The sequence below is a fragment of the Nelumbo nucifera genome, chromosome 3 (assembly GCF_055504915.1).
Source record: "Nelumbo nucifera cultivar China Antique chromosome 3, China Antique-T2T, whole genome shotgun sequence".
Lineage (NCBI taxonomy): Eukaryota > Viridiplantae > Streptophyta > Magnoliopsida > Proteales > Nelumbonaceae > Nelumbo > Nelumbo nucifera.
The window spans coordinates 28,417,615-28,561,793 of NC_142651.1; the positions used below are offsets into that span (position 1 = coordinate 28,417,615).

General features: G+C 39.5%; 2 protein-coding genes across 8 annotated transcripts; both read right to left on the minus strand.

Annotated features, from left to right (window-relative positions):
• Window positions 1–17,916: 17,916 nt before the first annotated feature.
• On the minus strand, window positions 17,917–114,002 carry LOC104605420 (putative serine/threonine protein kinase IREH1). Of its 7 annotated transcripts, none has more exons than XM_010270224.3 (18): window positions 112,839–113,977; window positions 101,796–101,866; window positions 101,485–101,667; window positions 99,983–101,365; window positions 79,051–79,223; window positions 78,560–78,806; window positions 78,189–78,281; window positions 77,963–78,103; window positions 77,767–77,859; window positions 58,286–58,496; window positions 58,073–58,158; window positions 27,779–27,867; window positions 21,569–21,620; window positions 21,431–21,487; window positions 21,149–21,322; window positions 20,932–21,009; window positions 18,499–18,690; window positions 17,917–18,240 (listed from the first exon to the last, which is right to left on the minus strand). In XM_010270224.3, the coding sequence occupies exons 1-17, from the start codon at window positions 113,596–113,598 to the stop codon at window positions 18,607–18,609; spliced, it is 3,975 nt and encodes a 1,324-aa protein (XP_010268526.1). In that variant the 5' UTR covers window positions 113,599–113,977; the 3' UTR covers window positions 17,917–18,240; window positions 18,499–18,606. The 7 variants fall into 7 exon arrangements, with proteins under 7 accessions (XP_010268526.1, XP_088756752.1, XP_088756751.1 ...); XM_010270273.3 differs by lacking the exon at window positions 17,917–18,240 and adding an exon at window positions 18,859–19,003 and having other exon boundaries at window positions 18,539–18,690; window positions 112,839–113,984; XM_088900626.1 differs by lacking the exon at window positions 27,779–27,867 and having other exon boundaries at window positions 112,839–113,990.
• A 9,717-nt stretch (window positions 114,003–123,719) lies between these two features.
• Window positions 123,720–127,469, minus strand: LOC104605595 (putative inactive receptor kinase At1g48480). Its single transcript, XM_010270450.3, has 2 exons — window positions 125,961–127,469; window positions 123,720–124,741 (listed from the first exon to the last, which is right to left on the minus strand). The coding sequence occupies exons 1-2, from the start codon at window positions 127,318–127,320 to the stop codon at window positions 124,068–124,070; spliced, it is 2,034 nt and encodes a 677-aa protein (XP_010268752.1). The 5' UTR covers window positions 127,321–127,469; the 3' UTR covers window positions 123,720–124,067.
• Between the last annotated feature and the right edge of the window lie 16,710 nt (window positions 127,470–144,179).

Genomic DNA, 144,179 nt, shown 5'->3' on the forward strand with positions numbered 1-144,179 from the left:
GTAGACGACATGGTCATCAAAACACAGTTTTCACAAGAATTAATACAAGACTTAGATTCTGTCTTCCAAATCCTGCGTCAGTATAACATGAAATTGAACCCCAACAAGTGGGTCTTTGGCGTCACCTCGGGCAAGTTCCTGGGCTACGTTGTCAATCGACGCGGCATCGAGGCCAACCCAGACAAAATAAAAGCCATCCTAGATATGAGACCACCTCGGAAAATAAAAGAAGTGCAAAGGCTAAACGGCCGCATAGCCGCCCTAAGCCGCTTCATGTCCAAGTCGGCAGATTGCTGCCTACCCTTCTTCAAAGCTATCAAAGGCAAAGGGTTCGAATGGACCCAAGACTGTCAGCTCGCGTTTGACGAGCTAAAAGGCTACCTCGCCAGTGTGCCAACCTTAGCTCGGCCCGAGGAAGGCGAAGTCTTAGAACTGTACCTCTCGGCTAGCGACGAGGTGGTCAGTTCGGTACTAGTAAAGGAGGCAGACCGGGTCCAACGACCCATATATTATGTTAGTAAAATCTTGCAGGGAGCAGAGACGAGGTACCCGTAGATAGAAAAGCTAGCGTATGCCCTTGTGGTAGCAGCACGAAAACTCCGTCCTTACTTCCAGGCTCACACCGTCATCGTCCTGACCGACAAACCTCTGAGACAAGTTTTACTCAAACCCGAGGTTTCCGGCCGGTTGACGAAGTGGGCCATCGAACTCAGCGAGTACGATCTCCAGTACAAACCAAGAACTGCCATCAAGGCCCAAGCCTTGGCAGATTTTATCGCAGAATGCACATTTAGCCTCGAAGCCCCTGAGCCGGTCGAGCCCGAGATCCCCAGTTCGGGCAAACTCGGAGCTCCCAAGCCAAACGAGTCCGAACCCCGTGAAGTAGCAGCCAGTGTGGCATCCCTCCTGGTTAGACCAAGCGCGAACTGGGATGAGGAGCCCTGGATCCTTTGCGTAGATGGCTCCTCGAACCAACAAGGCAGCGGGGCTGGAATAGTGCTACGCGGCCCGAGCGGAACAAAACTGGAATACGCACTACGCTTTGAGTTTGCAGCATCCAACAACGAGGTGGAGTACGAGGCACTGATTGCCGGACTAAACCTAGCACACGAGGTCGGAGCAAAGCACATGGTCATCTGCAGCGATTCCCAACTCGTGGTCAACCAAGTTACAGGCGAGTACGAAGCACGCGAGCTCACTATGATTGCGTACTTGGCAAAAGTAAAGGAAGCTCTGCTCAACTTCCAGTCACACTTCATCAAGCAAATCCCGAGGTCAGAGAACGCTGAGGCCGATGCCCTGTCCCGACTGGCTAGCACGAGCCACAACGCCAGGAGAACCGTGTACGTAGAGGACTTACCTCGGCCCAGCATTCTCGGTGGGGCAGAAGAGGTCGCTCCCGTCACCGAAGCAGAGCCGAGCTGGATCGACCCACTCGCGAGCTTCCTGTTAGACGGAACCCTCCCCGCCGACCGCAACGCAGCAAAGAGGGTGCAGCGTCAGGCAACCAAATACGTCATGATAGACGAACGGTTGTACCGACGATCCTACACGCTCCCCTATTTGCGATGCTTGCGTCCAGCCGGAGCCGAACTGGTACTCCGCGACATCCATGAAGGCTTGTGCGGCGGACACCTGGGGGGCAGAGCCCTCGCCCAAAAGGCACTTCGACAAGGATACTACTGGCCAACGATGAAGACAGAGGCAATCGAGCTCGTCAGAAAATGTGACAAGTGTCAGAAGCACGCCAACATCCACCATCAGCCCTTCGCCGACCTCAAATACCTCACCAGCCCATGGCCCTTCGCCCAATGGGGGATCGACCTCCTGGGGCCATTCTCACCAGCGACAGGCGGAAGAAAATTCCTAGTGGTGGCAGTAGATTATTTCACAAAGTGGATAGAAGCCGAACCCCTGGCAATAGTTACAGCCCGAAACATACAAAACTTCTTTTGGAAGAACATTGTATGTCGCTTCGGGCTACCTTGGGTACTGATCTCCGACAACGGCAAACAGTTCGAAGATATCAAGTTCCAAGAATGGTGCTGAAGTATGGGAATTAGTCAGAACTTCACATCGGTTGCACACCCACAGGCAAATGGCCAAACTGAAGTAATGAATAGAGCCATCCTCCGCGGACTGAAAGCGCGATTGGACCGAGCCAAAGGTTTGTGGGCAGACGAACTACCAAGTGTTCTATGGGCACACCGAACCACGGAAAAAACCGCCACAGGTGAGACCCCCTTTAACCTCACATACGGCACCGAGGCAATAATCCCGGCGGAAATCGAAGTACCTACATGGTGACTAGAAGCGTACGACAAACAAACAAATGAGGGCGAGTTACGCACCAACCTCGACCTACTGGACGAAGTGAGAGACCTTGCGTACATCCGAACTGCGGCCTACCAACAAAAGGTAGCTCGGTATTATAACACGCGAGTAAAAAAGAGGAACTTCCGAGTCGGCGACCTGGTTCTCCGTAAGGTCATGGTGCCCGAACCCGGCGTAGGGAAACTTGGACCGAACTGGGAAGGTCCCTACAGAGTAAAGAAAGCACTCAGTGGGGGGGCATACGAGCTCGGAACCCTAGAAGGAAAACAAGTACCCTGAGCATGGAACGTTGTCAACTTGAGAAGGTACTACCTATAGGCCACCAAGGACCCCGAAGACATTTCTGAAGGACCGAAGTGGTCAAGTTTGGCAAAAAATATAGCTCGATGACAGGACAACCAGTATATGAACAAAAAGCCATTTCATTTCAGAATAGATGTGTACATTCAAAAAAAAAAAATTACATCTCATTTCACAAGCCAGGGGCCACTTCATCATTATCAGAAGCCACTTCGATAGCGCCCGAAGGACCTGCCTCCCCCTCGGAGTCCGGTTTGGCATCCGCAGCATTAGCCATCTCTTGAGTGATGCGCGAAGTGGATATGGCGCTAGTATCGAGGTCGGGGTACGTATTCCGGATCATCCACCGACTTAGCTTGAAACCCCTCCTGTAAGAGTCTACCATCAGATCATCGAAATCCGGCGAAGCAATGTAATCACTGGCAGCTTTCTTCTTCGCGTCTTCGATGCCTTGAGAGAAGGTCTAAGTCCTCTCCCTGATATCCTCTTGAAGATACTCGACCTGGTGCTCCAGGTCCAGCTTTATTTCCGCCATACGCTTCACCACCACTCCCATGGCCTCGGCATCCCTCTGAGACCTCGCCTGCCTAGACCGCGCGAGGCGAGCAGCAGCCTCAGCAGCACGAGCATTCTCCTCGGCAGCTCGCACCTGCCTCGAGCATTTCTTCACCTGGTTCGCCAAGGCGTGAATGGAAGAGTTCACCTATTAAAGGAAAATGGGATCAAAAAAACGAATAAAAGAATAAAAGCCGAGCTCTAAAGAAGGGATCACTTACCACCATGGCATGAGTGACGGCACGGCAGGCCACTTGGTGCAGAGGGAGCTCGGTCCACGCCGCAACTTCCTCAGGAAACATCGCCTTCTTACTCCGTTGAAGAGCGTGAACAGGCGACAGCACGCTCCTGAAGTCCCCCGGGGCCTCCGAGCCCGACGGCCCAGCTCGCATATGAGCGGACTCGGAATCGGCGGGAGCCCCCGTGTGTGTGGTTTCGGCATAAGGAGCCCCTGCCGGCTCCTGCATAGGAGGAACCATCTCGGGCTCCTCTGCCGGATAATCCGGCACCTCGGGCTCCGCAGCTTGGGATGGCTCGGCGCGAGCTCACTTAGCCACCCGCTTTCTCCTCTTCATGCCCTCGAGAATCCATTGTACCTGCGAAAAGGAGTTCGGCATCAGTAAGACACGTAAAAGAAGAGCAAGACAGGATCACTAGGGAAAGAACCTACCCGAACTCAGGCCCGCAGCAATAAGCTTGGCCTCCGTCAGATACCATTGACAATCCCGCCCAAGCCACGCCCATTGCCGGAGGCCCTTCGCCGTCTCCTCATCAAGTGTGATGCCGGAATCAGGAGCGGCCATCCCCCAGCCGGTCTGAAACGGCCACCCCAGCGCACTTCGCACCCCGAAATAGTCCCGTTTCCACGCCGGGACCTTATTGGGGAGTCCGTGTAAGAGCTCGAAGCCCGGGCGAGGGGACAGGTAGTATGCCCGCCTACGCCCAGGAAGGGGACCCACTTGCTTTTTCAGCATTAAAATGGAAGAGAAAATCTCCAGATCTAGAGGAAAGTTCTCGTTGCAAAATAAAGAAATCGTTCCCACTAAGTTCCTAATGGAGTTCGGGTGAAGCTGGTCGACCGACACACCGAAGTGGTTTAGGACCTCGACAAGAAGAGGGTGGAAGGGCAGTCGCAGCCCCGCGGCGAGCTGTTCCCGGAAAATCACGATCTCATCAGGACCGTGTTCCCAAGGGAAGCTGCCCGTAGGGATAAAGTAACCATACTCACTGGGCAAGTCGTAGTAGTCTACGAGGGTTTGAAGTTCCTCAGGCGTCATAGTCGAAGGGCCGAACTGATCTACAACCCGGCCACGACGGGAGGTGGACGCCGACCTACCCGAAGCACCTCTGGCTGTAGGCCCGATCCCTTCCTTAGGACCTACATCGGGCTCACTTGAACTACCGGGAGACGCAAACTGGTTCATAGAACCTACATCAGACCCGCTTGAACAGTCTGAACCCCTCAAACCAGACATCGGGAAACGGAACGGGATTCCAAAAAACACTCACCCGGGAAGAAGACTGAAGCAAACCGCGAGAGCTCGAACAAGCAAGGAAACCTGGGACGCGAGCTAAAACCTAGGCGCGAGCTCAAGATGTACAACTGTAGCAAGGACGGCCCCCCCCCCCCCCGCGCACTATTTATATCCACAGCGGCCGGAAAGCGACGGCCCAGATCGAAGTCAATCCAACGGCCCACAGCCGCGCTAAGCCGCACGTCTTCCAAGACCAATCAGCGCACGTCTTTCCGAAACTGACGGAGCGCCGCGCACGTCTTGTCAGAGGACAGGTGTCGGCACGCGTCTTCCCGAAACTGACGGGGTATCGGCGCACGTCTCCTCGCGATAAAGGCGTCTGCAGCACAACTCCCAAACAACTGCCGTCACGACTCCCTAACGCGCGCCCTTTTTTGAAAATCAAATTAGAACAAGCGCGCTCGGCACGGACCAAAACCCTCCTGCTACCTTGCAAACTCCCCACGACAAGACGGGACCGTTGTCGCAGGGAGTGGGGGGCAATTGATGAAGGGAAATTTGGCCCGACCTCACGATTGCCCGACACGTGGCAAAGGCAAGCAGCTCGGGACAGTAGAGCGCCCAAAGCGAACATCAGAAGCAAGTCCAAGCTCACTACCGAGCCCAAACTCCAGACCGCTGTACTTAGTCCGAGCTCCTTGTTAAGAGCGAGCTCCTTATTAAAAGTCTGAGCTCCCTAAGTCCGAGCTCCCTACTAGGAGCCCGAGCTCCCTGTTAAGAGCGATCTCCCTGTTAAGGGTCCGAGCTCCCCAAGTAAGAACCCGAGCTCCCTACTAGGAACCCGAGCTCCCTAAGTCCGAGCTCCCTACTAGGAGCCCGAGCTCCCTGTTAAGAGCAAGCTCCCTGTTAAGGGCCCGAGCTCCCTAAGTAAGAACCCGAGCTCCCTAAAAACCGAGCTCCCTATTAAGAGCGAGCTCCCTACTGAGAACCCGAGCTCCCTGCAAGGAGCCCGAACTATACTGGGCCCCGAGCCTCACAAAGCTGACCCGAGCTGGCCCATGGCAGCTCGGAACACTCCAAACCGAACTCAAGACACCTCGCTCGCCACTCCAACACTTCACTTCCAAAGCACCAGGCCAGCCAAATGTACCCGACACCAAGGACGTCCATATCCAAGGGCGACGCACCTGACTGATTTGGGATCTGACTCCTGACAGCCGCATTTCAAACGGCTCCCTGCCACCGCCACCTACAACCGTCGTCAGTAGCCGCAGAGACGGCTCCGACAAAAGGAACAGTGGCGGTTCTGTCCGGCCAGAGGAAGTGACACCCGAACTGGCAGGAGTTCAGAAGTAATCATGCCCGACCTGACGGAGGCCTGGAAGTGAGTGCGCGAGGTGGTTATAAAAGGCTTCTACCCCCCAGGAACGAGGTATGCTAACTTTCGCGCTATCTGGTTATTCTTGCCTTTGAAGGATTCTAACTTGAGCTTCGGAGCCCTTACGCCGGGTTCTCCCTGGAGCTTCTCTTCTCCTTCCGTTTCAGGTCCCTGTTACTCAGTTCAGAGGCAAGATCATCGACAGCTAAGACCGGCCAGATTGTGCATCATCAATTCCTATGCATTTATGCCACGAGGTCCACAATCAAACCGAACCTAATGCTTCATTTGTTTGAAGTACAATTTTATTTGCATTAATATAAACGCAAGAGAGTGCAAATGAGAAAAATGCAAATTCTGATTCTCTTAGAATTTGGGGTTTATTTTATTTTGCTTCAAGTTTTATTTTACTTCATTTGCAATATAAACAAACAAAATACGTTAAAAGTTGAAACAAAAATAAATTAGCATATACATTCAAAGCATTTGTGCTCCCATACTTTTGCTCCGGAGTAAATGAAGTTGCATTACAAACAAACGATGCCTAAGGAATCTCACAATAAAACGTTTGAGAGCTTTATACTCAACTTTCTTTTTTATCTTCCGTCAAAACCAAATACAACCTTAGGGTGTATTTGATTGCCAAGAAAGTAGTGAGAAACATGGAATATTCCATTTTGATACCAGTTTTTATGCATTTGTTTTAAGAGAAATAGAGTAAGTGGGACACCAAGCACAAAATGAGGGATGCAGGGTAGGAGTGTGATCAAGCCAAGCTGAACTGAACTTTGACATGCTTTGGCTCATCTTGATTGAAATACTATTAGGTTCAAGTTTGAGTTCAAGTCCATTTCGAACTTTATTTTCCGGTTTGAGTTCGGTTTGGTTAAATATTCAATGAGCTTAAATTTTACTTGAAAGCTCAAAAATGAATAATATTTTTATAATATATAAGGCCCGTTTGTTTTTTGGATTTTAGGAGATGAGAAAGTTGGTCAATGGGATTTCAGTTCCCATTGATCAAGAAACTTATGTTCTCTTTCAGATTTATGTGGGGTTCATGGAGAATTTATTTTCTCAGGTACTCCGAAGTAGATAAATAATTTTCTCCACAAGGAAAATTTGGCAACACTTGGATGGGACAAAACTACCCCTTTAATAATGGCTTTTTATAGGTAAAACGGTCATTGTCTTATTTACTTGGGAAATAAAAGAACATGGGTAAATGCACTTACCCAGGTAAGTTACTTACCGAAAAGTAAACGGGGCCAATAGTATATTTTTATATATGAAACATAAAAATTTTCATAATATATATTATAAAATATATTGCTTGTAGTTCAAATTCAAACAACTAAAGGAGTTTACCCCAAGACTTGAACTTGATTAGAATCGAACTCGAACTTAGCTTAATCGAACTTGAGCCTGAACTATTCAATTAGAGCTTGATTCGATTGCACCCATAATGCGGTATCTCACTAAAGCTGTGCAACCCCGGTGAGAACCTTAAATTTGAAGATATTTGTAGAAAAAAAATGTTAAAACTACCATTCAAAGGAAGACATTATTCATCATTATCTTCTTCCTTGAGACTGAACTAGAGTAGTAGTGAAAACTGCTAATTTAATTCACCTCATTAGCATCATTTCAGTTATCTATATCATATGATGACATATGTGACTTAAAATTTTTAAAAACGTTAAAACTATCTTTCAAAAGAAGACACTGTTCATTATCTTCTTTCTTGAAACTAAACCACAGTAGTAGTGATTTTTCTTTCTCTTCCTTCATTCCTCCATATTCTTCTTCTTCATTATATGTCCATTAATAAATATAAATTTCAGTGACGAGAGACAATGTTATCCGTTAACTAAGGCCCTACTGCTCCATGTTATTATAGGTTTTTCTTCCGATATTTTAGGCCATTGCTTCATGTTCTTGAAGCCCTACTGTTTGAACAGGAATTTAGGACCCACCATTGAAGAGGCTCCACTAAAACAAGGCCATGCAAAAAAGAAAAAAAAAAAAAAAAGCTTAACCAGATGGAATATAAACATCTAATTTGAGTGATTTTTTGTAAAGATGCTTTTATGTTCAAGAGAAGCTTTCCCTCAGTATACCAATAAGTTGAATTAAATGATGCAGTAAAATCAGAGGGTTAATCATCTCTGTATCCTAATTTTTGAACCAGCTGATATTCTTTTTAGGTCTCATCCAAAGGTGGAACACCATGCTCTATACATGGGGCAGTTGGTAAGTTCTAGGGACACAAACAGTAAACAGGTCCTGTTTCCCTAGATCCAAGAGTTAGCCGAACTATACAAAATGCCAGCTAAAATCGTTTACTTCCGACTACATAAATCTGGGCATCTTACACATGACAAGAAATGGGTTGTGCATAAATGGAGGATGCCATTAAAGAAACACCATTATCTAACTCAGAGTACCAAAAACATTTTGAGTTTTTGAGGAACCCCTCTTTTGTTTACATTTAATGTTGTCCCTATAAACCCCTAAATTCAAACGGCTATTAAATTAAAGGGAGCATTATTATTTGATTAAATTAGACTTTTCGCCATGGTTTTTAAAACCGAACTGGTCAGGGTCTGGTTACCGGTTCGAATGGTCCGACCGTTTGATTTGAACGGTCAGCCCGTTCTGACAAAAAATTAAAAAATTAAAAGAATTGAAAAACAATCAAAATTGTTCGAACGGTTAACCGGTCGGTTCACCGGTTTGCTGACTAAAATCAACGGTTTTGGGGGAAAATGGAACCGGTCAGGTGACCGGTCCCCAGTTTTTTTGGTTCGACCATCCGGTCCAGTCTAGTTTTGAAAAACATGCTTTTCGTTGACTCTATTGTAATAATAATTCCACTCGGAAATGGAAAATATCTCCACAACAACTCATCTGGTTTCTAGTCACAGGTCGGGCCGGGCTTTATCTTTATATTAATAAAATATGCTCAGGTCCGAGCCCGAGCATGACTTGATCATCGAGCCTAGGTCTTGAGTCCAAGCTTGACCCTCATATAAAGTCCAAAGCCTGACCAGAAATTTGAAAATTTTTTCTTTTCTTAATTAGAAACTATTTTATTTATATTAAAATACCTCAAAACCTAAAAAATAATGAAAGATCTCACTATTATTTGAAAAAAGAGAAGAATGATAAAGAAAAAAAATTATATATATATAATATATAAAATATATTTTTATTATATAATACATTATCAAGTTGGGCTCGAGCTTGGGCCAAGCCTTTTATAGAAAGCCCGAGCTCAGCCCAAAAAAAGGTGGGCCTGATGTTTTAGGCCCGAGCCTGTGGGCCTGAAATCCTGTCCAAGCCCAACTTAGATCAAGCCAGGCCAGGTCGGGCCATCGGGCTACCCAGCCCATAAACAGGTATAGGAACAATACATTGGTTACAACTGGAAGTTCCTAAGTTTGTATTTTCTCTTCAAAATTAATACTTTTTCTCAGAGAAGAAAGAAACTTAACCAATTACAATTTCAAATGAGCTAAAATGATCCAGACAAACTAGTAACAAGAGCCATAAACAATCGACCACACAAAAAGTAGAAAGAATTACCTAACAAAAGTTGGTCACTTTTTCTTTGCTTGCCCTTCTTCACCCTGGCTAGGGTCCTGCCAATATTTGTGTATAAATTCAAACACAAGAAAAATGAAAACAAATTCAAATAAATTGATGCTTTTATAAAGTAAATGGGATACAAATTCTTTGTATTTGAAACTCTTGCAAAAGAGATAGCAACTTCAATTCTTTTTTAATGATGCACTTATTACAATTTGAAAATTTGTATTTGATCCCTATTTATAGATTTTTTTTTTGGTTTAATCTCTTCCTCCCCTTGATTTAGAATTTGATTGGTTATTTTTACCCTATTTAGGGAGTAAAATATTATAATTACTACCATTTTTGGAGAGAATAATTTATCATCCATTATTCTCTCTTCGATCGCTGATTAATTTTTATGGGAAGATGTGCCTTGATTGACTAGACATTTGATTAGCTCTAATTACCTTTCATAAAGAAGAATGTTGGCAATTTGTCATTTATGGAGGGCAATTTGTCATTTATGGAGAGAATGATTTTCCACTAATTATTCTCTCTCAAATCATTGACTAGATTTCCATTTTTAGGATAATTTCCATAAACACTAAGACTTGTAATTTATATTTGAATTTAGCTTCAAAGTGGATCCCACATAAACCCTTCTATTATGCTAATGGATTTGGAAAAGCAAAGCCCAAATATTAAGGCCCATGTACATAATCAAGAGTATGAGGCAAGGCCCAAATAGAAGGACCTATACTAAGGTCCATGAGCAAATTTAAGTTTATATGGGTAGGGCTGTTCATGGGTCGGGTTGGGTCAGTTTACTGAGGTTTTTTCAACCGACCCGACCTGGTCGGGTTACCTGAACTTGAAACCGAAACCAACCCAGTGTTAAGCAAAACCGACCTGGTCGGTTTGAGTCGGGTTGAGTCGGTTTGGGTCGGTTTCGGCTCTAAGTTCAACCATGCTTAACAGAAACTCAACTGCAATAATGGAGGTGGACCAAGTTAGAAACTTAGAATATAAGTTATCAAGAAAATAGAAAGTCAAACTGTATTAGAGAAAGAAGACTGAAATTTGTATATTTCAAGAAACCTTCTAATCTAAGTAAAAAAATGACACCTAATTCTGATTGTAATTGGTTGCCTATTTGGTGTAAAAGACCATAGAAACTAGGATCTTTTGATTCTTTTCTTTAAACTTTTCCAAAAAAATTCTTTGTCTAGTTGTCTTACAATATTTGCCATTAATGTTATTCCTAACTAGAAGACTAGAAATTAAGTTAGGTTATAAATTAGGATAGAGACAACTTATTTAAGTAGGAACTAAGTAGGTTGTAACTGCTAACTAGGAAGTAGGAACTAACTACTAACTACTAAGTCGGTTCAGTTTGGGTTGGTTTCGGTTTTCACACAAGAAAATCGAAACCGATCCGAACCATCGGTTTATGATGTTTTACAACCTGAACCCGACCGGTGCTGAAGATAACCCGACCGACTCGGGTTGAGTCGGTCCAGGTTGGTCAGTTTGGTCGGGTTGGGCCTTCTTATGAATAGCCCTAATATGGGGGTAGGGCCCATTTATAAGCCCATGAAAATTTTAATGTCTACAAGTCCAACTCGTGTTCTGCCCGTTCAGAGTGTTTAATCTCTCCAAATACCTAGCTTGTCTCTACATTTAACTCGACTTCCCAACAAAACTTCTAAATGAAATCATTGAATCCACATATGTGAACCAAAACCACTCCTTTACTCCAATGGTAGAAACCATTGGAATAAAGTGCAGTTTGAAAATTTTATTAGCCATTGTAACATCCGTTAACAATGGGGGACTAAATTAATAGTTTTCAGGATTTCAGGTAATGCAGTGGCATGTTTCGAAATTCGGGTGCTAAAGTGAGAATACCCTCAAAGTATAGGATATTGCTAGGGGTGTAAATGAATCGAATTCGAACTAGATCAGACTATCCGAATTTGAATTCGATTAGAAAATCCGATATCCGAATTCGATTCGATATCCGACGGATATTGAAAATTAATATCCAAATTCAAATTCAATTAAATATTCGAATATTCAATTCAAATTCGATTAATTAATTATTTTAGATAATTAATAAATATATAAAATAAATATTTATTGATATAAAATATATAAATATATAAATTATTTATATAACTTAATTATTATATATAAATTATATAAAATAATTTATATATCATATATAAGAATTAAATAATCAGTCGAATTTGGATATTTATCGAATCGAATCAAGTCATATCCAAATTCGAATCCTATTAACTATTCGGTAAGAATAAGATATCCGAATTCAATCGATTAGATATTCGAATTTGATTCGATTATGTCGAATATGGAATTCGAAATCGGATTTTCGAATACCGTTGACACCCCCTAGATATTGTCCTTTTCAAAAAATCACAACACAAATCTACAAAGCTGTTGGGGCCTATCATGTATTTATGTTATTGGGGCAAATGCTATGGTCAATCTATTGCAACATAAACCTTACATGTGTCATCGCCCCCTTCATATATGAAAGGGAAATTATCTAAAACTCATCATGAGTTTTAAGCATTTCTCTTAAACTCACCACAACTTTTCAAAATGTCTAAAACTCACCATGTCACTAACTTGACGTTAAACATACTAACAGGTGTTAATATATTACTATTTTAATATTTAGACATGAGAAAAAAGGAAAAAGTTCAAAAAATATTTTCAAAAACAAAATACATAAAAACATAGAAATTACAAAAAAGATAAAAAATTATAGAAATTGTAAAAAGATAAAAAGTTATTTTCAAATTATAGAAACTATAAAAATTGAAAAACAAAATCAGAAAATAAAAATTGTAGAAAACACCAAAAATTATAGAAAAACACAGAAATTACAAAAAAAAATAACAAAAAACAGGAAAATTTATAGATTGTAGAAAGTAGAAAATGTAAAAAACAGCAATGATAAAAAATATTGGAAATTCTAACAAAACACTAAAAATGCAAAAAAACAAAAAAATTGAAAACTGAAAAGGACTATTTTTTCTCCAACTTGCCATTAAAGGGTAATTTGGTCATGAAAGTTGTTATTTATATTGATATGGATGCCTCTGTTAAGAAGCATTAACGGTGTACTAACGGAAGGTGAGTTTTAGAAAATAAAAAGTTACTGACATGGTGAATTTTAGACAATTTCCTTATATGAAATAGAATTTACATTGCAACCATAAAAATTAAATCACAACATATTAATTGTACTGGTATCATATCATATCACATGAGTTAATATTTAAAAATGGCAATTGTCGAGATATTTTATTAATTAAGACATAAAAAAGTATAGTAAATGAATTCAAAATCTAAATGTTTTGTCATTTTTACCTTGTATCTTTACTTGCATAATTGCACACGTGCATGGAATGTGCCCTTTCACTAATTTCTCTTAAGAAAAAGAGCAAGAGGGAGGAATGGTGAGATATTACAGACGGCTAATAATGACAGTGTTTGATATCGATGGCATTTTTTGGAGTAATGAAATCAGCTCTACATGGTAGGTGTTTAACAGAAATACGCTGAATTTATTGTTTGGTTGAGCCATTTATCCAATAAACATTTCTCTCAATTTATGTGAGATCCATTTATCAGAGAAAATGTTAGAAGTGACGTTTTTCATTTTTAGGGACGTTTTTTTAATTGTTTGGTGCGTGCCGTTTACTAGTTGCACTGAGCTGTTGAAAAACATTTAAAACAGATTTTGTTCTTACCAAACATCCCCCAATAACATATGGATTTTAGTGTGAACCCCAACGTTATTACAACATGCAAAGCGACTGACCATGTTTAGTAGGGGTGAGCATGGGTCGATTCGATTCGATTTCATGGTAGAACCTGGAACTTACCCTAGAGGAGTCGGTTATAGGTTTTTGGAACTACAACATATCCCATAAAGGTCATTTCTAGGGTTGGTTCTGTCCTTGGTGGTTCCAAGGTCTACCCATGGAATATTATAAATTATAATATATTAATATATGGTTCAAAACTTTATCATTATAATTTAAATTTTATAAACATTACTCATTATACATATTCAAATATTAAAATGAAAACAGATAATCAAATCACTTATGTAACTTAAAGGTCAAGTGAATCCATGGCCTTTGTAACCATGAATGCTTGGGTTCAAATCTTTACATTCTCAAAAGTATTTTAGGGTTTAATTCAAGGCAAGTTCAGTTTCAAGACTGGTTCGACCGAGGCCAATCAAGGTCGGCTTGGATAGAGTAAACCCTAGACCTTGAAATCAGCTTGGGTGGGGGTCGGTTCCAAGAATTTGAAACCAGACCGTACCCTGTAACAGATTGGATAGGGTTGGTTCAAGACCAGTTCATAGTCAATTCCATTCAATTCCGAGTAGAACCTATCCATTTACTCAACCCTAATATTTAGTCACTCTGTACTAATTTGCATTTATAAGTGCAAATTAAATTGCATCAATGGGTGAGAATGGTTAGTGAGCGAATGGGCCTTCAACCCACAACCGGCCCAACCAAACCGCTTGCTACTCCTATCAGATGTTTTCACTTTACAGAGTCATTGATACGCTAAATTTAAGGAGATTAGGACATTTGGTAACTATTGTAAATTTGTAATGGGGCATATCGATACTTTTTTCAAAATCAAATCCTCTTTGTATCTTAATCTACAGCACTTCTTTTGAAATTACATGCTTTCTTTGGGGCCTTTTGAAATTGTTATTCTAAGAGAGGGAAAGATCACTCTATGGACTTGGACCTAACACATCCCATTATAATGTGACCCACACTGATTTATGAATGAATACCCACCCTCCAAGCTCCAACCTTGCAATGAATGCCTCTGTGTACATGGAATGGAAAGTGACATGACACATGTCCTTGACTCCATCACATGAACAAATTCTTTGTGAATTGTTTCACATAGAAACTTGTGAGTGTCTCTATACTTATTTGGAAAATTTCCACATGACATGTCTGTACTTTGTACCACTCTTGTCAAATTCGGGTCCTACCGGACAGTTGAACCGGTTATCCGATGACCCAGTAACTTTTCTGGGTCTTCAGTAAAAAAATACAATTTTTAGGGTTTGAATAAGCTAACCGGCCCGTTAATCAATAAAACCATGACCCAATCAATGAGGTAGCACTCCAGTCTTGTCAAATAACATTACTTAGTACGTAAGGCATGTGGTCCAATAAATAACTACGTTAGTACATAAGTGTAGCCATTACCATGTACCTGAAATGCGGTAATTTCAAATGAAGATGTCTTGACCCTGACTTCTAGCTTTAGACAATGCTTGTCCTTGCTACAAAGTATCACAACCCAATAATCATCTTTAGTTCATCATCCGGTATCTGGACTGTACATCTCCTAACTCCTCCACTAGGGATTAAAGAAGCTGAGATAAACAGAGATTTGTCTGCCCACTCTGGCTTGGATTTGTGAACTAATACCTGAACTCCAGCTCAATTTAAATAAACTTTTCTTTTTTTTTTATGTTTGTTTTTTTGGTATCACATAATAGTTATTACACATCACAGGGGATTAAGGGGTGTTGATAGAGCAGGGATACACCTGAAGTCCACTGAGGTTACCACGGAGAGCCTGCAATGAAGTGGTCTTTGAATTTAAGAGAAATGCAAAAATTTGAATAATGAGTTATAGAGAAATGCAAAAAAAAAATGATAAACTTTAGATAATAAACAAAAGAAACATGGGTGGTGTCCGAATTTTATAATCCTAGGTACATTCCAATTATCTCATTTGGTAGGATTCAGTATGGGTGGATTTGGTTGTGCTTTTCTAAAAATTTGAATGGGCCTGACTAAAATGCTCAAGCCTGAAGTAATGTAAAATGTTAATTGGAGCCAAGGTTCTAAATATCGATACAGGGCCGATACATAACGACATTTTGAATTTTGATTGGAGCCAATCCATATATCAGAGTTGCACCCCTAAAATTTGGAAAGGAAAATTTGTTTTATTTTCCCCCCTTCTTTCCTTTAGACTGTGTTTGGTTTGATAGAAAATAAGAGGAATAGAAAGTTTTGGGGAAGTTGTTATGAAATTTTGTTAAATTCAGTAAGAAAATTTCCCCCCAACTCTCTCTCTCTCTCATCAAACCAAACATAGCCTTAAGGCTTTGATTTGCTGATGTGGCAGTTGGAATAACCACTCAATTCACCCCCGAGTGGTATATATATATATATATATATATATATATATATATGTAGTTCAAATATATTTTATTTGGAAATATGTGTTTCCAAAAAGTCATGATACTGGAAAAGTTTGACCAATCAAAACCCCACATGAATTTTGATAAATACCATCTATTGGTTACCACTTTTATAAACCCAATTAATTGGTTACAAGTTTTTCTGATTTCACGTCTTTCCCATATCATAGTTAAACCCATTTTATTTTGTAAATAGGCAGAATATATTTAGTCACACTCGAGGAGAGAAAAGAAGAGTTAAACTATACAAGGTTTCCCAACCTTTACCTTCAAACCAAACACAGCCTTAGTAAATATCCAATGAAAGGGTCCATACATGTCAAGGTTCAAAGTATCGATACATATCGGTCAATACGTATCATTCCGGAACCCCTCCAATACGTCCCTACAGTAGGTGCATCGGGGGTCTGACCAATTCAAGGGGTGGAGACCTAAACCAACCCCCCTGAACCGGTTGCAAAAAAAAAAAAAAACATAAACAAAAAACAATATCGATTCACCCAATATACGTGTGACCGTGGTCGCAAAAAACTCAACGACCCCCAGTGAAATGTAAACACGTCAGTGTTTGAAAAAAAAATTCAACTGAGGTGATATGTTGAATTTATTGCAAACACTGACGTGTTTACATTTCAGTGGAGGTTGCTGAAGTGTTCTTGGTCGCATTGAGACCGGATCTGCTCCTGACATACAGCGCCTCACACGCAGATTCTACCATGCATTGGGAATATCTCCCGTATTTATAAGTTATTATTCATGGGAGATATTTCCAATGCACGGTGAAAGTGCATGTGAGGCGCCCAAATGTGAGAAGCAGATCCTATTCCGGTCGCATTACCTGTGACTGAGACTGGATCTGCTCCTCACAGAGGGTGCCTCACATGCATATCCTACCATACATTAGAAACATCTCCTGTACTTTTAAATTATTATTCACGGGAGATGTTCCCAATGCACGGTGGATGTGCATGTGAGGCGCCCAAGTGCGAGGAGCAGATCTCGTCTCCCTGCGACCTCCCTGGGGAAGAGGCAGCCACATTAAAATTCTATTGATTAGCCAGCATCAAAAGGAAGGAAGGAAAAAATATTACAAGGGAGGACGTAGCCTTTCTTGCCCCAAAACGCAGGACATGTGTACACCTTACACTCCAACCAGCCCCTAATCTTAAGAACAAGAAAAAATATGTCAAAAAAGAAAAGCATATCAAATATTTATCAGACATACCTGAATTTGATTCAATTATGTTGAATCTCAAATTTTAACTTAGATTTCCTGATACCATTTACACCATGAGGCTATAGAAGGGAGTGATCCATCCTCAAATCTAACTGTATTAACCTTGGTGAAGGCGGGATTCAAACCCAAATCTCCAACCAGCCAAAGAGGAAAAATCAACACCACCACATGTCTAACTGTGAAATTCAGGCCTTCAATACATTGTTGTAGAAGAAAAAAAACACATTGTTGTAGCCCACCTCACTTCATCCAATTCAAGTGACATCACCTGATTTGGGAGTTTTTCAGGGGTTCGACCATATCTGAAAAAAACTTTTAACCAATCAATCGGTATCATAATAGTGGTAACTAATCAGGTTTTCATCAAAATCCACCCGGGGGGGGGTGTTGATTTGTCAATTCTATCTTATAGAAGTTGTCAAACTTAATACTGCAAAAAATTAATTGCAGAATCTAATGAACAATTGAAAATTAATGGGGCAAAGGTTTCAAAATAATAGACATGTAGTGTTGGATTTGAAATTGTTACGATCCATTTGTCCCATATTGATAGTATGGGATGCTAATGTGAGGTATCCCACATCGGTAGTATGGGATACTGTTGTGGGGTATATATGTGCTTGGTTCCCTCCCTCTAACAGCTAGCTTTTAGGGGTGAGTTCTCCTAAGACACATAACAGAAATGGACATGGAGATTCACGCTTTGCCCCAAAAAAAGCCTTCCATAACAGAGCACAATCCAGTAGAAACTCTAAAAGCAATGTCCAGGATCAAAACAAAATTTGCCGATGCCAACCATTTTCTACTCAAGAATTTTCAGAAATGCCTCAGATGAGGCTCATCAAAGGTAACAAGAAACTTATAAGATGCTAATTACACAGCTCTCAAATAAGTAAACATCTAGGGATGTGTTCTCATTGCTACAATGGAGAAAACCACTAGGTTTCGGTCCCAAGGGAAGGTAACTAATGTACAAGAGGTTCACAAACCAAACAGATGATTCGGACTAAAAGTCAAGAGTCCTGAAATGTGAAGCAGTAGCCTGTACGAGGAAAGAGCACATCCCAGAAATTGTAATCTCGAGCTTCTATCTCTGCAAGTGTAAATTTCATGATAAATTAGCATAGTAGAATAAGGGCCACTGCTTGGTGCAATGGTAAAATCTCAGACTGACAAGCATGACAAAATGGGTTCCAGTTCAAAAGCAGCTTCTTTGTGCAAAAAAATGCTGGAGGTTAAGGTCCCAGTTCACTCATCCTGAGACAACAGATCAGGACCAAAATTGGCTAATGGCCCATTTAGTAGAATTGAACTAACAGAAGTCACTATAAAACTAGGGTTAGGATCTTACATTTACAGGCTGTACAAACAACTATCGAAGTCAATGGGATCCCTGAAGCTTCTATCATCATCAAATATTAGAGCCTACCACTGCTTCTCGATTGAGAAGCTGGAAGAATCATACACCATGGTTTGTTGATGGTTCATCCTCGAGACCCTTGGTAAGCAAATCATAGTTGATTGATGCAAGCTGAGAGAGATTCTGATCACCAAATGTGAAAAATCAGTGGGAAAGATTAAACTGTGGAAGATTAAAATGAGAAAATAATGAAAAAGAAGGAATACCAGAACATGCACAAAATGCTGAGGAACCATGATGAATTATGAAACTGTTCAAAATAATATGGCCAGGAGGGATAAAAAATCATACAAGGATCTGCTAGATGAACTGAATCCAAGCTAGCAGCACGTAACTGTCTGGCATGGTGATGCAGTTGCAACATTATATTATGGAATCCACAGTAATGTAGAATTCACAGTTGGAATTTTCAGAATTGGCTTGCCCATGTTGCTGACTGAAAGTCATTTTTGAAGGGTCCTTGGATCAAAAAATTGGATGACTAGGATTAAAAATGTAAACTAATCACAACTAACTCCCAGTCATTCACTAATACATTGATTAGACAAGTTACCCACTTCTTCTTCTTAACAGAGAAAACATTATTTCTTGTGTATGAGAAAAACCTAATGTTCACTCTCAAACACAGATAATGAACCCTATCACATATGCCTCACAACTCCCATCATCCTGGGATTCAATTACCAGTCTAAGAGATAAAGCTTCACCTTCAAACATGATGGCAGTAGAAAACAAGGCCTTTACATTTAGATTCATCTCAAAAAAGGTGGAGTGAAAAACTGCACATTTAGATTTTAGTCATTTACAAGCCAGGGAAAAGTTTTTAGTTGAATTAATTCATGATAAACTTGTCTTCTACCTTCTTTGCTCATCCAATTTCCTACCAGAAATAAATGTTGTTAATAAATTAATATAAACTCTCTGAATTTGGCAAGGCTTCAAAACTTTCATAAACACGTATAGTTATCCAGCTAGCAAGGAATGATTGCACACTTCTCCTTGCTACCTGGAGTACATGCCTAGTTGACTACATTACCAGATAGGCAGATAGCGCATGAACTTAGTGTACTCTATCGCATTAATACTTCAGAATATGCAAAACGATATGTTTTAACAAATTATACTATAAAAAATTGTACATGTTTATCCAGGATTTTACATTTTAAGACATGGAGACTCATAGCCCCATTTCCCCATTTGTGTCCATGTCCATATCCGTGTTTAAGCAGCATAAGTCTCTTGAAAACTTGCTGCAGTTGCCTTTTCTTTCTCTTTATTAAATCATATTACTCAAATTCCTTGAGAAATTGTAATTTGTAACATTTATAATTATAGGTATTAAGCAGAAAATCACATGCATTCACATTTTCTTTTAGAGTTTAGACTATGATTTCCTCTCAAGTTGTTTCTCTTTCTAACTTTCCACTCCTTTAAACAGTAATAACCATCATGCTCTAGCCATCACCATCACTTCATTAGTTATCTACCTAAGTAGCTCATCCCTGATGCCATGATGCAGGAGCTGAAGAGGCAAAATTGGAATTTTATGAAATTTTATGTATTTCTGTATTTTTGGATAGTAGGGATATTTTTGTCATTTTGCAATTTTCTGTGGGATCCAATGATAGGGTTTAACTTGTCTAGTTATACTTTGCTTAAGTTTAAAATTTTAGAGTCATTGCATGAGTAGGATTAGAGTTATTGAGTCTTCTTTGAACTGAAATAGGATATGACAGTTTAATTTGAGTCCTACTAGGATTATCAAGTCTAACAGTTTGACTCCTACAATTATTATGAGTTTAGAGTCTATAAATATGTATGGTCGTTTTACACAAAGGAAATGAAATATATTGAGTTTTCTTCAGCTTATGCTAACTATGGTGAGTGATTCCCATGCCCTAGAGTGATTCTAAGCACCCTGTGAGTGATTCCAGGTATTTTCTCTCTTATTCCTTCAAGAAGCCATTACAGCCATCAACAACCATAAAATTCTGATCAAGAAAACCATTCAACATTCTCTAAGGACTAGAACTGAGCTGGTCCTACATCATGCCATCATCTCCATCCCTTCTTATTCAACAAAACGTTGCTCCAGTGTGTTAATGTTTTATAAAATAACCCTAATGTCTAATAAATTTTTGAAGGAGCCAAATTGGCTCTATATTTTTTAACTTTTTTTATAGATTCTATGTTTTTTAACTATTAATCTCTTACAGTCATCTACTAATAATATTTCTAAAGAAATTTCCATATATTATTACTTTAATACCAGGTTTATGTGAAACAATTGATAGATGACTACTTTAATATGAGCTGCAGGCAAAGCAACCAAAGCACTGACTTTACTAGGTCAATAAAACATACCTTAAATGAAAAATTACTAAATGAGTAATTCACTGATGAGCTAGGCTCGAACTCAGCAAGACCTCCACATTCATCTGCCTGTTTATCATTGTTAATGAGGCCCAAAATACAAGTTAAGCCAACAAAAAGCCCAAATAAAATAACAATATTTTCCAGAGCTCAGGGCATATAAAATAATCATATTCTTTTCTAAATTTCTTTTGCAAGGGTCAGATACCTGTTCATCTTGACCGTTGCTTAGGCAACTGCTGCTGCCACTTATACTGCCACAGTCACTAGAATCCTCAAATTCACTGGCAGCATAAACACAACCATCTGATGGATTCCAGGAGTACCGACTTGTGAAGTAGCTTGTATCAAGAGCACTTTCCGAAGCAGGGACAAATGCAGCCTATAATAACCATGGTAATTCAGATGACATGGTCAATCTCAGATACATGGTGTCAATGGCCAGAACATTACTGTGGTGAGAAATAAGACAAGCTGCATGTAGTGTCACCTTCTGCCTGGCAAGTGTGTCCCAGTTGATGTCTTTGAAGAACACATGTTGCTTCACCTGGACCATAATCTCCAATGCTATTGCTTAGTGATTCTACCCAAGAAAACAATAGATTCAACATCTAATAAACAAGATTACCTCTGATGCGCCTTTAGCTCCAAGTCTCTGACCAGGATCTTCTGTCAGTAATCTGGAAATGGAACAGAAATTAGCTTAAGGTTACCAAACTAGAAAATTTATTGACAAGGATTTGCACACCTAGATTAGTCATTTCAAAGTGTCAAAGCCCCAATTGGAGGCCGATCAGGTCATTGGGAGAGGTCAGTACACTTGTACTGGCTGACTGAACAAGTAACCAGCAGCTAACATAAAAAATAAAACCAAAATTAAAAAAAAAAAAGGCTGAAGCTTATTGCAACCAATTTGGCAGTTCAATGGGCTAGCTGACCAGGTAAAACAGTTCAACCAGTTGGCTCAAACTTACTAATTCTTAAGGGAGCCTTATTATTATGTTACTATTTCTGTTATATATTATGCTTTCTGTTTTAAGATAGTAAGAGTAGAATGGTCAGCATAGGTCTTTTTCACCAATTAGAGGCATTAATGCCTTTCCAAGTTACTTGAGTTGTGGCCCCTTGTACATTAGCAGCCTTATACTGTTTTTTATAAAATTTTCCTTTTATCCCAAGTGGTGTTCTTTGTTGTTGTTGTTATTTATTTGGGGTCTCTTATTACATAAGACCCTAGATGCCAATCCTGCTTTAATACTATGAGCAACATCCTCCTCAATTTCTCCATTGCTATAACTTGTTAAAGTCAAACAAAGGTAATGAATGAGGTCACATTGAGATATTTCTTGGTTTCAATCCTAAGGTACCTTGATTTTCACCCCTATTATTATTAAGTTTGCATTGCATATATCTGGCTTAATCCTACTTATTTTAAAGATCTTGTTTTGAAGGTATCCATCCAAAAATCTAATTTTGCATTTAATCCTTCTTTACTTTTATCAATTCATACTACATTATCAGAAAACAACATGCACCATAGAACCCTCTCTTTTAGAGGTCAATGCAATCACATTTTGTAAAATGCAGTGGAAACCCTTTTTCTTTGAATATAAAAGAAAAACCCAAGCATTGACATCTTGGCTAAAAAATCCAAAGCAAGCAAAGAAGGTAGTGCTAGAGAATACATGGTAAGGTCCTATGTCATATATATTTTGTCATTTGCCTTTATGTTGGCCTAGCCTTCCCTTTGGGATTGGGCACCTTATTTCCAATTATTTAATAGAAAAAGGAAAAGAAAAGAACAATGTAAATAAAAGATAGAATTTTAAGTTTCATAAGCTTTTCATAAGTTGTGCTATAATAATTCCAGGAAATTTTTCAAAAAAGCCAATGAAGCAAACTAATAAAATAGAAAGGCTATTACTGATTTTTTTTTTTTTTTTTTTTTTTGAGAAGAGGTAAAGTATTAATTCATTATAAAAGAAAGAAAAAAAGATCCATGTACAACCAGAGGCTATACAGTGAGAAATTACAAAAAACATTAGACCACTGTCCCATTTGTGATTACAAAAAGGTTTTCATACTGAAGGAGAGAATTAAGGGGAAACCGTCTCTGGATAGGTGTGTAGATGACCGGGATAACAGTTTCCCAACCATTTTCTGCCAGACTTCCTCCTCTTGACAACCTTTGCTTCAAAAGAGCCTTGAGTTTCTTTCCTGCCATATCAACCAGAAAACTGCTCCTCGGACCAATTGCCATAGAATTTTACCTTTCTTACCCAGACCATGGGTCCACCAGCCTTTTACAAAAGCTTCCACTGATGCAGGGCAGCAACTTTTGATGGCAAAAATGCTAAAGATTTTCACCCATGTTGAAGGGATGAGAGATCCATCATATGGATGGCCGAACCCTACAGGTAGGTTGGGCGAAATTTCAAAAATTTCTCTCTCCCATGTGGGAATCACATTCCCTATTTTAGAAAACTGCTTTTTCAATGATCAATCTTGAACCTAAACTAGACCAGATCTGAAACCAAAAGGGAGTGGAGGGTTATACCTGATACGAAGTAATAGTAACCTCCAATGAAGGTGTTCACGCCCAAGGATGAATCCAAAGACTGCTCCAGAGTGGAGATCGAACTGGTTATGGCGGCAATAGCAGGAGAGAGCAAGAGCAGAAGATAGAGGCAGTCCAACTGTTTGCTATCTTCTCTCTTGAATCAGTAGACTGAAGGATAAACTGGAGGTTCGCCCTGCTCCTCTATTTATAGCCTTAAAGAGAGGTTCTCCTAATCCCATTAGGAGTTTCCTAATCCAAATCTTGTATTTGGATCTAGACTCTCTTTAAGAGATAAGGATAATCCCTTATCTTATCTGCAGATAAAGATCAGCCCTCCTAATCTAATTAGGAGTTTCCTGATCCAAATCTTTATTTGGATCTGGACTCTTTGAGTGGATAGGGACAATCCCTTATCCTATCTACTGATCTAAATCCCAGAACTGCCCCTCTTTAATTAATCTCATTAAGCCAGTTCGAATTGGGCTTTAGGCCCATTAAGTCTATGTGCTCACTTAACCTCCAAACTGCTGCTCAGTTGGATATCCTTGTATTGCGTGGGACCCAAACATTGATCTACACATCAGCCACATGGTTTAGCCTAGCCTCTATTACAAGACCTGGCCGAATTCACTATAGGAGACAGTAAACCCCTGAGCCCATCACCATGAGCTCTTAATGGGCCCAACATTTACATTAAATGGTCCTTGGGTCAAGCCACCTTATAAAAACCCAAGGACTGTAGGTAGATGCAAGATTAGCCAATCAGGTATTACCCTAAATGGTTTTACACTTAACCTCTCAGCCCATAATGATCAAACACTGCCCGACAAGAGAGGACCTCTCCCTCGACTGTAAGGTACAGTGCTGCATTCTCTACTCACAGGGATCCCGGGATTTAATACCTTTTGCAAACATTTTGAAACCATAATATATATATATATATGTATATATCTATATAAATATATTTTGCAAAACAATTTTCAAGGTACAGTGCTGCAATGCTCCCAAGAAGCATTGCAGAAAAATACCAAGTCATCTACAAACTGTAACAAGGGAATCTCTAGTCTATTCTCTCCCACCATAAAACCCTCCAAAAACACCACCCAATATTGCTCTTAAAGTCAATTTCCCCAAAACTTCCATCACACAAAGAAATAGCAGGAGAGACAAGGGATTGCCTTGGCTTAAACCCCTTGAACTCCTGAAATGACCGCAAGCCATGCCATTAAGGCATTAACCAAAACCAAAAATGAAGGAGTTGTAACACACACCTTCATCCAATCCCTCCACATGGAACTGAAATTCATCCTCCACTTGGAACCAAAAGGCCATTACTGAATGTTGATCCTAGTCATCTGGGGTTTTGGGAGGGGTGGGGACCGGATACAGACCTAACCTTTAGTTAATGAAATAAATCCAAATAACATTATAGACATGAACATTATCGATAAAAAATGAAAAGCAAAACATTGTATTAGTATAAACCCATCCCATATCTTTCTGACACCCACTCTCCTTGACTATATTCCTCATTGCAAGACAAATGCAGCACAAAAGTTTATCTAAATCATCACCATCATCCAAGCCCTATCCCGACTATATGGGGTTGGCTACATGAATCCTGTTTTGCCATCCCGTTAAATTATAAGCATTTAAATCATTTCTTACCACTTCAAACCATGTCCTTTTTCGTCTACCCCTAGCCCTTCTAGTCCTTGCAACAGATCACTTCTTATGGGTGCAGCCAAAGGTCTTCTATGCATGTGACCAAACCATCTTAGTCTACTTTCTCTCATTTTATCACCTACTGGAGCTACTCCTAGGTTCCTTCGAATAACTTCATTTCTGAATCTATCCTTTCTAGTTTTTCCACTCGTCCATCTCAACATATGCATTCCTACCACACTCATTTTTTCAACGTGTTGTTTCTTGACTGCCCAACACTCTGCTCCATAGAGCATAGCTAGCCTTAGCGCCTTACAACTGTTTTATATAACAAAAATTTATCTGAATATAGCAATCAAATCAAAGACAATCATTTTCTTATAAGTAGCAATTAAGTAATGATATAACAAATTTCACATGTACTTATGTTCATCTCAAGAACAATTTGATTTTCAGTCAATGAACATTTTCTTGGATTGATGCACTCATTGGTTGAAACCATCTTATAAACACTATGATATTCAATCAGCTCAAAGAAAATAAATGAACAGGTTACAGCATATGAGTTAGAAAAAAGAACCAATCCAGAAAAAAATGGACTCTAGAAGTCCTTAGCATAAACAAAAAGCATTTGGTCGTTCTAAAATCTGGAATCTATTGCAAAAATACCTTGTTTGATTTTGTTAGGTACTGAGGAAGTTTAGGATTCCACACCCTTCTTTCACATGAACAGGAGAAAAGTAGGGTTCATTCTCTCTTTTTTATCTTAGTTAAGACAGAGGTCTACTAGGGCGTATCTACTGACTAGTAACAAACCAAATTAAACATATATGCAATATAGTTTTCCATACATGAGAATTATGATGGGTCATGTTAAGAAATGTGTGGTCAGGGTACTAGAGTCTTTTTATTACTGTGTTAAATAGAACAATATTATTTTTTGATAAATGTTAAATATAACAATATTGCAGATCTCTCCTTATTTTAATATTGCCATCATATGCTTATTAGGTCAGAACTGTCCTTTGCATTGTTTTAAGAAACATACAAATAGATCTGGCCACCAGGGGAAGAGTCTATCCTTTCTCTCCTCTCTTTTCTTCCATTCCTCTTCTCTTCTCCCTTTCTTTCTTTCTTTCTTTGCTTGTTACAGGTTGGATACCATTTACAGGTCAAAATTACACTTAAACCTTCATATGTCTTGTGCCTCAATTTGCAGACCTTACAAAACCATGTGTAAGCATCATGTTACATATACAACGGTATAGCTTTAATGCAGATTCATTTTACTTTTACCTCGCCTTGAGGTGTATGCTTTGTACCCTGAGAATTGAGACTATAGCCTTTTAGAATTATGATTACAAAAAACCAACAAGACAAAGCTGACTTTTAAATTTCATCTTAAAATGTGAACATGGTTTGAAGTTTTGATATATTTCTTTATAAATCAATTAAATATTTCCATTTCCATGGTACTGACATGAAATATTACTGAAAATGAAATACAACTGAGAATATTCTCCAATACTTTTTATTTATAAAAAAAAATCTCCAATACTTCAATATCTTTTATATTATTTTCAACAAGCTTTACTTCATTCGTTATTGTTGAGAGTTATGGTTGTGTAAAGAGATTCTTTTCTACTAGTTCTTATGTATGAGGTAATTAGGTCTTTCTACCTTTGTGATTTGTTTACCTTACAAGCTAATCGATTCAAGAGAAACCATTTTTCCTCTTTTTACCTGTTTATTGAGACTTCATGACAATTATATCAATATTAAAAGTTCAATTTATATGAACATAGATGTCATACAAATAATTTGTTTTAATAATATTCTTTTCTCTTTCATTATTTTTTCAAGTTTACCATTATAGATGAACCTTTCCATCTTATTTTCCTCTGTCCAATATTTTTAATTATATGTAATTTAGCTAAATATAATTGATCTTTTAATATTTGAACTCTAATATAAATGAGAAGTATAATGGCATAAGAAACATATACATATATAAATTAAAACATCTATTATTTGATCAAACATATAACCTGAACAGCAGATGGTTTTGTATACTACTTGATGATGTATAGTCACATAATAATTTTTTAAACCATCAAGGAAGAGAGCATATTGAAATGTTGAAATCATTTTAAAACCATACTTTTAGTCACTTTCTATTGATATAATTATTTAAAATAAAAGAGCACGTCCTTTTATCATTTCAAAAAATATCAACTGATAAAAAACTAGAAACCATAATTTCTAAATATTTTACAATAATTCAACCCAAAATCTCCAATTTTCCAATACAATTTAAGTGGTTGACATCTTCAACAGAAACCAACATCTTAAAACTTGCCTGTTAAACAATTTATGAGATGCCAGTTACTAGGGAATGAATTTATCAGGTTAGTTCACATACATTAATGATGCAAAATAGGATAAAAACATTTCATTCAGATTTGTACAAATTGTAGTGTCAATGTGCATCTTATGTGGAGTATCTCTATATGGACTGTAAGCAACCATACACAATTACTCATGTTAACCTTGGTACAAGGCATCTTATAACACATTTAAATAGTACAACAAGAAGAACAGATTGCATCTTACCTATCAATTAAATCTTGTGCTTCATGGCTTATTTCTTCAGGAACCCGGGGCCAAGGTATTTTACGATTGAGTATATTGTCGAAAATTGTCTAAAAGCAAACAGAGGAAATAAGAAAACGACCATCTTAAAGATGCAATTAAAAGCTTGTGCACTAAACCAGCAAAAAATAGTATAAAGAATCAAGTGCAACACATCTTGAAGATTCTACACCTACCCTATTTGAAGTAGGGTTTGGATAAATTTTTACATTTTTCTGTCAGTCAATTATTAATAATTTTTTTTTTTTGATGAATGAATATAATTTATTAAAACAGAAATATGAGGCAATACAGTAGACCCAAGAGGAGGCGCGAGTTGTTACCTCTTCTAACAAATTTTACATCAAACTAAAGCAGAATTGACCAGAATTAACCAGAACTAAAATTACAAAGCAGCCCAAAATAAATGTTCCCTTGAGGCCCCTTGCTTAGCTAACCCATCCGCTAAGGCATTTGCTGATCTTCCCACCCAATGAAAGGTAACAGCCATGCCTTTTGTGATCCAGTTGACTTTCCTTAGCATATCTCTATGCCGCCACATAGCTGAAGCTGGTCCTGTCAGCCATCCCACAACAATCTCAGAGTCCCCTTCAACTACCAAGTTCTGGACTCCTAACGCTTCCCACACATCACGAGCAGTCGGCAGGAACATGAATGGTTTTCCAACCACAGGATCCATAGAGTTGATCAGCCAGGCGGTAACCATAGAATTTTCAGAATGCCACTGCCTGTACTTTGGATCATCAGTGGCTGGCGGTTTTACTTCACCATTCAAATAGCCGAGTTTCCCTTTGCCGTCGATCACCAACCGCACGGACTGAGACCACAATACTTCTGTATTGATAATATGTTCATAAAGCATGTTGAGCATACAACTTAAATAAGAAAAGATAGGAGAGACAAACTCCTAGGATCTCTCTCAATTAGGGATTGATTAAATCTTTCCCTTAATCCTAGGATATGACTTTCCTAATTTTATTCAAATCTAATCTTTCCTAAATTTATTCAAATCTGTAATCAATCAAATCAAATCTTTCTAAATTTGCAGCAAATCATATCTTTCTTAATTTGCCGCAAATTATATCTTGTCGACATCCACGTACCATTCTTATGTAGCACGTTGATTTCTTCCTTTACTACATTTGTCCATTTAGGAACAAAGAAAAGCCTCTACAACATTCTTGAGGATGGGAACATTGCCAATGGAAGAGAGGAAAGCATGAAAGGAATGTAAGACATTTTCATAAGAAACATAATGTGAAAATGAGATGGCTGGTGGTACAAGATCTAACACCCTTCCTTTAGGCAATAGGAAGGTCCAAATAACTAACAGTGGAGGTATCAACAATAATAGGGTCAGAAACATCAATAGGGATAAGGGTACCTGGCTGAGGAGAACTTCCTCCGAAGAATTTGATGATATCGCTTGTACACTCTCAAACTTTGTCGATCCTTGCATCAACGAAGGAAGACATGTAAGAGAAGAGGAAGCTGAACCTGAATTGGTTTCTCCTCACCCTACTCTCCTCCAATCTCAAGAAAAGACACATCCATGGAGATATAGTAATTATGGGATACAAGATCAAAACACTTGTACCCCTTTTGAGAGGAGGGATTGACAAGGAAGACATAGGGAACAACTTTGGGATCAAGTTTACCATGAGTAGGAGATAGATCATGGACAAAACATTGACATCCAAACACATGCATAGGAATTGAGAAAAACAAAGCTTTAGGGAAGAGAAGTTGGTGCAAGGTCTGATACTCCAACTATCGAGAAGGCATCAGCAGCAAATAACGCAACATCCATCCAAAAATGCTTAGGGACAAGCATGTGCAAAAACAAGTCCCAAGCAACCTCAAGGAAATGATGATTTTTTCTTTTAGCAACCTTTCCCAGTTGAGGTGTCTTTACACAAGAGCTCCCATGAAGAGATCCACACGAAGCAAAAAACCTAGTAAGGTCACCATGAAAATACTCTTTTGCATTATCTAACTGGAATATTCGAATCTCTGTCTGAAATTGGGTGAAAATCATACATTGGAAATATCTTATAATTTTGGGTACTTTTATCTCTGGAAAGCATCATATAAATCCATGTGTATCAGTAGTCATCGATAAGTGTGATAAAATATTTGTAGCGGGTTTCAGATTAGAAGGTAGAGTAATAGGGCCCCATATATCAAAATAAACAACATGGAAAGGAAAATCTGATATTTTATTTCTTAATGGAAAAGAACTTCTACAATGCTTACTTAAATGGCATGTTTGACACTGTTCAACTACTGATACCGACTTAAAGAACTTTGGAAACAAAACCTTTAATGACTCAAAAGACATATGACCAAGGCGATTAAGACACAAATAAACACAACTTACAAATAACTTACTCAAGCACGTAGAAACCATCTACCATGTTCCCTCTACCAATCATCTTCCCAAAGGCCAAATCTTGAAACACACATGAATGGGGAAGAAAAGTTACTAAGCAATTTAAAAAACAAGTAGTGTTGCCAATAGATAACAAATAAGTTTTTTTTTTTTATCAGTAACAAAAAAAATCAATTCATTAAAGATGAAGGTAATTACAGCATTCCGGGAAGAGATAAAGATGCTTAACTCTCTCGAAAAGAACAAAAATAACAATTACAATAAGGCCCAAAACATTTACTTCCTTCCCACCCCCTGCTTTGCCAAAGTATCTGCAAAAGCATTTGCAGTCCTCTTCATACACTGAAATTGAACCTCGAACCCCCGAGTTAGCCACTTAGTCCCCTTCTCTCATTTGCATATTTCCAAAGTCCACTGTCCTTCTGTGTTGAGTGGGCCGATTTATGTTTAGTTTGTTTTCTTTTAAATTAAGAAGTTGTTGGGCCTTGGGCCCATTAGATTTTTATTTTTAAAAGAATTGTAAGTACTTAGTTTGAGTTGCCGCCCTACTAGGGGCATCTTTGTAATATCCTATATTTAAGTTAATTATAAATAGAATGAGGGGCTGGCGGCTAGGGTTATGAATCACTATCCTAGTCGACCTTCTCCTTTTCTTCCCTTTCCTCTGTCTATTGTTGAAACCCCCAACTTTCTCCTCTTCCTTTCACAAGAAGCTTGGCCGAATCAGCACATAAGGCTTTCTACTTGGTACCGGAGCAGGTTGAAGGTTCTTGAAGAGATTCACTCCTGCAGCCCTAGATCGGCCGACTACATGGAGATTTAAGAGGCTGATCGAAGCTCTTAGGTAAGCCCAGTTTTTGGATTTTCTTGATGGATCTGTATGACTTGTAGCTGGTCTAGGGTTTCTCATCAGAATCAGGAAAAACTGGAGAAAGGGGAAGAGTCCTGCTTTTGTTGGACTCTTCAATTTTGACCTAGGTAGTGGCGCCCTAATTTTTTAGGGTTCCTCTAGGTTTTTTGTAAGGGGCGATTCAAGTTCCATGTGGTTTGGAGGCTTCTAGAGAGGGTGGTTGCTTTTTCTCTCTCTTCTCCCATCCCACAGAAAAGAAATCTTTCGTGGGAAGAAAGTCCAGGACACCAAAGGAGTGTTGTTGGTTCCAGAAGGTATTTTGTTTGTTCTTGCTGCATTTTTTGGTTGTTTTCTGTACCTCTTTTGAGACACATGGAGGGACACAGAGTTGAATATAAGCCCGGGAATGAAATGCGACCAGTGGGAGGAGGTGCTGGAGACCCCTTCAGAGCTGGGACCATTACTACAGTTAGGTTGGATGGTATAAACTACTTGGAATGGTCCCAATCTGCAAAGATGGCCATTGGGGGCTGGTGGAAAATTGGGGTATATTACTGGTGAAGAGGTGAAACCCGAAACTAGCAACTCCCGGTGGGTGCAGGAAAGTTATATGGTAATGACATGGTTGTGTAATTCTATGTTGCCACATATAAGTAAAAATTTTTTATGGGCAAACACTGCTAAGGAGATATGGGATGGGGTTGCAGAAACCTATTCACAAAGGGAGAATGTTGCTAGGGCTTATCAACTGAGAAATCAAATTATTGCCACAAGGCAGGGAGATGGATCTATTGTAGCCTATTTTTCAGTCCTTAAGACCCTATGGCAAGAGATCGACCATCTAGAGACCTTTGCTTGGGAAACCACCAAGGATGCAGCTACCTATCAAAGGCATTTAGAGAAGTATAGGGTGTTCGAAATCCTTGCTGGCCTTAACCCTGAGTATGACATTGCACGACAACATCTTCTTTCTAGGGACAGTGTCACTCTCTCACAAGCATATACCTTTGTGTCAGGAGAGGAGTGTAGGAGGGATGTAATGATGAAAAATCTCAGTTCTGATTAGTCTACTATGGTAAATGCTGTGAAATCTAAACAAAATGGCAATGAAAACAAAAAGGAAGACAAAAGGAACTTAGTCTGTGACTACTGTAAGAAGCCTAAGCATACAAGAGACACTTGTTGGAAGCTTCACTCACATCTTGTGCCGACCAGATTGAAGAATAAGAAAGGAAATGTGCACATGGCAGTTACTGGTGATACTCCGGCCCCCCCTACTACAACTGCTTTGGAGTCCGTTGCAGCTGCTGTAGTAAGGGCCGAGCTTGAGAGGTTTGGGTTACTTCTAAATCAGGTGGAGCTCACTCTACCTCCTTTGCCCACACAGGTAGTTCACATGTCACTACAAACTATGTTTCTGCTTCAAGTAAGGAGAGATCTCCTTGGATTATAGACTCTGGAAAATAAGAGCATATGACCCATTGCTTCACTATTTTCTCCTCTTATCAGCTCTGTTCTGGCAGAGATAGGGTCTCCACAGCTGATGGATCCCATGTTCCTATTGCTGGGAAGGGATTTGTCAAGATTAATGATTCTATTTGCTTACCCCCTGTCCTCCATGTTCCTAGATTGAGCACTAATTTGTTATCTGTTAGTAGTTTGACTAAGAATCTGAACTGCTCAGTAATTTTTTCTCCTGGACGCTGTATTTTGCAGGATCTGGATTCAAAGAGGACGATTGGGAGTGGTTGTGAAGTGAATGGAATCTACCTCCTAGATGCTCCTCCTCTTCACCAAAGCCATCATGTTTGCAGAGACAGTGAGTCAAAATCTGTGGGTCAGATTATTCTTTGGCACAACCGTCTGGGTCATTTATCCTTTTCTTCTTTGAGTTGTTTGTGAGTCTGTCAAGTTTGAAGTGGGAGGGTTGTGAACTTGGAAAGCATTGTAGATACTCTTTTAAACCTAGTAATAAAAGATGTTCTTCTCCCTTTGATGTTATTCATTCGGATGTGTGGGGCCCTTATCATGTTCCCTCTATGGGTGGCTATCGCTATTTTCTCCTGTTTGTGGATCATTTCTCTCGATATTCCAGGATTTACCTGATGAAATCACGCGATGAAGTACCATCCTTTGTGAGGCAATTCCACTAGATGGTACTAACACAGTTTGGAACAAGAATGAAGCTGTTAAGATCCGACAATGCTAGGGAATATTTTGAGAGACATCTTGCCTCATATCTGTTGGAGTATGGTGTTGTCCATTAGAGCAGTTGCTCCTATAGTCCATAGCAGAATGGTGTTGCAGAGAGGAAGAACAGACACATCGTTGAGACGGCAAGAAGCATGATGATCACAGCCACAGTTCCGGTTCGTTTTTGGGGTGATGCAGTTGTCACGGCAGTATATCTGATTAACAGAGTGCCCTCTCGTGTACTCGGATTTAGGACCCCATTCAGCCTTCTTTTTCCTCAGGGGGAGATGTTTCATATTCCTCTAAGGGTGTTTGGATGTGTCTGCTTTGCGCATATTTTTTGCCCTTACCATTCGAAGCTTGATCCCAAGGCAAAGAAATGGGTTTTCCTTGGATATGCAGAGAATCAGAAAGGGTACCGCTGCTATTGTATCTCACAGTACTTATCCTACAGTACTTTCTCCTTCCTACCGTGCTTTTCTCTCTTCTCTTGATTCAGTGTCTATACCCAAGGATGTTAGTGAGGCTCTCTCCAAACTTGAGTGGAAGACAGCTATGCAGGAAGAGATGGAGGCTTTGATTAAGAATCAGACATGGGAGATTGTGGACCTACCAAAAGGCAAGGAGACAGTTGGATGCAGATGGGTTTACACAGTAAAGTATAAGACAAATGGAAGTATAGAGAGGTACAAGGTAAGACGTTGCAAAAGGGTACACACAGACCTATGGCATTGATTATCTAGAGACATTTGCACCAGTTGCAAAGATGACCTCTGTTCAGATACTCCTTTCTCTTGCTGCCTCATACTCTTGGCCCTTGCTTCAACTGGATGTAAAGAATGCTTTCCTAAATGGGGATCTGCAAGAAGAGGTGTATATGGATCTTCCAACTGGGTTTTATGATAATGCTGAAAAGGGAAAGGTATGCAAGCTGAAGAAGTCACTATATGGCTTGAAACAATCTCCTAGAGCATGGTTTGACAGATTCAGAAAGGCCCTGATTGTTTTTGGCTACACTCAAACTCAATCTGATCACACCTTGTTTGTGAAGCACAGGGGATCTTTGGTGTCAATCCTAATTGTTTATGTGGATGACATTGTTGTCACTGGGAATGATCTGTGTGAGATTGATAGTCTGAAGAGGAAACTGCATAAGGAATTTGAGATTAAGGATCTTGGAGAACTAAGATACTTCTTAGGCATCAAAGTTGCAAGATCGAAACATGGAATTTTTATCTCTCAAAGGAAGTATGTCTTGGACCTTCTCCAAGAGATAGGGAAGCTTCGAACAAAGGCAGCTAGCACCCCCATTTATCAGAATCATAGAATCAGTGCATCAGAAGGTGAACCAGTGAAGGACCTTGGGAGATACCAAAGACTTGTGGGTCGGCTACTATACTTGTGTATGACAAGACCGGACATCTCCTATGCAGAAAGTGTAGTGAGTCAATATATGCATGCTCCACAAGATCAGCACTGGAAGGCAGTTGACAGGATCCTTGCATATTTGAAGGGACATCCAGGCAGAGGCATATTGTTTACTGATCATGGACAACTGAAGCTAGAGACCTATACAGATGCGGATTGGGCAGGATGCCTTGATGACAGAAGATCAACTTCAGGAGTGTGCACCCTAGTTGGGGGTAACCTAGTCTCATGGAAGAGTAAAAAACAAACAGTTGTGGCAAGATCAAGTGCAGAAGCGGAATATAGGGCCATGGCACATGGAGTTTTAGAACTTCTCTGGATTCGTTCTCGGTTAGAAGAAATCGGTGTACAGGCAGAAGAACCTATGATGCTATACTGCGATAACCAGGTAGCAATCAATAATGTCCATAATTCAGTCCAGCATGACCGAACTAAGCACATTGAAGTAGATAGACATTTTATCAGAGAAAGGGTAACTTCTGGAGAAGTTTGTCTTCCATACATTTCTTCTGATCTGCAGCTTGCTGATGTTCTCACAAAAGGTGTTGCAAAGAATAAGCTAGAACATGATCTACGCAAGTTGGGAATGTGTGACATCTATTCCCAACTTGAGGGGGAGTGTTGAGTGGGCCGATTTATGTTTAGTTTGTTTTCTTTTAAATTAAGAAGTTGTTAGGCCTTGGGCCCCTTAGTTTTTTATTTTTAAAAGAATTGTAAGTACTTAGTTTGAGTTGCCGCCCTACTAGGGGCATCTTTGTAATATCCTATATTTAAGTTAATTATAAGTAGAATGAGGGGCTGGCAGCTAGGGTTATGAATCACTATCCTAGTCGACCTTCTTCTCCTTTTCTTCCCTTTCCTCTATCTATTGTTGAAACCCCCAACTTTCTCCTCTTCCTTTCACAAGAAGCTTGGCCAAATCAGCACATAAGGCTTTCTACTTTCTGTAACCAACTTTGAGTCTCCTTCAACAATTAGCTTTTGGATATTCAGCTCCTTTATCTTCTTTAGACCTTCCATTAAAGTACATACCTCAGCTCTGAGAGGATCACCACTCCCAATGGGGCCTGAATACAATGCAATCACCTTCCCATTCTCATCTCTAAACACCACCAGCACCAGAGGACCCTGGATTGGCCTCACTGCTGCCACCAAAATTTAATTTTATAAGCCCTAGGGCTGGTGGACACCACAGGGGACAGGCAACTGATGGAAAGGAGCAGAGTTTGCCACTTCCAACCAGCTATTCAGTAGCATATCTGTAGAGACATCAGCAAACAGGTCCAAGGACTTCAACCAACACACCACCCTAGCCATTCTTCTCTTTCTCTTTTCTCTTCTTCCATTCTTCTCTCCTGCATAACATGGTATCAGAGCGGGACTATCAGATCTAAAGGAGAAGTCGAGTGAACAGTTTTTTTCTTCTTCGCACCAGATTTCCAGATCTGCCGCCCTCATCTGCTGTTCGGCTGATTGAAGATCTCACACACTGAAGTAACTTTTCTCTCTCTTTCTCTTACCTTTTTTCTCTGGTCGTGTGCCAGGGCAGAACCTGTACTAGGTCTGCCGATTGGATGTGAGGTGATCAGCACCTCTTTCTTTTTTGTGGGGTCGACTGATCCCTGTGAAACTGTAGGTCGTGAGGACCTTTTTGTGTGCTGCAACAGCAGCTTTTATGGTGAACTGAGGGTCAGAAAGTGACCAATACCTCTTGTGTGCTGCAACAGGAACTTTTATGGTGAACTGAAGGTCAGAAAGTGACCAGTACTTGCTGTAACAGCAGTCCTGTTGATGTGTAGGCCAAGAGATGACCTGTATGCACTGTGGCAACACTTGTGTTGAGCTTGTAAGTCAAGGGATGACCTGTTAGTGCTGTAACAGCACCTGTGTTTTTACAAAAGGAGGTGTGTTTCTGAAGAAAAAAAAATTTCCGTTCCCCCTCAGTGTTGAATTTCTTTAAGGCTGTGTACCCCTTTTAAGAGTTGTTTTCGAATCTGAAATCATGAGTGGTGAAGATTCTGCTACATCCGGTGTTTCCTCAATGCTTAATGGAATGAGTGGGGGTGTGGATCTATCCTTCCCCATGGCTGTTATTCCTCTTGATGGTTTAAATTATTTAGAGTGGTCAAGAGGGATCAAACTGTACACCACTGCAAGGGGAAAGATAGGTTATATTAATGGGAGAATCAAAGAACCACATTCTGGGAGTGCTGAATATGACAAATGGAACCAGGAAAACAACATGGTCATGTCTTGGATTTTAGTTTCTATGCAACCTCAAATAAGAAGGAATTTTTTTTATCAATAAAAATCTTTCATTAATAACAGAGAGATTAAGATACAATAGCTAAAGATTGCATAGGAAATTGCAATCTCCAGCAATCAGTTACAATTCTGCCCAATACAATGAAGATCTATTTGCCCCTTGTTTTGCTAGGGTATCCGCTATTCCATTTGCATCCCTTTTAACCCAACCAAACTCAGAGTTGAACTTCCTTGCAAGTGTGTCAATTTCTCTGAAAATAAACTTGAGCTTCCAAGGTGCTGATGTGATGTTTTTGGCCCAAGAGATGACCAATAGAGAGTCTCCTTCAATTTCTAAGTCTGTTGTTCCTATCTGCTCAGCCATCTTTAGACCTTGAAGTAGGGCTAGAGATTCAGCCTGTATTGAGTCACCATAACCTATTGGTCCAGAGTAGAGTGCCACCACCACACCCAGATAATTTCTAAACACACCCCCTATGCCTGCCCTTCCAGGGTTGCCAAGAGAACTCCCATCGAAATTCAGTTTTAGTTTGTTCCGTGCTGGTGGCTTCCATTCCATGCTTACAAAAACTTTGGGTACATCTGTTTGTGCTATTTCAGCCCAATTCCTTAGTATCTCATTCATGGAGTAGTTTCTAAAAATCTCCATGGTCTTCACCCAATGTGCAGTTCTGATTTTTATGGCTTCAATAACTTCTTCCATTGTTTTGCTTTTTCCTTAAAAGATTCTTAGGTTTCTTTCCTCCCAAATAGTCCATACTGTAGCTGCTCTCGCTGCCTTCCATATACATTTTCCCCTTTTCTTCCGTTGATACAGGAAAAAGGGGCTGAATAGATTTACCACATCCTGTGGGGGAGCCCATCTGCATCCAAAGAGAGAACAAACAACATTCCAAATACCAGAAGCAAAAGAGCAGGATAATAGCAAGTGGGTTAGAGTTTCACCACATCCCAGACAAAGGACACACACATGAGGAGAGAGGCAATTGTTTGGCCTCCTTTTATATAGCACGTCACAAGTGTTTACCTTCCCTAGGAACACTTCCCAACAAAAAGCTTGTACTTTTGGAGGGATCGGTTTAGTCGAAATTTCTCTCACTAGGAAGTTCACCCCCATAGGGTTAATATGAGTGAGCAAACCAAAGAAAGATGCCAAGAAAATAAACCATCAGAAGTTGGGGACCACACTCTACAATCAGCTATAGATTGGTCCAAGTAGACCCCCTCAAGTGTTGAAATCAACAGCACTAGAGACTTACACTCATTTTCCCTCAACCCTCTTCTAAAGCCAAAATCCCAAGAGATCCCTGATTCTGAAAGCACACCAAACCTAGCAACATGTTTGTTTTTATAGTTTGATAAAGAGTAGAGGTTTGGGAAATTGAACATAAGAGGCACATCCCCAACCCAAAGGTCTTCCCAGAATAAAACTTTGTTGCCACAACCAACATCAAACCTGATAAATTGAAGAAAAGTTGGATATACCTCAAAGATTGCCTTCCAAGGAGAGGATGGAGCTGCATTGGGGGCTAATTTTGCATCCTAGCCGCAATCTACATCACTATGTAAGCTTTTAATGACCCTGTGCCACAACCTTTCTTTCTTACAAGGGAATCTCCATAGCCATTTCCCTAGGAGGGCCTTGTTTCTCTTTGTTAGGTTCCCTATACCTAATCCACACCGGTCCTTAGGGTAACAAACTTGCTCCCATTTCACTAAATGATCTTTCTTTTCTTCACCTAGCTCCCACAAAAAGTCCCTCATAATCTTCTCCAATTTCCTAGCTATTTTCATTGGTATCTTAAAGGTGGAAAGGAAGTAAGTGGGAAGGTTTGCAAGGGTTGATTTTATCAAGGTGATTCTTCCCCCCAAGGAAATATAAATTCTCTTCCACATTGCCAACTTCTTCATGAACCTCTCTACCACCAATTTCTAGAAGCTTTCAGCTTTCGGATTCCCACCCAAGCGCATTCCTAAGTATTCCAGAGGCCAATTTTTCACTTCACAACCTAGCAGATTTGCCATGGCTTGGATATCCCCCCCTTCAATGTTGATTCTGGCTACACAGCTTTTTCCCCAATTGACTTTCAATTTGGAGGCCTGCTGAAATTCATCCACCAATCTTTTCAAATTCCTTAAACTGGCTTCATCACAACTTTCATAGAAAATAATTATGTCATCAGAAAATTGCAAATGAGACACCACCACTTCTAATCTACCAATTCTCCAACCTTTAAACTGGTTTTCTTGATCAACTTTGGTGATTTGTCTACTCAAAACCTCAGGCACAAAGGTGAGTAAGAATGGAGATAAGGGGTCACCCTGTCTTAGTCCTCTTTTAGCCTGGAAGAAATCCTTTGCTACCCCATTCATCAGAATAGAAAAATGTGTTGAGCTAATACATTCTTTAATCCACATCCTCCATCTTTCGTCTAGCCCATCTTTTCCAATAAATTCAACAGGAAGGACCAATCCACCATATCATAAGCTTTTTCAAGGTCCAATTTACAAATCAAACCTTTGTCACCTTGTTTTCTCTTAGCTGCCACACACTCATTTGCCACTAAAATTTGATCCACAATTTATCTCCCCTCTACAAAAGCTCCTTGGTTCTGAGAGATAATATAGGGCAGTACAGTCTTCAACCTACCAGCCAGGACTTTAGCAGTGATTTTATACAAGCTACCCACAAGACTTATCGGTCTGTAATCCTTTGGGGTTTTGGCCTCCTTTTTTGGCACTAAAGCAACAAAAGTTGCATTTGCTCCAGGCGATAATTTCCCTTCTTGATAGAACTCCACAAATACATCCATTAATTCATCTTTCAAAATTTCCCAACAATCCTCAAATAAGAAGGAATTTCATGTGGGCTGAAACGGCAAATGAGATCTGGGAACAAGCATAATCAACATATTCGGAACTGTGACACTATGCAAAAATCTACCAGCTACAGGCAGAATCATCTACTTGTAAATAGGGGGAGAGGTGTCTATCTGTGTACTACTCAAACTTGACCTCTGTCTGGAAGGAGTTAGATCATTATCAGAGTGTAGACCGGAAGTGTGATGAAGATGCAAAACTGTGCAAAAAAACTCATCTCCCAACAGAGAGTGTTTGCTTTTGTTACATGGTTTGAACCCTACATATGAATCTATCAAAGTCCAGATCCTAGGTAGCAAGGATCTTCCATCAGTTCAGGAAGTTTATGCTCTTGTACAATCAAAAGAAAGCAGAAGGAATTTGATGAACAATTCTGGAGATGCAGTTGTGTTGGCAGCGAAAGGGAGTGTTACTACCGATTGGGGAAATACTTCTAAGGGGGATCTTTAGAAAAAGATGGATGACAATGACAAATTGTGGTGTACTCATTGCCAGATACCCCGACGCACCCGAGACACATGTTGGGATCTTCATGGGAAGCCGAAATGGGCTCAAGATCTGAATAAGAAGCAAGGTTCATATATGAATAAAAAGTCAGGACAGCAAGGTACAAGAAAACACATTATGGCAAACATGGCTACTCAAGAGAATCAGCCCCCCCATTTGCGTCAGATGGATGCTCCTCCCTCAACTTCATTTGCGTCTACATTAGGTAACTTTGCCACAGCTTTTCATGTTGCTTCTCATAACCCTGACACTCCCTGGATCATTGATTCTGGAGCGTCAAAACACATGACTGGTACGTCCTCTTACTTTCAAACCTATCACCTTCTTTCTGGAAGAGACAATGTGAGATTAGCTGATGGATCATACACTACCATAGCTGGTCAAGGAACCATTTCTCTCCCTCTCGGCCTTACCCTCTCTGATGTTTTACATGTTCCGAAATTTCCCATTAATTTGTTCTCTGTTAGTAGTATTACTAATTCCTTAAACTGCTCAGTGACCTTTTTCCCTTCTTACTGTGTGATCCAGGATCTGGCCTCGGGGAGGACGATTGGTAGAGGATGTATGGTTGATGGACTTTACATGCTGGAGAATAAGGTTGGTCTTCAAGTCACAAAGTCTAAGAGTCAGTCCTGTAAGAGTAAGCAGTGTAGAACTCATTTTCTTTCAAAAAATAATAAATCTGAATTTCCTTTTCACATTGTTCATTCTGATGTGTGGGGGCCTGTTACTTTACCATCTGAGAATGGCTACAAGTATTTTATTATCATTATCGATGATTATTCTAGATATGCATGGGTATATCCCATGCGGACCAGGGATGAAGTACCAAAAACTAACCAAGATTCAACAACTTCACCCAATTTCAAACTAAAATCCAAATTTTTCAGTCAGATAATGCGAAAGAGTATTTTCATAGTGATCTCACGGAATTTTTTGTTTTACGTGGTTCACTTCACCGTAGCTCTTGTGCCCGAACACCACAACAAAATGGTGTTGCTGAAAGAAAGAACCGTCACCTCCTTGAAGTGGCCCAGCGTTTACTACTCCATATGAATGTCCCAAAACGCTTTTGGCTTGAGGCTGTCCTTTGTGCTACCTACCTCATTAACCGTATGCCCTCTTGTTGGTTAGAGTGCAAAGCCCCACATCAGCCTCTCTTTCCTAAGGCCCCCCTTCTTCCCATTCCTCCTCGTGTGTTTGGTTGTCGTTGTTTTATCCAAAATTTGTCACCCACTCGTGGAAAATTGGATCTTCCTGCTATTCCTTGCATATTCCTAAGGTACTCCTTCACTCAGAAGGGATACCGTTGTTTTGATCCTATTTCTCGAAAATTCTATGTTTCCATGGATGTCTTTTTCTTTGAGAGTGAGCCTTTTTTCCATGTTTCTCCTTAGGGGGAGAGTAGGAATGAGGAGAAACTGGTTCAGCTCCCTCCTCTTCCTGATCCTCCTTCTTTTCGTGTCTTCTTCCGTCGTCACAAAGGCCAACCAAATTCAAGAGCTGTGGAGAATCCAAAAGTTGTACCTCCAATGCCATTAAACTCTTCGGGGGCGGATCATAATCACTCAGGTATCTTGGTTCCCATTGATATCCCTGACCCCATTGCAATTGATACCTCTATTGCTAATGACCTTGACCTTCCTATTGCTCACAGGAAAGGTGTTAGATCGTGCACCACTAAACACCCCATTTCCCATTTTGTTTCCTATGAAAACATTTTAACCTTTTTTCAATCCTTTCTCACATCCATTGACAGTGTTCCTATCCCTAAGAATTTGGCAGAAGCTCTTTCAGTACCTGAATGGACAGATGTTATGAAGGAAGAAATTAATGCCCTTCATAAAAATGGCACATGGGAACTTGTAGATCTTCCCAAGGGAAAGGATCTAGTTGGATGTAAATGGGTGTTCACAATCAAACATATGGTTGATGGCACGGTGGAGAGGTATAAAGCTCGTTTCATGGCAAAGGGGTTTACACAAGTGTACGGAGTTGATTATGCAAAGACTTTTGCACCCGTTGCCAAGATGAACTCCATTAGAGTTCTATTCTCTCTTGCTGCTAATCTTGACTAGGATCTACATCAGCTTGATATCAAGAATGCATTCTTGAATGGTGACTTTGAAGAGGAAGTTTACATGATACAACCCCTTGGTTTTCAGGCTCAAGGCAATGAACAAAAGGTGTGCAGGTTGAAAAAGACTTTATACGGGCTAAAACAATCACCGAGAGCCTGGTTCAGCATATTCCATGCAGCGGTTCAACAGAAAGTATACAAGCAATGTCAATCTGATCACACATTGTTTGTGAAAAGCGGAGATGGTAAAATTGTTGCTTTGATAGTATATGTTGATGATATAATTATCACTAGCGACTGGAAGGATGAAATCCAAAAGTTGAAGAGTTTTCTTGCCACACAGTTTGAAGTAAAGGATCTAGGTCCTCTAAGATACTTCCTAGGAATTGAAGTTGCCTGCTCAAAAAGGGGTATCTTCATTTCTCAAAGGGAAATATGTCCTAGATTTACTCCAGGATACAGGAAAAATGGGAGTGAAGCCAGTTGATTCCCCTATTGATCCTAACCATAAATTAGGTGACAGCCAAGGTGAACCTATCAAGGATGTGAAACAGTTTCAAAGACTTATAGGGAGATTGTTATATCTTTCTATGATCCGCCCAGACATTGCTTATGCAATTGGTGTCCTTAGCCAGTTCATGCATGCCCCTATGACCACTCATCTTGAAGCAGTAGAAAGAATCCTCCGATATCTTAAAAGGTTTCCAGGTGCCGGCTTGTTGTTTCAAAGGCACGAACATTTGAAAGTTGAAGTGTATACTAATGCAGATTGGGTAGGATCCCTAAATGACACAAAGTCAACTAGTGGCTACTGTACCTTCATAGGAGGAAATCTAGTTACCTGGAGAAGCAAAAAGCAAAGTGTGGTAGCTAGATCCAGTGCTGAAGCTGAATATCGAGCAATGGCTTATGGAGTGGCTGAAATTATGTGGATAAAGAATCTGTTGAGTGAGTTGGGTTTTCCAGTGGACAGACCTATAACCCTATTTTGTGATAACAAAGCAGCCATAAACATTGCTGCTAACCCTGTGCTACATGATAAACTAAACACATCAAAGTCGACAAGCATTTTATCAGAGAGAAGGTTATCACAGGGGAAGTGTGTACTCCCTATGTCAATTCTGAGGATCAACTTGCAGACATCTTTACAAAAGGACTACACCACTTACGACATCATGATTTATGTGACAAGTTGGGCATGATTGAAATCTATGTCCCAACTTGAGGGGAAGTGTTAACAGTTGTTATTTTTCCTATGTATAGTACCGCGGGGGTACTATTGTACTTTTACACTTTTTTATTTTAGTTGTTGTCGCCCTAGTATATATATTAAAAAAGTTGCACCGCCAGTAGTATCTTTTTGCTCTTAGTTTTCTCCTCTCTCTTTTCTCTCTTCTTCCATTCTTCTCTCCTGCATAACAATTACCTCAATGATACCTTCTTTGTTCCTTTCCTTATCAGAAAAGGTCCTTGAGTTCCTTTCTTTCCATTGAGTCCAGCAAATGGCAGCCCTCACACACCTCCACATAATCCTACCCCTTTTCTTTGGCCATCTAAGGAACCAAATAAAAAGATCCACCTGCAACCAAATAAAGAGAGAAACCAGTCCCATATATCAGAAGTAAAAGGGCAAGAAATTAGTAAGTGGTAGGAGCTTTCCCCATTAGCCTTGCAAAGGGTGCACCAACTTGGAGACAAGCACCAATTAGGCCTTTTCCTCTAGAGTAAGTCACATGTGTTACATTTTTCCAGGAAGGCTTCCCAACAAAAAAGCTCCAATCCTTGGAGGGATCAGCTCACCCCAGATTTCCTTAACTGGAAAAGTTTGTATGAAGTTGTTGGTCTGTTGTACCAAGGACTTAAGAAAGAAGCACAAGAGAATGCCCTAGAAGGGGATAAAGTCCAAATTCTACTATCCCTTTTTGAAGGATCAAAAACCACCCCAAACTAGACAGAGATGTTCACCACCAAACTAGACCACACAGACACAAAAAATTAGAGGATTACTGCTGTTATAGCAGAAATAGGTCATACCAGACCTAACAAGGGTACCCACCACGTACAGAAGGATCATATGATCCGCACAGAGGACTGGAAGGATACTGAACCTCCTCAAACCATTCAGTCACCATAATCATAGTGTTTCCTTGGCACACAATGAAGAAAGGGAACGAAAGTCGTTGAACTGTCTCAAACCAAGCCAATCACCTATCCTTGAGATCCAATTCCAAAAACTGAAAAAAGGGAAAAAGAGACGTTCAATTTGTCCTCAAGACTTTAAAAACCTGCTCTAATACCATATTATCAGCAAAAGAATCAAGGAAAAAGGGAAAACAAGAGAGAAACAAGAATTGAATGAGAGCCCAAAAGTGTGTCAGCAGCAGCAGTTTTTGTATGTATATTAGGGCGGCACATAAAAAGTAATAAAAGTACAATAATACCCCTGCAGCACCTAAAGAGATAAAACTAAAAAATAAAAGACGATGCTTCTCAACACAACAGTGACCTCAATGAGGAAGCGTATATGTTTTAGCCTCGTGGATTTCAGGTGCAAGGCAGTGAAGATAAGGTCTTCCGTTTGAAGAAATCCTTATAGGGCTTGAAGCAAACCTCTAGGGCATGATTTGAGAGGTTCAACAAGGTTGTCCAGTAGGATGGTTTTGTGTGAAATGCTAGGCTGATCATACGTTGTTTGTAAAAAGAAGAGGCCAGTTGGTTTCTATTTTGGTCGTGTATGTGGATGATATCGTGATTACAGGGAATTTGGAGGAAGAAGTTCAATAGTTGAGGAGACTTTTGGCTTCACAGTTTGAGGCAAAAGGTATTGGTCCTTTGAAATATTTCCTTGGCATTGAAATTGCTCAATCTAACAAGGGTACCTTTATCTCCCAAAGGATTTATATCCTTGACCTCTTGAAGGACACTGGGAAATTGGGATGTAAACTAATTGATACTCCTATGGATCCACGTAATAAACTTGGAAACTGTGGGTGAGACAGTTTCAGATGTTCATCAATATTAAAGACCTATTGCGAGGTTGTTATATCTTTCCACGAAAAGATCAGATATTGCTTTTGTTGTGAGTCTACTTAGTCAGTATACACACTCACCTAGACCCTCTCACTTTAAGGCAGCCGAGAGGGTTCTATCCTACTTAAAAAGATACCCACATAGGGGTCTCCTCTTCACTAACTGGGCTGGTTCTAATAATGATAGGAGATTACTACTAGTTATTGCACCTTTGTAAGAGAGAATTTGGTTTCTTGGAGGAGTAAGAAACAGTCTATGGTAGCTCAATACAAAGTTATGTCCCAAGAAGTAGCTGAATTGTTGTGGTTGAAGAGTCTCCTTACTAAATTGGGTGTGTGGAATTTAGATCCTATGTCATTTTACTGTGATAACAAGGATGCAATCAACATTGCACATAATTCAGTTCTCCATGAGTGGACCAAACACATTGAGAATGACAAATACTTCATCAATGAGAAAGTGGAAAGGGGTGAAATTTGTATACCTTTTGTTGAATCAAGAGAGAAAGTAGCTGATGTTTTTTACAAAAGGTCTAACTACCTTGCACCAAGAAGAGTTATGTAACAAGTTGGGTATGCATGATATCTACAACCCAACTTGAGTGTTGTGAGGGGCCTATCAAAAAAAAACTTTGAGTGTTGCGAGGGATGTTTTTATTGAATGTTTTAGGTGCAGGGGGTTTCCTATAATTTTCTTAAATTTAGGGACCTCTATCTAATATTTATTTTTAATATAAAAGTGGTCAGAGAGTGTTGCCACTACCTTTATGAGATTTTTCTTAGTTCTGACTTTTCCTCCTCTTCTCTTCTTTTCCCTCCTTTCTCCTAGGTTATCGTTGACAGGTTACACTAGGCAATGCCTAGGCATCCCATGTCATCTAGACACCTTGACAACTATGAAATTGAGGGAGAGCGAAATACTTGGGATATAGGAACATATCCACTTCTTAAATTGTATTAATTTAGATCCTTCTTCACTGTACCCCATATGGCAGCTTCTCTTGTGCGTCCTTTGCATTGATCCCACCTAGTCCTCTTCAAGGGCTTTCCTGGTTAGAGCTATATGGTTTGGATCTACTCCACCCAAGATTATGACTTTTTGTTGGGAGGTTTTCCATTAAAGAGTTAACACTGTTTGCTGGAACACAACAGCCGAAAAAGAAGAAGAAGAAGAAGAAGAAGAAGAAGAAGAAGAAGAAGAAGAAGAAGAGAAGAAGATTTGAGAATGGCGGCTCCTCTACTTCAGCCGGCCCTACAATCTTATATAGATGTTTACAAAATAAGTTACATGAATGGACTAGAATGCCCCTGATTAGTGATGGGACACCTAGACAAATAAAACATTAAACAAGTTTAGGCCCAATAACTAAGGACTTAAGACACAAATATGACTAACATAAACACTAAATCAGCCGAACCAACACTCCCCCTCAAGCTAAGCATAGATGTCAGTCATGTTTAGCTTGCCAAGTAAGTCTAAGAATTTCGTTGAAGCTAGTCCTTTTGTTAGCACATCTGCAATCTGCATCTCGGAAGGAGTATAAGGAATTCTGAGTTCCCCTGAGACTATTCTTTCTCTAACGAAGTGTCGGTCAATCTCAATATGCTTTGTCCTATCATGTTACACTGGATTATTTGCAATGTTGATGGCAGCCTTATTATCACAATACAGCCTGAGAGGACACTCGACCTTTATCCCGAGCTTACAAGGAAGGGTCCTAAGCCACAGTAGTTTAGCAACACCATGAGCCATAGCTCGATACTCAGCCTCTGCACTTGATCTAGCAACCACATTCTGCTTTTTACTTCACCATGTAACCAGATTCCCTCCAACAAACGTGCAATACCCAGAAATAGACTTCTTGTCTCCAACAGAACCGGCCCAATCTGCATCAGTATACGCTTCAATTACAATTTTATTGTGTTTTTTGAACAGAATTCCTTTTCCTGGGCAAGTCTTCAAGTACCTAAGAATCCTTTCGCTGCTCTCATATGAGGAATCTTTGGAGAGTGCATGAACTGGCTGACAACATGTACAGCATAAGCAATATCTGGTCGAGTGAGAGGCAGATATATCAACTTCCCTACCAGTTTTTTGTATCTCTCTTTATCAAGGTAGTCCTCTCCTACTAATTCCGGTAGACCATGGTTCTGTTCTATTGGAGTATCTGCTGGTCTACACCCCATCATACCTGTCTCCTCTAGAAGATCAAGGACATACTTCCGTTGACATATATAGATGCCCTCTTGTGACCTAGAAACTTCAATTCCAAGGAAGTATCTCAGATGGCCCAAGTCTTTGATCTCAAACTCAGAAGCCAAGAACTCTTTTAATCTTTTTATCTCTTCCAGATCATCCCCAGTAATCACCATATCATCCACATAGACGATGAGGTGCCGTAAGTTTGCTATTTTGTTTCCTTATGAACAAGGTATGATCTGCACCACTTTGAGTGTATCCCACTCTCTTCATGGCCCCACAAAGTTTCTCAAACCAAGCCCGAGGAGATTGCTTAAGACCATATAATGCTTTCCTCAGTTTACACACTTTCCCATCAAAACCATAACCTGGTGGAGGATCCATGAATACCTCTTCACGTAGATCGCTACTTAGGAAAGCATTCTTCACATCCAATTGATGTAGCTCCCATGAGAAGTTTGCAGCTAATGACAATAAAACTCGGATTGTGTTGAGCTTCGCGATTGGAGAAAAGGTTTCTTTGTAGTCAATCCCTTCCTTCTGAGTAAACCCCTTTGCCACAAGTCTGGCCTTGTATCTTTCAATGGACCCGTCCTCCCTATGCTTTACAGTGAACACCCACTTGCATCCCACGGTGCTCTTCCCTTCTGGTAGATCCACTAATTCCCAAGTCCTTGCTTTCATTAAGGCTTTCATTTCTTCATTCATAGCCTCTCTCCATCTTGGGTCAGACACTGCCTCTGAGTATGTAGTAGGGACATGCACAGAGGAGAGAGCTGACACAAAGGAATAATAACGAGGAGATAAACATGAGTAAGAAACAAATTCAGCAATGGGGTGTCGGATAGTACAAAAACGGGTAGACTTACGAAGAGCAATAGGGAGATCCAAATCAAAAGTATGAGTGATAAGATTACCTGGAGTTGCTGAGATAGATTGATCCGAGTCCGATTGGTTGTTGCCATGAGTTAGAGGGTCTCTTTTCCTTCTGTTGTAGGTGATTCTTATATCTTTTTGTTGCCTACTGAAGTCCCCAGTTACATCTGCAGCATCAAGAGTGGTAACAGGTGCAATGGGAGCCTCGCTATGTTCACTCGGGATGCTACAACTAGGAGGATCAAGAGGAGAAGATGGAAGGCCCGAGGCAGAAAGAGGCACAAAAAAGGAGGGGGAAGAAGAATCCTCTTCCATCCCACTAGTCTCCCCCTGAAGAGGATTCTAGGAAGAATGAAAATAGGATTGAGACTCAAAAAATACCACATCTTTTGTGACGTATTTCTTCTTGGTGACGGGATCACAACACTTGTAACCCTTCTGTGTAGGAGAGTACCCTAGAAAGATTCCTTTCGTAGCCCTAGGATCCAACTTGGTCTTCTTTGGATCCTTTACATGTATAAAACATACACAACCAAAGACTCTAGGTGGAAGAGGAAAGTCTGGAAGGTTAGGACAAAGGACAGAGAAAGGAGTTTTCATACCCAACACCTTGGATGGCATCCGATTTATCAGATATGATGCGGTAAGGACTGCTTGAGACCAGTAGTGCTTGGGAACCTTGTGCTGAAATAGTAAAGCTCAAGCGGTCTCCAATAAGTGTCTATTTTTGCGCTCAGCAACCCCATTCTGTTGAGGGGTACTAGCACAAGATGACTGATGTAGCATGGCAGCATCCTCCATGAACAGGTTCAAGGATCTTTCAAAATATTCAGCAGCATTGTCTGAACGGTATTGCTTAATTTTCTTGTCAAATTGAGTTTCAATCATTTTACAAAATGCCATAGTTATCCGTGGCACTTCATCACGTCCTTTTAACAAGTAGATCCATGTGCATCGTGAGTAGTGATCAATAAAACTGATAAAGTAACGAAAGCCATCTACAAAAACAAGAGGTGAAGGGCCCCAAACATCAGAACGGACCAAATCAAAAGGAGCTTGAATTTCATTACTAGAAATTGGATAAAGAGTTCTACATTGTTTTGACAACTGAACACTTCACAAACTAAACTTTGACTTGAAATACCCTTGAATAATTCAGGAAACAGCCCTTGCAATGATGAAAAGGGTAAATGACCTAGCCTAGCATGCCACAAGTGTAACCTAGTTATTGACTCCGCATTATTCTGACTACTGGCAGCAGATGTTTGCAAGGCCGAACTGATGTCTGCATCAAAATAGTAGAGACCTCCACACTCATGACCGCTCCCAATCGTTATGCTACAGTTTAAATTCTTGGTAAACTTTGAAACAGATAAGAGATTGGAAGAAAGAATGGGAACATGTAGAACATATTTAAGAGAGAGATCCTTGCTTAGGTCAACCCCCCCCCCCTTCCCATAGATGGTGAAGAGAGAACCGTCAGCAACTCTCATCTTATCTTGGCCAGACATCAATTGATAAGAAGAAAATAAAGAGGACATGTGTGTCATGTGGTCAGTTGCACCGGAATCAATAATCCAAGAAGTAAAGTCAATAGAACTAGTTGCACTATAAGCAGAGACAATACCTGATCTGGCAAGGGAGGTGGAAGCAAGGGAATTAGTCCTTAGACAAGTTAAGGCCTGGCTAAGGACCGCTACCTCATCAGCAGTGAAACCTAAGGACCCGGATGCGGAGGAATTAGCAGTCTGTCCCATGGGAGAAGATGCAACTGTAGATGTGTTCTTCGAGCTATCACCACTGTGACTAGTAACAAGGTTCCCACTTGCTGTTTGATTCTTCTGGTGCTTCTTGTCTTTCCTTAACACAGCTAGTTTCAGATGAGGATAAAGAATCCAACAAGTCTCTTTTACATGCCTTTCACCTCCACAATGAGTGCACTTAAGATGCCTCTTGTCTGAATGCTTGTTCCCCTTTTGGTTTGAAGAAATCAAGGCTGAATGTTCAACAGGCTGTTCAACTGGTTGTATTTGAGTGTCAACTTGCATCTCTTTCCTCCTAACCTCTTCATTCCTTACTAGATAATAGACATGATGTAAATCTGGCATTTCATCCCTTCCCAAAATTTGAGACCTTATGCTCTCATACATTGGGTCTAAACCAGCCAAGAAGTTAAAGGCTCTACCCTCTTCAATTTGTTTATCATGCCTCTCCTTGTCTTTGGCATTCTCCCAATCAAGAATAAGATGATGATCAAGTTCTTCCCATAGTCCTTCTAGGGTTGCAAAATACATTGCAACTGTCATATCCCCTTGTCTCAATGCAGCAATGTCTTGGTTTAGCCTATAAATTCTGGTATTGTTCTTTCTCTGTCCATAAGTTTTAGAAACTTTTTCCCAAATCTTAGCAGCGGTGGAAAAATGTTGAACAGTCCTGGCCACTCTTGGAGTTATCGAAGCAAGCAGCCAGGACATAACAGTAGCATTTTCCTTACGCCATACTGCGTACTCCACACTACCCACTTCAGGTTCCTTCTTCTGTCCATCTAAATAACCCATGAGTTCCCGGGAAGTAATGAAGAGCATGGCTGAAACAGACCATTCTCTGAAGTTGTATTCATCCAACAATACACTGGTGATCTGCAAGCTGTGCAGATTAGGAGATCTCCCACCAGTTCTATTATCCCTAGAAGACACTTCTCCCGATATTGAAGACATCTCCTTCCTCTTACAGTGATCACAATTGAAAAACTCAGTACAAAGAACACTATTTCAGACTTACCGAAGCTATTACAAGCCTGAGAACCCCTCGTAACAGGTCTGAAACCAAGAACAATCCACCTCTGTACTGTGCTGAACACTTCTAGACTAGGCTGGGCTGTGACTTCTGCTATCATAGACTGTGATCACCCTTACGATCTGTACTAGGACTGTCTCTCCTAGCAGTCAGTCCTTCCACCTAGATCTGTTCTACACAGATCTCTCTTAGCAACCAAATGGCTACTACCTGCTGCAAGGTATCTAGTAGGGCATCGACTTCTGGAACAAACTCCCCATGGGCACTACAACCAAGGGAAACCCTAGATCAGACCTTGCTGTGTTCTACGGTCAACCCTAGGGTTTCTTCACAGTGGCCAAGATAGGAGAAAGAGAGGGAAAAAAGGAATAGAGAAGAGCAGAAAAGTGGTGGTTGTAACCAGACAGACGGATTAGTGCTCTGATACCATGTTTGCCGAAACACAGCAGCCAAAGAAAAAGAAGAACAAGAAGATAAGAAGATTTGAGAATGGCGGCTCCTCTACTTCAGTCGGCCCTACAATCTTATATAGATGTTTACAAAATAAGTTACATGAATGACTAGAATGCCCCTGATTAGTGATGGGACACCTAGATAAATAAAACATTAAACAAGTTTAGGCCCAATAACTAAGGACTTAAGACACAAATATGACTAACATAAATACTAAATCAACCGAACCAACAAACACTTTTAATGTCCTTCAGAAAAGGAGACCTACTTGGTGCCTATCCCCCTATGTTTTTTATGTTGGTTAAGTGGTGAAACTACTCTATACTTGCTAATATCTTGCCCTTTTGCTTATGGTACTTGGGAGTCTTAATCTTTTTAGCTGCAGGCGGTCCCCTCTCAATGATATTAAAGTGGCCTGCTGGGTCTGTAGAGAAGATGGGCCGAATGGCCCATAGGCTATTTATCCTTTCTTACTGTTTATGTTCCTTTCTGTAATGGGCCTTATTCTGGGCCCATCCTTTCTATGTTATGTTCTTTGTAATTTCTTGTCCAACTAAGGGCCTCCTTGTAATTATTCAAATTTAACTTAATAAAATAGTGTTAGGGTGTTAGAGAGAGAGTAAGGTTCGAAACTCTCATACTCTAAACCCTTATTGCCACCATCTCCTTCTTCACCTTCTACTCCATAGAAGAAGTATTTTCTGCTGTTCTTTTCGATTTCTTTTGATTTCTGCATCTATTCTAAACAGTCCCACACTCTCAAGGACTGTTTTTCTTCTTGGTATCAGAGCAGGCCTGAACTTGGCTTGGGCTCTCATGTGGGTGTAGTCCAGCCGGCTACATGAGAGTGTTCTAGGGCTGGAAGCTTCAACTTGTATCGCCTGATTCTTGGAGGTCATTGGAGGGTGCCCAAGACTCAAATCTCTTGGAGAGTGATTCGGTGACCAGGAAGAATCAGAGAAAAAGAACAGTTCGGTTTCTGATTTGGAGCTTAAGTCAGAGATTGTAAGTTGTGCTCAATTATTTCTGGGTTATTTTTCTGTTTTTTGGACTGTTGAAGTGTCCGAAGTTTCTTTGAAAATTGTACAGCTATTCGGCTGTTTTTAATCTGGTTTAACCCAGAGATTTCTAGGTTGTTTTCATTCCTTTTCTGGACTATCAAACTGCTGAAACATCTTTGGATTCAGTGCTGCGAGTTGTTGCTTCTATTTGATTGTTTTTTGGGCCCTGTACGGACTGTTCCTGAGGTGTTTCTCACCTTTGACAGTGGGGTCTTCTCTGCCGCCCACACTGTGTTTGTAAAAAGGCCTCTTCATCAATACGGGCTGGTCTTTGCTCTTTTTGGGGTACTTTTTGGTGAGTACCTAGAATTTCTGATTAGAAAAGGAGCTTCGACTGGGTGCACAGTGCTTGGAGGTTTTCTGATTACTTCTTGAAGGCCGAACCAAGCTGTTTAGTGTCTCGTGTAGACAACAAGGTGCTGCTTCAGACTTGGTTCTCACAGCTTCCGGGTGTGGTTTGGCTTTGTGTATTGTTGTTTTGAGGCTGGTTTAACACAGTCCTTGCTCCATCCTCATTCAGTACACTTGTAAAAGTCGGCTGAAATCCTATTTGAAGTGTTTACATGATGGACTCCTCAGAGATTGAAAACAAGAATGTTGCTGAATTTGGACAAGTTCAGGGGACTCCAGTTGATTCTTTATTGACTGTGACCACAGTCAAGCTGGATGGAACTAATTATCTGTCACGGTCACAATCGGTAAAGATTTATATATGTAGTAGAGGAAAGTGGGGTTTTATCTCCGGGAGCAAGAAAGCTCCCCCAGAGGATGATCCATCCTATGAGAAGTTGATGCAAGAGAATTACACTGTGTGGCTTGTGAACTCAATGCAGCCACAGATTAGCCAACACCATCTATGGATGAATTCAGCAAAGGAAATCTGGGACAGTGTTGTAGAAACTTATTCCCAAAAACTAAATGTGGCTAGAACCTATAAATTGATAAGTGATGTGAAGAATTTAAGGCAGGGGGAGAAACCTTTAGCTGTATACTTCTCAACCCTTAAGTCTCTGTGGCAAGAAATTGACCTAATAGAAGCTGTAACTTTGGACACCACCAATGATGCAGAGACCTACAGGAAACTGGTTGAAAGAAACAGGGTGTTTGAATTCTTAACCGGACTAAACCCAAAATATGATATCACAAAACAGAATATTTTATCCAAGGAGAGTGTCTCGTTGTCACAAGCATATGCATTGGTGAGCAGTGAAGAGAGCAGAAGGATTGTTTAGGTTCAAGGGGCTGGTATTAGTGATCAATTTGTGAATATGGGGGTTAAACCCAAAGGAGTTGCAGGGACTTTTAGTGGCTCTGGGAAGAAAGAGGTTGTATGTGAGTACTGCAAGAAGCCAAAGCACACCAAAGACAAGTGTTGGAAATTACATCCTGATCTTGTTCCCATTCGGTTTTAGAAAAGGCATGATAGTAAAAGGACAGGGAGTGCAAATGTGGCTACTAGTCCAGATAGTGATAAGTACTATACTGAAGAGATGTTTGCTTGTGCACAGTTGGCAGCCATGAAAACAGAATATGAAAAGTTTGGGAAGATAATCAGTCATCTAGAGGGTGTGACTTCTTCTTCCAACCCTTCAAGAAATTCAGCTTCTTTTGCATTTGCTCATTCAGGTATAAGGGCTTCTACCAATCATGCAACCACTTCAGGTAATCTTAAGATCCCTTGGATTATTGATTCAGGTGCTTCTGATCATATGACCAACCTTTCTACCTTGTTTGTTTCATATGATTTGCTTCCTGGACGTGACAAAATCACCTTAGCCGATGATTCTCTTGCCCCTATTTCTGGCAAGGGAACCATCAAGGCTATAGATTCCTTGTTCCTACCTTCTGCCCTTCATGTACCTAGACTAAATACAAATTTGTTATCTGTAAGTAGTCTAACCAAGTCATTAAACTGTTGTATAACCTTCTTTCCTTCCTACTATGTTTTTCAGGATCTGGAGTCTCAGAAGGTGATTGGGAGTGGCCATGAGGCGAATGGAATATACATGCTTGATACTCCGGGACAATGCCCTGATCATCCTGGGAATGTTGCTTTTGGGTCTGTTTCTTCAGAATCTATTAGTCAAATTATGTTGTGTCATCTTCGTTTGGGTCATCTTTCTTTTTCTGCTTTGAGTCATTTATTCCCTGAACTGTTCAAGGGAATTAGTTTGTCCAGTCTTCATTGTGAATCTTGTGAGTTGTCAAAGCACTGTAGAAACAATTATCTTTTGAGCGATAAAAGATCTTATTTTCCTTTTAATATTGTGCACTCTGATGTGTGGGGGCCTTACCACTTACCCTCTATGGGTGGCTACAAATACTTTATCTTGTTTATTGATGACTTTTCTCGGTTCACTTGGATATTCCTGATGAAATCCCGTGATGAAGTTCCAAGACTTATAAGACAATTCCATGAATTTGTTCTAACCCAGTTTGATACCAGGATTAAAATTTTCAGATCTGACAATGCAAAAGAATATTTTGAGAAGAACTTATCCTGCTATCTTTCTGACATGGGGGTTATTCATCAAAGTTCATGTGTTAGGACCCCAGAACAGAATGGAGTTGCTGAAAAAAAAATAGGCATATTGTTGAAGTTGCAAGAAGTGTTTTGTTTGCCTCACATGTTCCTACAAGGTTTTGGGGTGATGTTGTTCTCACTGCTACCTACCTTATAAACCGTATGCCATCCAGGGTTTTAGGGTTTAAGTCTCCCTTCAATCTCCTTCATCTGGACAAGGACCTTTTTCCAATTCCTCTTCGTGTCTTTGGCTGCACCTGTTATGTACATGTTCCAAGTGTTCAAAGGCATAAATTTGAACCAAAAGCCCACAAGTGTATCTTCCTTGGTTATTCCCCCACACAGAAGGGTTACTGTTGTTTTGATCCAAAGACTGGCACTCGGTATGTCTCAATGGATGTCACCTTTGATGAGCTTTCTCCCTTTTATGGTTCCTCTCTGGAAGGACATTGTCCACAGGGGGAGGATTTGTCACAGGTGTTTGCTCTTCCTCTTCCTGTCCCAGTTGAGTCTTTTGATGAGTCTGCTTCTCCTTCAAATGAATCAAGGATCAGTCGTTCCATTCTCCCTGTCCCAGTGTTCTTTCTCCTTTACCTCCTCGTCCTATCCTCAATACCAAGGTGTATCAAAGGCAAAGATCCAGAAATGAGCAAGTTGTTTCCCTTACAACAGATGAGCCTCATGCACTTCCAATCACAGATGAGACAACATGTACTGTTTCAGCCCCCTTGGAGCCATCTTTCCCTGACCTTGATATTCCCATTGCTGTTAGGAAAGGAAAACGGAAGTGTACTGCACATTGCAATTCCAAACACCTTTCTTACAGTCTGCTTTCCCCTTCATACTTTGCCTATCTCTCTTCTGTTGCCTCTAACCCTATTCCCAGGTCTGTGTCAGAAACTCTTAATATTCCAGAATAGAGGGATGCTATGAGATCTGAAATTGATGCCCTACACAAGAATGACACTTGGGAAGTGGTTGATTTGCCTGAAAGGAAGGATCCAGTTGGTTACATGTGGGTCTTTACCATCAAATATCAGGCTGATGGCACCATTGAGAGGTACAAGGCCAGGCTGGTTGCAAAAGGCTATACACAGACATATGGGATTGATTATCTGGAGACCTTTGCACCCGTTCCCAAGATGACATCTGTGAGAGTTCTTCTATCTCTAGCTGCTCACTCTGACTGGCCCCTTTATCAATTGGATGTGAAGAATGCATTTCTGAATGGTGAATTACATGAGGGGGTTTATATGTCTCTTCCTCCAAGGATGTATGGAACAGACATGAAAGGAAAGGTATGCAGGCTGAAGAAATCTCTTTATGGACTAAAACAGTCCCCTAGAGCATGGTTTGAGAGATTTAGAACAGCATTTGTTAACTTTGGCTATGTACAAACACAGTCTGATCATACTCTTTTTGTGAAGAGGAGTAGACCTCTGGCAGCATACCTCATTGTGTATGTAGATGATATTGTTGTGGCTGGTAATGATGTTTCAGGAATTCATGATCTCAAATCTTTCCTCCATACAGAGTTTGAAATTAAATATTTGGGGGAATTGAGATACTTCCTTGGCATAGAAGTTGCTAGATCCAAGGATGGGATTCTTATCTCCCAAAGGAAGTATGTTCTTGACTTGCTCTCTGAAACTGGGAAGATGGGTGCTAGACCAGTTGCTACTCCTATTGATACGAGTCATAAACTCTCTGCTTCAGATGGAACATTGCTAGAAGACGATCTACCTCAGGATATTGTGCCCTTGTGGGAGGAAACATTGTCTCCTGGAGAAGTAAGAAACAAAGTGTTGTCTCCCGGTCTAGTGCTGAAGCAGAATACAGGTCCATGGCCAACGGAGTGGCTGAAATCCCTATGGCTAAGATCTCTACTTGAGGAGTTGGGTATTGAGTATGAGAAGCCTCTGATGTTGTATTGTGATAATCAAGCAGCCATTAATATAGCACATAATCCAGTGCAGCATGACAGAACCAAACACATTGAAGTTGACCGACATTTTGTACGAGAGAGGGTCTCATCTCAAGAAATATGCCTCCCTTACATCACATCCAGTATGCAACTAGCAGATATCCTCACTAAAGCTGTATCAAGAAAAAAGCTAGAAGCGGATCTATCCAAGTTGGGAATGATAAACATTTACTCCCAACTTGAGGGGGAGTGTAGAGAAACTGATGTGCTGTGGGGCCACTCTGTCCGTAGGGTAGAATATACCTAGTCTATCTGTTATGTTATTCTGTTATTCTAGTTCTGTTAGTTACTTTTCAGTTTTTTATATTGTTAAGTGTTATGATGTAAACACCAAGGGCAAATATGTCCTTTCATGTAACTAGCATAACATATAAATATTAAATTGAAGTGGCGGCGGCAGATCATTCTGAGTCTGTCCTTCCTTTCAAACCTGTGTTCTACTGCTCTCTCACTAATCTTTCTCCTCTTTCTTCTTCACTTTCTCTTCTGTTCGAACCTGAAATTCCTTAGTGTCCAAGACTGATAGCAGTCTTGATCATCTTCAAATGAAATTGTTTCTTATGCAATTTCTGATATCAAAAACTTATATAACCATAAACTGGAGCAACTATGGCATACCATTTAAGGACCAGCATTAAATAGCCAAAGGGTAAAAGCAAATAAATTGAAAAGGTTAAAATAATCTGAACAAGACACATTACTTTTTAGAATCACAAATGCATAAGAAAGATGATTACTTGTGGATGTTCTGCATTAAAGGGCGGAATACCAACAATCAGTTCAAAAAGAATAACACCCACAGACCACCAATCTGCAGTTGCACCTGAAGATACAAGGACATCACATGATGGTGAAGTCTATGATGTGGGAAGTAAATTATCCTAGAACAGGACAAATCTGTTAGCAAACAAGAAAGTTGTGTGCTACAAACAGGAAAAATCTATGCTAACCATGTCCAGTTCCTAGGAGTATCTCTGGTGCCAAATAATCAGGTGTGCCAACAGCAGAACGTTTCTGCCGCCTTTCCCGGTTATGCAAGTGTCCAGATGCAGATAGCTGAGGCTCCTCTTCTCCAAATAAAGATGTTCCACTAATGGCTGGACCAGATAAGTCATCAGTGCTGTTGATAAGACCAACTTTTGAGAGCCCAAAGTCCGTCAACTGTTCAGAAATGAAGTCAGAATAGTGTAAAATTGAAGATAATATTTCACTAGAACTAGCATTTCGATGGGCAGTGATATGAAACCAAAACTACCAGTATTATGAAAAAAGGTTTACCAAGGGAAGGGAGAGAAGGGGAGATACTGCATTGGAAAAATAAAAATGCTAAGTATTAAACTTTTCTTAACACAAAACGCATGCTATAAGGCATTTCATCATCACAATATAATGAAAATATATAATAACAAGCTAGAAGACAAATAAGAAACATAGTAGGAAGTAGAATAAATGACAGAACTTGTAAACTACTGACAAGATGTTGCTATTGGGAATAAATCAACTAAGATCTAGGTGGTACTTCCTATAATAATTTTCAAGAAACAATTTAAATTATGAAAATTGTTGGCTTGGGGGTTGAGAAGAGGGACAGTGCCCCGGTCCAGGTTCTTGGTCAAGACAATAAAGTGGTACTGAATGGGGAAGGGATAGCGGAGGAGGTCTTTTGGCACAGATGTCTTGTCAGTTGGGTTTCAGACATGGACATCAATATCACAGAGGTTGAGTCAAAGGCATCAATGGGATGATAATTGGGTTTCAGACATGCCCTTACTTATAAAGGGCATATTTGTAATTGTAACATTATTATTTTAAGAGGCAATATAACATAATGAGACAGCACACTGCTAACTACGATCTTTTCTCTCTTGTTATTTATCATAAAATAATCAAAAATATCACTGATCTGACTACCGACTTGGTACCAAAGCCAGGTTTCTCTCCTTTCTCTCTTTGTCTAGACTCATACGCTACTAGGGTCAGTAGTGTGTATGGGGTTTTGAGTTTCTAATCATCTCTGATTGATCTCACCTAGTTGTTAGAGGTATTTGGAGTGGTTTGGCTTAAGTTTGAAGGCTCAGATGGTATTCCTGAGGTCTTTGTCCAAAACCTGAATCAACTGGAGATAGCAAATAGAGCTGGAAATTGGTCTTTCAAAGGGGAAGCTCCAACCCAAACCTGTTCCCAAAACTTGATGAGATTGCCCAAGTGTAAGCCATACCTGATCCAGGGTGAAAACAAAGGCAGAACAGCTTGGATTGCTTTTCAAGGTGGAGCTCTTGTAGTCCTAGCTAGAATCCCAAAATCCCATTCATTATCTGCAAGACCATGAATACTAGCTACTACCTTAGCCCATAGCTTTTCTTTTTCTAGAGGGAACCTCCACAACCACTTTCCTAATAGAGCCAAGTTTTTATTCCTAATATTCCCAATGCCAAGACCTCCAAAATTCTTACTTCTACTCAATACCTCCCACCTGACCCTATGGTCCTTTTTTTCCTCCCCTAGTTCCCAAAGAAAGCCTCTCATTACTTTTTCCAGCTTGCTAGCCACCCCTATTGAAATCTTAAAAACCAACAAAACATAAACAGGCAAGTTAACTAGTGTAGACGTAATCAGGGTGATTCTTTCTCCAAGAGATAAGTAATTTTTCTTCCAAGAGGCGAGTCTCTTTTCAAATCTCTCCACGACCTGAATCCAAAAACTTCCCTTTTGAGTATTATCCCCTAAGGGCAGACCTACATAATTCAGAGGCCAATTAGATATTGCACATTCCAGAATGTTTGCATACTCGAGTATCTCCCCTTCTCCCATATTGATTCCCGCTATACAACTTTTCTCAAAATTCACTTTTAGATTTGATATTTGCTCAAAAAGTTGTATTGCAAGTTCCAGATTCCTAATCCAATTTACTTCATACCGTTCATTCTAGGAATACCCAGAAATCAAATCCGTCCAAGTAGCTACATTCCTTAAAGGCATTAATTCAAATATATGGATGGATGTACACATTGGAAGTTGGACCTCCGAGAGATTTCACCAATTCCAAGGAGAGAAACAAATCATGTAAGGAGAATGGTTTCAAATTTGAAAGGGTTACAGGTTATCATAGCACTAGAGGATTGAGGTGTTAAGACCCCAATAAGTCTAGTAGGAGTAGGAGGTCCACTCAAATGAGGTTAAGGGATTCCCAAGTGGATCAAGATTGGTGAGATTGGGGGACGGGTTAAGAGTCGGACCTGGGCTTGTGGCAGTTGTCCCAATCTCCACAATACTGGGATCCTTTGATCATAATTTCATGCTTTTCTAGAGCCTTAAAGGTTGAAGATGATCAAGACTGCTATCAGTCTTGGACACTAAGGAATTTCAGGTTCGAACAGAAGAGAAAGTGAAGAAGAAAGAGGAGAAAGATTAGTGAGAGAGCAGTAGAACACAGGTTTGAAAGGAAGGACAGACTCAGAATGATCTGCCGCCGCCACTTCAATTTAATATTTATATGTTATGCTAGTTACATGAAAGGACATATTTGCCCTTGGTGTTTACATCATAACACTTAACAATATAAAAAACTGAAAAGTAACTAACAGAACTAGAATAACAGAATAACATAACAGATAGACTAGGTATATTCTACCCTACGGACAGAGTGGCCCCACAGCACATCAGTTTCTCTACACTCCCCCTCAAGTTGGGAGTAAATGTTTATCATTCCCAACTTGGATAGATCCGCTTCTAGCTTTTTTCTTGATACAGCTTTAGTGAGGATATCTGCTAGTTGCATACTGGATGTGATGTAAGGGAGGCATATTTCTTGAGATGAGACCCTCTCTCGTACAAAATGTCGGTCAACTTCAATGTGTTTGGTTCTGTCATGCTGCACTGGATTATGTGCTATATTAATGGCTGCTTGATTATCACAATACAACATCAGAGGCTTCTCATACTCAATACCCAACTCCTCAAGTAGAGATCTTAGCCATAGGGATTTCAGCCACTCCGTTGGCCATGGACCTGTATTCTGCTTCAGCACTAGACCGGGAGACAACACTTTGTTTCTTACTTCTCCAGGAGACAATGTTTCCTCCCACAAGGGCACAATATCCTGAGGTAGATCGTCTGTCATCAACACTCCCAGCCCAATCGGCATCTGTATAGACCTCCACCTTCATGTGGTTATTGTTCTTGAACAGTATACCCCGACCCGGGCAACTCTTCAAGTAGGCTAAAATTCTTTCTGCCACAAAAAGATGTGTGGTTCTAGGAGAATGCATGTACTGGCTGACAACAGTAACAGCATAAGTAATATCCGGCAGAGTGAGACAGAGATATAGGAGCTTTCCTACCAACCGCTGGAACATAACTTTGTCTTCAAGCAGCTCCCCACTCTCTGCACTAATCCTGTGGTTCTGTTCAATGGGTGTATCTGCAGGTTTGACACCCAGCTTTCTAGTTTCAGCCAACAGATCTAAAACATATTTCCTCTGAGAGACAAAGATCCCCTGTTTAGATCTAGCAACCTCAATGCCCAAAAAATACCGTAGTGTACCCAGATCTTTCACCTCAAACTCTTGATGAAGGTGCTATTGAGGGATTCAATATCATGGCTGTCATTTCCTGTCACCACGATATCATCAACATATACTACAAGTAATGTTTGTGAAGACTCCACCCTCTTGATGAACAGTGTATGATCTGACTGGGCCTGTACATAACCGAACTTTCCAAGAGCTAGTCTGAATCTGTTGAACCAAGCTCTAGGTGACTGCTTCAAACCATACAATGCCTTATTGAGCCGGAAGACCTTCTTACCTGTCTCTGTATCATAGTATCCAGGAGGCAACTGCATGTAAACCTCTTCCTGCAAGTCCCCATTCAGGAAGGCATTTTTAACATCCGTTTGGTACAAAGGCCAAGTGTGGCTTGCTGCAAGAGATAATAGAACCCGAATGGTGGTCATCTTGGCTACCGGGGCAAATGTCTCCAAGTAATCTATACCATAAGTCTGAGTGAACCCTTTTGCAACTAGCCGAGCTTTGTACCTCTCAATGGATCCATCCGCATTGTGCTTCACAGTAAATAGCCATCTGCATCCAACTGGTTTCTTTCCTTTGGGCAAGTCAACTAGCTCCCAGGTATTATTTTTCAACAGGGCATCCATTTCAACTTGCATTGCAGCTCTCCACTCCGGGACTGATAGGGCCTCTTGTATTGTTCTTGGAATAGGGACATTGGAAATGGAACTGAGGTAGGATTTGTAGGTAGGAGATAGGCGATCATAGGATAAAAAATGGGAAATACAGTGGGCTGTAGATGTGGTACAATGTCGTTTCCCTTTACGGACTGCAATCGGAAGATCAAGGTCATCTGTAGGAGGTGAAATGGCAACGATAGAAGAAGTCTCTGTGGGTCCTGGGACTGTAATGTCTGGACCTGGAGCCGTAGATGAGATTGGAGCTGGCATGGACTGCTGATGATCGGGATCAACCTGCCTGCACCGCCTGTGATAGACCCTCAACTCCTGATCCCTCTGACCAACCTCACCATTGCAGCTCCCCCTCAACTCCTGATCCCTCTGGCCACCCTCACCATTGCAGCTCCCATCACCCAATGGAATAGGTAAAGAAACTACCCCACTCTCACTGCTCTCCCCCTGAAGACAAGGACTTAAACCCCTACTCTCACTGCTCTCCCCCTGAGGAGAAACCCGAGGATAATAGGGTGTCTCCTCAAAGAAAGTGACATCCATGGAGACGAACTTCCTCCCTGTGACAGGATCATAGCAGCAATACCCCTTTTGAGTTTGTGCATAACCAAGGAAAATGCATTTGGAGGCCTTGGGTTCAAACTTGGAGTGATGGGGTCCAAGAAGCTGAACAAAGCAGGTACAACCGAATGTTTTAAGGGGAATAGAAAACAACTCCTCATGTGGGTATAGAAGGGAAAAAGGAGATCGCAAATCAAGAACCCGGGAAGGAATCCGATTAATAAGATATACCGCCGTGAGGATAGCATCACCCCAGAAGCGAATAGGGACATTGGAGGTAAACATAAGACTTCAAGTCACCTCCAAGATGTGCCTATTCTTCCTTTCTGCAACCCCATTTTGCTGAGGTGTATGGGGCAAGTGCTCTGATGGATAGCCCCATGAGTAAGAAGGTAAGATGCCAATGACTTAGCAAAGTATTCCTTTGCATTATCAGATCTAAGAACTTTAATCTTGATATCAAACTGGGTTAGGATCATTTGGTGAAAGTTTTGGGTCAGGGCGGGAACCTCATCTCGTGAACGCATAAGATAAACCCAAGAAAACCGGGTATGGTCATCAACAAATAACAAAAAATATCTGTACCCACCCATAGAAGGAATGTGATATGGCCCCCAAACATCCGTATGCACAAGATCGAAAGGACGATTACTCCTTTTATTACTCAATGAATAAGAGTTTCTACAATGTTTAGCAAACTCACAGCTTTCACATTGCAACTAGGACAACTCAACAGACTCAAACAAAGTAGGAAATAGACTCTTTAAGGACCGAAAAGACAAATGACCCAATCGGTTATGCCAAAGCATAACCGAACTCACACTCTGGGAAACAAGTGACCTCTTATCCACTGAATCTTCCCGACGAGAATTCTCCCCGAGCAGATAGATCCCATTCGTCTCACGGCCAGTCCCAATCACCTTCGTCTCCAGGTCCCGAAAAACACACTGGTCAGGGTACTGAGCAGTTCATGTGTTTGGTAATACTACTGACTGAAAGGAGGTTAGTATCAAGCTTAGGAACATGTAAGACAGAAGACAAGGAGATCGTATCTGGTAACTTAATGTCACCCTTCCCAGAAATTGGAACCAGGGAGCCATCAGCAATAGATACTTTATCCCTACCAGATGACAAAAGGTAAGAGGTAAACAGTGAAGGCAAGCTAGTCATGTGGTCGGATGCACCTGAATCTATTACCCAACAGGGTTCAGTAGTACCTGGAGCTGAGGCATGGTAGGCTGAAGCTAGAGTAACTGATTTTACGGTTGTAATCTGACCACCCATCTCAGAAACACTGCCATAACTGATGCTCCCAAAGCTGCCTTCTGCCTGATTTTTAAACTCCATCTCAGTCAAGTCTTAAAACAGCACTTGGACTACCAATCACAATCAAAAACAGTATAGGCCTGATCTGTATTCATAGTGTATGTGCACAAAACTGGGATAACTCTGATCTGAAATCAACTAACAAACACAACAGTGGCTGTCCGTAGAGCTCTAACCCCTTTAAGAGAGTTCGAAAACCCCAAAAAACTCTGAAAAACAGCTTAGAAGGAGGTCTGATTTGCCTTTGCAGAATTAGGGTTTTAATCAGTCCTTAAAGTGATCAATTCAGTTGCACAATCTAATCAGTACTGTATAGATAGACTTGCAGTAGGGTTAATATGAAACCCTAGAATCTGATCAATGCTAACAATAAACTTGAGGACAGCTCTAGATAGATCACAAGATTCAGTCCAGCACTAGGGCTTGCCGCAAGATCACTTTCAAACTTCTAGTGCAGAAAGAAACAAGGCTGAGACAGTTCGGTGTAAAACAGTAGGGTTTTAATCACAGCAGAACAGTAGGGTTTGCTGTAAAACCCTAGTGAATCGAAGAGATGAAAACCTAGAACAGTTCAACCTTCCTCTCCAGATAGGTCCCACCTCTCTTTTCTTAGAAAACTAGATGACTTACAAGAAAAGAATTGTTTGCTGCCTTCTAGGGTTACCCGAACCCTAGTCTTCTCTGATCCTTCCTGACCACCAATACACTGCAACCATAACAAAACTTCCAACAGCTGCTAGCACTTCTGGCGATCTCCAAGAATCAGTCTACGAACTCCACCTTTTCAGCTTCTAGTCTTAGGAGATTCTCATTTGGTCGGCTGGTATTAAACTCACATAAGAAACCCTAACTTGGCTCTGATACCACGAAGATGATCAAGACTGCTATCAGTCTTGGACACCAAGGAATTTCAGGTTCGAACAGAAGAGAAAGTGAAGAAGAAAGAGGAGAAAGATTAGTGAGAGAGCAGTAGAACACAGGTTTGAAAGGAAGGACAGATTCAGAATGATCTGCTGCCACCACTTCAATTTAATATTTATATGTTATGCTAGTTACATGAAAGGACATATTTGCCCTTGGTGTTTACATCATAACACTTAACAATATAAAAAACTGAAAAGTAAATAACAGAACTAGAATAACAGAATAACATAACAGATAGACTAGGTATATTCTACCCTACGGACAGAGTGGCCTGACAGCTGTGGGGCCCACATCAGTTTCTCTACAAAGGTATTCTCAAGAAAATGGTTTTTAAGGTTATTGTATACACATAAATCACAAAAAAAAAGTACAAGTTATGGAATTGGGGGTGGCTGAAGAGTCACTCAGCCGAGGCATGTCAAAGCTTGGTGATGTCAAGGAGGTAAGCAGTGCTGGATGGAGAGAGGGTGTGAAAGGAGGGAAGATGATGGTAGACGTTTCCTCAGGGATGAAGGGGAAGAAGTGGGAGAGCAAAACTCATCCATTATTTGAAGATACTGAACCCATCCTCTACCAATGGAGATTTGGAGGGAAATCAACCATATTATTATGAACCAGGTGTTTTTTGTAATGGGATCCCAAGATCAGATATTAGCTTGGCAAACTATGGCCAATAAAGAGTAACTAAGGAAGAATTATTTTTTGGGGTAATAGCACTTTGACAGTACAGCTGGTTTGTATGGGGTTAAGCACCTAGTGATGGCTTAACAGATTTGAGGCATAGCGTACACCTTGGTATGTATCTATTCTCTTAGTAGAAATCACTGTTTGTAAATCAGGATGAACTCCTTGTGAAGAGAAAGAAGGAGAAAATGAAGAGTTTCGGCAGTAGAGAAGAAAAGAGAGGAAAGAAAGAGAGGGATGTTAACCAGAATTGAATTAGTTCTGGCCGCCAACCCCTCATTATATTTTATACTTAAAAGAATGAAAGATTACAAGAATGAACTTAGTAGGGCGGCTACTAAAGTAGCTAAACAGTCACAACTTAAAAAACATAAGCTAATGGGCCTAAAGCCCAGCAACTTCCTAACTTAACAACTTAAAATAAGAACAAAACAACTGGGCCCAATAACTAGAAATCGGCCCAACTCAACACTCCCCCTCAAGTTGGGAGTAAATTGTTGGAAAGTAGAAGATTGACTCTCTGATTGATTCTCCATAATTTTAGGTCCATCAATTTAGGAAACATACATAAGTTAGTTTCCTAGAATCGTGGGATATCCTAGAATCATGGGATATTAATTGGAGAATCCCACTGATATAGAAATTAGTTTTCTAGAAAAAGTTAGTTTCCTATTTTATCGCCCTGTAAGTTAGCTCTGTAATTCTATATAAAGCTGTGTATATGCTCCTTCCAAGACAATACAATCAATTCATTTTTTCTCTCAAATTCTGTCATGGTATCAGAGTTGGTCACGACCTAATCTACACATAGTAGAATCTCTTCGGTCATTTCTGCTGCTGCTGCTTCAAGAACACTCTAACAGTATTTGGGAGGTTCTTGAGTGTCCTTGATTCTTCTTCGAGATCGGCTACAGATCGGAACTCTACATTTTTTTCTTTTTCTGGACTGTTGCGCCATCGGATTCATCCTTTTTCTTGGATCTCTTTGTAGAGACATCGGATCAGTCTGAAATCTTAGATCTGGTGTTGCCAAGAGCAGATTTACTGAATCCCTTTGGTTTGCTTTGGATCAGTTTTGATTTTGAGAGGTTTCGATCCACTCCAGTTTGGCGGAGCATTACAGTTACCTTTCTTTGGACATTGGCTGAAAGATTCTTTAGGCCTTCATCGCCAACCCTTACTAAATTTTCCAGACCTTCATTGTCTGTTTTTCTCTCTTTCTTGAAGCCCGCCCAATATGTCAAAAGCCACTGTATCAAATACCACTGCACAATCGGAAGAAGTCTCCTCCCATCAAGCATCTGGTGACCGGAAAAACATTCAGGCAGCATATAGGTTGAACGGGAAAAATTATTTGGAGTGGTCTCAGTTTGTTCGAACATATTTAAAGGGAAAAGTAAAGCTTAGCCATCTCTTAGGGACGGGCCCGAAGGAAGGAGATCCAAGATTTGATGCATGGGACGAAGCTGACTCCATGACCATGTCATGGTTATGGAATTCAATGAACCCTGAAATCAGCGACACGTGTATGTTTTTATCCACGGCTAAAGAGATCTGGGATGCCGTCTGACAAACATATTTAAAGGCACGTGATGCAGCACAAGTGTACGAAATTAAAGTCAAGACTGGAGCGACTAAACAAGGCAGCAAGACAGTTACCGAGTATGCAAATTTACTGCAGAACCTGTGGCAAGAACTCAATCATTATCGGTGCATTGAGACTAAATGTGTAGCGGATGCAGCAATCCTAAAGAGTTTTATCGAAAAATATCGTGTTTATGACTTTCTTGCAGGACTCAACGCAGAATTTGATCAAGTTAGGGTCCAGATTTTCGGCAAAGAAGAGGTGCCATCTCTAAATGAGACTATTTCTCTGATTCGTGCTGAAGAAAGCCGTAGGGGAGTTATGCTTGAACCCCAAGTACTAGAAGGTTCAGCAATGGCTACAAGAATGGAACAACCAAAAATACTGGAAGGAATGAAGACAGATTTGTCCTCTGCACGGGACAACAAGGAGTCTCTTTGGTGTACCTATTGCAAGAAACCAAGGCACACCAAAGAGAAGTGTTGGAAGCTGAATGGTAAACCATCGAACAGGGAATGGGGCTACCGAGGAGGACAACAGAAGAGTCGAAATCAAGCTAACTTCACCACGAATCAGCTGAGCCAAGAAAAGCCTCCAGACAAGACCGAGTTCAATAAGGAGGAGATCGAAAAGTTAAGGGGGCTTCTGGGATCGTTGGAGAAACCTAGTGGTGTAGGCTCTCTTGCAATCTCAGGTAAGTTTTCTATTCCTCATAGACTAAATGTTTCAAATGAACCTATTAGGGATTTACAGGTTATTGACTCAGGAGCCACAGATCACATGACTCACTCCTCACTACATTTTAGCACTTATACTCCCTGCCCAAGCAATCGAAAAATAGCCATTGCAGACGGTTCCCTTACTACCGTAGCTATCCTTGGGGATATCCATATTAATCCATCACTTGCACTAAAAAATGTCCTTCATGTTCCCAAATTGTCCACTAACCTGGTATCCATCCAAAAACTCACCCATGACATGAATTGTAATGTGCTTTTCTATCCTTCTTACTGTATATTTCAGGACCAGGATTCGGGGAAGAGGATTGGACTTGCTAAGGAGAAGAATGGACTACTATCTTGAAGAATCATGCAAATCAAATATTGTCCAGGATAAGTTATCTCCGTCATTCCTTTCATCATCCAACAAAGACACCATTTGGCTTCATCACTTTAGACTAGGACATCCATCTTTTGGAATTCTGAAAACTATGTTTCCCTCCTTGTTTAAAGGATTGAGTGTTGAATATTTTCATTGTGATGTGTGTGAATTTGCAAAACACAAGCGTGTGTCCTTCCCAATCAATAACAAGAGAAGTTCAGTCCCATTCTTTTTGATCCATAGTGATATATGGGGACCCTCCACAGTTCCAAATGTGTCTGGCTCACGATGGTTCGTCTCTTTTATTGATGATTGCACTAGGGTCTCTTGGATCTTTCTTCTTAAATCTAAATCAGATGTAAGTAGTGTACTCCCAAATTTCCATAACATGATTCAAAATCAGTTTGGGGTCAGAATCAAAAGATTTAGATCGGATAATGCACGGGATTATTTCAACCAAACTTTATCCCCATATTTTCAAAAAGAAGGGATTATCCATGAATCCTCCCGCATTAATACTCCACAACAAAATGGAGTAGCAGAAAGGAAGAATGGTCATCTACTAGCTACAACCCAAGCCTTACTTTTCCACCAGCATGTTCCAAAAACCTATTGGGGGGAAGTTGTGCTTACAGCCGCATACATTATAAATCGATTACATTCGAGGGTGTTGGGATTTAATACACCAATGGAAACACTTTCTCAATTTTATCCCAATCTACGTACAACAAATAATCTCACCCCAAGAATCTTTGGATAAACTGCTTTTGTCCATGTCCATAGCCATAATAGAGGGAAGTTAGATCCAAGAGCCGTCAAGTGTATCTTGTGGGTTATTCGTCCACCCAAAAGGGTTATAAGTGTTACTACCCACCTACCAAAAAATTCTTTGTCTCTATTGATGTCACTTTTGAAGAAAAAACACCATATTTCACTCAACCTTATCTTCAGGGGGAGTCCTTGTCATTCATTGAAGATAAGGACAGAGATTTGTTCCCGCTTGGTCTACCTACAGTTTCTCAACACCCAAGCTCAGCATCTATACCAGTTCAATCTGTATCTGCACCTATCGAGCCACCTCAAACCAAACCAACTTCTTCACCCATTCATACCAAACCCATGACAGAGAATGATGAACTTTGTGACTCTATGAGATTGCAGGTATATTCAAGAAGAAGAGACCAGGATCCTAATCTTGTGCAGGTTCAAGATTCAACTCCTAATCCTGAGAATGAGGTAAATACAGTTCCAGAAATTTCTTCTGAATTAGCATATAACCAAGATCTTCCTATTGCCCTTAGAAAAGGCACAAGAGAATGCACTAAACATCCCTTATATCCCTTAGCAAAATTTATGACCTTTAAAAAATTCTCACCATCACATACCTAGTTAGTCTAAACACCATTCATACTCCTAATACTTTATCTGAGGCATTATTTGATGAGAAATAGAAAGATGCTATGAGAGAAGAGATGCAGGCTCTAGATAAGAATCAAACATGGGAAATTGTTGACCTACCACCAGGAAAGAAACCCGTGGGCTGCAAGTGGGTTTTCACAGTAAAGTACAAGTCAGATGGCTCTCTAGAAAGATACAAGGCAAGACTCATGGCAAAGGGATATACACAAACCTATGGTGTTGACTATCAAGAGACATTCGCTCCAGTGGCTAAGATGAATACGGTAAGAATTTTGTTGTCACTAGCAACTAACTTCGACTGGTACTTGGAGCAATTTGATGTAAAGAATGCTTTTCTTCACGATAATTTAGAGGAGGAGATATACATGGATATTCCTCTGGGCTTCAAAGGAAATCTAAAAGGAAATAAAGTTTGCAGGTTGAAGAAAGCACTATATGGTCTCAAGCAATCACCTAGGGTGTGGTTTGGAAGATTTACTAAAGTTATGCTTGCCATCGGATACAAACAAAGTCAGGAAGATCATACACTCTTTATAAAGCATTCGGATGCAGGGGGAGTCACGGCTCTTCTGGTATATGTCGATGACATAATTATGACAGGAAATGATGAAAAGGAGAAGGAAGCCTTGAGAAGATGCCTAGTCAGAGAATTCGAAATAAAAGAACTTGGGAGATTGAAGTATTTTCTAGGGATTGAAGTAGCTCATTCCAAAGAAGGCATCTTTATCTCACAACAGAAATATGTAACAGATCTTTTAAGAGAGACAGGAAAGTTAGCATGCAAGCCATCCTCCACACCGATTGAGCCAAATCACAAATTGGGAGAAGCAAATGAAGATCCAGCCGTGAATAGGGAAATGTACCAAAGATTAGTAGGAAAACTTATATATCATGCCCACACAAGGCTAGACATAGCATATGTTGTGAGCGTGGTTCACTAGTTTATGCACAACCCGAAAGAGGGTCACCTACAAGCGGTCTATAGGATACTACATTATCTAAAGGCTAATCCTAGCTAAGGAATCTTGTTTAAAAGAAATACTAGATTAGCCCTAAAGGCATACCCCGATGCAGATTATGTAGGCTCTCCCGTGGATAGGCGGTCCACTACAAGTTATTGTACGTTCCTTGGAGGAAATCTTGTGACATGGAGGAGTAAGAAGCAGAATGTGGTAGCTAGATCAAGTGCGGAGGCAGAATTCAGGGCAATGGCTCAAGGAGTATGTGAATTACTATGGCTCAAGATAATTTTGGAAGACCTAAAGATCAGATGGGAAGGTCCAATGAGATTATTCTGCAACAACAAGTCAGCTATTAGCATTGCTCACAATCCCATCCAACATGATAGGACAAGGCACATTGAGATAGATAGGCATTTCATAAAGGAAAAGCTGGATAACGGATTAATTTGCACTCCATACATCTCAACGAATGGTCAACTGGCAGATATGCTGACAAAAGGGCTTTGCAGTGTAGTATTCCAAGGACTTATCTCCAAGCTAGGAATGAAAGATGCATATTCATCAGCTTAAGGGGGAGTGTTGGAAAGTAGAAGATTGACTCTTTGATTGATTCTCCATAATTTTAGGTCCATCAATTTAGGAAACATACATAAGTTAGTTTCCTAGAATCGTGGGATATCCTAGAATCATGGGATATTAATTGGAGAATCCCACTGATATAGGATTTAGTTTTCTAGGAAAAGTTAGTTTCCTATTTTATCGCCCTATAAGTTAGCTCTGTAATTCTATATAAAGCTGTGTATATGCTCCTTCCAAGACAATACAATCAATTCGTTTTTTCTCTCAAAAGAAAATGAATAGTTTCAGCAGTAGAGAAGAAAAGAAAGGAAAGAAAGAGAGGGATGTTAACCAGAATTGAATTAGTTCTGGCCGCCAACCCCTCATTATATTTTATACTTAAATTAAAAGAATGAAAGATTACAAGAATGCCCTTAGTAGGGCGGCTACTAAAGTAGCTAAGCAGTCACAACTTAAAAAACATAAGCTAATGGGCCTAAAGCCTAGCAACTTCCTAACTTAACAACTTAAAATAAGAACAAAACAATTGGGCCCAAGAACTAGAAATTGGCCCAACTCAACCTCCCCCTCAAGTTGGGATTAAATGTCACACATTCCCAACTTGCGTAGATCATGCTCCAGCTTGTTCCTTGCAACACCTTTTGTGAGAACATCAGCAAGCTGTAGATTAGAAGCAATGTATGGGAGACAAACTTCCCCAGAAGTCACCCTTTCTCTGATGAAATGTCTATCCACTTCAATGTGCTTAGCCCGGTCATGCTAAACTGGGTTATGGGCAATGTTAATTGCTGCCTGGTTATCAAAATACAGCATCATAAGTTCTTCTACTTGTACACCAATCTCTCCCAATAGGGAACGGATCCAGAGAAGATGAAATGTCTATCCACTTCAACGTGCTTAGTCCAGTCATGCTAAACTGGGTTATGGGCAATGTTAATTACAGCTTGGTTATCACAGTACAGCAGCATAGGTTCTTCTACCTGTACACCAATCTCTCCCAATAGGGAACGGATCCAGAGAAGTTATGAAACTCCATGTGCCAAGGCCTTCAACTTCAGCACTTGATCTTGCCACCACTGTCTGTTTCTTACCCTTCCATGAAACAAGGGTGCATACTCCTGAAGTAGATCTCCTGTCATCAAGGCATCTTGCCCAATTTGCATCTGTATAAGCTTCTAGTTTCAACTGTCCATGATCAGCAAACAATATGCCCCTGCTCGGGTATCCCTTCAGATAAGCAAGAATCCTGTCAATAGCCTCCCAATGCTGGACTCGTGGAGCATGCATGTATTGACTTATCAGACTTACTGCATAGGAACTGTCTGGTCTTGTCATACACAAGTATAGTAGCCGCCCCACAAGTCTCTGATATCTCCCAATGTCCTTTACTGGCCCACCTTCTTATACATTAATTCTGTGATTTTGATCAATAGGAGTACCGATTGCCTTTGTTCCAAGCTTCCCTATTTCTTGAAGAAGATCCAAGACATACTTCCTCTGAGAGATAAAAATTCCATGTTTTGATCTTGCAACTTCAATGCTTAAGAAGTATCTAAGTTCTCCAAGATCCTTAATTTCAAATTCTTTGTGTAGATTCTTCTTCAAACAATCAATCTCACTTAGGTCATTCCCTGTGACAACAATATCATCCACATAAACAATTAGGGCTGACACCCAAAGATCCCCTTCACTTCACAAACAAGGTATGATTGCATTGAGTCTGAGTGTAGCCAAAAGCAACCAAGTCCTTCCTGAACCTGTCAAACCATGCTTTGGGAGATTGTTTCAAGCCATAAAGTGACTTCTTAAGCTTGCATACCTTTCCCTTTTCAGCATCACTGTAGAAGCCAGCAGGAAGATCCATATACACTTCCTCTTGCATATCCTCATTTAGGAAAGCATTCTTCACATCAAGTTGAAACAAGGGCCAAGAGTATGTGGCAGTAAGAGAAAAAAGTATTCGAACAGAGGTCATCTTTGCAACTGGTGGAAAGCTCGCTAAGTAATCAATGCTATAGGTCTGTGTGTACCCTTTTGCAACAAGTCTGGCCTTGTACCTTTCTATACTTCCATCTGCCTTATATTTCACTGTGTAAATCCATCTGCATCCAACAGTCTCCTTGCCCTTTGGTAGGTCCACAATTTCCCATGTCTGATTCTTAATTAAAGTTTTCACCTCTTCCTACATAGTTGCCTTCCACTCAGGTCCGGAGAGAACCTCACTGACACCCTTGGGTATAGACACAGAGTCAAGAGAGGAAAGAAAAGCACGATAGGAAGGAGAAAGTCCACTATAGGATAAGTACTATGAAATAAAATGAGCAGTACACTTTCTCTTCCCTTTTCTAAGGGCAATAGGAAGGTCCAAGTTATCTGTAACAGGATTAATAGAATCAATGGGAACTGAAACAATAGAGGGATCAAGAGGAATACCTGAATCCGTGTCAGCTGAATCTGGAGTCCCCAAGGAACCGACAGGAAGTGATGTGAGTTCTGCTGCAGTGGAATCAACCTCCCTGTGAAGTCTCTGTCGTGAGTAACGCTGAGAAGCAGGACGCAAGGGAGGTGGTAAGGTAGGTGACACAAGAGGATCAAACACAGGAGTGGATACAGGGACTGGAGCTGGGAGAGGGTCACTCACTTCCCCAAAACACTCCCCCTGAGAAGGATTCTTCGAGAAGAAGTATGTGAACTCAAAAAAAGTGACATCCATAGTAACATATCGACTCCCAAAGACTGGATCATAGCAACAGTACCCTTTCTGATTTTCTACATATCCAAGGAAGACACACTTCTTTGCCTTCAGGTCAAACTTCAAGCGGTGAGGACCAAGGATATGTGCAAAGCAGACACACCCAAACACCCTGAGAGGAATATGAAACATCTTCCCCTCAGGAAAAAGAAGATTGAATGGGGTGTTGAATCCAAGTATACGAGAGGGCACCCTGTTAATCAAATATACTATTGCGAGAACTGCATCACCCCAAAACCAAATTGGAACTTTAGATGTGATCGTCATGCTCCTTGCAATCTCAACAATGTGTCTGTTCTTCCTTTCTGCAACACCATTCTACTATGGAATGTAGGAACAACTGCTTTGATGGACAACACCATATTCTAATAGATATGAAGCAAGGTGTTTTTCAAAATATTCCATGGTATTGTCTGATCTGAACACCTTTATTCGTATTCCAAACTGTGTTAGCACCATCTGATGAAATTGCTTTACCAAGGATGGTACCTCATCTCGGGATCTCTTCAAGTAAACCCAAGAATATCGAGAGAAACCATCCACAAATAAGAGAAAATATCAATAACCACCCATAGAAGGAACATGATAAGGTCCTCACACATCAGAATGAACAACATCAAAAGAACACATTTTATTACTAGCTTTAAAGGAATGGCTACAATGCTTTCCAAGTTGACAACATTCACACTCCGGGCTTGACAAACTAACAGACTCAAATAGCTTTGGAAACAAAAGACTCAAAGAAGAAAAAGGCAAATGACCCAAATGATTATGCCAAAGCATAATTTGACCCACAGACCCTAACTCACTATCCCTGCTAGCATGATGACTCTAACGAGGAGGAAGAACATCCAGGAGGTAGATTCCATTCACTTCACAACCATTCCCAATCGTCCTCTTTGAATCCAAATCCTGCAAGATACAATGACCAAGAGAAAAAATTACTGAACAGTTCAGGTTCTTAATCAAACTACTAACAGATAACAAATTAGTGTTCAATCTGGGAACATGAAGGACAGAGGGAAGGGAAATGGAATCACTAATCTTGATAGACCCCTTCCCAGCAATGGAAACATGAGATCCATCAACTGTGGAGACCCTGTCTCTACCAGAACAGAGCTGGTAAGAGGAAAAAATGGTGGAGGTATGGGTCATGTGCTCTAAGGCTCCAGAATCTGTAACCCAAGGAGGTCCCTCCTTACCTAAAATAGAAACATAATTTGTAGTGGCATGTGAACTACCTACGTGAGCGAAGTAAGTAGAATGAACTCCACCAGAACCACCTGTACCTTGTTGTCCGCCTATTGTTGAACTAGAACTGGTTGTATTCCACTGGTTCAAAAACTGTTGATACCTCTCAAGTTCGGCCCTTACTACAGCAGTTGCAACAAACTCCAGAGCAGCTATAGTAGGAGGGGCCGGAATGTCACCAGTGACTGCCATGTGAGCATTTCCCTTCTTATTTTTGAGTTTATTCGGCACTAGATGTGGATGAAGCTTCTAGCAAGTATCTCTTGTGTGTTTAAACTTCTTACAGTAGTCATAGATCAAATCTTTTTTGTCTTTCATCTTGATTTCACTGCCACCCCGGTGTCCACCTTGTTTAGGTCTCACAGTGCTAACCATGGCTGACTAATCAAACCCAGAATTTTTCATCATCACATTTCTCCTACTCTCCTCCCCTGACACAAAGGCATATGCCTGGGAGAGGGTAACACCGTCCCTGGAAAGAATGTGTTGTCTTGCAATATCATACTCGGGATTAATTAAGGCCAACAAGAAATTCAAACACCCTATACTTCTCTAGGTGTTTCTGGTAGGTAGCTGCATCCTTAGTGGTTTCCAAGCAAGTGTCTCTAAATGGTCAATCTCCTACCACAGGGTTTTAAGGGCTCAAAAGTAAACTGCAATAGGTCTATTTCCCTGCCTTGTAGCAATAATCTGATTTCTCAATTGATAAGTCCTAGCAACATTCTCCCTCTGTTAATAGGTTTCTGCAACCCCATCCCATATTTCCTTAGTTGTATTTGCCCATAAAAAGTTTTTACTTATATGGAGCAGCATGGAATTACATAGCCAAGTCATCACCATATAGTTCTCCTGTACCCATCGGGAGCTGTTAGTTTCGGGTTTCACTTCTTCACCAGTGATATACCCTAACTTCCCACGAGCACCAATGGCCATCTTTGTAGATTGTGACCATTCTAAGTAATTCGAACCATTCAACTTAACTGTAGTAATGGTCCCAGCCCCGAAAAGGTCTCCAACACCTCCTCCCGTTGGTCCAATTTCACTCCTAGGCTTGTTTTCAACTCCGTGACCTTCCATACTTCTCAAAAGTTGTAAAGAAAATTATTGTAATATGCAAAAAGATCAAACGAAACACTTTTGGAACCAACGACACCTTTTTGGTGCCCTAGATGGTCCTTCCATAAAAGACTCCTTTTTTGCGGGACGGGAGAAGAGAGAGAAGAGGCAGCCGCTCTCTCCAGAAACCTCCAAATCAGGCAGGACTTGAACCGCCCCTACAGAAAACTCCAAGGAACCCTAAAAAATTAAAGTGCCACTTCCTAGGTCAAAATTGAAGAGTCCAACAGAAACAGGACACTCCCCCTTTCTCCAGTTTTTCCTGATTTTGATGAGAAACCCTAAACCAGCTATAGGGCAAAACAAATTCACCAAAAAATCCAAAAACTGGGCTTACCTAAGATCTTTGATCAGCCTCTTAAATCACCAAGCAGTCAGTCGATCTAGGGTTGCATGAGAAAACAGCTCAAGGAACCTTCGGCCTTGCTCTAATACCAAGTAGAAATCACTGTTTGTAAATCAGGATGAATTCCTTGTGAAGAGAAGAAAATGAAGAGTTTTAGCAATAGAGAAGAAAAGAGAGGAAAGAAAGAGTATGATGTTAACCAGAATTGAATTAGTTCTGGCCGCCAACCTCTCATTATATTTTATACTAAACTTAAAAGAATGAAAGGTTACAAGAATGCCCTTAGTAGGACAGCTACTAAAGTAGCTGAACAATCACAACTTAAAAAACATAAGCTAATGGGCCTAAAGCCCAGCAACTTCCTAACTTAACAACTTAAAATAAGAACAAAACAACTGGGCCCAATAACTAGAAATCGGTCCAACTCGACACTTTTATCCATGTCAATAAAAAATGAGGTTACCAATAAAAAAATGCCTTTTCATATATAGAAGACCCAAGACCTTGCTATCATCTGGACAAGGTATTAAGGCCATTAGCCAGTTATAGGAAGTTAATAGGATGCTCTACCGACCACCCTCATTAGGAAAGAAACAAAAGGCATGGGATGGGGAAGCAAATTAACCTTGATATGACCATCATGTGCAATCAACAGATTATCAGGCTTCAAATCACGATGAACCACACGTAATGAATGTAAATATTCCAAAGCAAGCACCTGCAAAATAATTACTTTCAAAAGCTAAAAAGCAGCACTGGAATATAAGCTGCAACAAAAAGCAAAAGACAAATAGATCCTGAAAGGGTGAATTTCAACTTACAACTTCAGCTATATATATCCGAGCAACATCTTCATCCAAGCATCCTAAATTTCTCAATAATGAATACAGATCTCCCCCATTCAAGTACTCCATCACAAGATACAGATTCTCACGACAAGTAAAAGAATAGAAAAAACGAACCTAAAAAAAGAAACAAGCTCCAGTTAGAATGAGGATAATTAGATATTACAATAAGAAAAAAGCTTTGCTTGCTAGACCTGCTCACCACAAAAGGATTGCGAACCGAAATTAAGATGTCACGCTCTGCCAAAATACTCTCAACAGCATTCTTACGGATCATATCTGCCTTTTTAAGAACCTGTAGGAAGTGGAAATGTTATAAATGTACATACTCATCAATATTTAAAATCTCCATACTGTTAATAAATGACAGTGCACATCCAACATGTAAGAAGACCATTACAAAGGGTAAAGAAGAGAATGCAACAAAATAATCACATAGAATAATTGAAAAAGAAATTGTTACTAATAAAAAGAATAAAGGAATGAAGTCAACAAAAAAATAATAATTTTTAAGAAAGCAAAATCAGCAAAAAGAATACCCAACTACAAAAATTCCAAATTCTTTATAGATACCTTTATAGCAAAAAGATCACCAGTTGTTCTCTTCTTTGCCAAGAAAACTCGGCCAAATGCCCCACGGCTTATTGGTTTTATTATTTCAAAGTCATCTATAGAGGTGCGGTCCTTGGTAGAGTGAATAGGACTCGTTCTCAAGCTGCGAATAACATCATCTTCTAAAGGGGAATCTTCATCTATGGTTGTACTTGTTATATCAATCTTCTCATCATCAACTAACTCACAAAGCTGCAAGTATTTCTCCCTAAAGCATTGCAAGTGCCATTAGAAGAAAAAAAGGCTTTGCAGTAAGAGAAAGCCAAATGCCATAATAATATAAAATGCTAAAAAAAGATCTTCTGAAACAAGTCTCAACCAAAAACAGCAGAAAAGATTCTACTACCCTGGTATTAAATTAATGTGCATGCAAATAAAAATTCAAAAATAGTTTTATCACGGCAAGTTTTATCCACCTAAATCTCAAGCAAGTTATGCAGCTAAAGCCTTACCTAAGCAATTTCTCTATCCGTGTTCCAAATGTCTCCACCGTAAGCGCATCCAACTTCCTATGTTCAACTACAACTTTTAAGTCTTCAAGACAGGAGACCAGATACTGTGTGGATTGATCATCATCTATGGGTGTATTTGCCACACACCGAGCAATATCCGCAAGTTCATTCATCTGCATAATACAATTTTCAGTAACTCTAAGACCATTTATAATGAAATTCAATCACATGCACACCAATACAACATTCAGACAATTTCGGGTTGCACAACTTCTAGGTATTATTTTGGATTACATTTTGCATAACCAACCTTGCATGCTTACTGTTTCTTCACCATCTTTGCAGTTTTACATAACAAGAACCATACTCAAAACATATTAGTCATTTCTTATATAGTGCAATGAGGCAGTTCAGTTTTCATTTTTACCCTACACCAACCTACAGCAAACTAGAGAAAAGATATGAAGAAAACCAATGGCAATATGCAATAGAAGAAGGCTAGAAATCATATCCAAAGAAAAGAGAAGAGATCAGACTTCTCACAGCAAAGTTCTGCTGTATTACTTTATCAGGGAATCCAAAAATGAGAAGAGCTCCATTGCATTGATCTTTATAGACAACTAAAGAAAGAAAAGAGCCCCACTTAATCCTTAGATTTTTTAACATGCTTTGTTCCACAATCATTACATTGATCTTTGAAGTTTTTCTCTGTCCCATAATATTTTTTTTACTTCCCATTGTAGAAATTCTTTTTGTTTGATTGGCAATTGGTAACACATAAAAATTTTATTAAAGATTGTTGGAAATATAAAATACAATAGAAGAAAGGGAAGAAAGAGAAACAAAGACTTGCCCTTAGTCAAAGACATCACAGATGAATATATCATAAGGGATTGGCATATACTGAGCACTTCATCTTCAGGAAGAAATCTCCCAAGAATGGAATGATCTCCAGTTCTCCACCACGCCAAGAAATCTCTTAAAATTAAATTTTGATTGCTGTAGTCTAGGCAATCTTGGAATTTCAGGCATTGGAGGAGTGGTGGTCTTGCTAAGACCACCAACTATGGAGACATTGAATGCTGTTGAGGCAGAGATAGAGAGATGATAGCAGGTATTTGATTCAGACTGAGAGAAGCATGGCCAGTGGTGATCTTGCCTCTTCTTCTTCAGCCACTCCTCCTAGTGCAGCTGCTCATTTAGGTAGCACTACCAATTTAGCTTCCGTTACAAGTAATTCTAATATCTCTTGGATTGCTAATTCTGGAGCATCTAATTATATGATTAGCATCTCCTCCTTATTTCATTCTTATCAGTTGTGTTCAGGTAGGAATAAGGTGTCTATAGCAAATGGGTCCCTTGCACCTGTATTTGGTGAGGAGGGTATTAGGTAGAAACTCATTTTTTCCAAGTAATACAAGAAGCAGTTTTCCTTTTGATATTGAGCATATTGATGTGTGGGGACCATATCAAATTCCTTGCATGGGTGGTTATCAATATTTCTTGCATTTTGTTGATGACTTCATTCATTATTCTTGGTTGTATCTTATGCACTCTCGTAATGAAGTACGTTTGTTAGTTATACAATTTCATCATACAAGTACCCAGTTTTCCAAATAAATCTAAGTATATCACTCAGATAATGCCAAGGAATACTTTGAAAAGGGCTGGAAAAAGGAGAAAGGCCTGGTCTGTAAGCTTGATCTTGAGAAAGCCTATGATTTGGTGGACTAGGAGTTTCTCTAGAAGTTTTGAGGCGTAGAGGCTTTGGGGCGAGGTGGTGTAAATGGATAAAGGGATGTATTTCCTCTTATCATTATTCCATTTTGGTTAATGGGGTAACTAGGGACTTTTTCCTGGCTAAGAGGGGTCTTAGACAAGGGACATCCCCTTTCCCCCTTCCTATTCACCCTAGTAGCTGATGTCTTAAGTGTTCTAATTGCTAGGGCTGATTCTACTAACTTGATCAGAGGTTGGAGAATTAGGAGGGATGCAGTGGTGGTTAATCATCTTCAGTTTGCAGATGACATTATTGTTTTTTGTGGGGGGGAACAAGAGGAGTTAATCAATTTGAAGAGGTTGGTAAATCAGTTTGAAAAGGCCTCTAATCTCAAATTAAGTGGGGAAAGAGTTGTATGGTAGGGGTAAATAAATCGAAAAAAGAGGTAGGAGTCCTTGCTAGAGTGTTGGGATGTGAAGCTGGTGATTGGCCGTTAGAGTATCTAGGACTACCTTTAGGAGGGAACCCAAAGTCAGAAAGCTTCTGGTACCCAGTCTTGGAAAGATTCTCACAGAGGTTAGCAGGATGGAAGAGAAATTACATCTTTCTAGGAGGAAGAATTACCCTAATAAAATCAACTTTGCTACCAATTTACTTCCTTTCTATTTTCAAGATCCCCACTAGTGTGGCCTTTAAACTGGAGAAATTAATGAGGGATTTCTTATGGGAACCAAGGGATACAAAGAAAGACCACTTGGTGACGTGGGAGGTGGTCTCTAGAAGTAGAGAGAGTGGAGGGTTGGGTATAGGAAACATAAAGCTAAGGAATACAGCCTTGTTGGGGATATGGTTATGGAGACTACCTCTGGAACAGGACAACTTGTGGCACAAAGCGATAGTGAGTATACACAAGGTGGCAGAAAACAGGTGGGATGCTGGTCTTGACCCTAGGGCATCCCGGTCATCTCCTTGGAAAGCTATCCATGGTGTTTTGCCATCCTTTCTTCTGTTTATCAGACTTGATGCTTGTGCAGGGAATAAAGTTCATTTCTGGGAAGATGTCTGGTTTGGGGATGTCTCCCTCAAAGACAGATTCCCATCCATCTACTCCCTTTCATGGAATAAAGAAAAAACCATTTCCTCTGTCTATCTGAATGGTAACTCTTGGGATTTGGGAATGAGGAGGGGGTTGAGGGAGTCTGAAATGGGTATGGTTGATGATCTGATTGCACTTCTTAATACTCTGTTCCTTGACCAGTCTTGCTTGGATAGTAGAATTTGGTCAGACTCTCCTTCTGGGTTTTTCACTAGTGCTTCTTTCTACAATGCTCTTCTCCATTCATCTAACATGGCAGGAACCTTTCCAACAAAGGAGGTTTGGTGTAACCTTGTACCCCCAAAAATAAGGACCTTTTGCTAGGAGGTGGTACTCCAGAAAATCAACACCTAGATATGCTGCAAAAAAGAAGGCCAAACTACTGCCTTTCACCCCACGTGTGTAGCCTCTGCTTGGCCTGTGGTGAGACCATTACACACTTATTTATATCCTATCCTTTCGTATCCTTTGTTTGTGTTGAGTGAGCCGACTTGTGTTTAGTTTATTTCCTTTTAAATTAAGATGTTGGGCCTTCGGCCCATTAGTTTTTATTTTTTAAAGAGCTGTAATTACTTAGGTTGAGTTGCCGCCCTACTAAGGGCATCTTTGTAATATCTCATACTTAATTATAAATAGAATGAGGGGCTGGCGGCTAGGGTTAAGTCAATCTATCCTAGTCGACCTTCTTCTCTTTTCTTCCCTTTCCTCTGTCTCTTGCTGAAATCCCCAACTTTCTACTCTTCCTTCACAAGAAGCTTGGCCGAAATCAGCACATAAGGTTTTCTACTTGGTATCAGAGCAGATTGAAGGCTCTTGAAGAGATTCATTCCTGCAGCCCTAGATCAGCCGACTGCATGGAGATTTAAGAGGCTGATCGAAGCTTTCAGGTAAGCCCAGTTTTTGGATTTTCTTGGTGGATCTGTATGCCCTGTAGCTGGTCTAGGGTTTCTCATCAAAATCAGGAAAAACTGGAGAAAGGGGAAGAGTCCTGATTTTGCTGGACTCTTCAATTTTGACCTAGGTAGTGACGCCCTTTTTTTTTAGGGTTCCTCTGGGTTTTTTGTAAGGGGCGATTCAAGTTCCATGTGGTTTGGAGGCCTCTAGAGAGGGCGGTTGCTTCTTCTCTCTCTTCTCCCCATCCCACCGAAAAGGAATCTTTCGTGGGAAGAAAGTCCAGGACACCAAAGGAGTGTCGTTGGTTCCAGAAGGTATTCTGTTTATTCTTGTTGCTTTTTTTAGTTGTTTTCTGTACCTCTTTGAGACACATGGAGGGACACAGAGTTGAATATAAGCCCGGGAATGAAATGAGACCAGTGGGATGGGGTGGCAGAGACCTATTCACAGAAGGAGAATGTTGCTAGGGCTTATCAACTAAGAAATCAGATTATTGCTACTAGGCAGGGAGATAGATCTGTTGCAGCTTATTTTTCAGTCCTTAAGACCCTGTGGCAGGAGATTGATCATCTAGAGACCTTTGCTTGGGAAACCACCAAGGATGCAGCTACCTATCAAAGACACTTAGAGAAGTATAGGGTGTTCGAATTCCTTGCTGGCCTTAACCCTGAGTATGACATTGCACGACAGCATCTTCTTTCCAGGGACAGTGTCACTCTCTCCCAAGCATATGCATTCGTGTCAGGAGAGGAGTGCAGGAGGGATGTAATGATGAAGAATCTCATGACTGATCAGTCTACTATGGTAAGTGCTGTGAAACCTAAATAGAATGGCAATGAGAACAAGAAGGAAGACAAAAGAGACTTAGTCTGTGACTACTGTAAGAAACCGAAGCATACAAGAGATACTTGCTGGAAGCTTCACCCACATCTTGTGCCGACCAGATCGAAGAATAAGAAAGGAAATGCACATATGGCAGTTACTGGTGACACTCCGGCCCCCCCTACTACAGCTGCCTTGGAGTCTGTTGCAGCTGCTGCAGTAAGGGCCGAGCTTGAGAGGTTTGGGTTACTTCTGAATCAGAGGGATACAGCTAGTTCCAATTCAGCCGCAACCGGACAACAAGGTACAGGTAGCACAAGTGGAACTCACTCTACCTCCCTTGCCCACACAAGTAGTCCACATGTCACTGCAAACTATGTTTCTGCTTCAGGTAAGGAGAGATCTCCTTGGATTATAGACTCTGGAGCCTCAGAGCACATGACCCATTGCTCCACCATTTTCTCCTCTTACCAGCTCAGTTCTGGCAGAGATAGGGTCTCCACAGCTGATGGATCCCATGTTCCTATTGCTGGGAAGGGATTTGTCAAGATTAATGATTCCATTTGTTTACCCTCTGTCCTCCATGTTCCTAGATTGAGCACCAACTTGTTATCTGTTAGTAGTTTGACTAAGAATCTGAACTGCTCAGTAATTTTTTCTCCTGGACATTGTTTTTTGCAGAATCTGGATTCACAGAGGACGATTGGGAGTGGTCGTGAAGTGAATGGAATCTACCTCCTGGATACTCTTCCAATTCACCAAAGTCATCATGTTTGCAAGGACAGTGAGTCAAAACTTGTGGATCAGATTATACTTTCGCATAATCGTCTGAGCCATTTGTCTTTTTCTTCTTTAAGTTCTTTGTTTCCAAAACTGTTTGAGTCTGTGAGTCTGTCAAGGTTGAAGTGTGAAGGTTGTGAACTTGGAAAGCATTGTAGATACTCTTTTAAACCGAGTAATAAAAGATGTTCTTCTCTTTTTTATGTTATTCATTCGGATGTGTGGGGTCCTTATCATGTTCCCTCTATGGGCGGCTATCGCTATTTTCTCCTGTTTGTGGATGATTTCTCTCGATATTTCTGGATTTACTTGATGAAATCACGTGATGAGGTACCATCCTTGGTGAGACAATTCCATCAGATGGTATTAACACAGTTTGGAACTAGAATCAAGATGTTCAAATCTGACAATGCTAGGGAATATTTTGAGAGACATCTTGCCTCATATCTGTTGGAGTATGGTGTTGTCCATCAAAGTAGCTGTTCCTACAGTCCACAGCAGAATGGTGTTGCAGAGAGAAAGAACAGACACATTGTTGACACGGCAAGAAGCATGATGATCACAGCGACAGTTCCGGTTCGTTTTTGGGGTGATGCTGTTCTCACGGCAGTATATCTGATTAACAGAATGCCTTCTCGTATACTTGGATTCAGCACTCCATTCAGCCTTCTTTTTCCTCAGGGGGAGATGTTTCATATTCCTCTAAGGGTATTTGGGTGTGTCTGCTTTGCGCATATTCTTGGTCCTTACCGTTCAAAGCTTGATCCCAAGGCAAAGAAATGTGTCTTCCTTGGATATGCAGAGAATCAGAAAGGGTATCGCTGCTATGATCCAGTCTCTGGGAACCGGTTTGTTACTATGGACATCACCTTTTTCGAATCTACATACTTCTTCTCAAGGAATCCTTCTCAGGGGGAGTGTTTTGGGGAAGTAGGTCAGCAGTCTATCCCTCTCCCAATTCCAGTTCCTGTGCCTACTACTGTGCTTGACAACCATCCAATGTCACCTACCTTCCCCCCCCCCCCTTTGCGTTCCGTCTCACAGTATTATTCACGACAGAGACTTCATAAGGAGGTTGATTCCACTACAACAGAACTCACACCACTTCCTGTCGATCCCTTGGAGACTCTAGATTCGGCTGATACAAATCCAGGTATTCCTCTTGATCTCTCTACTATTTCAGTTCCCATTGGTCCCACTAACACTGTTACAGATAACCTTGATCTCCCTATTGCTCTTAGAAAAGGGAAGAGGAAGTGCACTGCTCATTGCATATCACAATACTTATCCTACAGTGGACTTTCTCCTTCCTACCATGCTTTTCTCTCTTCTCTTGATTCCGTGTCTATACCCAAGGGTGTTAGTGAGGCTCTCTCCAAACCTGAGTGGAAGGCAGCTATGCAAGAAGAGATGGAGGCTTTGATTAAGAATCAGACATGGGAGATAGTGGACCTACCAGAAGGCAAGGAGACAGTTGGATGCAGATGGGTTTACACAGTAAAGTATAAGGCAGATGGAAGCATAGAGAGGTACAAGGCAAGACTTGTTGCAAAAGGATACACACAGACCTATGGCATTGATTATCTAGAGACCTTTGCACCAGTTGCAAAGATGACCTCTGTTCGGATACTCCTTTCTCTTGCTGCCTCATACTCTTGGCCCTTGTTTCAACTGGATGTGAAGAATGCTTTCCTAAATGGAGATCTGCAAGAAAAGGTGTATATGGATCTTCCAGTTGGTTTTTATGATAATGCTAAAAAGGGAAAGGTATGCAAGCTGAAGAAGTCACTATATGGCTTGAAACAATCCCCTAGAGCATGGTTCGACAGATTTAGAAAGGCCCTGATTGTTTTTGGCTACACTCAAACTCAATCTGATCACACCTTGTTTGTGAAGCGCAAGGGATCCTTGGTGTCAATCCTAATTGTTTATGTGGATGATATTGTTGTCACTGGGAATGATCTGAGTGAGATTGATAGTCTAAAGAGGAAGTATGTCTTGGACCTTCTCCAAGAAACAGGGAAACTTGGAACAAAGGCAGCTAGTACCCCCATTGATCAGAACCATAGAATCAGTGCATCAGAAGGTGAACCAGTAAAGGACCTTGGGAGGTACCAAAGACTTGTGGGTCGGCTACTATACTTGTGCATGACAAGACCGGACATCTCCTATGCAGTAAGTGTAGTGAGCCAATACATGCATGCTCCACGAGACTAGCACTGGAAGGCAGTTGACAGGATCCTTGCTTATCTGAAGGGACATCCAGGCAAAGGCATATTGTTTACTGATCATGGACAGCTCAAGCTAGAGACCTATACAGATGCGGACTGGGCAGGATGCCTCGATGACAGAAGATCAACTTCAGGAGTGTGCACCCTAGTTGGGGGCAACCTAGTCTCATGGAAGAGTAAAAAACAAACAGTTGTGGCAAGATCAAGTGCAGAAGCCGAATATAGGGCCATGGCACATAGAGTTTCAGAACTTCTCTGGATCCGTTCTCTATTGGAAGAAATCGGTGTTCAGGCAGAAGAACCTATGATGCTATACTGCGATAACCAGGCAGCAATTAATATTGCTCATAATCCAGTCCAGCATGACCGAACTAAGCACATTGAAGTAGATAGACATTTTATTAGAGAAAGGGTAACTTCTGGAGAAGTTTGTCTTCCATACATTTCTTCTGATCTGCAGCTTGCTGATGTCCTCACAAAAGGCGTTGCAAAGAATAAGTTGGAGCATGATCTACGCAAGTTGGGGATGTATGACATCTACTCCCAACTTGAGGGGGAGTGTTGAGTGGGCTAACTTGTGTTTAGTTTATTTCCTTTTAAATTAAGATGTTGTTGGGCCTTGGGCCCATTAGTTTTTATTTTTTAAAGAGCTGTAATTACTTAGGTTGAGTTGCCGCCCTACTAAGGGCATCTTTGTAATATCTCATACTTAAGTTAATTATAAATAGAATGAGGGGCTGGCGGCTAGGGTTAAGTCAATCTATCCTAGTCGACCTTCTTCTCTTTTCTTCCCTTTCCTCTGTCTCTTGCTGAAATCCCCAACTTTCTACTCTTCCTTCACAAGAAGCTTGGCCGAAATCAGCACATAAGGTTTTCAATTGTTTGGAATTGGTTTTCCTCTCTCTTTGGATGCAGATGGACCCCTCCTTCAGATGTAGTAAGTCTCTTTGATCCAAACTTCTTTAAACCTCCAAAGAAGAAGGGGAGAGCAATGCGGAGAGGAATAAGAGAAGCTGTTTTGTGGTCAATCTAGCAAGAAAGAAACAATAGGATCTTCCAGGGTTCTGAAAGATTTAAGGAGCAAATCATTGATTGCATATCTACCAAGGTCATTCATTGGCTTAAAGCATATCCTTTATCTAAAGATTATTCAATTGATGATTTGTTTAGAGGATGGTACACTGTGGCAAACTCTTTTCATCGAGGTCTGTGATAAAGGAGCAATGGATCCCTCCTGCACATCAATGGGTGAAGTTGAACTTCGATGGGAGCTCCTTAGGCAACCCGGGTCCCTCTGGGGTGGGAGGAGCCTTCAGAGACAGAGAGGGCAGACTGGTTGCACTGTATTCAGGTCCGATAGGTGATGGAGACTCTTTGAGAGCAGAGATTATGGCCTTGCTACAAGGTCTAAGGCTGGCAAAACAATGAGGCGTACACAAGATTGAGGTAGAAGGGGACTCTAAACTATTAATTGGGTGGTTGCAGTAACTTGGGGGCTTGGGTACATCGACAATTCATGAGGGAAATAAATTGCTTAGAAAGGGAGGTTGGGGCATTGTTCAAGTGGACAAGGAAGTCAGCAAATGGACTAACTGACACCCTTACAAAGCAAGGAACTTTCAGGGAGAACTTGTCTTCGGCTGTTCTGTAATCAGAAAGCATTTTTCTTGGGGTAAACACCCTTAACTGGGTGGCGACAATGTATTCTCTTAATCTGTCTAATGAAAGTTACCATTTCCGATCAAAAAAAATACTTTGAAAAGAACGTTGCTTCTTATCTCTTAAACCACGGAACTATTTACCAAAGTTCTTGTGCTTACACTCCATAGAAAAATGGGGTAGCAAACAGGAAAAATCAGCACATTTAGGAAGTTTCAAGGGGTATTATGCTCAATTCTCATGTTCCTATTCAGTACTGTGGGGATGCAATCCGTATGGCTGCATTTGTAATTAATTGTGCCCCTTCTTGAGTTTTGAAGTATAAGACTCCCTTCGATTTGTTATATTCCAATGATGATCTCTTTCCTGCACATCTTCATGTGTTTATATGCACATTCTTTGTTCATATCCTTGGTACCCTCAAGTCAAAATTTGATCCTAAGAATGTAAAATACATCTTCTTGAGATATGCACAAAATCAAAAAAGGAACTGCTGCTATGATCCTACTTCTAGGAAGAGGCATGTGTCCATGGATATTACTTTCTTTGAATCTATTCCTTTTTATTTCCAAGGGGGGGGGGGGGGGGGGGGGAGAGTGACCTTGGGTCTTTTAATATACCTATTCCTATTTCTACTTCTATCCCAGAGAGTATTGTTGTTCCTGAGAAGTAGTTACAGGTTCACCAAAGGAGGGATTGCTTGCCTCCCATCCCATCATGGCCTCTTCATATTACCTCTAAGATTGTTGATCCAGAAATAGACACTACTGCTCCTCCAGCTGAACAAGGTATTGCTCCTCCTTTAGATCTTGGTCTTCCCATTGCTAGTATCTAATTCTACTACCCATGATATCTCATCTCACCTTTCATACAGCAGATTGTCTCCTATGTATGTTTCCTTTATTTTATTTTATTTTATTTTATTTTATTTTGATCAGCAAACTTCTATTGCTCTTACTCCTATCCCCATATATGTGAGAAAGGCAATGGTTCAACTAGTGATTGAAAAGGAGTGCCTCAAGCGTTCCTAGGCACACAAACAAGGTGCATTTCAAGGCTTGCACCTTGCCTAGGCCCAGGCATGCACCTTTGTTAAATTTGGCACTTTCTGTACTTTTTTAAGCATGGTAGCTTGAATGTTCTAAACCAAATTTGGTGGATCTAAGACAAAATGACTTTGGTCACCTAAGTTATTTGGTGGATCTAAGCCAAATTTTATCACAAGTTAGCACTCACATGCAACTAGACACTCACTGCTTCTAAGCCAAATCAGATGAGTAGAAGTATGATTTCTTGAAACTTCTTTTGCGATTTCAAGACCATAGACTTTGGTCAATGGTCAAAGTCAAACAATTGTAATATGTTATGTTACTAGCGTAGGGGTATTTATGTTATTTCCCCTCTCTATTTTGTTATAAGCTGTCACCCTAAGTATATACCAACTTAGGTGCCGCCAGATACAACTTTTGGAATAGAACACTTCTTCCCTTCTTCCTCCTCTTTTCTTCTTCTTTCCTTCTCTCTTTTCTTCTCTCTTTCATTATTTTATTTTTCCCCTTGCTGGACTACATGGTATCAGAGCACTGATCTGGGCTTAACCTTCTCAGGTCATGTTCGTCATCTAAAGCTGTTTTTTTGATTGGAAGAAGAAGAAAAAACTCCTTTGGACTGACCTAGCTTTTCGGTCTATCCTTCATGGACAGCCAAATGCAATGAGCAGCATTCTTTAGGGTTTGCACCTATCTTTTATGGACTGTGGGTTGTGGAATCACTACTGTACTCCAGGTATGTACTGTTACATTCATATCTAAGTGTGTGATAGCTGTGAATGTCACAGTTTGGAGTTGTAGGGGCTGACTGTCTCCTTTCTATATGCTGATGTCTATTCGGCTAGGGTTTACAGACCTACAGTTCTGCTGAACTTGTTTTTAGAAGCCTTTTAAGTCACAGTTAGTGGAAGTACTGCTGTCCTCCTTGTTGGTGTGTTGTTCACTGTTTGTGTAGTTGATTAAAGTCATTAAACCATTATTTGTACTAGTAACAGTGCTGTAGAAGTACAGAACTTCTTTTTCTCAGTCTTTTCTTGGAGAAATCAGCAGTGAAACATTGGGTCTAATGACTACTGAAGATTCAGCAACCTCTGGTATTACTTCCTCTCAAGGAAACCTTAATGGAGGGACGGACAGCATGAATTTTTCTATGACTATAACCCCCTTTGATGGACTAAATTATCTGGAATGGTCCAAAGGAATTAAACTATATGTCATGGCTAGGGGAAAGTTGGTTACATAAATGGGAAAGTTAAAGAACCAAAATCTAAGGAATGAGGCTGGAGAGGCTGTCTTACTATACTCTGGCCCTTTAGGTGTTGGTAACTCAATTCGGGCAGAGCTGTTAGCTGCAATACAAGCAATAATTCTTGCAAAAGAAATGGGTGTGGAGCAGCTTCTGGTTGAAGGGGACTCTAAGACAGTGGTGAACTGGATCATTTAATGCATTTGATGATGTCTTGGCAAAACAAGGGACAAAAAGGGAAACATTGTTCTGGGTGCAACTGTAATTTGTGTCTTTTTTAACAGTCATGCACTTTTTTATGTAGTTTTTGTGTTTTTTGTATGGAGAGGCAGCAGCACCTCGCGCCTCTCTAAGGGGATTTTCATGTAACCAATCTTTGAATTAATGGAATATGACTCTTTACTTATCAAAAAAAAAAGAACCAAAATCTGAAATGGCTGAACATGATAGATGGAACTAAAAAAACAGCATGATTATGTCATGGCTTTTGGGTTTCATGTTGCTTCATGTAAAGAAAAACTTCATAAGGGCTGATACAGCTTGTGAGATTTAGGAACAAGCCAAGGCAACCTACTTAGAACAGAGGCATTATGCTAAGATTTATCAGCTCCAAGCAAAATATACTTGTAAGCAAGGAGACTGTAGCCTATCTACGTACTATTCAGCCCTTACCTCTGTATGGAAGCTTGGAAGGAGCAGGACCATTATCAGACCATTAAATGGAAGAATGATGAGGATGCTAAAGCCTACAAAAAACTTGTCTGCCAACAATGAGTGTTGCTTTATTTATCAAAAAAAAAAATGAGTGTTGCTTTCTTGTTGGGACTGAATCCAGTCTATGAACCACTTCAGATGCAGATATTAGGAAGCAGTGTAATTCCCTCAATACAGGAGGTATATGCCTTAGTTCAATCTGAAGAGAGTAGAAGAAATCTAATGAATGTTTCTGAGGGGGAGCAGCCAATTGCCCTAGCTACAAGATGGGCAACACTGGAATGAAAAAAGAAGAATCAAGGAAAAATGATGACAAGGATAAATTGTGGTGCTCTCATTACCAAAGGCCTAGACACACCCAAAAGACCTATTGGGAGTTAGTTGTGAAGCCCAAGTGGGCAAACAAAAATCAAGATATATCAAAAAAGCCTACTCAGAAGAAATTTACCTCTGCAAATCTGGTTACACAAGATTCTCAATCAAATAATTTGACTATGGGTACTTCCCAAGAGCATTATGTTGGTTCTGACCCTAAGGAAGACATCATTAACTCCTTTAGAGATCACCTGGAACTGTATGGTAGGATAGGTCGGCTCCTACCCCCTCTACATCCTTTGCTTCTACAACAGGTAAAAGTGCTTCTGCATTTCACATGTCTACCTCTGTTCCAGATTCCCCTTGGATCATTGACTCAGGGACATCAAATCATATGATTGGTAAGTCAAATTTATTTCATACCTACACCCTCCTCTCCGGTAGGAACAAAGTGAGACTAGCTGATGAGTCCTTCTCCACTATTGCTGGTCAAGGATCCGTATCCCTTCCAAATTGACTTGTTTTGCCCCATGCCCTTCATGTTCTCAAACTTCCTATTAATATGTTGTCCATTAATAGTATTGCCCAATCCCTAAACTATTGTGTAACCTTTTTCTGTGCTCTTGTGTTTTTCAGGGTTTGGCCTCGGGGAGGACGATTGGTAAAGGAGATATGATTGATGGCCTCTACATTTTGGAGAATAAGGCTGGTCCTACGGCATCAACTCCTATGAGTCTTATGAGTCAGCCAATGAGTCAATCTACTAAAAGTCAAGTGTGGTTATGGCATAATCCCATTGGTCGTTTGTCTTTTGAGTCTTTCAAAGTTATGTTTCCTGAACTATTCAAGTCTTTATGTGTCATTGGATTGCAATGTCAAACATGTCAATTAAACAAGCATTGTAGAACAAATTTTCCTCCAAGTAATAAAAGATCTATTTTACTTTTCCATATTGTGTTTTCTGATGTTTGGGGCCCAGTGAAAATACCCATTGAGGGCGGATACAAGTACTTTATCAGCTTCATCGATGATTACTCCAAATACACTTGCATATATCCTATGCATTCTAGAGAAGAAAAAACCCAGAATTGTGAAAGATTTTCGCCACATGTTTTTTACTCAGTTCCATGTTGAAGTTCAAATTTTCAAATCCGATAATGTGAAAGAATACTTTCATAATAACTTAGCTGAATTTTTTACATCTCACGAATCTCTTCAAAAAAGCTCTTGTGCCAGAACACTACAACAAAAGGTGTTGCCAAAAGGAATAACCGACATCTTCTTGAAGTTGCTTGTAGTATGATGTTACACATGAATGTTCCTAAACGATTACGAGTTGATGTTGTGATGGTTGAGGCTTATGTTATCAATTGCATGTCATCACATCTCTTACAATACAAGGCCCCACATCAGCTCCTCTTTCTTCAATCTCCTCTATTTTCTATTCCTTTACGTGTGCTTGGTTGTAAATGCTTTGTTAATGATTTGTCTCCAAGCCAGGGTAAGTTAGACCCCAAGTCTATTCCATGTATTGTTTTGGGTCATCCATCCTCCTAGAAGGGCGAAAAATGCTTTAATCATGTCACATTTAAGTATTTTGTAAGGATGGATGTGTTCTTTTTTGAGTCTGAACCTTTCTTACAGGCCTCTCCTCAAGGGGAGAATAGTGTGGAGGAGAGGCAAGCTCCTCAGGTTTCTCTCCTTTTATTCCTAACTCTTCTCCATTCCATAGTTGTCAAGGCGACGCCTAGGCGACAAGGCGCCCTTGGAGGCTCACCTCACTAATCGCCAAGTAGTTTTCTATAGCGTGTTACAAAAAAAAATTTTTTTATGTTATAATTATAAAATAAACATTTTTAAACTAAAATATTCATTTTGTGTGTTTATATACTAATTTCTTTTTATTATTTTCTTATCTATTAGGGTTTAATCAACACAAACATTGCTAAATGTTGTATTGAACTCTCAAAGACTTCAAAACCTAAACCAATAAGCAAGAAAGAACATAAAATGTTTTCCAATCAACACATTTTCTTATTTTTATTTACTAATTTTGTGTGTTTATATACTAATCAGAAATAGGGGTTCAGCCCCTATATTTTTTTTATTTTCTTTTCTTTCTTCTTTTTCTTCTCATGAATATGTTGGAATATGTTGATTTTCTATACTTTAACATGAAGTTTATACTTTTCTTATGAAAATAATGGATATTTATTAAGGAAATATGATTATGAAACCTAGGAAACTACCATAGGATACATGTTCTCTACACTCCCCCTAGGAAACTACCATAGGATACATGAAACCTGGGAAACTACCACATCAGTGTTCTCTACACTCCCCCTCAAGTTGGGAGTAGATATCTATCATTCCCAACTTGGATAGGTCTGTCTCTAACTTCTTCCTTGGTACAGCCTTGGTGAGGATATCTGGGAGCTGCATATTAGATGTGATGTACGGAAGACACACTTCTTGTGATGTGACCCTTTCTCGCACAAAATGTCGATCAACTTCGATAAGTTTAGTTCTGTCATGCTGCATTGGGTTGTGGGCTATATTAATAGCTGTCTGATTATCACAATACAGTATTAAGGGCTTTTCATAGTCAATACCCAACTCTTCAAGTAGTGACCTCAGCCACAAGATTTCAGCCACTCCATTAGCCATTGACCTGTATTCCGCTTCAGCACTGGAGCGGGAAACAACACTCTGCTTCTTACTCCTCCAAGAGACAAGGTTACCTCCCACAAGGGCACAATATCCCAGAGGTAGACCTTCTGTCATCAACACTCCCAGCCCAATCGGCATCTGTATAGACTTCCACCCTCATGTGATTATTGTTCTTGAGCAGTATACCTCTACCCGGGCATCTCTTCAAGTATGCTAATATTCTCTCTGCCGCAAGAAGATGAGAAGTTCTAGGGGAGTGCATGTACTGGCTAACAACACTAACTGCATAGCTGATATCCGGCCGAGTGAGGCAGAGATATAGGAGCTTTCCAACCAACCGTTGGAACATAACTTTGTCTTCAAGAGGCTCCCCACCCTCTGCACTAATCTTGTGATTTTGTTCGATGGGTGTATCAGTCGGCTTAACACCCAACTTTCCAGTTTCCGCCAACAGATCTAGAACATATTTTCTCTAAGAGATAAAAATCCCCTGCTTGGATCTAGCAACCTCAATACCCAAAAAGTACCGTAGTGCACCAAGATCTTTCACCTCAAACTCTTGATGAAGGAGCTATTTGAGGGACTCAATCTCATGACTGTCATTTCCTGTCACCATAATATCATCAACATATACTGCAAGTAGTGTCAGAGAGGACTCCACCCTCTTGATGAATAGTGTATGATCTGACTGGGCAAGTACATAACCAAACTTTCCAAGGGCTAATCTGAACCTATCAAACCAGGCTCTAGGTGACTGCTTCAAACCATACAATGCCTTGTTCAGTCGGCAAACCTTCTTACCTGTCTCTGTATCATAGAATCCAAGAGGCAACTGCATGTAAACCTCTTCCTGTAAGTCTTCATTCAGAAAGGCATTTTTAACACCCATCTAAAACAGGGGCCAAGAATGATTTGCTGCAAGGGATAACAGAACTCGGATGGTGATCATGGCTACTGGGGCAAAGGTCTCCAAGTAGTCTATACCATAAGTCTGAGTGAACCCCTTTGCAACCAGTCGGGCTTTGTACCTTTCAATAGAGCCATCAGCATTATGCTTCACAGTGAACACCCATCTACATCCCACCGGTTTCTTTCCTTTTGGTGGGTCAACCAGTGCCCAAGTATTATTCTTCAACAGGGCATCCATTTTGACTTGCATTGCATCTTTCCATTCTGGAACTAATAAGGCTTCTTGCACTGTTCTTGGAATAGGGACATCGGCAATGGAAGTGAGATAGGACCGGTAAGATGGAGACAAACGATCATAAGATAAGAACTGTGAGCTGTAGAAGTGGTGCAATGTCGTTTCCCTTTGCGAATGGCAATAGGGAGATCAAGGTCATCCACAAGAGGGGAAGTGGCAACAGTGAGAGGTATCTCAGTAGGCTCTGGATCTGGAGCCGCGAAAGGAATTGGAGCTGGCCGGAACTGCCGATGACTAGGATCAACCTGCCTGCATCGCCTGTGATAGACTCTCAACTCCGGCTCCCTCTGACCACCCTCACCACTACAGCCTTCATTATCCAGTGGAATAAGTAAAGGAACAGCCCCACTTCCACTCTCACTGCTTTCCCCCTGAGGAAAGAAACTCAAAACAGCCCCACTCTCACTGCTCTCCCCCTGAGGAGAAACCCTAGGATAATAGGGTGTCTCCTCAAAGAAGGTGACATCCATGGAGACGAACCGTTTCCCTAAAACCGGATCATAGCAGCAATAACCCTTTTGAGTTTGTGCATAACCAAGGAAAATGCATTTGGAGGCCTTAGGTTCAAACTTGGAATGATGAGGCCCGAGAAGCTGAACGAAACAGGTACAACCAAAGGTTTTAAGGGGAACAATGAACAACTCCTCGTCTAGGTATAGAAGGGAAAAGGGGGTTCTCATATCAAGAACCCGGGAAGGAACTCGATTAATGAGATAAACTGCCGTGAGGATAGCATCACCCTAGAAGCGAATAGGTACATTGGAGGTAAACATAATGTTTCTAGCCACCTCCAAGATATGCCTATTCTTCCTTTCGGCAACACCATTCTGTTGTGGTGTATAAGGGCAAGTGCTCTGGTGAATAACTCCATGGCTAAGAAGGTAGGAGGTCAATGGCTGAGCAAAGTATTCCTTTGCATTATCAGATCTAAGGACTTTGATTTTGGTCCCAAACTGAGTAAGAACCATCTGATGGAAGTTTTGGGTCAGAGCAGGAACCTCATCCCGAGAACACATAAGATAGACCCAAGAAAAACGAGTATGGTCATCAACAAACAGTAGAAAATATCTGTACCCACCCATAGAAGAGATATGATATGGCCCCCAAACATCAGTATGCACAATATCAAAAGAGGAATTACTCCTTTTATTACTTAAAGAATAAGAGGTTCTACAATGTTTGGCAAACTCACAACTCTCACACCTCAACTTTGATAACTCAACAGACTCAAATAAAGCAGGAAACAGACTCTTCAAAGACTTAAAAGACAAATAACCTAATCGGTTATGCCAAAGCATAACCGAACTCACAGACTGGGAAACAAAAGACTTCTTATCCATTGACTCCTCCCGACGAGAACTCTCTCCAAGCAGATAGATCCCGTTCGTCTCACGGCCAGTCCCAATCACTTTCCTCGTCTCCAGATCCTAAAAAACACATCGGTCAGGGAAAAAGGTTACTGAACAGTTCATGTGTTTGGTAATACTACTAACTGAAAGCAGGTTAGTATCAAGCTTAGGAACATGCAAGACAGAAGATAAAGAGATAGTATCCGATAGCTTGATGTCCCCCTTGCCAAAAATGGGAACAAGAGAGCCATCAGCAATGGATACTCTATCTCGACTAGAGGACAAGTGATAAGAAGTGAACAACGATGGCAAGCTAGTCATATGGTCAGATGCACCTGAATCTATTACCCAGCAGTGGTCAGTATTACCTGGAGCTGAAGCATGGTAAGCTGAGGCTCGAGTACCTAAATGTGCAAATACAAATATGGCAGGAGCTGATGGTGACTGAGATGGCTGAGCTGAACTCCCAACTTCCTTTTCCAACTGTATGAGATCAGCCCGAACAGCAGCTAAAGTCTCTAGGGATGTGCCTGATGAGGATGCTGAATCAGTGTTCACGGCCACATGAGCATTACCCTTCTTATTTCTTAGTTTTGTTGGGACCAAGTGAGGATGTAGCTTCCAACAAGTATCTTTTGTGTGCTTGGGTTTCTTGCAATGTTCACATACCAGATCCCGTTTATCTTCCTTCTTCCGGTCCCTTTCTGAGTCACCCCCTGGCTTAGGTTTAATAACTGTCAAGACTGGGAAAGAGGGTTGAGGCTGCATCATGACTTTCCTCCTGATCTCTTCACTATGCACCAGGGAGTATGCTTGAGAAAGGGTCACACTATCTCTTGTCAATATCTGTTGTCGCACAATGTCATACTCTGAATTCAAACCAGCCAGAAACTCAAATACCCTATTCGTCTCGACTTGCTTTCTGTGAGTTTGTGCATCTTTGGGACTCTCCCACTCAAGGGTCTCTAGATGGTCAATCTCATGCCACAAGGATTTCAAGGTAGAGAAGTAAACAGAAACTGGCTTCTCTCCTTGTTTAAGGTTGTTCACCTCACACTTCAGTTCATAGGCTCTGGCAACATTAAGGGGTTGGGAATAGGTTTCTTTCACAACATCCCATATCTCTTTGGCTGTCTTTGCCCACAAGTAATTTCGGCTGATATGTGGCTGCATAGAATTACACAACCACGCCATAACCAAATAGTTCTCTTGAACCCACTTAGTGTATGTTGGGTCCTCCTTGGAAGGTTCTTTCACATCTCCCAAGAGGTAACCCAGTTTTCCCCTTCCTCCAATAGCCATCATGGCTGATTGAGCCCACTCCAAATAATTTGACCCATCAAATCTCATAGTTGTAATCTGAAACCCGGTTTCAGATACACTACCATAGCTGTGGTTTCCAAAACTACTTTCTCCTCGACCCTTAAACTCCATCTTTGATCAAGATTCAGTAGCTACAAACTGTTAGAGTCACTATACCAGAAAACAGAGTCAAACAAGCAGGTCAGAAAACTGATCTGAAACCAACACAAATCTGATCTGATCTGATCCGAAATCTGATCTGAAACCAACCCAAATCTGATATAAAATCAATCGCCTATCACAGTATAGGCAAGGAATCAACTCAAATCTGATCTGAAATCAATCGGCATGCACAGTACCAGGCAGCCTGTCAATCTGAGATGCTATTTTCTGAAATCACTACTGTGGGGCCCACTACTGCGAGAGCAAAATTAGGGTTTCAACTGTGGGTCTGAAATAAGTGCTCAGCTGCACTCTCCAAGCAGTCCGCACAAGTGGGATTTGTCGTAGGGCAATATGAAACCCTAAAAACTAATCACCTCTGAGAGGGATGGGGTTTGGCCCAACAGTCAAACCCTAGAAACAGACTTAAACACAGTTCGACAAGCCAAACCCTAGAAACAAACTTGAACACAGTTCAGCCCCTACTTCTAGATAGGTCCAACCTATCTCGACTGATTGCAGTCTCTGAAACTCAATAAAAAAACTTACTTATGTACCTCGGTTTACTGTCTTTTACCTGAACCCTAACCTTCGCTGCTTCTTCCTGATTACCAACTCTCTGCAAGCCGCGGCAAGTCTTCAACTGTTGCGAACCTCTCCTGGTAATCTCCAAGATTCAGCCACCGAATACTTCTTCAAAGCTTCCAGCCCTAGCTAGTCCTCATGTGGTCGGCTGGACTAGACACACATGAGAAGCCCTAGATAGGCTCTGATACCAAGTAGAAGATCAAGACTGTAATCAGTCTTGAATCCTAATAGGTTTTAGGTTTACAAAACAGAAGAAAAGTGAGAGAAAATGAGAGAGAATAGAAGAGAAACAGGAGAACACAAGTGGTTGAAAGGAGGGACAAATTCTTGCAGATCTGCCGCCGCCACTTTCTTATTATTTATAGGTTATGTTTAGTACATAATGGAAAGGACACATCTGCCCTTAGTACTTACATAATAAATAAAGTAAATAAAAGCTGAAATAAATAACAACTGAATTAACAAACTGACTCAAACTGACACTACTATAACTGGAACAAACAACTACACATGCTGTCCTACAAACACAGTGGGGCCCACGTCAGTGGGGCCCACATTAGTGTTCTCTACAAAGTTGAATCACAAGGGTGTAGTATCATTGACTAAAGTTTCATCAATTTGGTTAAGGCATGACTGAGATATGATCAGGTCTTTGGTTAGGTGAAAAGAGGGTTGCTTCTACCTTTTCACTTTGTACTATCATTGTAAGGGTACTTTATGGTATTAAATTGATAGATTTTAGTCTTAAAAGCCAATCCAGGACATCAACAGGTAGGTTAGGGAATCTAAAGAATTTGTGTGGTTTTAGGTCTTTCTTCAACTAATTTGTTCTTTGTTGTTTGTGAATTTTTTGGTTGCTTTACCAACACATTGATTTCCAACCTTCTCTTTAATTTTGTCTGATTGTCACTGTATTTCTAAATTACTTAGAAAATTGATATTTATTTATGGTCACATTCTTGTATCGTGACTTCATGATATGCCAGAAACTGAGAAACCACTTGACATCTAAAGACAAAGGTCATGTGTCAATGTAACGCTGCACTTGGTGCAATAAAATTTTGCTCCTTAAGCAAGTCTCTTGCAAAAGAAAAGGTAAGGTGACTAATTAAATGAAAATAGACAAGATACCTGTGGAAGATCTTCAAGTTCAGAGTATGCACCCTTTCCAGCTAATAGCAAGTCTATCTGGCTAATTATTGGCATCAATATTGGAGATTGAGGAGTCATGCTACCCACAGATGATGTTGCCATTCCTTGATCAGATTTTAGACCAAAACGAGTTTTACATGACATAAATGATAGACCCTTTAGGTCATCCATCACAAAAGAATCATCAGCTTCTGTGAAGCAATCAAGCATGTCCCCAGAGCCCCTACGGGGCCAATCACTGTGTTTTGGAGATGGAGTATCAGATTCTTCAGTGATACTTGAGTTTGAAACTTTTGCAACATCTGGGCTTCCAATTGCATTGTGCAAATCCTTTTGTGAAAAGGACTCAAGAGTTTCAGCAATCCTGATGAGACGCTCATTAACACTTAAACCTTTCTGGTCACATCTATCTGCAATAGCACAGATTCTTGAATGGTCTTCCACATGAAATGTTGGAACCTCCTCCTCACAAATGCGACAAATTATAGAACTTTCATCAGCAATATTCTGTTGATCTCCCCAGTAGCCCCAAGAAACCTTTTTCTGGTGCTTGGAAAGAACAGAAGAATATGCAGTAAAATCCTTGCTAGAAGGAAGTTCAGAAGGCCTAATAGCAGCCAGATCTGTATCATAATTTTCTTTCCTGTTGTTTGACATGTTCAAGGAATCAATCTTGATGCCATACTGTCCATCCTTCATTGGGACAGAATCCTTCTGATATTTTGCTACAAGAGAAGGGAGTTTCTTTGAAGAAGCTATACATTCCCTGCTTGAAAGTGATTGAATATTCTTTTTAGTTTCTACATCAGGGGGTGAGAGCAAAGTTATGGGTTGTATTGCATGTTCTCTCTTCCAATCCAAGCCATGTTGCTCTTGACTATAAAATTTCCTATTAAATGCTGCCTTTGAGCCCCTTGCAGCACTAAAAGTCTTCCCATCCCTTCCTGTGCCTGATGAAACTCGTTTATCAGCAGAATGTATCATTCTACATTGATGAAGACCAAGAAGTTGCTCATCCTCTGCAAATCCACTTTCCTTATGAAACTGCAACAATCGTGTACACCTGGTAAGAATGAAAAGCATCCGTGTGTGCAACTGCTTCAGCATGCCCATGGGAAGTTCTTGGCGTTGATCATCCAAATCCTGAACTATGCCTTCACACTGAAGCCAAAACTCACCAGGTGACATTACAGCACAACGCCGTGCCAAAACCAACAAATCTTCAATGATTTCCTGCCACTCGGGATGGGTTTCTACATTTTTTTCTAGAATTCCAACAAGATCTCCTGCAAAAATAGCCAGATCAGAGTCCACTTCTTCCTTTGCTTTGTCAAATTTTGCCCGTATTACAACCAAAACCTCCTGTATGGAACAATGAGAGTGTTAAAAACAAAAAGGAACAGCAAAAGCACCATGAATTAAATATTGACAAGAGAAAAAGGTATTATACTTTCCAGTCAGCAACTAGGTTATAAAATTACCTCCAAGTTATTTAAGCCCCGGGGCTTCCAAAATGGAAAAGGCCGTACACCTTTAGAGTTCAATTCATGGGAGAAGCTTTTTATATCACCAGGAAACTTTTTCCTAGGAGCACTTGTAACCCGAAGTAGTGCTTGAAAACGTGGAGATTCAGACTCCTTTGGCATGTCACAATCATTTGAAGTCTACAAAAGAAAAAACAAACAACCAATCACCATGTTATTTCAGAAAAAAAATCTAAATAAAATAAAGTAATCCAGTCAAAAATGCTTAGCAAATACATAGAAATACCAAGAAAAGGAACCTTGACTACCTGTGCATCTGGAGTACACATGTCTGAACTTCTTAAAGCACCATTTTGTTCCCATGACGAATCATATCGCCCTGGAAGAGAGTATTTAGGAATTAAGTGGAGACCTTATCAAATTACTTAAGTATGTCAAGAAGTTCATGTGCATGGATATGATAAGGTACAGTTACCAAAAAAGACAGTTTTTAAGAAGGAAAAGAAAACAAAACCAGTAACAATCATCACATAAAAGGTCAAAAAAACTTATTTAACAATAATAAAAACCTAATTCAAGATCAAAGGAGAAAGAAGACAGAGAAAAGAGAAAAATGAAAAATGAAAAAAGGGTTAAAGAATTAAAGAAAGAAGAAAATAAGTCAGCAAAAACATGATGTTGCAGCTAGCAGCCCCTTTCCATATACCAAAAAATGCAGCCAATATCTCATACCAAAACCAAACCAAGACCAGAAAAGAAACCAAAACTACAAAACCCAATACACATCTAGACCCCCTCCTCGGGGGAAAAAAGGTTAGGAACAATTAGATGCACAGGTGTAAGGGGTTGTAGCAGTAGCTATTGAAACATCTTATTGTACACATATTGATACGCTCAAATGTACCAGCAGGGGTGTGTCGATACTTGGGGATGGCAACTTTCCCCATCCCCAACGGGTACCCAACTTCCCCAACCCGATGGGCTCGGGGATGGGGATTAATAGGGATCGCAAATCAGGGTTGGGATTGGGAGTGAGGTCCCTGCCCTGCCCCCCCCCCACCACCACACACACACACACACACACACACACATATATATATATATGATATTATTTATATATATCAAAAATATTTTAAATATTACTTATATTTTAATTTTTTTATTTATTTTAAATAAATTTATTTTTCAAAAAATACTATTAACTAAAATTTTCAGGGATTCAGGTCCCCACGGGGAACCCATCCCCGCCGGGGATCGGGGATGGAGGACAACATTTATCTCCGACGGGATTCGAGGTTGGGCTCAGGAACGGGGAATATGATCCCCGCCTCATTGCCATTCCTATCGATAATTTTTGGCCACATGTGTTATTTTTTTTAGTTCTTTCCAAATTTCATTTTTATACAGATTTTTGCATTATTTAATCAATAAAAAAGTTGGGTTCCTGAACCTGTAAACAGGTGTATCGGATACTCAAAGATACGATACAGTACCATATCAATACTTTGAACCTTAATTGTACATATCATATATTCATATTATGAGTAATAGTTGACAATAAAATAAAAATAAAAATAAAGAAGAAGTACAGTAGATCCAAATGGCAATTTCTTTTCATTCAATAAATGGCAATATCAGGATAGGAATTTGCATATGATGAGAGATGACAAGAAATATAAAGAAGTTCATCATACTCATAAATCTATGATGTACGAATAAATAGCCTTGATGCAAATAAAGAGTAGCAGTGGAGACTGGCTAATCTCAGAAACAAATGGAACAAATGGTGTCTTGGGCTTAAGTATCCTTAAGGGTCTCAAAGGCTCAGAAATGCACCAGGTGCTTTCCCTCCTCAAGTGTCACAAAGAAGTTGCTATCCCTTCAGGCCTAGGAATAAAGATTGGTAATTGTAAGATAAAGTTACTCCCATTATGCTTTTTCCCTGATGCACTGATGACCATATCATAGAACTCTTCCCTCCCAAATCTATGTGAAATTCTTCAGTTTTTGAAATCAAGCCCTCAAGAAGAATGCTAGGGTGTTTCAATAGAAAAGAAACTCCCCAAGGCCCTAATGGATGATATTACAATTAAGGTGGCATATCAGATTAACACTAGAGATGAGTATAGAGGTTTCAGTAGCTGCCTCATCTCAAGAAGCAACGAACAGGTCTGGTCCCCACCAGTTCAAAGAGCAATGAAACTTAACTTTGATGGCTGTTTGTCAGAAAGCCCAGGACTCTCAGGTGTAGGAGGCTTGTCAGGAGTCACGAGGGAGAGATACTGCAGGTATATTCCACCCCAGCTAGTGTTGGTGATTTCACAAGAGAGGAAATGCTTACTCTTTTTAGGAGCTTGGGATTGAAGGCCTCTTTAGAGTAAAGCACAATGGAGGGGTAAAGGATTCACAAGCAGTGGTAAGGTGGAGATACGGTAATAGACCATGGTGCTATTTAAATTGTATCAAGGAAGTTGGTTTGGAGTCTAGAGGGAACATCTTATATTCTTATTCTGCTAGAAAAAGGATATTGGCCAATAAGCTATCCAATTTTCTGGCCAGGTATAATGTAAGTAGGGATGTTTTGTATTGAAGCTCAGCCCCTCCCCAAAGTATACAGGGGCTGATTTGGTCAAACTAAAGGCTCTTTTTTTATCAGTTAAACTAAGGTGTCTTCTTTTTCCTTTTAAGCTGCTAAGTGAGAGTTGTATGTTGTATGTACTCCACTTGAGTTGTATGTTCTTAGAGCTTTGATTATCTAGTGTCATTTGTTACATCTCTCTTCAAGATCTATTCCATGATTCCAGACGATATCATTGATCTCTTTTGACGTTTAGATATCATAGTCCTTGGGATCTTTTAACAGGGAAGTGGAAAGATGGGACAGATGTGAAATATCAAGAGGTTTTAGAAGAATTACACCCCCTACCCCCATTGATTAAAAATCTGCTAAAACAACAGAAAACATGGCAAGAAGTTCATTACTCTTCCACTTGATCCTGTTTTAGGAGCCAAAATGCAAAAATCAGAAGCAGAAAGTAGTGGCTTTGCTTTACATTTACAACATGAATTTTTCCCACCCCAATCCAAGCAAAGACTCAGGGGAAGTGGAAAGATGGGACAGATGTGAAATATCAAGAGGTTTTAGAAGAATTACACCCCCCTACCCCAATTGATTAAAAATCTGCTAAAACAACAGAAAACATGGCAAGAAGTTCATTGCTCTTCCACTTGATCCTGTTTTAGGAGCCAAAATGCAAAAATCAGAAGCAGAAAGTAGTGGTTTGCTTTACATTTACAACATGAATTTTTCCCACCCCAATCCAAGCAAAGACTCGGGGGAAATAAGATAAATGACAGGGAAGTATTTGTTTGTGATGTGACCTTTCAGGTGTTTGCTTGTGATAACTTTTTCTGAGTAGTTCAGAGAAAAGTAATTCAAGGATTTGTATAGTGACTCATGTGCATGTTTTGTAAATGGTGTTTTATATGATGAATATAATGCTACTTTACCTTTTGCTCAAAAAGTAATAGTAGTAGTGGTGGTAGTAGTAGTAGTAGTAGTAGTAGTAGTAATTATAATTATAATAGCACATTGTTGCCAAGATAACCATCAAATGCTCAGTCGGTTAGTAACTCTTTCGAGGCTTATTCTAGTAACATAATCGTGAGAGAATGACATTGTGCAGATGAGATATCACTCCCCCCAGATTCTCAGATTTGTTGAAACAGTAACAGCACACTATTGTCAAGATCAAGGTTTAAAATATTGGTTTTGATGGAAATGTCAACCAATTACAAATAAGAAATAAGTCAGAAACATCAGAAATGCTATATAGATTAGATGTAAATCAGTCCTCAAAAATAGGTGTAAACTTCAAAATTAGAGAGAAAAATGAGGAAGAAAAGTAAGAGCAGCAGTACAGGAGAAGAAGATGGAGAAAAGAGGAGGAAGAAGAAGAAGAAGAAGAAGAAGAAAGGTTCGAATAATCCTTCCCTCCCTTCTCTAATCCTTTTTACTAAAATTTAATGTTAAAATAATTACAAGTATGCCCTTGAGTGGATGGCCAGCTAGGCAGTAACATAAAGAGATCAAACAAAAAGAAATAACAGGCCCATTATTTAACAGGAAAATAGAAAAAATAATACAAGAGAATATACTAGGACCCATTCGGCCCAGTCTCTTTACACTCCCCCTCAAGCTGAGCATAGATGCCAATCATGCCCAGCTTGCTTATATAGTGTGTCATTTTCCCTCTCAGAACTCCCTTGGTCAAGATATCAGCAAATTGTTCTTCTGATGTGATGAATGGCAAACAAACTTCTCCTGAGGAAACTCTTTCCCTTATAAAATGTCTATCAACCTCAATGTGCTTAGTTTTGTCAGGTTGAACAGGATTATGTGCAATATTGATAGCTGCTTGGTTGTCATAGTAGAGCATTATTGGCTTCTCATAGTCGACCCTCAATTCTTCTAAAAGGGATCGTAGCCACAATAATTCTGACACACCATGTGCCATTGCCCTGTGTTCTGCTTCAGCTGAGGATCTAGCAACTACAGACTATTTCTTATTCCTCCATGAAACAATGTTCCTAGCGACCAGAGCACAATAACCCGAGGTGGATCTCCTATCATCAATACATCCTGCCCAATCAACATTAGTGAAAGCTTCCAGCTTCATGTGTCCATGTTTGGCAAATAGAATACCTTTCCCTGGAGTACCTTTTAAGTAACACAGAACCCTTTCTGCAGTAACTAAACGAGTATCTCTGGGAGAATGCATAGATTGACTAATAACACTTACTGCATAGGAAATCTCCGGCCGAGTCATGCAAAGATATAACAACTTCCCAAGCAGTCTCTGAAACACTCCCTTATCAGATAAAAGTTCACCATCTGTAGCAAAAAGCTTATGATTAAGATCAATAGGAGTGGAGATTGGTTTAGCTCCAAGTTTACTAGTCTCAGCAAGGAGGTCAATGACATATTTACGCTGAGAAATGAAGATACCATCCTTAGATCTAGCAACTTCAATGCCCAAAAAAATACTGAAGATCTCCCAAATCCTTGATCTCAAATTCAGAGTTAAGAAATCTTTTGAGTTTACTGACCTCTTAGGTGTCATTACCCATAACCACAATATCATCAACATAAACTATCAAAAAGGTCACCAGAGAGCCATTTCTCTTCAAGAATAGAGTATGATCAAATTAAGTTTGTGTGTAACCAAAGGAGACAAGAGCAGCCTTGAACCTCTCAAACCAATACTGACCTCTTAGGTGTCATTACCCGTAACCACAATATCATCAACATAAACTATCAAAAAGGTCACAGGAGAGCCATTTCTCTTCAAGAATAGAGTATGATCAGATTGAGTTTGTGTGTAACCAAAGGAGACAAGAGCAGCCTTGAACCTCTCAAACCAAGCCCGAGGAGACTGTTTGAGACCATAAATAGATTTCTGCAGTTTACACACCTTGCCTTGCATTTCCTTCCCATGCACCCCTAGAGGCAAAGACATATAGACCTCTTCATGTAGGACTCCATTCAAGAAGGCATTTTTAACAGCAAACAGGTGTAGGGGTCAATCTAAAGTAGCAGCTAAAGATAACAAAACCCGGACTAAGGTCATCTTAGCTACAGGAGCAAATGTCTCAAGATAGTCAATACCATACATCTGAGTGTACCCTATAGCAACCAGCCTAGCCTTAAACCTCTCAATATATCCATCATAGTGATATTTAATGGTAAATACCCATTTACAACCCATTGGTTCCTTCCCTTCAGGCAAGTCAACAATATCCCAGGTATGGTTCTTATGCAAAGCATCCAGTTCAGCCATCATAGCATCCCTCCATTCAGGTTTAGATAAGGCTTCCGGTACAGACCTGAGTATCACATGGGAAAAAACATAAGCAAAAAAAGAGTAGTAGAAAGGAGATAGAAGGCTATAAGACAGGTGTTTGGAGATACAATGGGTTGTACACTTCTGCTTGCCCTTGCGGAGAGCAATAGGAAGGTCAAGGTCTGGGAAAGATGTAGATGGGTCAAAGGAAGGCTGACCTGTTACCTCAGTAAGATGGGAGGAGCAAGGGGCTCTTCTGTAGGAGTGGAAACAACTTGCCTATGTCTGAATCTATGCCTTTGGTACCACCTTTGGAGAATAGAAGGAACAGGAATATTAGAGGTAGGTCCAGTGGGAGAAGTGGATACCTCATGAGAGGACTCAAGAGGAATGGAAAGAGGAACAGCTGGAAACATAGCAAAGGGTTCTTCAGATTTCTCCCCCTCTGGAGAAATACTAAAGAAAGGAGTTGACTCAGCAAATGTGACATCCCGAGATACAAAGCGGGTGCCACTAACTGAATCAAAACAACAATATCCCTTCTGTGTTAAGGCATATCCTAGAAAAACACATTTACGAGCCTTAAGTTCAAATTTGTGTTTTTGATGGCTGTGAACATGCACATAGCAAGTGCACCCAAAAACACGGAGAGGAAAAGAAAAAAGATCCTCATTTGGGAAGAGAAGGCTAAAGGGAGTTTTGAAGTTAAGAACCTGGGAGGGCATACGATTGATCAAAAAGGTAGCAGTAAGAACAACATCTCCCCAAAATTTTATAAGAACATGGGATGCAAACAGGAGGGATCTGGCAACATCAACCACGTGTCGGTTCTTCCTTTCTGCCACTCCATTCTGTTGTGGAGTGTAGGAACAAGAACTTTGATGAATAACCCCAAAAGTTTCAATATAGGCGGAGAGGGTTTTCTCAAAATACTCCTTAGCATTATCAGAACGGAATATTTTGATCCGAGTGTTAAACTAGGTGAGGATGAGTTCATGAAATTTTTGCACAATAGTTGGTACTTCATCCTTGGATTTTTCATGAGATAAATCCAAGTGTAACGAGAGTAGTCATCAATAAAAATGATAAAGTACCTATAACCCGCCATAGTTGGCAAATGATATGGCCCCCACACATCCGAGTGAACAATATGAAAAGGAGAAATAGATCTTTTATTGCTTACTGAATAAGATTGTCTATAATGCTTTGGAAGTTCACACGACTCACAATGAAGACTCGATAAAGACACTCCCTTAAACATATCTGGAAACAAATGACTCAAAGCAGAAAAAGACAAATGACCAAACCGAAAGTGACATGACTTTGTCAACAGACTCTGACAAGACTGACTCTAAGGAAACTCCATGAGGTGGTCCAAGAGCTCTATCCAGTGTGTCCAGCAAGTATATTCCGTTCGCCTTATGGCCACTCCCAATCATCCTCTGAGATTGCAGGTCCTGAAAAACACAATGAGTAGGAAAAAAGGTTATGCTACAATTCATGGATTTAGTTAAACTGCTAACGGATAAAAGGTTTCTATTAAGTTTAGGGACATGAAGGATAGAGGATAAATAAAGGGTGTCAGAGGTTTTTATATCCCCTTTACCCGAAATAGGAGCAAGAGACCCATCAGCAAGGGATATTTTCTCTTTACCAGAGAGAAGGTGGTATGAGCAGAAGAGATTAGACAAGCTGGTCATATGGTCTGATGCACTGGAAACAATAATCCAAGGGATTTTATGATTACTTGAAACTGAAGCATGATTTGCAGAAGCACGAATGCCTGAGTGAGCAAATGCTGATGATGCTGATGTGTTGCCGGAAGAGTGAGATGAAGAAACAGTAGCCTCCAAGTGATTTAACAACCTCCCATACTTTTCAAAATCCGCCTTCTTTGCTACCAACTGCTCAATGGTTGATTTTTCTTCACTCTCCTTATTTCCTCCTTTAGGTACTGTAGCAACATTAGTTGTCTTAGGCTTTCCTGTCTGACTGCCCTTCTTAGAACTGTTGTTATTCTTAAACTTTCCAGGTAGAAGCTCAGGATGAAGCTTCTAGCAAGTGTCATTTGTATGCCTCGGTTTCTTGCAATATTCACATATCAGCTCCTTTTTCTCAATAGGACCCTTTTGGCTTTATTCCAGCATGTGCAAAGTGTTCTGTATGTGGACTCTGTAACTGAACCTGCCGCCTACTCTCCTCACTACTTATCATAGCGTATGCCTGGGAAAGAGTAACCTCATCTTTGGCCAGGATATTTTGCCTAATGATGCCAAACTCAGGGTTGAGTCTAGTAAGAAATTCAAACACCCTATTTCTCTCCACCAACTTCCTATACATTTCAACATCATTTTTACTCTCCCATACACTCTTCTCCCCCTATCTTAGGTTCTTCACGTCACTTTTCAACTTGTAAACTCTGGCTACATTCAACTTCTGTGAATAGGTCTCAGTAACACCGTCTCATATCTCCTTGATCGAGGACATCCAGAGATAATGCTGACTTATAAGAGGTTGCATAGAGTTGACCAACCATCCAATGATTGTATAGTTCTCCTGCATCCATTTCTCAAATTCAGTGTCTATCTCTTCGGGTTTCGCTTTACTACCTGTGAGATACCCAAGTTTTCCTCTACTATAGACATAAATTCTTATAGATTGTGCCCAAGCAAGATAATTTGTCCCATCTAGCTTGATTGTGGTCACACCAGTCAAAACAGAATCTACCGAGCCGAGGCCGAAAACCGGCACTTGCTTGAACTCACTTCCATATGGCTCCATTAATCAAACGAAAATCAAAGAACCAAAAATTTGATCTATATAAACTTACTTGAAGTCAAACCAGAACCCAGATGCTTGAAAACTAGGGTTTTACTGCGTCCGGCTGTTGGGGAGGAAGAGAGAAGATGTTGCCGCTCCTACCAGAGCTTCCCAATCTCTTCCAAACCTGAACTGCCCTCTTCTAGGAGTCAAAAAACACCTCCCAAGCACAGAGCGCCACACCCAAAGTTTCACTTTTACCTGTACCTTCGAAAATCTCTAGTCGGCTAGGGTTTTGGACAGCAACAGAACAACACCACTTCTTGGCAATATCTAGCCAGATTTAAACTCTCCAAACCCTCTACCAACTAGGCCAGAGATCCTCTGAGCTATAGAGAACCTATCTCTCCATACACTCTCTTAATCAAAGGGTGTATGGGAAAAGAGGAAGAAGAAAAGAAGGAAGAAAGAAACCTGCTCTGATACCAAGATGTAAATCAGCCCTCGAAAATAAGTGTAAACTTCAAAATTAGAGAGAAAAATGAGGAAGAAAAGTAAGAGCAACAGTACAAGAGAAGAAGATGGAGAAAAGAGGAAGAAGAAGAAGAAAGGTTCGAATAATCCTTCCCTCCCTTCTCTAATCCTTTTTACTAAAATTAATGTTAAAATAATTACAAGTATGCCCTTAAGTGGGCGGCCAGCTAGGCAGTAACATAAAGAGATCAAACAAAAAGAAATAACTGGCCCATTAAGAGAGGCTTATTAGCTAAAACAGGAAAATAGAAAAAATATTACAAGGGAAGATACTAGGACCCATTCGGCCCAATCTCTTTACAAGATTTGTTGTAAATATAAATCATCATCAGCTAAGCCTTGTCTGAACTGTATGGGTTTGGCTACACAAATCCTGTTTCACCATTCTGTTCTGTTCGCAAAATATTTGTTAATATTTTTTTAATTATAGAATGAAATAATCTTGTAAATAATTACATCATTGTAAAGTGATAAAAAAGATGCCTTTAAAATTTCACACCATTTTAAAATGGTCTCTTCCTCCACTTAGAAATTAGAAAAAAAAAATTAAGAGTTTACAAATGATTATAAGGTACGTTTTTTTGATTATATTTTCTTTAATACAAAAGTTTTGATAACTATACAAAATATAATAGATATAAAAAGAAAAAATCATGTTGAAACAAATTAAGTGATAATATCTATGTACATATAAATTGAAAACCTTATATTGATAAAAGATTTATCCAAAATATCTTAAATTGATATTAATTAACAAAGCAAAACTTGTTGAGAACAACATGAAAGGTTCTAACACACTAGGGAATATGTTGACATATATTTCTCTAATATTCATGTCAATACCCGGGGAAATGGAAATATATTGTGTAAACATTTTAAACCATGACCAAAATAACCATCTATCTAATATTCACTTGTTTAGCACAGAAAACTCTTTCAAAAGCTTATCTAGTAACAGCATTGTGAAGGATTAATGTTGGATACCCCCAGCAATTCTATGCATGAAGAAGCTTTGGTTCCCTCCTGTCTCCAGTGCTATTAAGTTCAACCTTGTTCTTAATTTCTTATCAATCTATAAGTTTAAGTTAGACTGCTATTGTTTCAAGAATTTTGTCTTTGCACAGATAATACCACGAAAAGGAGTATTTGAGCAATCATATTTCTTTTCTCAGGTCTGGTTGGGAAAGGAATTAGCTGATAGCCAAGCTTATTACTTCGCTTCAAAGACAGATTTCTAAAAGGTATTGGGTTTTTTATCAAAAAAAATGCATTGGGTTTCAAGGCGATATTCAATCATCACCAGCTGAATTTATAGCAATAGGAGATGACTACTCAAACAAAGTATGTGCTCTGATCTCAGGGTTGAACAGCTTGCCCCAATAGATACCAAGAACAAGCAACCATGACAGAATCTGAGTATCTTGTGCATTGGCAAGTGTTACTAGTCCTACAGCAAATTTTACCTGCCAGAAACTCTGCATCTTAACAAACTAGAATAATAACCAGAAAGTAAGTGTTTGAAAATGGAAATCGACAAGAAAGCTCAAGAAACTGTTCATATAAGATCAACTCATTGTGAGAAACACTGATTGAGCTATCCAGTGCCCAAATCTCTGTAAGGAACATCTCTCCAGAGGGAGTATCTCTTCCTTTATTTGATGATCAATGAGAGAGATCATGTTCCCATCACAAGAACTACATGAACTGGAAGTAGGGAACAACAGAAAAAAGGGTAAATGATCACAATCAAACCTCATCCGAGAAAGTGGGGCAGGTCCCATTATATTTTGATGAATTTTGCCACTCAAATTCTTGCTAGACCAAAAGGTTCATTAGCAAATTAACCATACCAGATTTTTATGTTTATCATCGAAAGCAATATATCTCACTTTTTCTGATTGAGAAAATGGTTAACCCACCATCCGGTTATTTACACATTGGTCATATTTCACTACGGTATGAATTTCCTTTCCTGAATGACAAAATCAAGTTATTGCGGGTGCCTCGACTCAAAGAATAAGATTTTATGAATAAAGAAAACAATGGCAATCACCTGACAGCAAACATTATGATCAGATACAATCTTCATTGCTTCTTGTGTTTTTGTTTCATAAGCAGGAAATGCACATCTCCAATACAGTAAAAAAAACGACAAAATATTTACTCTGACAACAAACGACATTAGAGCAATAAATAGCTGCAACGGATCCATACCCATTTCACTCGATGATTCTCCATTCCGTAGACAGGACCTAACTGGTACACTAGGACTCTGGTCTCTTGACTGTGCACCCTCAGTCGAAATGCTATCATAATTGCTGCCACTACCGACCCAACTATCAGGAGAAGCATTATTCTGAGGAACCATTTTACTAAAATTGTGGACCTCCTTTTTGCCTGTGTTACTCCCCGCAGATGCCGTTGAAGAAGTCGAAGGAGAACACCCATCAGCAGCCAGCCTCGATAAGTTTCTACCACCAAGAGTGGACCCCTTGTCTCCACGAAACCCAAAGAAGCTATCCTGAGGTAATGGCCCTGATCTCGTCTTTATCCGATTCAACCCAAGCGATGATGCCAGAATTGGTGAAACCGCCGAAGGCCCCTCTTTCACCTCAGGGATTTTCCGCGGTTTCGACGGAAAACCAGAAACCACCGCTGTAGTCGACTTCAATGGAGTTTGAACTTCTTTACCCTTGATCTCCTTCTTCTTCTTCTGCTGCTGCTGCTGCAATTGTTGCTGTTGCTCCTGATGCTGCTGCTGCTGCTCCCTGCCATCTTTGACCTGAGTCTGACGACACGCAATATCGAAGTTTCCGCCACTACCACCGAACTGCTGCTCATCCTTTGTGGATTTGACCTTCTTCTTCTCGGATCTAATGGGTGAATTTGGACTTAGGGTTTTGGGGCTGTTCGACCTATCCGGGCTTGAAGTATCTGATTTCTTGGAGGAGAAAAATCTCACCTTGAACACCATTTTTATTTGGGTCTTGTTTTAGATATCTCTGCTAGGACTGCTGAACGAGGCATGGAAGACCACTGACTTGTACTCAGACAAATCAACCTAATCTCGGAGATCGTTAAGAAGAAGAATGAAGTAGGAGCGGGGAAGAAAAAGTAGGTGGAAGGGTGTCTGAAAATCCTAAAATTTCTCACTTATCAATCAGTAAACATCGTAGCAGACAGTGAACATAAAAGATAAATGGACTTTGAAATGCTGAAGAATGTAGTATGAGTGTACGACTGAGTACAGTCTACAGCGACAGTAGCACCAGTGCAATGCTTGAAGACAACGACTTGATACAACTCCTGATTTTCTCAATTTTATCATGTCTGTAGTGCGAAGCATACAACATGCAAAAGTTGCATTAACTGTTATTTTTTAACGCATGTAATGGAAAAATGAGCTAAAATCGGAGATCGGCTTCCGTGAAGGCAAGTCCGTGCCCACACCGATCTAACCGCCTTTTGAAACTCATGTGTTCATAAGATGCGTAAACCTGCTAATCAGAAACGTCCACGTTGTTGGGGCAAGTAACGTTAACGAAATTTTGGCCGTTAATATAAAAAGACAAAAAACAGAATTCGCTTGTCATTTCGAACTCACTCCTTCCATTTTTTTCATTCTCCTCCACTGATCCTAGCACAGCAGCATTCGTTAATGCGGAAACCACCGGCAGTGAAAGAAATATTATCCGGCGTCCAGCGTCCTTTCTCAGTAGGGTTGCAAGTGAAGCCGGATTATGCCAAATTGAGGCCAATCCTAGCTCAATCCTATCCCTAATCCAACCTTTCCATTCTTTAAAAATCTTGTAGAACTTCTTAATCTAATATCTTAACTCAATTTTCATTGCATTTATTAATCTTATGTTTTATTAATATTTATTTATTAATATTTTTATTGGTTTTCTAAGTACAAAATTAAAAAAAAAAAGTTCAAAATGAATCTTTTTATAGGCAGCAAACTATGGGTGGGTGGCAAGCAATAGAAAGGAAATAAAGAATAAAATATTCAAAAAACATAAAATATGTTGTTAAGGTTTTAGTATCTCCGATTAGAATTAAATGAATTGATTATCTTAAAAGAAATAAATGATAGTATGTGGTGGGGGCTATACAATTATCACGTATATAAACAAATCATGTATGATACATTATATATAACATATATTTATATATGATATGTACTATATAGTAGGGTTCGGGTTTGGTCGGGTTGTCCAAGGGGTCAACCCTAACCCAACCCCAAAATAAAGTCGGGTTTACAAATTTCAACTCTAACCCTAATCCGAGTATCAATCTCAACCCAACCCAACCTGACTATTCGAGTCAATCCAGCCTAAATTGCAGCCTTAATTCTGAGTAGGGGTGTCCATAAAAAACCAAAAAACCGAACCAAGAAAATCGAACCGCAAAATGCGGTTAAGCGAACCGATCAATTTGGTTTTGATTCAGGATTTTTGAAAAATTGAAGGACCGGTTCGATTTTCAGTTAACCTACAAAAAAACCGACGGTTAACCGAACCAACCGGTATATATATTTTTAATATATGTCACATATTTTCTATGTATTACATATAAATATATATTCATTATATATATAAATATATACTTATATTATATTTATAATGATCTATTTATAAATATATTATATATTATATATTTTTCACATATTTGTAATATATTATATATTATTTATTATATAATATTATACAAATATTTGTATAATATATTATAAATATAAAAAAACGAAGAACTGAACCGATTAAAAATCGAAACCCACAGACCAATTAACTGGTGGTACCGGTTCAGTTTTGATTTGAAGAATTGAAACAATACCACCGGTTCAATTTGCAAAAAAAAAAGGCTCTGATTCGATCAACCGAACTGTGGACATCCCTAATTCGCAGGCCCCTTCTTATTCATTCAGTGAGGGGCGAACTCTGATTTTCTTATCTTTTGCATTGAAGGCTAAAATTCCATTAACGTTATCGTTTATTTACCCCGACGATGTGGCCATTCTGGTTGGTGGGTTCATGCATCCCGTAAACCCACGTATTCACAGAACGCGGTCTTTTTCGATGTACAGTGCATCTCACCATGGGTGCCGTTTCACCAACTTGACACGACACCATTTTTGTACTACTTAAGAGCAAATTGCGTTTGTTAATGCCAACTTAATAGTGATTATTCAAGAATTACCGTTCTACACGTCCATTGAATCAACGTTGTATAACTTTCATATGCTTGTGGCTAGCAATTGGACTGTATTTGGTCCAATCCGATCCAGTTCAATGTGAGTTTATTATAAATGGATCAGGTTCAATCCAATCCAATGAATGTTTTGAATTAATTTGAATTGGTCAAATTCAATGATTGGACTGTTAAATCTGTTCAAATTCATTTTGATTTATATTGGTTTCAACCCAAATCCGGTCATTGATACATATATTCTTATCTTATATCAATGGACCAGATATTGGTTTAATCCAACCCAATTCAATATAAATTTGTTACGAACGAACCAGGTCCAATCCAATCTAATAAATATTTTGGACCGGATTAGTCTAAACCAATATGTCTTGTTGGTCCGTCCAATCTGTCCAAATTGATTTTGGACTGGACAGGGTCCAATCCAAAACCAGTCCATTGACACCCTTACTTGTGGCTAGAGCTATAAAGTGGACCGGTTTAGTGGAGCACGATTCGGGCCCAATCACTATAGCAAGCAGGCTGGGCCAAACCCGATCCAAATTCCTGTGCCATGTCGTAGGCTTTAAGACCTGTAGGACAACATGATACAGCTCGCATGCAAGTCCAGTACAGTTCGAATTGTGGTCCGGCACAGTTAGGGATGGTAACAAGGTAGGTTCAAGGAGGGTTTTGTAAATTCTAGACCTTACTTGCCTCCCTAAACCTCCTAACCCATACCCTACTCAAAACCTGCAACGGATTGGATTTTCAAAATCCAAACCCTACTCACACACGAAAATGCAAAACCCTCCCGACCCTACCCTCCCTGCTTTAAGGATGGGGCAGGTTGGGTTAGCGGGTCGGGCTTAAAACCCGCATCTAATAAACTTAACAACATTTAAATTTGCAAAAATCAATAAAGTTATTAAATTTAATAGTTTCTTGTTATATGTAAATCAATAAACAACCAAACTAACATAAACAAATATCAAAATTTTCAATAATTGAAATGATTTTCAATGAATAATATCATTCTAAATCATTCAAAAATTTTTCAATAGCTGAAATGATTTCCAATGAGCAATATAATTCTAAATCATCCACATAACAACATCAAAATTTTCAATAATTGACATGATTTCCAAAGGAAAGAAAGGAGGAGAGAAATCTATGAGCATAGCACTAGGTCAGGAAGGGTTCGGTATTTTAGTAGTATAAATATTAGGGGCATTTTAGTAAATTTAATGCACTGGTCGGGTAAGGTCAGGTTTTATCTAAAACCCGTATTGTATGGGTTGTAAAATCCCAAAACCCATCCCTGACCCAAATCACATTTTTCAACAAAAGAAAAAACTGCCCCATTGGGACGGGTGGAAATTGCCATCCCTAGGTACAACCCACATATATTAACATATTAATTATATATTTAATAATACATATATACATATATATAAATTTTTTATTTTAAATTTTATTATATTATTTCATTTCAGTTTTGTTGTAATTTTTTCAACTTTATTTTATTATTTCATATATATATAAACAATTGAGTATACCAAAATTCATATGAATTAAAATTTTAATTTTTTATTTATCTTGTTAATTTATTTTAACTTTTCCAATTTTTTTCAAATTTTCTTAAAAAAGTAATGCCATCCACAGCTCGGCCCAACACAGCAAGGGTCCCACTTAGGCTCATTCCATGGGCCGTGCCAGACTTTCCTTTTGAGGGATTATAGGCTAGGCAGGCACACAGCCCACCCAGGCCCGGCCTGCTACAATACAAGCGGCCAGCAAAATAGAGATTACACGTCTACTTGTGCATGCAAGCAGCCTAACCTGATTACCTGTTTAATTTGTTGACTACTTTTCGGTTAGGCTCAGTACAAATGCAAATTTGTAGAGTATAAAATCTTGTATTTTGTATTATTTTTTATATATTTGTATTGTATATATTTATATTTGTATTCTTTCTAAATTGAGCTTTAGAAATTAAGGCTCAGTTTAGAAGGAGTATAAATATAAATATGCACAGTACAAATATATATAAAATACAAGGTTTTGTATTCTACATATTTATATTTATACTTTTTCCAAATTGAGCCTTAGATGAATAGAATTATAAGATAATGAGTGTATTTCTCTGAGCAAGTTCACTCTGCACTCCACAATGCTCCACAGCACATTCGACATTGTATTGAGAACATCTCCCAATAAGTATGGGAGATGATAAGACATCATCATAATATATTCCCGATATAAGGTTGGGATGTACGGGTGGGGCATTGTGGGGTGCCCCTTGTGAGGTGCAGATGTGAATTCGATATGGGCAGCCATAAAGCTACTGAAAGTACCCACCATGTGCACGGCTACATAAGGCTGCAAACGGTTTTCAATCGTCTGACTTCAAATAAATTTCACTAACCAGGCCTAGCAAATAAAGGCATGTCAGCCCAAAATATAAGGATTGGTTTGGGTGAAGTTTGAGTTAAGGTTAGGATTGAAAAGTATGAGTCTGATTTAACTTTGCATTGGGTTAGGGTTGACATCTTTACCAACCTGACTTAGCTCCATATTTGTATATATAAATATTGTATAAATATGTATTTATGTATATGTTTATTCAATGTTTATATATTTAACTATGCATCCATAAATATATATATATATATATATATGGCTATATATTTGTATTTTTTTGCTTTAAGTATTTATGCATATATGTATTTATCTATTCATACATGTGCTGAAATTGAATATCAAACCTTTTAAGTTTGAAGGCAATTTTTTAGATATTTTTTCATCTAAAACATGATAACTATGTTAGTAACATGAATCCCCACTAGGAAATAAGTGCATTTGACAGAAGGAATCGAGAAGTAGGGCCACCCTGAGACTAACCCAAACCCAACCTGAACCCAACCCAAAATTTTAAGGTTGAGGGGTAAAACAACTCAGGTTGGGTAAGGATTTACCTCAATTTTACCTAACCCAGCCACAACTTGCACCCTTACTCTTGATTGGATTTTCTAGTCTATTGTACATGCTTGTGTTTGTAGCTCATCCCATTCCATAGATGAATTCAACTTTACCCCTCTATTGGTTAACTAGTAAGCCATAAAGTTCACTTCTCATGAGAGTGTAAAGGTATTTTTTTTTCTCTTAATTCATAATACCCATTTGTAGGGGTGTTAATGGACCAGTTTTGTGTTGGACCCTGACCAAATCAAAATTAATTTGGATGGATTAGACGGAGCAATAAGACATTAGATTGGACCAGTCCAGACTTAATGGTGCAAAGTATTTATTGGATTGGATTGGTCTTGATCAATCTGTAATAGACTTATATTGGATTGGATTGGACTGAACCAATATCTGATCCATTAAGAATACATGTGTCAATGGACTAGGTTTGGGTTAGAATCAATCTAAATCAAAACCAATCTAACTAGATTGGACAGTCCAAATATTGAATGGACTGGTCTAAAATGGTGCAAAGTATTAATTGGATTGGATTAGACCTGATTCATTTGTAATGGACTCATATTGGACCTGATCAGATTAGACCAAATCTAGTTCAATTGACACACTTACCCATTTGGGAGGGCTATCGTGCAACAACTTCTAACTTTACAATATAGGCCCCACACAGAAAGCTTAGAAGCTATGTTTGGGGAAAAACCCAAAAAGCCCCAATATGATTTCATTCAGCCGATAAAATCAACCTTCAGTGTGAAGCTAGTTTTAGTAGCTCTGAAAGCAGCTCAATGGAAACTGAAGCCGTCCCAAACGGGCCCATAGTCAGCTAAGGCTTTCTTTTACTTGTTTATTAAAACACTCCAGAATCCAATTCAATTTGTACCATTGGATATTGGATGTACTTGGCAACAACACTTTTCCCATCTTCCCAAGCCTCTGCCACCAAAACTGAAGATTTGTCTATGTATTTGGACCTTCATAAGTGAACACACACCAGTGTTACATACTTTCGCAAGCATAAGGTGTGGGCCCATATGCATGAAATACTCTATGCCATGTCTACTTTTGATTGGTACCATGGGCATGGTGTGTACGACTTTGTTTGTAGTTCTTGTTCCACACTTGAGGGGTGTTTGGTTTTGTTTTCTAAAAAAAACCAGCTATTTGTCTAACAAGATAAAACCATACACGATGCTGCTCACACGTAATGTATTGATTACATAGCAAGTGATATACAGCAGTATGAGAAGCAGAACTGGGCTCGATTTAGCTACGTGTCTATAGGAATTTCTAGGACTTTGCTTTAAGCCTTTAATATATAGATAATAGATAGATTAGATAATAACTAGAAAGGATCCAAAGCACTACCCGATAGGGCCATTACTCAAGGTTGGTCCCAGCAATCTGGGGTGTTGGGACTTGGGAAGTATAGCTCTGCAACACTGGTATAAGAGAAGATGGCAACATTAGCTACAGTCCATGCATGAAACTCCAGAATATGTTAAATACCCTAAAAAAAAGTGTATTGGAAAATGTAGCCTCATATAAAAGTTTAAACCCTTCTAATTCAAAATTTTGCTACCCAACAGAAATAGCACTCAGAGGATCAATGGAGTACACCAAACACAATATATCTGACAGTCCAATTATCAAGCAGGAGTTTGGACCACAAGACCAGGCAGAGCCAATTCATCATCAATTCTCCCTTGCATAGCTTTCACCTCTGAAAACATCACTACTTTGCCAAAGTGGCCACTCACTTAAACAGTTGTTTCACTACGGCTGTGAGTTGTGTCTCGCAGGGATTTGAACTGTAAACTCCACTGGGTCGGGTTTCTACTGGTATTGGGCCACTCAATCACTCAAGTTAACATTTTACTCTAATTTGGGCTCGAGTTTCGGGCTGGGTTTATTCAAATCTTGACAAAAGCCCAATCTAACCCCACCTAACTTGCACCCCAATGTACAGATAGACCTGGCCCAGACTCATAACTAAATATACACCAATTCCAAACTAGACCCCATAGATCGGCAATTGGGGTTATCATGAGAGAAATAGGGTATCTTTGTTTAGCTTTACATAGTTGATTTAAAATAGAATTTTTTGCTAGGTATTTAATTTTGTTTTGTCGGATATTCCCCATGGCCAAATCTTTACCATATAATGTCAATACTTGTCTCCACTATATTATCTTCTCTAATGCACATGAGAGCTGATTAGAGATGCCAATGGACCAGTTTTGGATTGGATCCATCCAAATCAAAATCAATTTGGATAGATTGGATGGACCAATAAGACATTGAATTGCACCAATCCAGATTTAATGGTCCAAAGTATTTATTAGATTGGATTGGACCTGGTCCATCCATAATGAATTTACGTTGGATTTGGTTGGATTGAGCCAATATCTGGTCCATTGATAGAATGGTAAGAATATAGGTGTCCATGGATCAGGTTTAAGTTGGAATTAATCTAAACTAAAACAAATTTGAACAGATTGGATGGTCCAGACATTGAATTGGACCGATCCAAAATGGTTATTGGATTGGACTGGACGTGGTCCATTTGTAATAGGCTCACATTGGACTGGATCAGATTGGACCAAATTCAGTCCAATTGACACCCTTAGGGGTGATCATGGGCCAGAGGCTTTGGCTTATTTCAATAAATATATCATATTTAATAAATTTAAATAATATATATATATATATATTATGTTATAATTTGTATACATATAACATATTATATTATACCTATACTACTTTAAAAAGCACCAATGGCCTCAAGAATATTTCTAAAATTTCTTAAGGACAAAATTTATCCCTCTATATCTAAATTTATTGATAAAAAATGAGGGCAAAAAGGGTAATCAGTTATTGGTATTAAATGAGTTTAAAAGAGGTAATTTTAAGATATTCAATGCATTCCATTCTCTCTCATTAAATCCAACATTTAAGTTATTAACTTGCATTCATGATTATTGAATCGTATATTTAAGTCATTTTTTTTTCTTCTCATCATTAAGTTTTATTAATTAAATCCATACTTAATATATAAATTAATAATTCTAATAAAATAAAAGCTTATACTTTTAAAGTCTACCTAACAAAAATTATGTTTTCATCTAGGTGATGGTAAGAAATTAAATCATTTTGGGTCAAATGGGTCAATCCATGTTGCCATGATTAAATAATAAATTTAAAAAATAGATAAAATGAAAAAAAATAGAAATTAAAAAAAAATGGGAACATTTTTAACATACATATTAAAAAATAATAAGTATGATAAATAAAAAATATTTTTATTAATGATGGAAATGGAATATAAAATTTAAAACCAATTAGAAATAAAAATATTTTCATGTTCTACTCATTAAGTCCAATATTTAAGATAATATGGTTCTCATCATTAAATTCTTGTAATTTATATTATATTATATATAAGGAAAAATCTATATTGCCACTTAGTTCCCTCCCCGGCTCCCCCAGTGAATTTGATAAATAATCATCTAATTAATTATATTGGTCACAAGTTTTTCCGGTGTCATAATCAAACCTTATATATAACATATCCTACAATATAAAAAAAAAGGGCAAACTCCAAAATCCCCGGGGTGTGTCACCTCACTACCTAAACTTTCAAAAGTTGCAAAGAACACCCCCCTCCCCGACTTTCACAAGCTAAGCACTGTTAATTAGTGGTGGTTTCACCGCCGAACAAAGGTGATCCATTAAATACTTGACTAAGGAACAACACCGGGAATAAGAGGGAAATGGATAGAATGGAAAATTTCTGGCATACCTTACTTTTCCTATTCGTTTATTGCTCCAAGCCTCCAATTTTGCAAATAAACCTTACTAATATCTTCTATATTATATAAAGCGCATATTTGTCTGGGTTTGGTATTGATTATAAAATTAAATTTTAATATCATATTATATAGTTAATATTTACATTATACTATTATTATATAAAATCCAGATTTACATTCGTTTTGGTGTGGATTAGTGCGTGCCAAGTGCTATAGAAGTCTTTACCCTTTATTTACACACTTGCATGTACCCTTACATTAGTGGACAAATGACGAAGAAAACGACTCATGAGTTGGAAAAAGAGTAAAGGATAATTAAGCATTTAAAAAATTATAATAGACCAGTTGATATATATTTTCCATCCCAATGAAAGTTAAATTTGGGAATTGACTTCAGTACTCATGCTTACACTGTTCACACACAGCTCCCTGAAAAAAAAACATACAAGTACTGAAACATTTTCAATGCAAAGCCAAGGCTTAAAGGCGTGAACACAGCCTTGTGATTGAGCACTGAAGCGGATCTCAAAATTTGGGAGGGGAAGTGTTTGTAACTTTTGAAAGTTTAGGTAGGGAAATAAACATCAACATGTTGTATCTTTGTAAAGTTGTTAAAAAAATAATAAATAAATAATCCTCATAAAATGGTCATAGTCAAAAATCCTATTCCTACATTGCATCACGTTCTAGTCTCAAAAGTCAAATCTCACCGTATTGAGAAAAAGAGAACACAGGATATCGTTATTCGCCCCTTGAATGCTAAACATACAATACGTATCCTTCCGGGACACCTCCGATACGCCCCTTATAGTAGGTGTATCGGGGTCTAACTGGTTCAGAGGGTGGAGCCCTAAACCAGCCCCCTGAACCGGCTTCAGAAAAAAAAATTAAATAAATAAATAAAACAGTATCGATTCACCTTATAAGCCCCTACCTGCGTATGTGCCCTCCAAATGGTGATGGCTCCTCCTGTAAATTTGTGAAGTAATGGAAGGCTTCTCTTTCGGAAAAAAAAAGGGATCGCAGACTTCAAGCAACTGGAAATTGTCGTAACTCGTAGCATATAATTAAAATTAAGAAAAAAGAAAGGCAACTGGAATGTGGAAATGGAATGTGTAAATATCAACAAATAAAAAAGTTGATTTGAAAAGCAAAAGTAATTACAGCCACCACCGTCCAACTTCCCCCTCCCAAGCAACAAGAACCAGTACACTTCAAAAAAAAAAGAAAGGAAAAACTGAAAACAACATTTAAAGGCTTGACCATATAGGCATATAAGATTAAAAAGTAAAAATTAATGAAAAAAAAGCCTAGCTACAATGGAGAAAAAGGGAAAAATGAACAGTTGATTAATTCTTAACGAAAGAAGATGAAGCCCATATATAACCTGATAAAACAGACAACCAAAGAACACTAAATTACATACTAAAAATGGGCATAAATGAATGATTATAATTCATCTTCAATCCATCATAAGTGAAGATGGTGCTGGACCCGAGTCAATTGAGTTGGTTCGTCTCGATGATCCGTCCTCATCAACTACATCAGCCTGGGAATCTTGAAATTGGCCTAGACTGGATTGTCGAAGATCTTCAATCCGCCTGGTCACCTCTGCCATTGAGGGGCGCTTGTCGGGGTATTGTGCACAACAGTCGATTGCAAGCTGTAGGAGCTGAACCATCTCTTCTTCCACCGTCTGGTATCTCAGGAGCTCAAGGTCGAACACCTCTGATGTCCATTCATCTCGGACAACTGACTGCACCCACCTGGGCAAGTCAACTCCTTCTTCATTCAAGATGGCGTGGGTGGGGGGCTTGCCAGTCAAGAGCTCCAAGAGCAGCACTCCAAAGCTGTAGACATCAGCCTTCTGCGAGACCTTACGGGCATCTATCACCTCTGGTGCACGGTAACCTGCAACGCGATTAGGAGTTGCAGTGGGCCCAACAAGCTGGGCAAGACCAAAATCAGAGACCCGGGCATCATATGACTTGGTGAGGAGGATGTTGGATGACTTGATGTTTCCATGAGAGACGGTGGATCCCTGTGAATGGAGATATTCAATACCACGAGCAGCTCCAAGGGCAATGCCAGAGCGGGTCTCCCAGTTCAATGGAGTCCTACCTGCTCCTCTGTTTCCTGTAGCCAAAAGATAAAAGAGGGAAAGGAGAAAAGGGGAAAAAAGCAAAAGCTAGTCAGGCACAAGGTTTTGTTTCTGCTTTACTTTGTACTCATTACAGCTTTAGTCTTAAATTTCACATGCATGACCCAGCGTCCTGAAACTTATGATGCTTTCGCCTAGGACATAAAATGTTTACCTTGATAAAAAATGGATCCAAGGAGGTTTCTGATGAGTGAAGAAAAATGTAGCTAAATTGCAGATAACATGAATCAGCACAACCAATAAGAAGAATAAACTTGAGCAGTTATAATTCTACAATGTACAAGGCCGTCATAGTGCCGTGGAGAACCAAAATAGAACAAATAATTGGAAGGAGAGAAGTGACGAATGTTCTAACAGTCAGATTCAAAGACGCCCACAATATAGAGGGGGGGGGGGGGAAGAAACACATAAGCTTCTTCCAGACGTAAGATAATGTATTCAAAGAATCAAATAATAGATGATTTTGCTGAATGTTCTCAGGAATGAAACTAAATGAAAAAATCAGATGAATACTCTTAGAAATGAAGCTAAATGGTAAAATCAGAAAAACAATGAAAATATAGCGTTATAATCACAGCGGGTGCAAAATAATTGGGGGACAAAGGAAACCCATAAGCTTCTACAAACATGAGACAATGTAGACAGACGTGAGAATCTCATTGAAACAAATCAAGCAAAAAAGTTAAATTACAAGTAAAAATCGACCCAAAACCCCAATCACCACGCAAGAACACAGCAAAAAGGAAACTAAATAAAACCAAAGAAAACACCCATGACCCATGAAACGGGCATACCAAATGCAATCACAGATAACAGAGAGAGAGAGAGAGAGATTTCAACACAAACAATAGTCATATCAGAAAAGAGAAATCTGAATTCCATAAGTTTCTTCCAGATAATAAAACATGATATAGCACAATGTAGATAGATGCATGGAGTCGTTCCATTTCCATTAAAACAATTCAAGAAGAAAAATTAACAGTTATAATGGAAATGAAACAAAATATCAATCACCAAGACATCCAAAGCAAAAGCAGAAACAAAATCAAGTAAAATAAAACCCAACAATCATACTTATCCTACCATCAAAACAATCACTGAAGAAAAGAAAAAGTAGAAAAATTATACATCTTGCAACACTAAAAAGAATATCTTAATGCAAAATAAAAAGCACGCAAAAGAAGAAAGGATTACCATGCAAAAGCGCAGATAAGCTTCCATTGGGCATGAAATCATAAACAAGGAGCTTCTCATCCCTGCTGTAATAGTAAGCTCTAAGGGGGACTAGGTTTTCGTGATTCATCGATCCGACGGCTTCGATCTTCTCCCTGAATTCCCTTTCCGAAATCGTCACATCCTTCAATCTCTTAACAGCCACGGTGGTTCCAACTTCCAAAATTGCCTTGTACGCCGTTCCAAACGTTCCCTTCCCCAAAACCTCAGCTGAAGCCCTCAACAGATCCTCCAGATCGAAAACCCTAGCGGCATTTCCAAAGAAGATGAGCTTCTTGTTCTTACTATCTGCTGCCGTTTTCGATGTTGTAACTGCAGACACAGCTGCTGTTGCTGCCCCAGAATATTCTGAGCTATTCGAGTTACCATTTTCTCCCCCTCTGATATGTTTCTCCCGCGGAATTTCAACTTCCGAAGGTAGCTGCTTCATCGTTGCAATATCGTTCGTTTTTCTGCTACTCTTCTTTCCGCAGAGAAGAAACAAAATCAGAAGAATCAAGAGGAAAGCCACCACCGACCCGATTGCGATTCCTGCAATAGCTCCTCCAGACAACTTCTTCTTCCCACCACTGTTACTGTTGTTGGAGCTGCTACCTCCGCTTGCCGGCGGCACCGCTTCGTTAGGACAAGGAGAAAGCGGCGAGCCGCAGAGCGAAGTGCTAAGGAATGAGTCGGCCTTAAACTTCTGCAGACTCGATGGAATCGGGCCATTCAACTGATTGAACGAGACGTTGAACTGACCGAGATTCGTTAGGCTCAGCTCCGGTATCGGACCAGTTAACTTATTGCTCTGCAGATACAGAGTCGCCAACCTGGTGAGATTGTTGAAGGACGGAGAAATCCCACCGGAGAAGTTATTCAAAGCAAGGTTCAAGCGGACAAGTTTCTTGAGTCCGAACAAGGACGACGGAATCTCGCCGGAGAAAAAGTTCCCCTGCAAATATAAATTGCGGAGGTCCGTACTTGCGGCTAGATCGGACGGCAATGGACCGGTGAGAGCATTAAGCCGAAGGCTAAGCGTGTGAAGCTGCGTCAGATTTCCGAAGATTCCTACGGGGATTTGGCCGATGAGTCCGTTGCCAGGAAGACGCAAGACGGTGACTCGGTTGTTCTCGCAAGTAATGCCTTGCCACCGACAAGGACTTTGGTCGGTCGTGTTCCACAAGAGCGACCTTCCACCGACAGCCAACCGGAGGGCGATGAGCGCCGTCCGTTCCGCTGCAAGATCTGATTTTCCGAGAGGAAAGAAAACCAGTAACAAGAAAGTAATTAACTGAAGAACCTCCATTAGCGGTTTAGCAAAACCAAACCCACTTTTCATCACTTCGACATCGTCGTGAGAGAGAGAGAGAAACCCAGAAGAAACCCTAGCTGTATCGTCTGCTTCTCTGCTTCACTTTTCTTTCCTGTTTTACGCTCAGCCTAAAAATGAAAATAAAAAACCGAAGGAATCATTTAATTTTTAATTTTGTTAATCAATTTCAAATGCAAGCTGGACTTTTCTAATTAATCACGTTTTTAATTGGTAACTTACTAGGTTTGTTTTCAATTAATTATCTTCCTAGTTTACCAAAAAAAAATAATTATCTTCTTTTTTCGCTACCATTTTTAATTAATTATTTAATTACCTGACTATGTGACAAGACGAAACTGTCTTTTATGAAGATTCTGATCGAACGCTAGAATATGTAAATCTGAAGGTGGTTAACCTGAATTCTGATGTAGGAGATCATATTATTTAATGGTAAAAACCGGAAAAGTTACGTGTCAATGGCCGATAAACTGGGATCGGCTTCGGTCGAGGCAAACCCGTGCTTATACGGTGCCAACAGCTCTTGCAACCTTACATCGGGAATATCATGAAATAAAGCATATTACTATGGAGATATTCTCAATCGAAGGCTGAGAAGGCTGTTCCAATGGGCGTAATTAATTTGATTGTGCCTAATGGCAGGTAGCGGCGATTCAACGGTTTTATTCCTTGTGGGCCCCGCGGAATGAATAATCAGTTAATTACTTTCAGTATTCATGAATAATTTACAGTGAAAAAGAGATGTTAAATGTTTTGAGTGCAGCGCTTCCGTAACGGCGTTTGGAATCTGCCATTAGCGTGGGACGGCCGGTGGGTATCTGGAAAATATCGTCGATTTGCGGCTTTGTCGATTCGTTGTCTCGGATTATCTGAAAAGCTCTGCTCTGTCATGGAAATCAGGTTTGATACCGAAATTAACCCGTGGATCCGTATTGGTGTAGGGGTATTTTCGGTAATCTAAGGATGTTCGTGTTCTTTTTTCAAATTGTTAAAATTAAAATCAAAATTTTACTTTTGACATTGTAGACTCTGAGACTAGTACTCTGATTTTGCACCAGAAACGATGGGGCCCACAGCTCTCCAATGTGGGAAGACGGGAAGTATATATATTTCTTCCATTTTTTTTATTTGTAAAATATTTAGGGATAATAGCACACCTTTCGCCATCACCTCTGCCTCCGCTTTCAATAGCGTTGCTGGAGGTAGGCGGAGGCGGCGACATCGGCACTGGTGGTTATTTCTCTACCCAACGCCACCACCTTCGCTCACTAGTGTCGTCGTCGCCTCCTTTGTCTTCACCCACATCCGACAACATTGTCGAAGGCGAAGGTGGAGATGCGCAGAGGTGGCGGCGTTGGGCAGAAAAATAACCATTAGCACCGTCGCCACCGCCCACCTCCGACAATGTTGCCAGAGGCAGAGGTGGGTAGGGATAGGCGAAGGTGGCGACGGACGGCGACAAGCGGCGATGCTGGTGAATGGACAGTAAGGGGAAGAAGATGAATAATGATTATGCCCTTTATTGATTTTATTTTTCAAAAGTTACTCTATTTTTTATTTTTTTTTTAAATATTATTTTTACTAATATTAGTTTCAAAAGTTGCCCTAGCCACGCGTAATGCACAGCCTTATAGGGCCCACGGATTTTGGCGGTGCCCACAATAAAATCGAGACAAGATCTGCCCTCACACAAGGCACTTCACACCGAGCTCATAGATACATCCTACCATTTATTTGGAATATCTTCCGTATTTATAAGTTATTATTCACGGAAGATATTATTAATGCATGGTAGATGTGGCACCCTTTTGTGAAGAGTAGATCCTGTTTCGCCTTAGAGGCGCACTGTGTCAACATTAGTGCATAGAATGTGGATTGTTAATATTTTGAATATATATAACTCTGTAGTGGAAATCAGAAATATGTATTGGACTTGTCCGTATTTTTCCGATGCCTTCCAAAGTCGGGACTTATCTATATCCTTAGACCTTGTTAGGGGTGGCAATGAGTCGAGTTTTTCACAAGCTACTCAAGCTCGTCTCGGTTCAGTTTCAGTCGAGCTCGAGCTCGAGCCCAATTCAATGGCTCAATTAATAAACGAGTCGAACTCAAGCCTAATAGAGCTCAACTCGTCAGCCAACTTGAATATATATAATATATATAATAAAATTATAGAAAATAATATATATATAATAAAAATATTATAATTATTAATTATTATAATTCTTACTTTTTAAATATAAAACAATTTTTTTATATATAATTTTTATTTTTATAAAATATAATAAATATTTTTATAAAATATAAAATGAGCAGAGCCGAACCAAACTCGAGCTTATAAACTTTTGACTTGAGCCGAGCTCGAACCTTATAGAATAGTCTCGAACTAAGTTCGAGCCTTAATACTATTCGGCTCGGCTCGACTCGAATCCACCCTAGACCCTGCCACATTTTACTTCTACCATTCAAAAGAATCCACTCGGGCCCATATAAACTGGACGGTTCCTCACTTCCTAGGCTGATGGTCGCGGTTCCCTCTCTAGATTCGGCTAAGGCGACAAGTAAACGTGAGCCAGAATAACAGTTTACAGTGGGCCATGGCCGGCTTGGTGAATAATTGGGTGGAACCCACTATGACACTCCTCAATGGGCTTATACTTTGAGGCCCAAAACATCAAGTCTTCAGGTAGTCAAATGTGAAAATAAATGACTGAGAAGTTAGAAGGAAAAAGAAACAAAAAAAAACCTAGATCTATGGGCTTAGGACTACTGGACTAGCGACGTAAATAGTTAGTTGGGCCCCCAAAAGAGGGTCTTTCTACAGATATTACAAAAGGGGGAAAACACATGCTTGAGATCGATTAATAACAATAATCCAATTGGTAGACTTTTCTCTCCAAAAAGAATGAACATGTTACGTTTGACCGTAGGAACTAGGATCTAGGAAGAGATCAAAAAGAGGTCCCACCAATCCAATAGAAGTTCTTACTTGGTATAACTAAACCAATGTGTATGCATATGGAGCTCAAATGTGGTACCTAATATATTTAAGCGTTTTAGGTAAGAAAAAGGGGAACTATTTATTTCTTTGAAAGAGGTAGAGGAGAAAGAGGAAATAATTCATTTTAGTCTAGCGCGGCCAACCACCCTTAGAAAAAGATTCACCAAAATGGCCGTTTGAGTGTGAGAGAGAGTTGATTTTGGGTTGGAAAGCTTTGTTCTTGATTTTGGGTTTGCTCTTTGTTGTCGGTTGTTCACATGAGAATAAAAAAGGTAAAGAATGGGTCTCTTTTCTTTTTCTTTTTCTTTTTTTTTTTTTTCCTACTCATGACTCGTGAGTGAGTTCCTTCAATACATACCCATTTGACATCTGTGGTCAGTGGCCTACTGAGTGGGTCCCCTATCTGGTGAAAGGTGTAGACTTGGGATCCTAATCCAATGGATCAGATGATGGTTTGGATGTGAAGGCAAGAATCATCTCATATTCTAATCCAATGTTTAAAACACAACTTTATCTGTATTTTCTAAACTAGTATCCAAATGATGCAGGATTGGTTGCTAACCTAACGTAGCCCTCCTTTATCTGGGCTTGAGACCAGCGATGTAAGACAAGCTCAACTGTGAAGAGTTATCCAGGTGATGTAATATTGCCACTTGAATACTCTATTTTTGTAGTGGTTGCATCATACTCTTACTCTTTCTTTTGGACATCAAGTATGGGTCTCTCTCAATGTAAGTGAAATTAAGGGATTTGTTGATTGCAATCTGTAGATTATCTAAATCAAATAAAAAGCACGCCAATGTCCTTACTTCTGATCAAACACTTGTCTAGATATTGGTTTTGGTTTTAAGAACCAGAGTCAATGACCTTATTATTGACCATGAAAGCTTCGTTCCCTTGTGATTAGCAGGTCAGGTGGTTTATCTACTGTTATGTTTGTCTTGAGTCATTGGATGAAGAATCCTTTGAGTTAGTTGAATCTAGAGCTCCATTCATCGTGAGGAATGTATAGCTAGTGGATGGTCTAATACAGAGAATTCGCTTCTTTTATTCAATCTTGAGGGAATAAGGTATCTATCTCTTAGGAGTCTACCAATGGCTCTTCAAAGATGGCTTGGGAGATGAAAAACTCATAGCACCATTGAGTTCACAGATTAGTTAAACTTTATACTTGTATTACGGGCGGGCTGCGGGACCAATCATTTTATTCTATGACAGCAATAAATGTATATAAGAGATTAAAGTGATTGTGGGCCACATGCACTTTATAGCTGTTGTAAAGTAAAACGAGTATCCTACAACCCATAAAAACAACTATCAACTTCAGCTAATCTAGATAATGATTGTTTTCATGATTTCCATAAACCATTTCATGCATATAAAATCAGTTCCTAAATTTCAAATTTCCTATCCTCCTATCCACACTTTTTCATGGTGGATAACCAGGCTATGCCACCTTGCTTTTCAAAAAATTTTGAATGTTGGATGAAAGTTATTTATCTAGATAAATGCATTTATTCCAGTATTACTCAGGTAAATATATATTTACCTATATTCTTTTATTTTTTAGGCCATAAAAAGCTATTATTAAAAGAGATAGGAGGAAAAATAAATTTTCCATGAATCCCATATAAATCTGAAGAAAGAATATGGATATCTTGATCAATATGAACCAAAATTCCATTAACCAACTTTCCCCCTTCTCAAAATCCAAAAATAAAATAAAATAAAAATCAACGGGCCCTAAGAAACCCAACACGTAGATATAGTATCATCGAAACATTTGTGAATAACCTCTCATATAAATATAGAGGTATTGGAGGGTCGGGTACTCAAACCTATTTTATTTAGTTGGGTGATAGCTGGGTTCAGATTGAAGAGGTCTCAAAAGCCCTAGTTGGTAGGGATGGCCACGAGTTGAGCCTTTCATGAGCTATTCGAGCTTGGCTCAGCTCGATTTAGATCGAGTTTTGAGCTGAATTCGAGCCGATATATAGGCTCAATTGCTAATCAAGTCGAGCTCGAGCCTACTAAGATTCGCAAGCCTAGTAGTAAATAAATAATTTTTATTATATACATACATACATACATACATATAATAAATAATTTTATTATATATATAATAATATTTTTATTAATATAATATTTTTTATTTTTTATGTATCATAGTAAATAATTTTTATAATTATTATATATATATAATATTAAATAATTTTTATAATTCTTAATTTTTGTCTAAAAAATTAAAAAAAATAATTTTATACATATAATTTTTATTTTTCAAAAAAATTTGACTTATAATCGAATTCAAACTGAGCCGAACTCGAGCTCAAGTCTCTAACTCGAATCGATCTTGAACTCAAACCCAAACCTGACACTATTCCTACAAAACGAGCTCAAATAGCCAAATATTCGACTAGGCTTGGCTCAAATGCACCCCTAAATACTGGGTGATCCATTCAACAGATATTCATCAAGAATCTAATTTTAACAAATTTTCCATATGGCCCGAAATTGCTACACTCACCGAAACTAGAATAACTTCTCCCTGCTATAGGGCTATATTTGAATTTAAAGCCGACTTCCAGGTAAGAAACAGGACCAAAATTCACCGGAAGTTCTGATGACTCCTTCAAATATTTATTTGGAATCCTTCAATGTTAAGGAATTGAATGCATATTTATTTTTTTAATATATTAGGGCTTCGGAAGAGAGAACCTTTCTAAATCCAGCTTTAAATTGCGACTGGACCCACGAGGCAGAACCTAAAAGAAAAGAAAAAAAAAAAAAAACTAAGAACCTTTGTAGGCCAAATGAGTCCCTGTTTCATTCCTATCTTGATTCTATTACAGCTTAAGTTTGTATGGTGGTAATTGATTTAGATGTCAAGCAATGTGTCTCCTTCCCTTGGATGCTGCACATTCATCACCCAGTACTGAAGACCAGATCAAGTACTGAGTGCAGTTCCAAGCTGATAACATATTCATCTTCTACTTCACCCACACAAGCGATGTCTGTAAAATGGGACTATCAATAATTCATAGTTTAAATGAACTCTTCAATATAAAATGAAAACAAATTTCCTAAAATCAATTCGTTGTTTCTTGCCAAATCGAGTTTCAAAATATTGGTATAGTAAAGAATATTAAAAAGACAATTTTAAAATACGCTCTGAATATGTGAAAATAATAAATATAGTGGAATTATTAAGAAAACACATAAATATAAATGCATCAATAACATCAAAATCTAGGGCTAAAGTACAAAGACAAATATGAAAAGCAATTCAATAATTTAGGCTGAGTTTGAAAAGAGTACAAATGCAAATATATACTGTGTAAATACATACAAAATAATGCAAAATATAAGATTTTGCACTCTACATATTTACATTTGTACTCTTTCCAAACTAAGCCTTAGGTGAAGTATGAATAGAATATTTTAATGTTTCAAATAAATGGGGTAATTTGGCCGTTTGGCTATGTTCACAAGTGACAAGACAAGAATCTAAGACACCCGCTTCTTAGGGACCTGTCGTGAACAATATTGTGTTTCCATCAATGTTGAACAGCTAGATATTTGGACTTGTGGGACATTGGGCCTTATGTGTATGTCAACGGGACAATTGTCCAATGATGATCGGCAACTCAGCATTGGCCTACAACACTTTCTCGAGCTGGGATCTTTTCCTCACAAATGGACGCCTCACAAGCACATCTATTATGCATTGAAAACATTTCCGTGTGAGGCACCTGTGAGGCGCCAGGTGTGAGGAGTAGATCCGATCTCCACTTTCTCATAGCAGATTCAGATCCACACTCCTTGCGTATTGGGATTTGCTCCTAATAGAGCGCTTCTCACACTGATTTCACAGTCACTTCTACAGTCTATTGAAAATATCTCTCATGCATAATAACATATAAATACTGAAAATGTTTCTAATGTATGGCTAATATATGCTATGAAGTTGGTGTGCCAAATGCTCTATAAAGAGTAAATCCTGATACCGGATTTATTTGGAATGGCTCAAAATTTCAGACTTGAATTCTTAAATTCCGCAAGTTCCTATGTTCAACTTCATATATATATATATATTGCATTTGGAATCTTAATGGCTAAATAATCTCATTTTTTCCATCTTGATCCAATTATTTTGCCAGTAGATTTTTAGAGTGCTTAGTGATATGCATGATTTTGTTTCTCAATCTCAAAACAAAAATAGCTGTCACAAGCAAGGTTCAAAATATTGATATGGGCGTATCGGGTAAATTGATACTATTTTTTTAAGTTTTTTTTTTACCGGTTCAGGGGGGCCGATTTAAGACTCCTCCATCCCCTAAACCGGTCAGACCCTCGATACACCCACTATAGAGGGTATCGGAAGGGTCTCGAAACGATACGTATCGGCCAATACATGTCAATACTTTGAACCTTGGTCACAAGCAAAAGGAAATGGATGAGGGTGAAACTTTGGTCAATGTTGGGTTGGGAATCTGTCACAAACCCTAATCCTAAACCAATGTAGTTGAAAATTTTCAAACCAGACAATCTGATTTGCAGCCCTAGAAATAGATAAACGGGAAAATGAAAGCTTCCCATCTCATCTTTAAAATGTATATGGTTAAATCTTTATTAGACAGGAAAGTTCCCCAAAGTCTAAAAAATTTTATATACTTGGTTTGATAGAAAATAAGATAGAAACGGAAAATTGAAGGAATTTTTTAAGAAATTTCACAAAATTCTTTAATAACTTTTACTCGACTTTCGTTTTCTCTCTTATCTTCTATCAAACCAAACATAACTTTAGGTCTCTTGGCTTGGGAACCATTGTATTGTATGGGAGGACTTGCTAGTCCTAAGCCACTTAGGTTGTGTTTGGTTTGATAAGTTGAAAGTAGAGGGAAAGTTCCTAAACAAATTTTGTTCAGTCAAATTTCTATTTCTCTATTGTTTTCTATCAAATCAAGCATAGCCTTAGTTAAGAAAGATGGATGGATGTCATTTCAAGCTTCAAGCAATTAGTTGACAAAACAAACAAAAAGGGCTCCAGGTGATGGTCATGTCACTGCTGCTGCTATGGTAGCATTCAGCTTGAGGGTCCTCCACCAAGTGGCTAGAGAAACTTCAAATGTTTGTGCAATGTGGGAAGAGCCAAAACATGATCGGGCCTGAATAGGAAAGCTCAAGGCAAGGGCATCCCTGATGGCCCCAGTCTAATGGAAGGTCTGGATTACCCACATTATCCCTTTATATGGCTATGATGAGACATGAGAGAAATGACTATGAAAAGAGATCAAAGTGATTCACTAATAAATCTCTATGTGGGCATAAATGGACAGATATCTACTGATCTTATGGTCCACATGATGCATCAACATCCAAAATAAGACAATGCCTCTATCCCTTGGCTGTTCACAGCACTCCTTTTCTTGGGAGACTGAGTTGGTTCAAACATATGAAATGATAGGGAATTAGGGATGGAAGAGCTCCCCCATCATGAGTAGTTGATCCTGCATGACTCCCTTAAGGTGCCCATTCAGCCAACCTCTAGGCTCTAACACATCCACTCACCCAGTCCCACCTAATAAAGGAAGCCAGATTGCCATATCTGAATGGGCAATTAATCAAGTCTCTCATTGCCAAAGCTTAAATTCTCTGCAAACTTTCAGCTTTTTGTCACATGCTTCAACTCTAGTCCTTCACCCGTTCCACTCACTTTATTTTTGTTACCCATTCCACTGATCACTTGTATTCTCGTCACATCCAATCCAAGTGATGGATTAGCTGTATGAATGAGCTAGTGGGCCATTTGCTCAGCATATGATGATGAGCTAGAGTTCATTGAGAAATGAGAATAATGGGGTTTGTGGTGCACCAATTGGCATCAACTCTTAGAATCTAACAACTAGCTATTACTTTGAATTAGGGGTGCAAACTTGGGGCGGTAATTTGATAAATTTTCAATGGGCGAGCTCAACACAATTCCAATGTTTCAAAAATTGACCCGAAACCAGAATCACTTTGGCCACTGATTTTTGGTTTTTGGGTTAATGGTTCGACTGTCCAGTCAAATGGATGACCTATTTCAATTTAAAAATAATAAAAATAAAAATAGCTAAAACCGTTGTCTGAATTAAATGAGCAGGCCAATAATTCGATCACCCAAGTTAATAGATCGTTGGCCAAATCGACAATTTTTAGCCCAAATACAAATTAAGGGTGAAACAGAACTGACTGCCTGAATGGTTTCCAGGCCGAAAGATCCAACCGTCTGGGTTAATAAAGATTCAAAAATCATGTTTAATTCAAACCAACTTGCTGCCCTAATTTAAATGGTGTTACATTAACTTGATTTGATAACCACTGGCCTAGACAGTCGTAGAACCGTTCAGCCTGGACCACCTCATCAATATCACATGAATTCTCAAAAGTCATCCTGGTGTAAGTGCTCAAGTGCTCAAGAATGCCACCAAGACAATAGCTAAAAAGGTCATTCACGTGCTTGCACTTAGACCACACAGAACAACCATAAAGTCACCATTAATGGTGGCGTTATGAGACAAAGGTACAGAGTCTCATCACTACAGGTAATCAATCTTCACTTGCTTCTCTTTTAGCTTCAATATCCCAAAGCTATTTCATATTTCATTCTCGTGGAATATCTCTCCATGAAAGGTGCATAGGTATAGAGATATTCCTAATGAAAGGCTGAAAAAGCTGTTCAAACGGGCCTTGCACTGATTGAAGCCGATCTCAAATAAATGAAGGTCCAAAGTATATCATAATTCATAAGGCACCTTACTATATATGGGTTTTAGGGTCACCGAAATGCCAAATACCGAGATATCATTTGTCTTTCAATAGGTTTAAACATCATAAAGTTAAAGAAAAAAAAAACTCAACAGTATCTATGTATCAGTATTTGTGAATCATGTTATAATATAACCAAAATTTTATACACATAAATGGGATGCGTTAGATATGGGGTCATAGATCATGTTGGAATATGTTGGAAGAGTTTTTTTGTTGGGAGGAGATTTGGACTCACCATAGAGTGGTGGATATCACATCTGCACCCACAGAGGGTGCCCCACAATGCCCACATGCATTAGGAACATCTTCCAAAGTTGCTGGTGGGAGATGTTCTCAATACACGGTTGAGATATGCTGTGAGGCGCCCACATGGATATTCTGGGGAGCCTTGGTCCCCATTCCCACAAGGAAAGAAAAAAAATCTTAGCTGCACCAAATTGGATCAATTTCACTTTGGCCATTTGTAAACCGACCAAAATCGAATGACCTAATCATGGATATATATTAATATTTTATATTTTTAATATGGAAAAGTGGGAAATTTCTCATATTTCTTACTCTAAAATGTTTCACATCATAAATCTAATTTTTAAATTTATTTTTTTAATAATTACACTATAATTTTTAAAATTAAATTAAAATTTTAAGTTTAAATCTTTTGAATTGATTGACCAAACCAAAAAATCAATCCAAACCGATACAACTTGAACGGGTCGGTTTTCATAAAAGGTCAACCAATTTTAGCTGACCAACTCCCCAACCTAACCAGGTCAATTTGGTTGGCCAAATAGCTTACGATCGAACCGAACCAACTCATGAACACTCATAATTTCAACTAAATTAATAGTCTCATCTCTGATAAATAACAATAGTTTAATCTTCAATAATTATTGAAAATTTATAGCAAAAATGTACTATTATTGAAAATATATTGATAATAAAAAATATAATAATCACAATAATTAAAAAATAAAATATGTATTAAAAATATATTAACTTAGTCAATAAATACTATAATCTAATAAATATTAATCAATAAGTTATAAAAAAATACAATAAATTAATTTAAGAATTTTAATAATAGTAGTTTAATCTCCAATAATTATTGAAAGTTTTGTATTAAATAACAAAACAAAATAAATTTATACATAATCATTGAAAATACATTTATCACAAAAAACAATAAATAATTACTAAAATACAATAAATATTAATTTTAGTATATAATTATATAATAAATATAGATTAAGAGTTTAAAATTATTATTAATAAATATTAATTTTTTTGAAAGTTATTTTCTCGAATTATTACTTGATATAAGTGAAATTATTTATTTATAATATTATGCAAAAATATTAAATTATTATTAATTTCAATATCATGTTATAATTATTTTTCTACTTTTCAGAATTTCTGTAATTTACTACATAATTTATTTATTTTAACTATTTAAAATCTAGATATGTTAAATATTTTGTTATTTAAATACTTAAATAATATGTAAAATATTTAAACTTTAAAATATTAATTATTTATTGAATTTAATTATCCATAAAATCATAATTTGTACTCTTAGTACATAAATTCATTATTAATTTTGTAATATATTAAATTATTATTAATTTCAATATTCTGCTATAAATATTTTTCAACTTTGAAGAAAGTTTTTTTAAATTTATTACATAATTTCATTATTTTAACTATTTAAAAACTAGTTATGATAAATATTTTGTTATTTAAATAATCTATAAAATATTTAAAATTTTTAGTTATTTGAATTTTATTTATTTAAAGCTTTTACATATTATTAAATATTTGAAAAACATTTAAATTGATAATCCGGAAAAACATAATTTAAATTGTCAGTACATAATTTCGTATAAAATTATTTTTTGTGTTTTTAATAACTATTTTAAAGTTATTATATAACTTTGTTAGAATATTTAAATAATTCTTAAATTTTTTAATCCAATCTTTCTTTAGATAGATATAGATAAAAAAGTAGGGGAGAGGATAAATAGGAATTAGAGATAATTTAGGAGAGAAATTCTTTACCAAATTAGAGATAATTTTGGAGATAAATAGGAATTAGAGATAATTTAGAAGATATATAGGAATTGGTGATAATTTTGGAGAAAGTGGGGGAGGTAGTTTAGGAGAAATTTTAGGAGAAGAGATTATTTAGGTTATTGGGAAAGTATTGCTTGTTTAAAAAATGACATGGAATAAAAAAAAGAAAAAAAAATTCAAAAAAAGGAGAAAAACTTTATCTATTGGATTTATGTTATATTCGAATTGCTATTAAATATTGAATATTATAAATAAGTTAAACTAAAAATGATCAAAATATTATCAAGTATCAATAAAATGAACTAAAAATAACTGATATTATATTTTATGAATAAAATTAATTAAAAAATATTAATATGAAACTTGAACCTGTAAAAGTTCAATAAAACACGACATTCAAATCAACTTAACTAATAGATAAAACACACATTTTAAATATTATATACGAGCATATATATATATAATATAATAGGATTGGATCCATGTTCAATCCAATCATAGACGATGAAATTCAGATCACTCTCAATGGGATCGAATTCAAATTTAGACAATGGAATTACCGTTTTCAGCCCTACATCTCAGAGGGCGTACCCTGACCTAATTACTTGTCAAAATCCATATGCCATCTGTCGCAAACGGGTTATGTAACCAATCACGAGCGGAACGCCAGTGTTTTGTAAAATTGGCACTCATATTCATGTGGGGCCTATGTATATGAAACATCACGTGTTTGTTCCTGATTGGTTATTTAGTTAGCCCACCACTAAATGCAACAACTGTGTACACAGCAAATCTCAATTCTCAACAAGTACATGTTGTAGAACATAGAAGGCAAAGGAAAGGGAAAGAATTCAAAAAATATAGCGCACACACATACACAGAGACGGGACATGTTGTAAAAAGACAAAATCACCAAACGTATATTGATTTTTATATATAAACAAGTTATATTTTGTCTTTCACTGGAGCACTGCTGTGTTAATAAAAAATTGGAATGTGCGTACTAGCTTTGTCTGCAGCAGGGGTTCTTACATTTTAACCATCTGAAGGAATACTGTAGCAATTTCAAACAATAGAACGTCCCTCCGGGCTCCGGAGTCTATCCTCTATTCTGATCACATGGGGCTTACTGCCCATCTGTCGTGGGGCATTTTGGAACTGGGCCGAGTCAGACTCAGAGATGCCTAATGAGACATTACCCTTGCCACAACAGCTCATTTGGCAGAAACCTCTATGACAGCCTAACGACTCTAAAGTTCAAGCGGTTTAGTAGATTTTAAAATTTTGAATTTGATTAATTTGGCAGCTTCCTTCCTTTGGTGTTGACTTGCTCAGCAATGTTTGGCCATGTCTGCAACTGCAACAGCAATGGCTCTAGGTCCTGATCACCTCCATGCCTCCGTCACATATTCCTAATAATAATTTCAGAGGGGGTACAAGTCACCACGTGGAAATGTCTTGGCCTCTAGGCCCTTCTATTTTAAGATTGGTGTGGCCCATCTCCTGCCCACAAACTCTATCCATATCTACCCACAACACACTACTTCCGTGCATGGGGAATATGTGGGCAGGAGATCCGGACTCATTTGGGAGGGTTTTCACATTCCTGCTGTTGGTTTTGTGAGGTTGGGCACACCTGCAGAACGAGCTGAGATCTATTCCTCACAAATGGGTGCCTCATAGGCACATCACCGTGCATTGAAAACATCTCCCGTGAATAATAGCAAATAAATATGGGAGATCTTCCCAATGCATGCATATGAGGCACCAGGTGTGAGAAACAGATCCTGTCTCCTGTAAAACTCTTATAAGCTTATTTATGTTTGGTCATAAATCGGAGAGCTAGACTCGCTATTGTTCTGAGCCTCTTTCTATGGAAACCGGATTCAGCCAGTGCAAAAGCCATTCAAACAGTCATCATAGCCTTACCTTGGGAATAAATATCTCCCCATGAAATAAAGCACAGAGGTATGAAGATATTCCCAATGCAAGGCTATAAAAGGCTGTTGAAACAGTGTTCAAATAAGTTTTGCACTGACTGAAGTCAATCTCCTTTCTATGATTTTTCCTGGAAGCTCTTCTTTGGAATGAAGAGAGCTTTCAGCTTTCTTTACCCATTAAAGCTGAGGTCAATATCAAAAGGACATATACATGCCATGATCCGGTCTCCATGTTTTTTTTTCTTGGTTTCTTCCTTATATTTGTTGCCAAACCAAGAGAATTGAAGATTGTTGGATGCATTTGATCAGTACAGGGGGATTAAGGGAGTGGGGACAGCATGGAGAGCTTGCATTTATACGAATACGAATTAAATATTGTGCTTTTATATTTGGAGGGGATCGAATCTGCTATCCGTACTTGTTCTCACATCCCTACCCATGGGACATTAACAGCTGTGTATTAAAATATCTCCTTTTTATTGATCGAGAGATGTTCCCAATACATGGCAGCGGTGTTCCGTGGATATAAAAGTGGGAACAAACGAGTGATGTTCAAAATTTGATTTGGGTGCTTTGACGGGAAAGGCGTGTGAGCCCATTGTGTTCTGTTGGACGCTTCTATGTTTCAAGTTCGATCAGTTCGACTTCGAGGGATGAGAATGATATTGGCAGACTTTTTTTTGGCGCTGAGCTCTTCAATCGTTTACCATTTCAAATTCAAATTTCATTCAAACCTTTCAAAAGAAGCTTACTGAAAGCTTACGCTAATAAAAATGCGGAATTCTTGACGGGGTTTTTAAATTCTAATCCTTTTGACTTCTGGCAAAGTTTCATTTCAGTTATATTATAATTATCAATTTGTTTACTTTCGCCCAAAACTTTTTTTACCTTTTTTTTTTAAAAAAAAAAGGAGAGATCTATTAACTACAGTAAGATTTTTAAAACCGAACCAGACTAACAACCGTTCAAGGGTCCAGTTCCCAGGTCAAACTGTTTGACTGTTCGAATCAAACAGATGGCTCATTTTGACAAAAAAAAAATGGCCAAAAATCGTTGTCTGATTCAACTGCCTAAGTCAGTGGTTCATTGACCAAATTTTTCCAGTCCGACCATCCGATCCAGTCCAATTTTGAAAACATTGTGCTAAAGTTATCCACTCAATTAATTTGTAGGCTGATGTACTGAAGAGTGACCTTTTGCTTCTAAGAGTACACTAACCTGTCCTCCATTTGATCTTTTGGAATGGGAATTGTTCGGGTGGTGTTGATCGAGTTGGCTGAAGCCACCACATGTTAGTTTTCATCTGACTACAACACGAATGTTCGGCTATATAAAAACATATATCTCCTTCAAGGTAAATGACTTTTGACTCTCAACCTACTTCAACATTCCTCGCGTTTATTAGGGTTGTTCATAAGAAGGCCCAATCCGACCAACCTCCATCGACCCAACCCGAGTTGGTCGGGTTTTCATCAGCACAGGTCGGTTTCGGGTTGTGCAAATTCCTAAACCGATGAACAACCCTAGTAAGTAGTAATTAATGAACAACCCGGACCAACCTGGGTCGGTTTTCTTGTGTGAAAACCGAAACCGACCCGAACTGAACTGACTTAGTTCCTAGTTCAAACATGAAGTTCCAAAGCCCATTAGGCCACCTAGTTTTTGAATGGTTGCAAGAAACTTTGGATTAGTGAATAGTGATTAATGAACAACTTTTGTGATTAACTTTTCATTTAAATTTTATCATAGGAGATGACTGAAATGATGTTCAATTTATGATTATTTTTAAAATTAGCAAGATTTTATCACAGGGATGAATTTAGAACCGTAACTGACCCAAACCGACCCAACCCAACTCAAACCGACCAGGTCGGTTTTGCTTAACACTGGGTCGGTTTCGGTTTCTATGTCAAGTAACCCGACCAGGTCGGGTCGGTTGGAAAAACCACAGTAAACCGACCCAACCCGACCCGTGAACAGCCCCAGCGTTTACCATGGCACGAACTAGTCTATTCTCCTCAACTCATCCTGATCAATCACCCATCTCCCTTGCAGATTACCTTGGTACAGATCTTCATCCTTCCACCTTAGCCTTTTCTAGTTGGTAGGACTTATTTGACTACGTTCTCAGTTTGGAACACTTCGGATCAGACAACAACAACATCTAGAACTGCTCATATTTCCTCTACAATTCTATTTGCGGATTCCTTGGTTGATTGTGCCCAACTTCCAACTTTTAGTGTCTTTGTATATTATGTTCGAAGCCTTCTAAGTTTTAACATTATTTTCTTTCTAGGGTTGAGGTGTCAATTATTTGGGTTCAAATGTAGTAGGCGCATTAGGTAAGCACAATGAGTGAGCACGTAATAGTAGTGTACACATGTCCCAGTTAATGTGCCTTTCATCCAAACTTTTTTGCTCCTTTATACATAAATTATCCATTATTTTATTATCTTTGTCAAAATAATTAAAAATAAAAAAAACAATGAAAAAAAAAACGTAAATGACTCCCAACTCCCAACACGTTTAGGTTTTCCTTTTTCATTGTTTGTATTTTTAATTATTTTGACAAAGATAATAAAATAATAGATAATTTCTGTCTAACGAAACAAAAAAGTTTGGATGAAAGACACATTAACTAAGACGTGTCACACAGCTATTACATGCTCACTCATTGTGCTTACCTAACGAGCCTACTAAATTCTCCCCTACCAAATTGTTCGGCCAAAGGTTTATTGAATTTTCATTTCCTATTCTCCCTTTCATTCCTCTCTGGACCAAATTTCTATGATGGACTACTTCTCTCTAGGCCCAATATGCTTCCTTTCGACCATTCAATTGTATGAACCATTTTGGCCCAATTGTAATTATAATTAGGGTAACTTAGAGACAATCACCATTGACTTCAGGGTAGTGATACTTATCTCCATAAACTTTGTTTTGTGAGAAAGACACCCCCTTAATCTTTTGGATTCCAATAATTTTCTCACAATCTATCAATTAATGGAACCTAGAAGTAAGGGTGTCAATGGACCGATTTTGGA

Bases quoted from the DNA above. Each gene is read 5' to 3' on its own strand.
- LOC104605420 (XM_010270224.3), bottom strand. From the start codon at position 113,598: ATGGTGTTCAAGGTGAGATTTTTCTCCTCCAAGAAATCAGATACTTCA. The intron at 78,104-78,188 runs GTGAGCAGGTCT...TTCTTTTTTTAG, and splicing joins CGGTTCGCAATCCTTTTGTG to GTTCGTTTTTTCTATTCTTT. The intron at 58,159-58,285 runs GTTAGCATAGAT...TTGTATCTTCAG, and splicing joins ACTCCTAGGAACTGGACATG to GTGCAACTGCAGATTGGTGG.
- LOC104605595 (XM_010270450.3), bottom strand. From the start codon at position 127,320: ATGAAAAGTGGGTTTGGTTTTGCTAAACCGCTAATGGAGGTTCTTCAG. The intron at 124,742-125,960 runs GTAATCCTTTCT...TTTTGGCTACAG, and splicing joins CTTATCTGCGCTTTTGCATG to GAAACAGAGGAGCAGGTAGG.